General features: G+C 42.3%; 9 protein-coding genes across 13 annotated transcripts in view; 4 read left to right on the forward strand and 5 right to left on the reverse strand.

The window, feature by feature from the left end:
- Positions 1-1093: 1093 nt before the first annotated feature.
- ndfip1l (Nedd4 family interacting protein 1, like) lies at positions 1094-8216 on the reverse strand. Its single transcript, XM_080509545.1, has 7 exons — positions 8052-8216; positions 6527-6614; positions 5880-6010; positions 4157-4244; positions 3880-4004; positions 3538-3604; positions 1094-2122 (listed from the first exon to the last, which is right to left on the reverse strand). Exons 1-7 carry the CDS (start codon positions 8079-8081, stop codon positions 2019-2021), a joined length of 633 nt encoding a protein of 210 aa, XP_080365671.1. The 5' UTR covers positions 8082-8216; the 3' UTR covers positions 1094-2018.
- Positions 8217-9137: 921 nt separating this feature from the next.
- Positions 9138-12593, reverse strand: endou2 (endonuclease, polyU-specific 2; the record flags this gene model as incomplete). The annotated part of the gene is made up of 6 exons (XM_080508864.1): positions 9138-9389; positions 10019-10172; positions 10458-10570; positions 11227-11348; positions 12038-12143; positions 12492-12593. 6 exons carry the CDS (start codon positions 12591-12593, stop codon positions 9138-9140), a joined length of 849 nt encoding a protein of 282 aa, XP_080364990.1.
- Positions 12594-15219: 2626 nt separating this feature from the next.
- Positions 15220-20745, reverse strand: rnf14 (ring finger protein 14). 2 transcript variants are annotated; one of them, XM_080509277.1, is made up of 9 exons: positions 20641-20745; positions 19742-19900; positions 19303-19433; positions 19001-19190; positions 18414-18802; positions 18100-18328; positions 17558-17730; positions 16503-16633; positions 15220-16397 (listed from the first exon to the last, which is right to left on the reverse strand). In XM_080509277.1, exons 2-9 carry the CDS (start codon positions 19890-19892, stop codon positions 16337-16339), a joined length of 1455 nt encoding a protein of 484 aa, XP_080365403.1. In that variant the 5' UTR covers positions 19893-19900; positions 20641-20745; the 3' UTR covers positions 15220-16336. The 2 variants fall into 2 exon arrangements, with proteins under 2 accessions (XP_080365403.1, XP_080365404.1); XM_080509278.1 differs by lacking the exon at positions 20641-20745 and adding an exon at positions 20192-20239.
- Positions 20746-21053: 308 nt separating this feature from the next.
- On the reverse strand, positions 21054-32924 carry hspa4a (heat shock protein 4a). Its single transcript, XM_080508917.1, has 19 exons — positions 32656-32924; positions 30859-30916; positions 30600-30740; positions 29928-30050; positions 28999-29098; positions 28491-28624; positions 27333-27577; positions 27114-27190; positions 26631-26782; positions 26267-26373; positions 25718-25851; positions 25018-25196; positions 24485-24568; positions 23786-23941; positions 23441-23566; positions 23225-23332; positions 23024-23143; positions 22772-22933; positions 21054-22051 (listed from the first exon to the last, which is right to left on the reverse strand). Exons 1-19 carry the CDS (start codon positions 32760-32762, stop codon positions 21854-21856), a joined length of 2511 nt encoding a protein of 836 aa, XP_080365043.1. The 5' UTR covers positions 32763-32924; the 3' UTR covers positions 21054-21853.
- Positions 32925-33632: 708 nt separating this feature from the next.
- On the forward strand, positions 33633-39234 carry zcchc10 (zinc finger, CCHC domain containing 10). The gene is made up of 4 exons (XM_080509181.1): positions 33633-33685; positions 35253-35414; positions 35990-36031; positions 38534-39234. Exons 1-4 carry the CDS (start codon positions 33645-33647, stop codon positions 38757-38759), a joined length of 471 nt encoding a protein of 156 aa, XP_080365307.1. The 5' UTR covers positions 33633-33644; the 3' UTR covers positions 38760-39234.
- Positions 39235-42488: 3254 nt separating this feature from the next.
- On the forward strand, positions 42489-70216 carry aff4 (AF4/FMR2 family, member 4). Of its 3 annotated transcripts, none has more exons than XM_080509528.1 (21): positions 42489-42622; positions 57659-57791; positions 60681-61475; positions 61987-62025; positions 62211-62297; positions 62715-62742; positions 62853-62916; positions 63086-63178; positions 63436-63580; positions 63678-64428; positions 64597-64748; positions 64984-65069; positions 65509-65740; positions 66193-66290; positions 66744-66807; positions 67464-67600; positions 68387-68458; positions 68674-68767; positions 68935-68978; positions 69135-69352; positions 69927-70216. In XM_080509528.1, exons 2-21 carry the CDS (start codon positions 57663-57665, stop codon positions 70052-70054), a joined length of 3456 nt encoding a protein of 1151 aa, XP_080365654.1. In that variant the 5' UTR covers positions 42489-42622; positions 57659-57662; the 3' UTR covers positions 70055-70216. The 3 variants fall into 3 exon arrangements, with proteins under 3 accessions (XP_080365654.1, XP_080365652.1, XP_080365653.1); XM_080509526.1 differs by lacking the exon at positions 42489-42622 and adding an exon at positions 52633-52873; XM_080509527.1 differs by lacking the exon at positions 42489-42622 and adding an exon at positions 52633-52873 and having other exon boundaries at positions 65509-65734.
- A 28237-nt stretch (positions 70217-98453) lies between these two features.
- shroom1 (shroom family member 1) lies at positions 98454-107673 on the forward strand (the record flags this gene model as incomplete). Its single annotated transcript, XM_080508850.1, has 8 exons — positions 98454-101179; positions 101274-101460; positions 101690-101742; positions 102539-103186; positions 103307-103900; positions 104495-104603; positions 104897-105169; positions 107227-107673. 8 exons carry the CDS (start codon positions 98454-98456, stop codon positions 107479-107481), a joined length of 4845 nt encoding a protein of 1614 aa, XP_080364976.1. The 3' UTR covers positions 107482-107673.
- Positions 107674-113702: 6029 nt separating this feature from the next.
- On the reverse strand, positions 113703-115103 carry sowahaa (sosondowah ankyrin repeat domain family member Aa; the record flags this gene model as incomplete). Its single annotated transcript, XM_080508950.1, has 1 exon — positions 113703-115103. The coding sequence occupies one exon, from the start codon at positions 115101-115103 to the stop codon at positions 113703-113705; it is 1401 nt and encodes a 466-aa protein (XP_080365076.1).
- Positions 115104-117690: 2587 nt separating this feature from the next.
- The window catches only part of septin8a (septin 8a), a 29077-nt gene continuing 4246 nt past the window's right edge, over positions 117691-142521 (forward strand). The window contains exons 1-6 of one of the 2 annotated variants that reach the window (XM_080508878.1): positions 117691-117827; positions 127116-127230; positions 127390-127585; positions 130042-130228; positions 135337-135498; positions 136312-136408. In XM_080508878.1, the coding sequence (XP_080365004.1) occupies positions 117798-117827; positions 127116-127230; positions 127390-127585; positions 130042-130228; positions 135337-135498; positions 136312-136408 (787 nt within the window). In that variant the 5' untranslated portion in view covers positions 117691-117797. Of the gene's footprint in view, positions 117828-125663; positions 125755-127115; positions 127231-127389; positions 127586-130041; positions 130229-135336; positions 135499-136311; positions 136409-142521 lie in introns of those variants that run through there. The other variant, XM_080508879.1, reaches the window with a different exon arrangement.

Raw genomic sequence — 142521 nt, forward strand, 5'->3', positions numbered from 1 at the left:
CACGTCTCAAAATATGTTTAGGCTTCACCAGTTTGTGACTCATGCTTTGTTAAAAGGCACCAAATGTTCTTAACATACAAAGACGTACGCATCCACCTTCTCTACCTCTTTTTCTAACTTGGGGTTAGCTGAGGATGAAGCCAGAGCACACCCTGTCCATTACAGGGCAAACAAAGAGATAAAACACACACTCATATTCTAACGTTAAAGTCACCAGTTACCCCAAAAGGCAGGTTTTTGTTTTGTTTTGTTCCCACTGTGGAAGAAAACCTGACATAGCTCCACAAGTTAAAGTCAATTTGAAGGGACCTCTATCTAGGCAGCAGAATATACACAATAAAGGAATTGTGCAGGTTTCCCACCAGCTTCATTGACCTCAGTTCAAACCAAACGCTGGCTGTACTTGTCAGACGAGCTGTGTCGAGTTTGTACAACGAATTATTCCCGAGTCAGTCAGTAAAGTGTCAGTAAAACTAAACACGAAGCCATCTTATCCTGTCACAGGAAGCGTTGATCAACATACTTCGCTTCGTCTTTATCATAACTTCTTACTCCAAGTAGAAGGAATTTCCCTCCTATCCCGTCGCCACTGGCAGGATATGGCACGTATATTTCTCAGAGCCATAAGTCGTGCATTGTTTGACATGTAGAAATTTCAAGGACTACCAAAAGGCAGAGGGACGGAGCACATATAGTCATTACAGCCCCCCACATCCCCCCTTCCCCAGGAATTCTGTTGTGAATCTGATGTCACATAACAATGTATGATCGTCCAATCACAGATAAGCTCACATGAGTAACATGAGCCTCTCAGCGCGTACGGTGGAAAACAAAAAGCTATGAGAAAAGGGGGCAGAAATACTTGTTGCATATTTTTTAACAAACATAAAACCATAAAATCGGAAGAACAAAACTCCAGCCACTCAGTCCAGTCGTTAAAGTGTTGGTGTAGGGCTTGAATTCTGGCTGACCTCAACAGTTAAAACTGGCAGATTGCAACATTTTTACTAGAACGTGAGCAAGAAAAATAATCATTCCACTCTGTCTTAAGTGAGGGTGAACTAAAAAAAAAAGAGATTCTTTTAATATTTTATTAATACACCAAGAAGAAAAAAAGGTTTCCTGCATTCCCATGGCAGGTTTCCCAATCACATCTCGCATGGCAGTATATTTTTTTTTCCCCAACTGAAAACGCCGACAGGGTGCCAGATGATCATGATAATAGCATTATTTACTTCACTAAACGTGATGAACTGCACGTCGAAATCCAGTGACTATTGACTTGCCCTCATAAAACTACTTCCGAACGCCTCTGCAACTTTACCTTTTCTGCTGATATACAAATATAGCACAAAGGGAAACAACATTCCTAATTGCAAGCGAGTGTATGGACAACCCATAAACACATGAAATACTTTTTTGGGGGTGAGTGGTAAATAGCTTGTGATCTTTAAAACAAGTCTTCCACAACCTTTTTAGCCCCGTAATGTTGATAATGTTCCCTTTATAGTCTCATATTCCCTGATTTGTATACAGTAATAAAAACATTGTTGAAAGAGATTAAAAGCACACTAAATTCTTAGGTGAGGTGTATCATCCAAGTTCTCTAAATAATCCCATTAGCTCAGAATTACCAGTCCAGAGGGCTGACAAATGAATTTTTCTATGAAAAAGAGTTTCTCTCGCAGAAGACTTATGAAGAAAATGATACAAGACTGCCCCCCTGTGGCTAAACAGGAGAACAGTGCATGCTGCTGCTACCCACAGTAACATAGTAAAATAAGGCATTCATTTATACATTACACACTTCGGAAATGCAGATAGCACTTGACAGTTCACCACGAACAACTGAAGGGTTCTACACATTTCTCAGCAATCACTGTTTTTACACCAAGAGGGGACAAAAGATGCTGTACTGTCCAAACTCTCCGTTTCTCCCTTTGGATAACGTCAGACATGATGTTTCCAGAAAAAAAAAAAAAAAAAAATGAAAACACCATGGAGGAAACTTTGCGGGCTCAGTAAATGAAGAGGACTCGGGTGCGAGGCAGGGTGGAGAAGGTGTCGGCCATCTTCCGGATTCTGGCGTAGTTGATGAATCCCCGAAGGAAAAGCAAAAAGCCTGAAGAGGAGACAAAGAAACAATTGGCAATGATGAACAAAGCTGGTAAATATTGTGTCTTTGATGCCGTTCAAAGCCTTAGTCATTTCTCAAATATGAACAAATGAGCTTTGACACCAATCGGCCAAATATCATTATGAGAGCTGAACATGTCTCAGTTCGGCAGCGTTACAGCGCCACCGCAGGCCCAGTACAGACATTGCAGCATCTTCAATGGTTTCATGGAGACGAGACATTTCTTGATGTGATTTTGTGAGAGAACTGAAGCGTTTTTTGGTTTTTTTTCTTTCCCTCCATGTGGTCAGAGCCAACAGACAAGAAATTAAAGTGGAACGCCAGCTTTAATTTTTTTGCTTCTCCGATGCTGAAGCTGGCAGTCGCGTTGCCTTGATTCAAACAAGCGTAAAGAGTTCAAATGTGTCACCGGTGTGACAGAGACGGCACTAATTAACTCAAAGACACCGCCATGCCCTCTGGAGGTACTAAGTTACCATGGCGAATCTTTAAGTGACAAATCTCCCATTGAGGTTTTAAAAAATGTTTTACTTCTCACTTGGTTTGGGTCTGGGGTCGATGTTTACAACATGTCGGATCCACAATATCTTCAATTCTCTCACAAAGATTCCCAAAGTCAGCGTAATGTCTTTTTATATGCAACTCCCTCATTTGTTTATACTAGGATGTATGTATTTTGAGCTGATAACTTGATGAAGGTATATAATGCCACTTTTGAGTTATTCTGGAGTTGCCGTGTTTTCTGTTCACCTGAAAATGTAAAAAAAAAAACATTTAAAAACAAAAGGCCGGGTTGATGTTCTGGTATTTTGTTTAAAACTGTAGTTCCTGTAGCAATGGTGTCTCACCACTTCCATCCAGAAAAGGTATTGAACGTGTGATTTTAACATAGTGGTGTTGAATATGTGACCACAGTGGCACGTTAAAAAAAAAAACACACACACATTCATCTTTTCTTTCTTCACTCTGAATTTCTTTTAGTACTTTTTCATTGCGAAGCTTAACGACATGCCTGGAGGGCAACGTTTTTTTGTTGTTTTTTTTAAAATAAGAAAATTGTCCAATGTGACTATTTGTGATCATTTCTTTCATGATCTGCAGCTCTGTTTGACATACTGCAAGTCCCATTTCCAAACCAGAGGCAGAAAGTGCTTTGCATAGAATTGCTGAATAATTGGTAAAATATAAACAACACGTTGGTGGAAAAAGTCACACTGGTCACTTTGGGCAGGAGAGAAGCCAAACGTAAGTGACGAAAGAAGAGCACAGAGTGTGACTTAACTTATCTTGTTGAACATAACGTGACAAATTTCAACACTGATGCAACTGAACTCTGGTAACCTTGACTCACAATCTGGACTAAACTGCGACTCAATCGGATTCAGAGGTCCGCTACTTACCCAGCACCAGGAACACCCACCACAGCCAGTACTGTCCGTCAAAGTAGCCAGGGAAGTATGTGGAGAACTGGAAACCCAGCAAAAATGACTGGTTAGAATAAATACTGTCAACACTGGTTTCACTCAAAGGATCGCTGCACTTTAAGAAGTGAATGAAGAAAGTGGCACAGTTCTTCAGAAGCCCATGAGGAAATAGTTCAGCACCGACAAACCGACCACTACAGAGGCGACATTAAAATACCGCGGCTGCGTTTGGTGCTTTTGCTTCGTTTTTGAGTACTTCGAAAGCACTTTTTTTTATGTGTGTTTGTATGCTGTGTCATCTCGGCTTGAGGCTCCTACCCGGACTATGAGGATCCATTTGATGAGAGACAGGCCAAAGCCAGAGATGGCCCCGTAGCGCCCGGCCGCTGAGGTGGTCAGGCAGAAAGACAGGAAAAATCCAATCCAGTTGAACAGGAATGCCACTGGACACAGACAGGAGGAGGGGGGAAAAAAAGAGAAGGAAGCATGAGCTGAAGGTGTTTCGAAACTTTTGAAGTGAAGTATCTTAAGTATCTTTGGAGACGCCACACAAGACATGGAAAGATGAAAACAGACAAAGGTTTAGGCAACTGACTGAAGAACGTGAGCATGAAGATGCCATCGTTCCCTATCCTCAGCTGGTCGGCATCTTCAAAGTCATCTCTGGTCACAAAGTCTTCGTCCTGTGAGAGAACAATCGAGAGAAAGACTGTTTTAGTCCAGCAATCATTCAGATGGCAGCAGCAGAGCATCCCATAGCTCATACAACTTCTTTCCAGCCACAAGTCGAACTCTTTAGGCGACGTTTGTTCAATTTTCAACAATTCGCACGGACGTTGGACTGAACATCCGAGTTCCACGTCGTGGCTAAACGGGTTGTATCTTTAAGCTTGGGTGAGCGCCTGCTGGTGGAGACCAAACACTGCTGCTGACAGACAGCAAATATGAAAAAAAAAAAAAACAACAACAAAAAAACAGACAAATGGAAACATCACAACACAGCAAGCCTGTTTAATTACATCACTTTGACTTTACGCATAGATCTGGCCTGTCAGACACGAAGCACGACATCAGCAGCACCACAACATCCTGCACAGGTTTCAGCTAAAGATCGGCCGTCGAGGCTCAATGCACAGACGTACAAGGCGGGCGGGTGGGATACTGAATACATACACACTCTGAGCACAATTGCGTTTTCACACGCCAAAAAAAAACTAGGAACCATCATACACACCCCGCCCCCAGTCCTCCACTTTACCTCCAGTGAACTGCGAATTACATCGTCAAAAGTCTCCAGGCGTTCCCTGTGCTGAGGCGGCTGCTGAGCGCGAGGCAAAGTGTGGCAGAGAAACACAACAGCAGCAATCAAACCGGGAGGCCCCACATGCAGTCGGGAGTAATGCAACACTGTGAGCACGAGAAGTCCTACGGGAGCAGTCTTTCATTTTGGGTTTTTTCTCCATGGATACTTTTTTTTTTCCAGTAAAGGCTCAGGATGCCAAAGATATTTCAATTCCTGCTGATGCCGGGTGTTATTTAACATGCATTGTTTGCCCCCAGGTGAACTGGCGCTCTGGAAAAGGTGAATCACGCAAGCCTTTTGTGAATGAGGCGACAGCCCCACCCCGGTGAAAGGAAAGGCTAGAAAACAAAGGATTCCCTGAGCAAGCCTTGTCATTAAATGTTCAATTACCGCCAATTTCTATAAGTGGATCACAATAAAGGAAAAAATGCAAGGTGGGGAGTTATTTAGTGCTCAGTGTGAAGTCAAAATAGTAAATATAAACTCAAATGTTGAGCAGAAAATGAAGAGAGAGAAGAGTTGAGACATTATTCTGAGCCTTTTATGGTTATCCTGTTACGTTAATGTAACACCGCTTAGAAACATAAACAGCACAATAGCCTAAGCAAAGCATAAAAACTGTTTTTCTCCATAAAACTGTCATTTTTTACAATTTCAGACTGACAATCAGCAAATTTGACAACATGGACATGGAAGAGCTAATATTTGGAGGAACACAACCCCGGTGCCGCACAGAAGTATAAAGCAGAAAAGGCCTGTTTACCGTGAGTAATCTAGAAAGAGCACTTGTGATAACACTGTGGGGGGAATCTATTAATTGATACAAGTAATAATGATTCCAGTCAGAAATACAGAGAAGCACTAAAAAAATCTAAATATCGTCACAGTAAGCAGCTTAATACTTCCGTCCCTGCAGGTAACCCAGAAACTATCTGAGCAGATGCTGCAGCGTCTGCCAGTACAATACGTGGTGGAATGAATGCGACCACAGGCTAAGAAAAAGTGAGACACTCACTCTTCCGGTAACCAGGGGAACGGCGCTCTCAGCCTTGGTTCGTTCTGCTTCATCATATGAAGGCAGCGTTGTTGCCACATTGTAGGATGGAGGCTTCGGGAAAACCCCGTCTTCCTTGTAGTCAAAGTAAGCTAAAGAGGAAGAAGGAAAAAAAAAGTCAGTTTCAGACACAAACTGATGATGTTCCACTGACATGAGGCGTCACTTGAGAGTGAAAAACAGATGGGGAGGGAGTGCATGACTTTGGCGTTTGCAGTAGAGAAACAATGACAGAATATTGTGGAAACGTTGTCAAATATTGACAGAAACCTGTGAAGGGCTCAGCGAGTAAAAAGGGACATTCCACATGCTTTGTCTGGTACGTTTGAATCTCAGTGCTTACAAGAGTGAAAACAATGATAAGATTAAAACACAGTATGAACACATTTTTCCCCCAGTCCAAACCCTTTATGCTGCGTTCATCAAATCGTTTATTTAAACAACTGAGGTTGCAACTGCAGTCTTGAAGACGCGTACAACTGGTTGTAATTCACTTTCAGAAAAGCAGCAGAATCTCTCCAAGCCTCACAATGTAGAAAAAACAGGATTCCCCAAAGTGTCATCACAACTGATGACCCCAGCACCAAAGAAACAGGCGGATAAGTCACCAGAATTGTCCGCTGTGATGCTGCTGTATGGTGGAGGAGCATCGGCAGCCATCTGTGGACTCTCTTCTGGATCTTCCTCATTGGGAAGCTGTGGGATGGAGATAAACCACCTCATGGTTATATGCAAGAAAAAACCCACTTGTATCTTTTAGCTGAACTGAATATCGTTGCACACTGCACAGGTATAGAGCCCTGCGAGCCAGGAGGCTTACACATCCGGAAATGCTCAATTTTAATGCTAAAATATATATATATATATATAGGACTCAGAAAAATATCTGCTTCCATCCAGTCCTTGCGTCTTTCAGGAAAGGCGTTTTATGTTACAGCCAGATAAAGCTAAAACACATAAATAGAAGAGCATTGTTCTCAATTGATCGAACAGTTTGGATGACATTAATAATAATCACCTGTTACACTGTGTGATTTTCCAACAGGAAGAAATGAAGGAGAGGCCTGCAGCAACTCACACCATAAACAGACCACTGTAACTGAGCTACAGCAAAAGAAACTGTTCAAGATATCTTCAAGGACCTGCTACTGGACATCACCTGGATGCCCTGAGAGGACATCAACTAAAAGGACTTTTAAAAAAAATCCTTCAATACCAAGCAGTCAAACCACAAAGTTTGATTTATATTCATACGACAGGACAAGTCTTGCTGTATCAGGAACAATATTAATACAGTGTAGTCTATTCTAGGTGAATTCCCCAGATGTATACAGACTATTGTTATAGGTGTGAGGTTCATGGCCTTGTCCTAACTTTATTGAGATATGAGCCAGCCATAAGAGTCTAATCTCATGTTAAGTTGTTGGTCAAATGTATCTGATATACAGTGAATTAAGAAGCACCAAACACGTCATCCTGTTGTTATTCACAGAAAGCACGTATTGTCCCAGCAGCTGTAGAAAACCGAACATTTCGTATTTGTACAGGCTTTGTGGTTTTGTTTTGGGTTGGGTTTTTTTCTCCAGCAGGCCAATGTGTGCATTAACTGTTCGGGGTTAGACTTCCAACAAGAACTGTCTGTCCTAATAACATCCAGCTAAGCGGGTCAGCGGGGAGGATTTAGCCTGCCATCATCCAGCTACTGAACACACCCACTGCTGCACGTCTCCTGCCAACATATGAGGAGGCACGCATGGTTATTTATCTGCTCACTGACCCCCGTATTAGTTATCATACAACAATCACAAATCAAAGACCGAAGAAGAAGAACAAAGGGGAGAAGAAGAAGAAGACGAAGAAGAAGAAGAAGTCATGTTTGGCAATGATTAGCGCTTAGGCTAACTCTGGAGCTAACACGTTATTAAGGCTCTGCTCGGCGGATACATGAGCCAATTAGCTGTATTAACGCACCCCTTGCCTTAGAGAAATCACAGTATTCAAATTATCACAGCCATATATCTGTCCGAGTGGTGTTTGTTTGTCTTAAAACGGAAAAGCCGACGCTAGTCAGAGAGCCTTGAAACGTCAACAGTCGACGAGCATTAAACACGTTAACGCGGAGTTTCCTCCTACCTGCTGATATCTCGCGCTCGGCTCGGCCATTCCGGCTTTTAACGGCTGCTTGTCGACACCTGAGGAGGAACACGCCGCCGCGACACCGAGCGAAGACCGAATTATATAACAGTAAAACTGTAAACTCAATGCTCGCCACAATGGAAAGCTACTCCTCTCTGTCTGTGAAGCTTTCAGCTGTCAGCACCGAGACTACGCTTCCGTTTGGTGTTTCGAAATAAAGTGCGAGGACTCAGCTGGCAGCACCAACACCACGCTGCACCAACACCACGCTTCCGGTCAGGATTTCAAAAATAAATGGAACAGAATGGAAAAGAAAGCCAGTTTCATTTCTGAAGACAGCACACACCTTTGGGGGGTTGCCAGAGGTAAAACTACCCTTAAATCACATATTCATTGATTCAAACATATTCTGCATCAGAGAAACAACTGCAAAACTATTTCCACATTGCACTCTGTGAGAGGAGCAGCTTATGATAATAAAGGCTATTCTATTATACAAAAAGCAGAATTGAAAGGATCAAACAAGTAATACTTTTTTAGTTTATTCGGCCCTTATTTAGTCAGGCGAACCACATTGACATTAATAATCTCTTCTAAAAGTGTGTCCCGAGGAGCCAAGGGGCGTGCTCATTTGGACTGTGAGGAACACCGGAGTACCCGAAGGAAACTTAGCTTTTGTCCACAATGCATGCAAACCTGTCGCTTTTCTGCTTGACATATTTTTATGATCCTTGATCCTTCTTGCAATTTGTGGATCCTGGTATTTTTAGGCACCCATGTCTGATCAATGCTCTATTGAACCTTCACCACCGTAAAGGCCATCAATCTTTTTTTTTTTTTTTTATTCTTTTGAACTTACAGAACATGCATCCAATCTTTAAATACTGTATATGTGGCTGCAATCGTCTTGCTTTTCTTTGAAATAATCATTCACATATACTCAAAAAACACACAAATGAACACAAACACTGATTTGGGTCTTGAAAGGTTTTATTGTATCTTTATCTAAAATAAAAAGACATCAACAATACCCGTGACACTTTATATGTGAGCTCAAGTGCTGTAAAGCTTTACATGATTTCTTTAAGGTTTCCGGTACTTAAGGAGCACAGGGTAGGTGGTGCCTATGTGCTTTTGGTTGTAGTGGTGGCAGACAATCTCCACGTCATAAAAACTGAACTGGACCTTGACGCGCTCGTTGGGCGAAGTGAGGAAACAGAGGGTGTAGAGGGCAAACTCAAACTCGGGACTGACACCGATGAAGATGCTGCCCTTGGGCTTAATACCGTTCTTCCAGCTGAACTGTAGTGCCAGGATGTGCTTGTTCTCATCAGGCTATGGTAAGAAAAGAAGAAGAAAAAAGGTCAGGTTGTTTGACAAAAGCAGCTCATAACATGTGCTTAGTATGACAACAAACATAGAATAGAATACAAAATAATATCAAGACAGAATTCATTACTTAGTAATAGTACAGAACAACAGAAAGACTTCACAGGCCTTAAACTAAACTTAAAGTAAGATTGGGTTAGCATAAGCAGTTCTGAGTCACAAGTATTATTTGCTCAAGCCAAGAACATAGAAGACAGAGAGATGATGAACAAGCCCGAGCTTGGTCACGGCAGGACGTCACTTTCTACACGGGTATGCAAGAGAAAGGCATGCGTACGGTTGTGAGTTGGTCGGGTAAACGCATCGCAAGCGAGAAAGATGAGAAATCTATTCTCCACACGGATCCACAAAGGTCAAAGGTTGATTTTATTGTCTCCTCATAGAAACAAGCTTGAAGCCACCAGAAACAGACGCTAATATAACTTAAACAACAACAACAAACAAAAAACCCACAGGTAGTATATATAGAAAATAAGGGTGGGTACTTTCAGTGCATAACATCAGACATTTCACATCGATGGTGGAAATGTATTCTTGTACCCCTTTGGTTCATTTCGGTTGAATCACAATCATACCTGAGGGGAATGTGCATTGACGCTGTAGCCTTTGTAATCGATGTGTCCCAGCTTCTCCTGTAGGTACAGCTGGATCCAGTTGTGGAAGCCAATGACAGTCCGGCCTCCTCTGGTCTCTCCGACAAATACGTGTTCGAACCCTGATGAGTCTGGCCTTGAAGGGGATGGAAAATGCAACATGATATCCACAAAATACTTTTGTCAATGGGCTGCAATGCTGAGTCCAGCTCCTTTGATGAAAGGATTTAGTCTTACATAATCAATGTTATATCATTCTCATACCAAAAAAAAATTAAAATCATTAGTCTTTTAATTCTAACACATGTAGAACTTTAAAACCTGAAACCACTGAATAGAAAGTTTCTCATAGTGAAATAGTAAATCTCTGCATTTTTGAGATTCATGTGGTGGAGTTCTATTCGAGGCTGTTGGAACTCACCTGCTGGATCCTCTTCTGGCATAAAGTTCAAACCAGATCCTGTACAGCTGTTCCTTGAATGCCGTCTTGTCCGCCGGGGAAAGGTGCTTCTCTACCAGATATTTGTGGGCTATCTAAACACACGGAATGTATTGGCATTAGACGTTCATACTGATGAGCTTACACAACGCCCGGGTGGGCCACCTTCAATTATCTTCTTTTATCCTTGTTACTCATTATGTCTTCAATTTGAACCCAATCAGTAACTAAAAATCAAGGTTTTTACCACATCTGAATTCCCAGACAGATTTTTAATTAACCTTTTATCTAGCGCCCTCGTGTGGCCCCAATTATACTTCATACTCTACTTTGGTTGACGTCCATGGTAATGTTCCTAAGATGAGCTGCACTTATTCAAAATCAAATAAACAAATTTTGGCAATGTATTGTATACCTTTTAAAACAATTTTATTGTCTGGAACCATTACTTTTGAAACCTGTGGTAAATCACGTTTTCGATCTAAATTCTTGAACTGCAGTTGTTGCAATGGTTTGGGGTTTTTTTTATTGAATGACAGAATACCTGCGTTTTAGTATTTTTGATTGGTCTCCTTGCTTCCATTAAAGTTAATGATCTGAAAGGATCTGAAAGGAGCAGAAAGGCGTCAAAAACATGTCGGGCTGCAGCCCAACAGGCCGGGACGGACGGCAGCGGTTTAAGTGTTTATCATGAGTCCATTTGTGGAAAAAGGACAAAGCTTTATGTTTCTCCTCCTGCCTCCTCAGGTACCTTCATGGTGGGAGTCTGAATGATGGAGTCCAGGAACTTGTGGTTCTCCGCCACCTCTTCAGGAGTTACGATTTCCGGCTCACCAGTGTCACTCTCATAGTTATCCAGCAGGGAGATAAAGGCTGCAGGAGCAGACACAGACAACAAGAGAGATTTTCTGCATGGCACAATGTTATGTAATATAGGGGGATGTTCAATTCCTGATATGTGGAGATGATTGCAATCAGATTTTGTCCCGTGATAAATGGCTATTCAGAGTACTCTAACACAGACTATTATCTCCAAGTAATCAAAAATATGAAGCTTGCTTCTTCTTTTTTTTTCAATGGCACAGTGAACCCTGAGTAAATACCATGTACTGTATTATATAACTCGGCTGTGCAGCCCCGTGGACTCTGCTATTTGCTCTTACATGGAACACAACATAGGTCAGTCAGAACATCACAGGACAAAAACGGACTGTTTCGGCAGCCGTCGTGCACAGGACGACTGGCACGACAAGGTAGTGTTAATAGAGGAGCATCGTTCCCCCCCGATCCACCACACTGAACTCTGGGTGCTCTGTGATTACACAACCTGCCACTGCTCGTCATAAGGGGATTAAGAGGAGATGGCAAGGCCCTGCTTTGGCGGCGAGGCGACACACGTAAAATAGTATCAAACTGGTGAAACTGTGCCAGTGAGTGCATGACGAGGTCATGTCGACGGTTGCCGTTGTATAAGAGGCAGAAACAGACTGCTTCTTGAGCAATGGAGCTGCAGCGTCCGACGACAAAGCCACTCAACGCCCACGCTGGGCTGAACGGCTTACCTAAAAATGTCTCCTTTTTGAATATGTTTTCATCCACAAACGTGAAGAGAGGATACCCTGCTCCGTCGTTGTTGTCATTGATGGCCATGTTGTCTCCGGCTTTGCCCTGCATCAGAAAGAGAAGCCTTCAAAATCTTTGGAAATTTCTCATGTGTTTTCATTGGCGGAAATAGATTCAAACACATTTCATTCAGTCTTTTTCCCCCTGAAATGAAAATGTTTCTCACTTTCTTCAAAGGTGTTTAAAGATCGGCTTCAAAGTACAGATATGATGACCTTAATACAATGTGTCAAAGGATGATGAAGAACAGGAGTGGCTTTACGTTCGTGTGTGTGTGTGTGTGTGTGTGTGTGTGTGTGTGTGTGTGTGTGTGTGTGTGTGTGTGTGTGTGTGTGTGTGTGTGTGTGTGTGTGTGTGTGTGTGTGTGTGTGTGTGTGTGTGTGTGTGGTTCACCTGGAGAGAAATCCTGTAGTCTTTTCCTGGTTTGAGTCTGTTGACGTCATTGTCCCACAGCTCCTGCACCATGGCCGACAGCTCTCTGTCACTTTCAATCATGATGGAACTGCTCGGTTGTTTCTCTGCTCCCGCGATGGATCCGCAGTGGGTGGATGGAGAATTTCTGACAGGAGAACCAACATTTCAAGTTGCTATAGGTTGTTTGACACCTTTAAAAAAAAACTCAGTTTAAAAAAAAAAAAAGACCAAATAACACAACACATTATAACTTTGAGAAGCAAAGACAGGATTTGTTTAGGCAGCAAATACTTCAAGAAGCTCGTGTTAGACACTGTTAAAGTCACAGTTTGTTGATTATGCTAAAGACTTCATTGTAAAACACTGAGTTATTGAGGTATTTACATGATTTAGATGAATAAGTTATTATGCCTCATGAACACAGACACATGTTTAGTAATTAATTTATTCATTCATTCATTGACAATTCACAGATAATATTCAATCTTTAAAAACAAACAAACAATAGACCCATATTCACCAATATGAAAGAAATATATTTTAAAACTTGGATTTCACTAAATTAAAAAAAAAAAAAAATCCTAAAACAAAGAAACTGGCCACAGAATCAGGAAACCGTCTGTTCACCATCGATAATGACGTGATTGTGAGGCCGTTATTGTTCTCGGTACTATGAAAAATAGACACCCCCCACCCCTACCTCCACTGGGTAAAACCATGACTTGCCACAGATCACAAATTTACACCAGACAAACCGAGAGCAGCATCACCCAAGCCCGACTGGACGTTTCCCCATCAGGGAGCCACAACTAAATCCACTGACCTTTTCCGAGCGTGCTTCTGCCTGGACGAAGGACCAAGAGAACGTGGCGATCGGTTGGAGAGTCAGTGAGGTTGGTCAGGTGCTGCACGCGTTTCTGAGAGCAGGTGTCTTTACGGGCATAGTAACCGTCCAGCCGGTGAGTGTGGAGAAAGGCAGGCAGAAGCCGGGGGGGGGACGAACAGAGAGCACGAGGCCGGGGATGGGACAGGACGGGACAGGAGAGAGGGGCCATTTTAAAGGGTTCTCCCCTGTCAGCAACTCTGACCAAAGGGATTACCCTCATGTTGTCGTCTCTTTTCAATCTCGGGCTGAAACGTGAGCTCTTTGTTCCTTTAGTGTTGCATTGTTTCCCTCTCTGTCACAAGCATAACCTCTGGATTAAAGGGTAAATATGGGTCAGATTTCAGGTAACAAGGAGTTGAGTGCTGAGAGTTAACGCTAAACCTCCACACACAACAAAAACAACCAGCAAAACAGAAAATACTCCGTCTCTATGGGTGCCACGTTTCGATATGTTCTTTCAATTATCTCTCGAGTGTATGTCTGGACAAATGTGCGTGTGTGTGTGTGTGTGTGGGTGGGGTGACTTCTGGATAAAACAAAAGAGAAATAGAAAAATAAAGCTTCTTATTGTAGTCCATACAGTTCTTCTGTTTATTTTATTGTTATTTCAGCATTTGTTTTCTTTTAATTGAAATCGGGATCATATTTATCAGAAATGATGACATAAGAATAAAAGCCTGGACAAGTAGAGACATAATATATAGTTTTGTACATTCTTGTTAAAGTGATATGTACTTTATTAGTCTAGAAAAGCATCGGTATACTATAGAAATGTAGAGGCACTAAAGAAGCATTTGTTACTGGCCACGTTGCATTCTTGTCATTGTGTAGCCCACATGCAACTTACACAACCTTGTACCACTGATCCCTTCTAGTATGACTATTGAAAAACAAGATCGTATTAACAGAACCTAATAAAGGAAGAAAACTGTAGTTCTTCTATCAAAAGCAGTTATTGCTTGAGGTTGAAATTGTGTTAAACCTGAACTTTGGTTGGCTCTGTTCCACACCTATCATCCATCTGAAAAACATTTTAGACCAAAAAAAAAACTGGACTGCCAAATAATGAATATTAGACATTTAGCTATGAGGGTGTACTTTAGACTGATGCCATAAGTACTATATAATGTGGCATCTTCAAATGTGTCACTTTCCTCCAAATATAATGTGTCTGGAGGCACAAAACATGTTAAGAATATAAGCAAACTACTTTATTAATCCAAAAGGTATAGTCTTTTAAAGCAGTTTATATATACATTTAACTTTCAAAATGATAACAGCTTATAAAGTTGGATGGCGTTGGGATACAAACAGACCGTTATCTTTGGTTGCCTTCGTGATATTTCAGAACTACCGACACTTCATTTTGGGCAGTTTCATTTTTTTTGCCATTTCGTATCTTTTAGATATTTTGAATGTTTGTCATGTTTTGCTTTCCCCCACCACTCAGTATATTTTTTTTACTTTACTACTTTAAGCTTTTTTGTGTATTTCATCCTTTTTAACTGTTTTACTTCCTTTTTTGGTTAATATCTTTAACCACTTTCATTATTTTTTCTCTTTGTGTGTACAGAGAAAGTGTATTTGATCAAACCAGAGGCTGTAATTATCACAAAAATATAAAAAATGAGTGACAATTAACTTTTTGATTTTGATGGCATTCAAAAAAAAAAAAATCTTTTTTTTTTTGAGAAGCACCTGCATGCATGTGAATTTAAATACTTTCACAGAGTTTTTGAAGCGCAGATCAAATAACATAAACAGACACAATGTTGGGAGTCCACGTTTTATTTTTTAAAACGGTGACACAGAACGTGACAGACGGGATGCAACGATGGGGGGGAAAGTGAATCCTTGTGTGAATCATGACTGAGCAAAACATCTTTTTGCCAAACCTGAACCAGCATTAATTCCTGCCTATACATCAGTGTAAAAACACATTTCATGTTGTTTGACCCACACCTTTTTATCTTTTCAAAAAAAAAAAAAAAAAAAAAAAAAAGGATACGAGCAGATTTTTGCAACTCCATACAATAAGATTCTACGATCTTTTGACACCAATATTTGGCAACTTCAAAAAGCCTGAATGACGACGACAGCTCAATCTTGTTCACCATTTTTTCCAAATTCTTTTTTTTTTTTTTTCAACCAACAGTGGATTTATTCCCTGAATGACGTGTCGCTCCAACAGAGCCGCCAATCCCAGTTTAACATCGTCCAAAGATGGTTACCCCCCCCCCCCCCCCCCCCCCACTGCATCTTCACTCATTACATTCTGAGGCGATAAAATCTTTGCCCACAACTTAACATGTCACACATTCACCTTAACCATGTCAAAATCTCTTCCTAAAACACAAAATCCAAACATAGTTTTCAAGTAATATAAGTGCCAATATAGTGTGTATATCTGTGAAAAGCTTTCTCAAACTGCCTGAAGCTGGATCTTCTGCAGCTCACCGGGTTTGCCTCCGGTGCAGTAACACTGCATCTTCACTCATCTTTCAATTTCGTTATAAAAACCTTTAAACTCATGAGTACCTGAATTAAGAAAACAATGACGAAAGCTAATTCACTGTGCTATGATGACGAATTCAACTAAATAGCATAAGTTCTCACTTTGTGTGACTTTGGGCCGAGGAAACGGAACCTATGTTTCCCTTTAACAAAATAAACCCTCAATATGGCCGGTGGCTTATTTGTGAACACCACCACCTCTCTTCAGACTAAATATCCGTCATAATATCAAAAAGAAATACGAAGGAACAATACCAATATCGATCAGTGAACATTTTGTTTCCCATGATGCCTGACGAACATTGAATGAACGTTGACGAACACGTCAGGCTGCAGGCGTAGTGAAAGTCGGAGATGAGGTGGTGGAGTGAGATAAAGTGCATTCGCCGTGGCGCATGTAAGAGCGAGACACTGCACTGGCGTGTCAGTCGTCCTCGTCACTCCAGAAGGCATCCTCTTCATCGATATCCACCCCCCGGAAGAGTCTGCAGCAGACGGAAAGGAAAGACACGAGCGTTCAATCGGCGCGTGCGGCATGGTGGTGGTGGGGGGGGGGGTAAGCGGCGCGAGAACGGATACGAGGTACTCACTGGTTGAAGCAGGGCGATTTAGGGTCGTTAAAGTGGCTGTATGGGTTGACCCTGCTGACCACGTTCATGCACAGCCAACAAAAGTACTGCTTGCAAGAAGAGCAAGTCATCTTGTTACAGCCGTCGTCTTTCTGCCGTCGTCGCACAGACAGAGAGAGAGAGAGAGAGAGAGAGAGAGAGAGTGAGAGAGAGCGTTGTCAAGTTTTACAGAAACCCGAAACCGCGCAGTTTAAAATGCTGGATTTCTCGCTTCCATTCAAAACATGTTGTTATGAAGAAATATTTAATCATCCTGCAAGGCGGCCACTTCAGGCAGCCACACTACTGTGCAGTGACGGTTGTGCTGAGACACCAGACTGTCCGAAGCTCACTCAAGTTTGTTCCATTTCCCGTGTGGAGTGAAGCCACGCCCGGGACGCTCACGGGATCTTCGCTACACCTGTAATATTAATTTACCCTCTTCAACATCTGTAGCAACAGTTCTGAACACGTCCCATCACAGGCCTAGACACCAGCTGTGTGGGTGGCATTGGATTCCGCCGATATTTTTATTCAGTGGAATTTCTTTAAAAAGGCAAGGCGCAAAGAGGCAAACAAAATGTTATCTGAATTAGACATAGAATTAATTAACATCAGAAACAAGGATCTAATATGGTTCAAATTACGTTCTTCTTCTGATAACCACTGAAATCAATAATCAGCTTTTTTTTTTTAACTTGATGAACGAATAGAAGCTGGGCAGCATGACTTGTTTAAGCCATTGGCTCAAAATTCACACAAACGAGACGTACACATATTTTCAAAACCCATCGAGAAAGTTCTTGGAACAAAATAATTATAGCACACAAAATCTATATAGCTGGGATTTTTTTTTTAAACATTTTTTTTTTTAATTAAGAGCGTTTTACAGGAGATTGAAACCATCTCTTGAAAAGCATAGAATAGAATACAACAGTGGTTGTATTCTATTATTTGCCCAACAAACCTATGAAACAAATTCTAATTTTCTTTCCACCCCACTAAAGACTAAATGTTGTTCAGCTGGAGAAACTAACCTGTATATTGGTTCCACAACGGGGGCATGATTTGCAGTTGTCACTGAGCCATTCCTGACTATAGGACTCCTCCACTGCTTTCTGGATCACTCTCTTCCCAAAACGTTGTTCCATGAACTTCTGAGCTGCCGGCGTCGCCGACAGGTATTCATCTCTCAGGTTACGCAACTCATCTGAGGCACAGGACAGACAACAGGGAGTGAAAAGTCCAGGTGAGGATTGATGAAATGACTGTTTATTTGGAATCCTTTTTTTTCTTTTTTTAAATAAACCTGTTCAAGTATGTCTGACACTATAATTCCAATAGTATTTAATACACGTTTGAAATATTTCAATCCTTTTTCAGTCTAAAATATACCAACACATTCTCTTTTAAAGAATTGTATTATTTAAGTCTTTTCTGTCAACGAGATGAGAGGTATTAGGATGAAAATATCACTTTTTTGTGGGGGGGGATTGTAACAGCACCCACTGAATGAAAGAGCTAAATGTGTCAGGTGACGTTGGTTTTAGAGACGCTAAGATGTTTCCGGTGACGTTACCTGTATTGAGTTTACAGTGGGAGACACCGTGATAGCCCAGCTTGCACAGGGTGCAAAAGGCGTACTGGCAGACCGAACAAATGCCCATGGTTGTGTCCGGCTCCACCATTACGGGCGTGCCGCAAAACAGACGGGGACAATAAACCACGTCAGCCATTAGGTCCAAGGTCGACTGAAGCAGCAGGCGGTCGTACCGGGCAAAAAGCTCTTCATCCACCAGTTCTTTCACCTAAAAATCCCCAATGACAATTTTTTTTTAAGGTTAGATGTATTAAAAACATCGGCGCACACAAACTGATCCCAGATCCGCTTACCTGCAGTGGTGTTGCCACGGAGGTACATTTGGGCTCAGGACAAATAAGGCACTGAACGTTGCCGTCCCGTATTTGGATCTGGAAGTACTCGGTCATGCAGCCTTTGCAGTAGACGTGTTGGCACTCCTTGAAGCACAGGCAGTCGGCGCCCAGCTTCTCCGCGAAGCAGATTGCGCAGCTGAACACTTTGCCGTCGAAAACCCTCTGCCGCTGCGCCTCGTCGAAGTCCAGGAGCTGAGGTAGGATGTCGGCGCGCGGGTCGACCAGGAGGACGGTCCGCGGGTCCAGCTGGCACGACGAGGAGGAAAACTGCTTCTCGGATTTCTCGATCTTCAACTCGGTTTTCTTCTCCTCTTCTTTTTCAGAATTGATCTCACATTCTGCCGGAGCTGAACAAAGCACACTTGGATAAATTCACGTTGAATTGAGTTTCACTGAAAGCTTCAGCCGAAAACAAATTACCAAACCATACAATGTTATTTAAATTGAGCCGGTAGAAATATTTAATAGATGTCAAAACTGAAATACAAGCGCCCGTACACCAACAACTTTTTTTTTTTTTTTTAATTAAATAAAATGTATTGTACCTGTGGCTGCAGGGTCAGTTCTCCTTCGCTCACAACCCATCTTATTGACTCCCCTCAGGATTTCCAGAGGAGACTTGATTCCCAAGAAGTCCACGACCTCCTCTTTGAGAAACTGGATCCATGTGAAAAGAATCACACAGCCCTGGTTCTCCTCCCACAGCTCATCCAAGCGTCGACACAGAGCACTCATCTGAGGAGGGTCAAAGAATCTTGAGTTCAACACAATAAAAAAACAAACAAACCAAAAAAAATGGAAGTAACATTTCTTAATGCATTTTTGTCTGAGCTACAAGGACTCTTACTTGTGCTCTTGTTATCCATTTAGAGCTGAGAGTGAAGGCTGGTGGAGACGTAGACGGATAGTCTGCAGGAATCTCGAAGTTGAGCACCAATGGAGGTAAGAAGCTGACATTATATTCACTTATTTTCTCTCCTATGAAAACAAAATGGACAAATACATGATTACGCTTCAATATGCAAAGTGCAGTTAAAGAGTGACTGACTTTCAGAGATACTGGGGACTTTATCAACATTATGCGTGTTGGGGTGGGGGGCTCCGATCACAACTTCCTTACACGTATCAGCACTGTTGGGAGCAGTGAGAAGCATAAGATGGACACGTTGGCCTTAAATCAATTGTGCACATGACCTAATAAACACGTGCCATTGTGCCACACGGGGGCCAGTGTCTTCGGTGTGACGAGCTGCAAAGCCTGTCCTGAGCTTCGCTGACAGCCATACCTTTGACAGCCACTTTGAAGTCTGTTGGAAGCTCCAGGCAGAGGCGGATCTCTCCCCCCTGAGCCGATTCAGCCCGGTTAAACTCATCCTCGTCGTAGATACTTGCTAAAGCAAGTAGCTCATCCTCTTGGGCTTCCTTATCCTCCGACATTTACATTCCTGCAACGACGACAAAGTATTACTGGAGCCACGCGCTGCAACTCGTCATGAGTCCCATTTGTAATCCCGCACGAGCAGCGAATCGGTAAATTAATGTCCAGGTGATCAAGGATAACTTAGAACATCAGCTAACGTGAGCTAAAATAGCTGTTGCACAAAAGTTAGCAAGCTGGTACGTAAAAAAAAAAGTGAACAAAAACGATGCACCCTTGGTGGTGATGCAACATCATGTAACCGAGCAGCGGAATGAGTTATAGAAAGTGTTGTTTTATTGAGGGCCAGCGAACAAACCTGAAGCTCTTCCAACGTGTTATCCAACCAGCTGTCATTAAAGTGACGGCGAGCTGACAAACATGAAAACATACGACCGGTGTTTTGGATCGAGTGGTTTCCCTGTTAACTGATGACCGAACGCCTTCAGCCGCCGTCTGTCGTTGCGGCTTATGACAGTAGATGTTACGAACCCGAGAGAAATCGTACGGACGCCAGTTACTGCATTTACCAAATACGTTGCTAAGTGCCATAGATTTGAGTCTTGTTTTAATATCAGCAGTCATGAACAACAATGAAGGACGCTACAGGAAGTGGGACACCGGTCAACACGGAAACCAGCTAATCCGAAACAACCGAGCTCTGCCCCGGTCTTACGTGTCCTCGGTATGTGAACACGCATCCTAATTTGTACCACGCGAACATCCATAACAATCTACCAAATGAAAAGAGTACGAGAAATGCTCTACCTTAGCCGACCAGGCGCTACAAATTGCTGCCTTCTGACAAGCTCGTGTCATGAGCTGTATCTCTGTGTACTGGCGCCCCTAACGAACTCCTCAATGCATTACAACTTCCGGCGACTGGCTTTACCTGGAGCTCCACGTCCGGTTACTGCCCCCTGCTGGATCAGATCAGTTTGGCATTTTTCAGCTCGATGGCCAGGAAGTGCAAAACACTATAATTGAATACCCAAAATACCACAAATTAGAAGAAAAAAAACCCCAAAAAACTACAAAATGGAGAAAACACTACCAATTTAAAAAGAAAAGATCGCTACCAAACTAACGGTTGGTATTGCCAAAAGAAAATATGTGAATGCTGAAGTTGAATAAAGCTGAACTGTAATGCATGTGATATAAGAAAATATTCGGACAACAAATGCCTTTTTTTTCAATATTTATTAAGCTTTTTTTCAGTGAAGTGGAGACAACATCAGTACCCCAGGAGGTGCTTCGTTGGGACCAGCGTTCACAGTCGAGTAGAAAAAAAAAAAAACAATACAAGGCTACCAGAGAACGACGAACGGACCTTTGCTTTCAAATGAGAAAAAAGCCAAACGTTGAAAATACTGCATGACAGTAAACCTTAGTATCTAAGTTTGAACGTACAGAACAGATAAACTCAAATACTCCTTACTTCCTCATCAACTAAATACATGAAATAACCCATGACCGATGGTTACAGCGTCGAAAAGAAACTCACAATTTCTCATGTACAACTTGAAACGACCCATCATGGCTAAAAACTTTCATCGTCAATATACTGCAGTTTGAATATTCTAGAAATTACGAGTATTTTAATGAACAGCCATTTCTTCCAAGATGGACATTCCGTGTCTTCGATGTGCTCGGGAGATATGGAATAAAACATTCTTTTAACAGAACAGCCACCAAAGCAGCACAGAGAAAGCAGATTCCATCCAACGCTCACACACCTTATGAAGTAGTGCATTCAATATCATTAATATGCTGTATTTTTTTGTATCCATTGAAGAAGAGGAGGAAGGACATGGCCAGGAGGCCCGAGGAGGAGGGTGGGGAGGGTAGATTAAAAAGTATCATTGAGAGAAGCTGCTTGTCTGCGTCTTCGGGAGGCTACCATGTTATTATTAACAATCTCAGAAGGTACAGAATTGGGACGAGAGGAGGGAGGGGAACGGGAGCTGGCAGCGGATGATAGTTAGTCAATGTCCATCTCGGGAGGCTTGCTTTCTGCCGTCTCGCGTTCCGTTGCCGCGGGCGCTTTGTCGGGGTTCGTTGGCTGGCTCTCGGGGCCCTCCTGCCCGTTGACCGGACCGTTCTCCGTCTTCTCCTCCTTCGGAGGCTCCACCTTGGGCTTGGATTTGGACACCGCCGGGTTGCAAGCCGAGTACAGCTCCTTGAAGAACAAAAGGGGGAAATGGAGGGTTCAAACTTTCTCCGTCGATATCGCGCAGCGGTTGGAGGACGAACATGAAGTCAACGTCTCGATTCAATCGGAAAGGTGATTCATATCAATGACGACAGTCAACGCCCTAAAACTGCTCAACGGGTCATTTTAAATATGAAAAAAGTATCTTCTGATCCCGATGTATGGTTTACAGTGTCAGAATAAATCCAGTGAGGGGCTCAGTGACATGGGCCAAATGTCTGAGCTGAGCTCAGACATTTGGCCCATGTCACTGAGCCCCTCACTGGATTTATTCTGACACTGTAAACCATATGTCCGAGCTGAGCTCCAGATGTTTACAGTGTAACTGACAGCAGCTCCTTCCCGCCTCAATGATCTTGGATGAAGTGCCGTACTTCAGCTCCGGTAAGGCGCTTTCACACTGCGGATCCAAAATCTTTAAAAGCGCCAAGTCACTGTCACGCAGTGAAGAACTGGACATTTCTTTGCCTTTATTCAAATAAGAGTGTCTCCTGACGGGAACACACACACACACACACACACTGCTATTCCTGCGTGTGGTGGGTTTCTCATTGGGAGTCTTCTCAGCTTAAACTTGTGGTGTCGTGCAATCGCGTTCACACTGCAATAAAGCTGCTACAGAGTTCAACTGCAGCTTAAACATGACACTCTCTCTCTCTCTCTGTCTCTCTCTCTCTCTGTGTGTACCTTGGTCTTGGCCTGGATCTCCTTCACTTTGACCACCGGGTCCTTTGTGAGGTCCTGGCTGTTCTGCTGGTTCATCTTGCCGTTCATCCAAACCATGGCGTCGTTCACCTGCTTCTCCACCCGAACCACCTCCAGCTCGTCCAGGTGGTCGTACAGCTCATCCTGCCGGGACGACGCGCAGACCAATCCCACAGGTCAACACAGGAGACGCTTTGACGAATGACGCGTAATTGTACGACGGCGGAAACTTACCTTTGCCTTATAGGCTTCAATAATCTTCATGTACATTTGGATTTGTTTTCCAAGGTCCTCAAACGCTTTGGGCCTGTCCTCGGCTTCCATGTATCTTTCTTGAATGGGCTGGCCCAAGTTCTGTTGAGGGGGGAACTTTATGACGCACAAGCTGGAAAAAGGTCTAAAAGTACAGCCCAACTTCATTCGCACTTTAATCACCTTGAGTTCAGCCAGCTTATCAATGTAAACTTGTTTCTGTTGGTCCTCGCCATCTTCGTACAGCCAGTTTTCTGTGTCCTCCAGTTTTAAAGAGAACGCGTCCCGATCCTGCAATGTTGCACGAATGAGGTTAACTGCTGGAATTGTCGAAAGTACGTTTAAAATTGGCTGCAATTTAGAAGGAAAAAAAAACGGGAAATTCTATTGCGGACTCACAGCTTCATTCACAAACTTCTCCAGCGCGCCGTGCAGTTTGTCCCTCATTTCGTACACGTACTCCTCCACGTTGTTCTTCGCGTCGTTTCTTTCCTTCTCCAGCTTGTCCTGCATGATCATTTGACCCTGGAAGAGCCAGAGTGAATCGGTCAGCCAAAGTGAGAATGATCCACTGGTGAAAAGGGGAACGTCGTCAAAATAATGTGGGGGGGAAAAATGTTTTAATTACAATTTCTAAGTAGCCCTGAAATATCTCACGAGATACAAGCGTTGCTTTTAAGTTACAGCTTCAGACAAACGCCGAGTGTGCACGCTCCACATTCCTGGTGATGTTTAGAGCCTTACCTCATTCTCCACAAACGTATTGAGTTCCTCACTGGGCAGCTGCCAGTGCAACTTGTTCTCTACGGGCAGCTCCACTGTCTTCGTTTTCACTTTGGGCTTCTTGGCCTGAGGAGGCTGGTCGTTCTTCTTCTCCTGCTTCGTGTCTTCTGTGGAGGTCTTTTTTTTTTTTTTTTAAAGAAGAAAGAACACACTTGAGTATAGGTCAAATCGAACTACAATTATGTTTAATCCATTAAATGTTTTATGTGATCTATTCTATCTGTTGTCCGCATAAAAGCGAGATCATCTGCAGACCTATGTTACATCATCCTTAGGAGTTTCAACGAACGAATGGTTTTCTTTGAAGGGTGACCGTGTGTGGCTGTGAGCAGTAATGAGTTTGTTTACTTTCCGAGGCTCCTCGGGGAGAATGTTTAAGAACGGGGACTGGGTTTCGGGGAGAAGGGAACAAAGAATTAGATCAGGGATCAGTTTAAGGATACGCATCAATTGCGCCATGGAAATGACAATAATCACGAATCAGCTTGCAGACATTTTGCTGTTCCATGTTCCATGTTCCGCCCTAGCAGCTCATGTTTATCCAAAACAACCTTAATAAATCCCTGGTCTTTTTACACTTGCAGAAGGCAGTGTCAGTTCACATGGAAAGTGGTATTTTGGGTGTGTTGACATCGTTGTATTGACTCGGGCCAAGTGTACCTCCATTTCTTCAGTCTCTGATTTCTTGTCTTCATTGTCTTCAGCTGCGGGTTTCTGATCCTCCGGGTCAACCTGCATCTTGTTCTGACACATGGCATTGAAAGACAGGGAACACGGGAATCATATTAAATAGGTGCCAAATACTACTTGTTACGAAGAAAATAGAGCTTTTAACATTTCACAAAGTGCAGAGAGCCGTTTGAGCTTTGTCCCCAAACATCGGTGTGTGATTTTTTTTTTTTTATTTAATACTTTTTAATTGTTTCGTTGAGGATATTTTTGCTCGTCTATTGTGCATTTTTCTCACAGCTTTGGCTACACTTAAGTGTTTAAAGGCATTTTTTTTTGTTTTTTGTTTTTTTTTTTTAATCGAGAATTCAATGATATACGATGGCAAATACAGGGAGTGTGGCCTGAAGCTTGTTCAGGCAAGACATCCAGATTCCACAGGGATGACATGAAAACCAGGTGGGGTTTGTGAAAAGCACGTCTGAGACAAATCAGTTACACACACACACAAGACACACACGCACTTCTTCCTTCGCCGTCTGGTCCGTCTCCATTGGCTCCTCCTCTTCAGAGGTTTTTATGACTTCCACTAGCGACGCACTCGACACGCTGAACACGCCGTGGATGTTGACTCGGACTTTGACTTTGACCTTGGCACTCTCCCCCGACGCCTGAGGAACCACGTTCTGGATCAAGAACTGGCCTGTGGGGGGGGGGCAACCGAGAGAACATTTTGTCAACACATCTGTTATTGAATCAACAAGGAAATGTAGAAAAATCCAACACAAGAAACATTATTAAGCACTCAAATTCATGTTTTAGCAAACATCTACATAATATGTACCCTTTAAGTGTAAATCCATTATTTAATCTAATCCTTTTAAACTAAATTATTAGTAAAAGCACAATGACAACAAGATGGCAGATCTTGAAATAATGGATCAATAAATTGTCTTTTTTTTTTTTTTATCTATTGCACATTAAAAACATTTTGTTAAATATTTAAGTACCATACATTTGTCTTGATTAGAACAGTAGGAAGCACATAGGAATATTGAATATCAGTTTATTTCAACAAGTGCCCCGTAAAGGCTGAAAGTTCGCCGACTCTCTGAGCAAAGTCGGGGGAAAATGTCACGTAAGAGTGCACGTCATAGTCAATGATTATCCAGGCAGCATTACTAAATGGGACACTGAGCCATAACGCATGTGTACATGACATACCTATAGCGGTGTTGGGGTAGGGCAGGTCCTTGGGATTGTTGTAGTAAGCTTCGAGAGTGAATGGATCTTTCCGGAAGAAGGTCAGCACTTTTGAGAAGGGAGCCGCATGGTTCTTTGGGAAAACCTCACAATCACTGTTCAAACACAGGAAAGAATTCAATGTCAAAGAGAAATTGATATCAGAACGCAAAGCCAGGTTGACCAGTGGGATTTTTTTCTTTTCTTTTTTTAATTTATGACTTTTAAATGGTGCGCTACTTGGCAGACCTTAAATATTCGGCAGCTGATGACAGGATTTGTTTTATTTGAGAAACACAGTGAGTGGACAGGACTGCGTGGGTTGGCATTTGCACCAAGAAGTCGACATCACACCCACCTATACATGATTACACAAATCTGCTCTTTTGAACAGTTTACTGAAAACACATTCATTTTTAAAAGCCACGGGGAAAATGTCAGGCCACTCGGTCAGACCCAAGCCTCACATTCAGATGTTAAAAGTCCCGTTTCTCTTCAGCGACGCCCAAACTCGACAATCGCGGTTCGTACCTCAGCCCTTCCTCCGCGGCAGAATTCCACTTTAGGGAGATGGGATAGGGGACGATGTCTGTAATGGAGAACTCTCGGACTTTGAAAGCTGGCGACAAAATAGCACACTGGGGGGGGGGGGGGACAAAAGAAAAGGTAAGCTGTACGTTCTTTCTCAGAACAGCAGCAAATAAAATACTTTGCTGGGACAGGCCATTCTTTTCCATGAAGTGAAAACATCTGACTTGTTCTTTTGTTTTTTTAAACCAACTGTGTCAAAATATTTTAACATATTCGTGGCGTTTAACACAAATCTTGCGCGCAAGCAGAATAGATGTGTGCAATTCTGCCAGTGTGAGTGGTTCCCGGGACCACGGCGCTGTACCTGCAGGGCGCAGCCTCTGGCCACGGCCTCGTCTGCGTTCAGGGTGGTGCTCAGCTCCTTGCCGAAGAATTTAGTGATGCGCTCTTTGATGGCGGGGATTCTGGAGGCGCCGCCCACAATCTCCACTGCATGGATCTCCTCCTTTTTCAGTTCTAGTAACAAAAACAAAAAAAACAAAAAAAGAGCCGGGATGACACAAAGCGGGCACGGTGAACTCGCAGCCATGAGAAGCAATGTTGAAATGCTTGATTTGTTCAGCTTTAACTTAACTCTCATGCGTATGCCGTGTAATATTCACGTAAAAAAAAGACGGCAAAACATGACATTTTGTTACGTTCAGACAAATAACCAATTCAAATGTACATGAAAGAGCATGCAGGGAAAGTGTCTTTCCAAAGCACGCGACCGAGCCTTGTCCATGTGAGAGTGCACGTGCCAGTGGGGGATTGTCCAACTGGATATGATAATGTCATGTTTACTCACTGGATTGTTCCATGACGCTGCGCAGGGGAGCCTCTACTTTGGCCAGCAGGCCCGCACACATCTCCTCAAATTGGCCTCTGGGGGACACGGGCATTCAAATATTAATAGACGCAGCCTGACGCGCGCGCACACACACACACACACACTCCGCAGAGAGAAACAGTATGACAACTAAAAGATAAAAGGATCATTCTCTTTGTAACTCGTCGTGGGCCTCACCTGTTAAGTTTACCGGACACGTCGATGTCGTTCATGAAGCACTCGATGTTGAGGGGCAGGTCGGAGGAGTTGGCGCTCATCAGCTTCTTGAGCTTCTCGCATTCTTGGTAGAGCCGCCCCAGGGCTCGGGGCTTCGACTTGACGTCCAGCTTGTACTTCTTCCCAAACTCCTCGCAGAAGTGGTTGACCAGGATGTCGTCAAAGTCCTTCCCGCCGAGCTCCGAGTCGAACGCTGAAGCCAAGATCTGACCAAGGGGGGGGACCCATGTGTGGATACAAGTGTTGGACTTTGGAAAGACCGTACAGTTTACCATTCTACTGTATAAAAACACTGCTAGATGTTATTATTCACATTCAAATAAATTCTCATATGTTTCTCATTTCTTTTACATATATATACACCAGCACATCACTGGGCCATTTTCTAAAGAGGCTGCTGAGGGTGGAGACTGCTGGGAGAACAACACCGAGCCGCTTTCCTTGCTCACTCGCCATGTTTCACCATTACATGTCAGACATCTTATCTCTCTCGTCTGTAGTCTGTGCTCTGTCTTGCGCCCTCTCTCTCTCCCTGCAGGATCTCTTGACAGTGGAATTGGAAGTTTGTGCTCCGAGACGCCTGCTGTCATCCATCTGCAGTGAGTGGATTTATGTCTGTTTGCTTGTTGCTCCCGGTGCTGTGCTGTGCTGTGCTATTCTTTTCTCCCGTCAATCCACTCACCACAAACAGAACAGCAAAAAGTCTCCACCTTTGAGTCTGGTTCTTACTGTTAAAATTGAGTTTTCCACCCTTTCCAACATCTCTTATGTGTACTTGTGTTGAATTGCCGGGTTTTTCTTTGCAACACTGCCTTGAAACGACTGTCGTATTTGGCGCGATAGAAATAAAACTGAATTGAATTATTAACAGACAGAAGTAGTCAGAAAATGCATATTAAAGCCCCGAATGAAGAATGGATGATCTATGAAACAATAAAGAGGTTTTAATGGAACTTTGAGAAGAAGTTCAAAAGGAAAAAGAAAAATCCAGGGTTTTTTTGATACTATGCTTATAATTAACACGTTATTCTTGTAAATGCACAACATATAATATGTGCCACCACTGCAACCTATTTAAAATTTGGTTGGACAAATCCCCACTAAATGTTGGTTACTCACCTTGAGCTTCCCCTTGTTGAAAGCGCAAAGCGACACCTGGTAACCAGAGTGGCCCAGATCAACAAACACCACTATCCGGGGTTTTTCCTCTGGAGCTGGGAGATCCTGTTTGTAGATTCCATATGCCAAAGTCACTGTGACACACACGCACGCGCAGTGGGATTAGTTTTTGTTAAGTGCTGTATTGAAAGAAGTAGATCAGCTCGCGACTCAAACAGATTCCATTTCATAAAAACTGCCACTACAATGGGGTCCATGAAAAGGTCAAGTGTATCAATATCTGTAATTTACAGAACAAGAAATGACCCCAAGGAAGGGCGTGGCTGCTCATCTCGACTGTGCAAGCAGCTCAAAAACAACATCAACCATCAACTAGATGTGATCTCATTGCAAACTATTATGAAACGCCAATGAGGAATAAATAAATACAGATTAGATACATGGATGTATTTATTTTTAAAATCAGACGTCTCCTGTCTTTCATTTGCTTCACCATGTTTCTCTGTACCTGCAGTGGTTTCATTCATTAGTCGCAGGCAGTTGAGGCCAGCGATCTGCGCTGCATCCATGATGGACCTCCTCTCTGCATCAGTGTAGTAAATGGGTACCTAAAAGGAGTAAAAACAATAGAGAATGTACACAGGAAGTGTTACTAATGTGTAATTTTAAAAAGGGTGTTAAAAAAAAAACCCACTATTCTTAATAAATCTAATTAATTTCCTGCCTCACAAGACGTTTGGATAACATTACCGTGGTAGTTACTCTGGGTGCCAAAACAAAACATCTCCTCGTGGCTAAATTTAGCCGCTGGCCATATTAATAATAACACGTCTTCCATCTCCAGGGCTGATGTAAATAGTAGATCTTGAACCAAGGAAAGCATCAAGCTCTCTCGGAGAGATCGGTCACATTACATAACAGATGCCTTTGCTGAATTCATATACTGTTCTTGAGAAATACACACATCCCACTCTTCACCAACAAGGTACAAGAGAGGAAAGGAAGCGTTCAGACAAGACATCTGGTGGAATGCCTGGAGCTCAAAGTGTCACATGAACAGGTGGCAAGACCTTTATGCACCTTGCTGGCAGCTTTCACGTCGCATGTTTGTTTATTGGTTGTTTTTTTTGTTTTTTTTAAACCAAAAGGTGTTTGAAAATGCGACAGAATGACATTAATAGCTTCCAAATGCAATGCAAATAAAGAAAACAGAAAGTCTGTGAAGAAAGTCATTTTACAGTGAAGTCCCATTAAGTAGAATATCACATGTTGAAGTGAGCTGTGTGCAAGGATCTGGAAGTAAATTTACAACCTACTTAGAATTTCAAAAGATAAAGAGCAGAAAAGTACTGCCTGGAGCAGAACTAATGTGTGGCACTAACAAATCTCTGAAGTGTGTTGCCGATTTTTCGGGCAGCCCGCTGCGGGAACGCTTACCGAGATGACACAGTCAACGACCGGCTTCTTCAGCGCGCTTTCAGCAGTCTCCTTTAGTTTGGTCAGCAGCATGCCAGTGACCTGCTCGATGCTGAATATCCTCTCTTCTTCCATGTACATCACCTACAATCGGGGAGGGGATTGCAGATTCTTAGGACAGATAGCTTGAATCATCAAAGAAGTCCTTTATCAATAATGAAATGTGTGAGAAGAGTCAGTAATTTTTTACAGACATGCAAAAATAATTCCCACAAGACCAGTTCCATCGGAGAAAAATTTGTATTTTCAGTGAAAATTCTAAATGCAAACAGTAATTGTGCGGCTCCTCACTTATGTCACTCTTGAGTTCATCCGACATATTTACCCAGAGGAGTTCACATTCATATTCATATCAACAGAACTTGTATGACCTGTGGGTAAATAGTTCTTACTGTATAGGGGCAGTATGAGTGGACAATAATATGAACGGCTTGAACAATGTTCTTTAAGACAAAAGTAAATGTCCTTGAAATATGGGTTAAACAAAAAACAACACTTTGTTTGAGAAATTTTTTTATCCTGATCAAAGAAAGTGTCAGACAAGAGTTCAGATTTAAATCGAGAAGATATTTGCTCGAGCACAAGGGGTGACAGATGGCATTCGGTATTTTCCATCTGAATCACAGTCCTTACTTTGATACCGGTGGATCCAGAGGGCATCTGTGCCAGGTCGTACACCAAGTGAGACTTGGTCGACTGCACGAAAGGGTCGGAAAACGCCCTGCCATGGAATTGCTTGAAGCCCTGCACTGTGTTCTTACAGTTGGTCACAACCTGAACACGACGACGGCAGAGAAAGAGAAGAAATTAAGTCACAATAACCATGTTTAATTTGTCACTTTTTTTTTTTTTTTTTAATATTCAATAATGACTGGGTATGAACTGATTTCACCTGGCTCTTTGCAGCAGCTCCGACAGCTCGATTCCGGGGTCCGAATGACACGAATGACCTGGAGAACACAGTAACATGTTATTATATGCAAGAGGCTTGAGCTCGTCTACGTGAGAGGACACCTTCAGCCATTGAAGTAATTACATGGTGTCACCTCATGCATATGCATGACAAGACATTTCAAAGCCCTGCCCACATAAATAACTGTCATCACACAAGCTGTTTGGACCAATTTGTATAAAAGCAGATTTTACCGTGTTTAATGTTTGCTTCACAGCTTGGTATAGCAGAAAAGTGATAACTTCATAATGCGGAAAGAGACTTTTTTTTTTTTTTTTTTTTTAAACAAGATGCAGGTGTATTGAGTTTCAACTCATACAGTGTGTGAAGTTGTCAGATCACTTCACTTGTGTCTAATTGGGTTTTAGTCTAAACACACATGTCATCATTGCTCCTATCAAACACAGATGCTTGTACACACAGCTACAGTTGCTGTGAAAACAAGCGTAGTTGGTGATGTGGGGGGGGTCTCACAAATCAAGTTCATAAACATTGCTAAAGCAAATAATCGATGCCAAACAAAATAAACCAAGGGGCTCTGTTAATAGTGGACACACCTCAAATAAAGGAGTTATACAATTCAAAAAGGACATGACCAGGGCCAAACCTCTTATTCTTTCAGATAAATACATTATGATTCTATTTACGTTACATTCAACTTTTGAATGGTATCATTTTAACAAGAGGCCAGGATATTAAGTCATTTAAGATAGATTTGTAAAGGATTGATTATTGTGTAGTATTTCATTATATGGCTGCTGGTAAGCTTGTGGTGATGTATATACAGTGTAAAAAGAGTAACCTCTCAAGTATCTCATGTTGGAGTGTTGATTTCAGAACAAAAACTACATTAATATTCAGATTCAGATTTAAAATAACCTATCTCATGTCATCACACAATGACAATTGGAAGAAAAACATTTCTAATCGTATGAGATAAGAAGTTCCCATGTTAAAAAGTAAAAAAAAAAATCTCTTTAATCTGACAGATTTGTTAATCCATGAGAAGGGTGCAGAAAAAGAACTCAATTTGTGGAGGTACAAAATGTACCAAATGATCTGAACTTGAACAATGCAAGACCTAAATCCACCCTATTATTATATGTAAAAATGAGAATTGGTACTTCTCGTAGTCAATAGAAACTCAATATGAACACAAATAACGCCATTTACGACTTCATGTAGTAAGTGTTGCTAGAATATTCCAAAGACTGGATGCTGTCGTCATCGCGGCGGCGAGACGCACACTTTGCCACACGGGGCACGCCGGTTGGCCGGTGCCTCTTAACAGAAGTGCAACTGTGACTGGTGGAAACGACGGAGTGTGGGGGGGTAAACACCGCCCGGGTCGTGATCACCGGGCGGCGACAGGCACGTTTTCAAACCGCTTAGTGCTAACCGTTAACTGAAGCGCGAGCTTAGCTAACACGAGCTAACTACAGGGACCTTCGTGGTTGGCGGTGGAGCAAGGCGTGTAAATGAAGAGGTGTATTCCAGATTATTCTGTGCTCAAACGTTTCAATGACTGGCGCACCACGATAGTCGACCAGCGTCTTTGCCGAATCTTTCACATAACAACGTGCTAATACAAGTTCAGCTAGCGGCTGCTAAGTCATTAAAGCTCCATTCACGTGCATCACCAGTGTTAGACAACAGTAACATGCATATAAAAAGCATGTTTTCTGCCGCTGCTACAAACCAGGTCTACTTATCATAAAGGAAGCCCAAGGTACTTACGGTGTACACCTGTCGCTGTACTCATTTGCGACCGTCTCGATTCCTCCGGCTCGGGCTACAGCTACATAGCAGCTTTGAAAACCCAAATCAATTCCCACCACTGACATCTTCTTCAGCGATACGTCTGCCTTCCTGATTAAACGTTGCCCACGACGCGATTTAACGGAAACGGTACAATGGCGGATTCTAAAACAAATGGAAGTCGAGTGAAGATGTTGTGCGGTGCTGTCTTAAATAAGACCACTGCCGGTCATAATCCCGCACCGTTCTGACACCGGTGCCTCTTCGATCAGTCTGGCAGGCTGCAGAGGCAACAAGGTGGCTGCGTACTTCTCGCCTCAACGTCCGAAAGTATCGCGAGATTGGAATGTTTCTAGAGTTCTCTGGACTTTTCTACAGCACGTGGACGAATGAATGAAGACACCAGTATTTATTGGAATTATCTTGAGATTTCCAGTAACTTCTAAAACTCATATCAAAAGAAAGCTCAATAGGTTAATGACTAAGATAGCTACACATGTTTCGGAAGGGGATATGAAGTGAAAAAAACACTAGAGGGTTGCATTTCCAGAAGAAAATCCAAGTGTGAATGCTGAATAAAGCTGACATTTTTATTTTTTTTTTTTATTTTCTATTTATTTATTTATTTTATTTTTTTTATTTTTTTTGGAGGTTGGGGGGGGGTATTATATGTCTTGTGAAACAAATAAAACATATTTGCACCACATTACTTGACTTGAAATGAAAGAAGATGACATCCACGCAGCTCTGATAAATAGTAAATATGTGTGAGTGTGGTTATGACAGGTGAATGGTGGGAGGGTGCATTTCCATGGTGACACAGGTAACCAAATGTTCAACCCCAGCAACTGCTTGCTCAACGAGACATAAATGCAACCTACCAGTCGGGGACGCTGTGGGATTGTCACCCGCAGTTAATACATTGAACTGAGTCTGACACCAACGAAGGAGAAAAAGTAAACGGCAACATGGCGACCCCCATGCACAGACTGATAGCCCGCCGGCAGGCGTGAGTATTGTTAACAAAACAAATCCGGATTCTTTCCTTGTTTTACTGAACACAGCCGAACCGAGCAAATAGCCGACTTTCAGCGTGTCAAGCTCCGTGTTCGATGCGGGAGGTGACCGACGCGCAGAATTTAGTCGAAATGGGAGCTCGAACGCGCCGCGTTTTCTCTGTACAACAAAAAAACTGTGATCATACTTAGTCTCTCTCTGTTAGCCAGTGGGTTTAAAACTTTGAACAACGTTTGACAGGACTTTTGTCGCGATATATCTCAAAGTATGAATATGGTCACAAACCTTCCCGTGTTTCGAATTAACTGGTGATCGACTTTCTTAAGCGCCCATTGTTGCTGCTGCTGGTAACAGCAGATGTTTAACATCCAGACCAAAAACCCTTAGTTGTCCCGCCAAACGCCGTGTAACCGCATTTAAAATAAACTGTCGTACCTCTTATTTTAATATCTGCTCTCACTACCTGCGGTGATGGACGTTGGAGGAAGTTGGCCACCAGTCAGCAGGGGAACCAGTTTATCTGAAACACCATTACGTCCAGTTGAGCCTTCTTCTCGAAGTATCACCTTTAATATGTTGATAAATGGTACTTGGGGACAAATGATACACTCTTTATACATATTGTGTATGCTTACTTACAATTAAAATACGTTTATAACTATTTCCTATTACTGGGAGAATCATGCAGTTACCTCTTTCTTGTAGAACTATGTGTGGCATCAAGCTCTTGAGTGATTTTTATTCAAGAAATGTTTATCAATATCAGTGACATGCTATTAATATGGTCCCCATACATCCAATGCATCTTCTACACTGCTTTGTCCATCTCAGAGTCACAAAGCGCATCTGAATATAGGTGAAGGCAGTGTACTTACAAATCTGGACCCCAACCATGAATGACCACTACACCTCCATGTGGCCCTTAATGTCGACCCTTTATTATGGTTAAATTCACAGCAAAATCATTCTCAGCTTGAAGTAAACGATTATTAATATTAAACAAAGTATCCATCCATCTGCAATATGAAAACGAGAGTTGTGGGTGGGTTGGAGTCCTATCCCAGCTCGTATTAGGTGAAGGATGGGATACTCACTAGAGAGCATCCTGGTCCATCACATAGGAACAGAGAGAGTTCCACATATATAATTCCAAGTATCATGCAATAGAGACTTATCAATCAACTACAAAAACCCAGCAGGTTCAAGGTGTTTTATTTGTCATTTCAACAGTAAAAGCCAGGTTTAACAGTGTAATGAAATTCTTACTTTGCCGTCTACCCTTTTGCTGACATACATAAATAAATAAGTATATACACAAGAAAATAGAATAAAATAAAATAACAGAGCAGTGCAAAATATTAGTCGGAAAGTGAGATGTGCATTGTGTGCAATTGTACAGATTAAATGTAAACATGTTCAGAAGCAGGTCCAGATTGAGAATCTTACTGTGTACAGTGGTGTGTGCATGCTTCCACTAGTGCCATCTTCTGACGGCAACACTGTGGGTCTTCGTACTTTGAAGTGTTTATAATCTAATAAGTTTGTTTGATCACTTGCAGGGAGGCAAACAAACAACATGTCCGCTGCCAGAAGTGCTTGGAGATGGGACACTGGACCTATGAGTGCACGGGGAAGCGGAAATATGTGCACAGACCTTCGAGAACAGTTGAGATGAAAAAGAAACTCAAGGAGGTTGAAAAGACGCCTCTCAGTATCACCGGGTGAGGACTTTGTGATTGCAAGATAACTTTTTTTTTTTTCCTCCTTTGAAGTGGCCACTTGTGTGTACAAATAGACAGTTTAGCATGTCAGAATATCTACGAGGACACACCAGTTTTGTTCTGCAGGACAACATACAGACGAAGTCTATTCTGTCAGTGAGACATGCAGCATAACAGAGATCAACTGTAATATTCCCACTGGACCTTAACCTCTTTACACTGACGGTTATGTTAGCAGTCTGAGTTCAGGTGTCTGACCACAGTTCTTCTCCGTGAAGACAGCTCCTTAATCCTTATGGCTGATTCTTCTGTGTGCCTCTTTACGTTTGTGCTCTCCTAGTAGATTGACTGTTATTCTAAGTCTCCGCTGCATTGATCAGCATCAGATTAAATTTGGTATTATTACGCCTCTTGTGTGGCCGATTTATTTGAGCTACTTTCCCACAGGTGATCGCTGTGCGGCTCCATTGTTTAGGCTCAGGTTGCTGTTCTATGGATGTTGGGGATACCTTTACTTCTTTACCTCATACAAACTTTAAGATTCACTCTGTCATTTTCATTTCGTTCCTTTGCAGGCCGGTGAGTGACGGTTCCACTGAAAGGAAAATGAAAAAAAAGTAAGTAATATATATCTTATCTAATGGAGCAGATACTTGCCATGCACGTAATGTAGAGCAAACGGTTACAAAGCACTGCTGCGATTGCATCTATAGCCAAATGATACATTTTCATTCTCACATCGGTGTTCTGGGATATTTTAAATAGCATAACATGAAATTCTATAGTTTTCTACGCTTTAATAACAACAACATATGTCTGTGTATATATTTGAAAGCCAAAAGAACAACACAGACTCATATGATTCTTCCGTTTTCATTAAAATGGTGTAACGTCAATGCAAATACACAGCTGAATGATTTCAATTGACAAAAAGCTCAATTAAACATCCGAGTGTGAAAAATATTTTCCAGCATATCTAAGATGATTCTTCACTTTCATTGAGGCTGTGTTGCCTCGGGGGGGGGGGGGGGTTTCACTTTTCCTTGAGCGTTCACACATTGTCACCCAAAGGTGCAAAGGGTCACACGCAAGCTGCTGGAGTCGCTGTTGTGATGCGGGGAAAAGCCAGCTGGTGCTGTGGCGCAATTCCTTTGCTGCACCGCCGTCCCACTCCTGTTTCTAACATTAGATCAACGCTGCAATTTGAGGAGTTAAAACTGAATTCCATAAGTAGAATTTTGAGGATTCTGCCGTCCTTTGAGCATTTTATCTTCTGCCAACATGCTTGTTTCTATCTATCGTCAATTCTGCGTTATTCAAACTCGGGATCGCTGGTCATTGGGGTTGATCTAAGCTGAGTTTGTTTGATTTTCACTGGTTCATTATAGAAAAACTAACAACCATATATTCGATATCTAAGCCTGCGCACGCAAAGGAGAGAACAGGCAAATTCCACACAAAGACCATAAAAGCACAAGCCAGATTCGAAGCAGGGTCTTTCTCACAAAGAGGCCAGAGCAGTAACCAGTACAGCACGATGTCGCCCTGTTATTGTACCCCTGGATTCACAAACCGGTGTCTGTTGTCCTTGAGAAAAGGCAAAGTAATTCATTCCAACATTGTTCTTAATGTTGAATTTTTCTACTTAAGCTCGTCCCGTGGATTACTTTTGATTAATAAGTTAAATCAGTACTTTTGCTTAAACCAGGGGTAGGGAACCCTGGTCCTCGAGAGCCATAGTCCTGCACGTTTTCCACGTCTCCCTCCACTGAACGTCCTGATGGTTCATCACCAGGTTCAGCACAAAGCCAGATAACGAGCTGCTCATTGCAATCAGCTGTGTGGAAACAGGGACACATGCAAAATGTGCAGGACTATGGCTCTCGAGGACCAGGGTTCCCTACCCCTGGCTTAAACTATGGTTTATTATATAGAGGCATTGATGCTTCTCCTCAGAGCTTGGCTATTGAGAAGACGCGCCATCTAGTGGAGCATTTTAACATCTGCATGCAAAATGTATGAAGCTTACGTTTTTTATAGTTGTTGTTTTTTTTATATAATCCGGCACTTTCTTCAAGAGTGAGTCTGCATTTTGTCGTTTAGAATGGAAATCATGATAAGTATTCTGAACCTAAATCCAGTTTGTAAAATGGATAACACTACAAAATAGTGTTTCAAAAAGAGGAAGTGGAAGTGAGACTTCATATTTTCTTGGTTTCTAGATTTTATTTTGGCACCAAGCTTTCATCCCAAGTTCAAGATGTTGTTGCATCAAATTTGCGCAATGACTTTCACACCTTCACTTCATGGCTTATATTCAATTTTAGAATCACCAGTTTATGTTCTGTCATTCAAGTCCTCTCCACAAATCCACCTCACACACAGATAGACACAAACACAGTTTCTTCAGCTCATCTCTCAAATGCCCCAAGATATTTTTCTCTTTAAATTTGCTAATAATAGCTTAGTTTCACAGTTCCTCTTAACTTAGAATTGTAGTAAAGTCACAGGTGTTAGTAATAACCTTCACAATGACTCCTTTTCTGCTCGTGCCAGCAAGCGCAACACTAAAACTGGAATAAAATCAACTTTTATCACTTGCACGTGTAGTGTCCCTAATTGGGCCTCAGGGTGGTGCTGTGTCGTCGGTGGCCTCCATTCACAACAGCAATATGGCAGGTTGAACAGCAGTTGGAGTCCATTCTGTCTTCACCAAATCCTCTTAAGTCCAAAAACATGAATTTGAGCTTAACTGATGTTCCGCCATTATGTTGAGTGCGTGATGTGAATATTTAAGTGAACTCGCGGTGGTGTCCTGGTATACTTGCCTTCTTTTGTTGACGTTAATTGCCGAGGGGCACTGATGCACGAATCGGCGAGTGAGCGTGGGAAATCATCTGGAGGACTCTGACACGGCATCGCTCGCTGCTCATAAAAACATCAGCGACTAAGCCCCGATGGGCCTTGTAACACTGCAGACATTGTACCATTTGACTCCCGACGTGTATAAAAGCCGCAAATGAGCGTTATTTAAGAAGCAGGAGAGAGACTGGGTGAAAGGACGCATGTTACTGGGTGTTAACGGCTTGTGTTCACGTTTGTGCCCTGTCGCTCCTCAGGGCCAAAAGCAGCAGCGGGTCGGACGGCTCCTCCGGTGACTCGTCCTCCGACAGCAGCGACTCCTCCAGCTCCTCCTCGGATGACAGCGACAGCAGCAGTGACAGCGACGGTGACAGCTCTGCCTCATCGTCCTCCTCCTCCTCCTCGTCCTCAAACAGTTCAGACTCGGGAAGCAGCAGCGACTCGGATCAAGGACCTCCAAAAAAAAAGAAAAAGAAGAAATAGACTGCTCAACAGAGAGGGTTTTTCCTTGTTGGTTTTTTTTTTCTTTTTTTTCTGTTTTCTAAAAGCAGCCTCAGTCGGTTGGGAGGACACCTGCAAAGGTTTATGAATAATAAGCGAAGACTAGACGTTGTCATTTCCAGTGTTGCATCTGCTAGTGTGATATTTTCTGAAGCTTCTAGGAACACAGACTTTGGATATATGAGGAAACAGATGTCATTATTCATGTTATCTCTTGTGCATTTTCTACTTAGTATATTTAGTCAAACTCCTGTACAACTGACCTTTAAAAAAAAAAAAACAATGCTATAACTACAAACATGAACAAAATGTGACTTTATAAAGTAGACCCCATAAACATTGTTCTCTTTAAATTTGAAAGCTAAATTTAATTACTTCACTTTAAGACTAAGAGTGTGCTTGTTTTTGTACTCCTGGCTTTTTCATTGTATTTTGGAAAATGTTATATTTGGGCAGATTGAGGATCAAAATCAAATTAAAAGTGTTTTGGTTGTAAAAATTAAGAGTAGAAAGGATCCTTTCAGTATTCTGTGTTTTTTTTCCTGTTATAAATTTCTAGATAATCTTACAAAACAAGGGACACTTTTCGAAGGTCACATTGCTTTAAATACAGACTTGATTCAACAAAAAAAATCCTTTGGGTAGTTGTGCAATGACATTCATCATGGCACTTCTTGTTTTCCTTGGAAAAATGTGGCTTGTAATATCCGGTGTGGACAACTGAGTCACTTGTGATTCATTTATTCTTTTGGGGGGGTGTCAAAGGAGCCAGCATGAAATTTTTTTATATTCAGCCATTTACACATTTGATTTTCAGAGTTGAAATGTTTGAATTGAATGCCATTGCTGCGGCAAGTGACCATATTTGGTAATAATCTTGTCATGATGATTAAAAAACATGACTATTTCATGCTAAAGCTGCTGTTGCAGGTCTATTTAGACATCACCTGCTTTGCTTTCCAATCAGTTCACCTTATTGATCCCTCCATTCATCCATCCACTACACTGCTTTTGTCCAACTTGGGGTTGCAGAGTGCTGGAGCTGATCCCAGGTGACTGTGTGCAAAGGTCAAGGTACAAACACACATCACATTACAGGGTAAACGCTGAGTCACGCACACACATTCAAACCTATGCATAACTTTGGCTCAAATGCATGCTGACCGACTGATCTGTAGAAAACCCAGGCACACGCAGAGAAACTCCACAGAGAATGTCCCCACTGGACTCAAACCAAGGGACATTTTCACGAGGAAGCAAATGTGCACTACACAATTGATGCAATTTGCTTATAAGCTTAACTGGTGCGCTTAAGTCAAGTTTTACACATCGATTACTGCAAGGTATTCAAACAAAGGATTTATTCCGTGGCCATTCTTTGGAAGAAATTCATTGAAAAATGGATCAACTTTTGAGACTACTTAAGCTAGTAATGCTGAAATGTGTTGTTTTTTTGTCACTATGTTGCTTGTCTGCATATCAAATATATCATGTGTAAGTGGCAAATGATGGTTTACATTGAAGTCAAAGTCTGGGTGTCTTAACATATAGTACCCACACGTGAAACCAGAACCACAGAGTCCAATCCAGGTCAAGGGCTGAAATAAGATAATACAGTACATTTTTTAATAAAATAAATTGTTTCTTAAGGAATTGGAATTCAATTACTATATCAATCGAAACAAAAACTGTAAAATATAGAATTTAACAGCTGGTTGGATGATAAAACGAATGCTTTTATGGAGGGTTAGAGCTGGACCAATGACACAATTAAACAGGAAATATGTCAAACTATTGTGAACGTATTGTTACGTAACTCGTGCAACTTCCTGCACACACATGCACATGTTTCTAAAAGCATGCAATGGCTTTGCGTAACTCAGTCAGCGCAACTTTTCAACTTGTTTCTAATGCAAATAATCTTGACCTCAGAGATGCATGTTCCTAGTTGTGTTTTGGAAGCAGATAAACAATCAATCAGCTGCTGGGAACAATGAGGCGCTCGGTGATTTCCGTCCACAACGTCAAGTCCGAGCAACCTGTGCGTCACAGACATGCTGCGTTCAATGACATTCAGGAACTCACATAAATTCTGTACTGACCAGCTGATTGAGGCTGTCAGAATGCTGAAAGGGTTCACAACTTGTAATCAAATGTTTCCCTGAAGTTAAATCAACTATTGACTATGGCTTTACATATTTCTCTATACACTTTAAATAAAAACGAGGACTAGAAAGACAATCTGCCAATTCAAACGACAGCAAGCAAAGGAGAAAGAAACAGAAATGCAATATATTACATGGTGCCACATATCAAGTTTTATATCAACGGTCATTCATATCCTTTTCATAGTTCATTTTAATGTACTTCAGTGACCTTTACTTGATGTAAATCCTGACATCCAGCTTGAGACATTAATACATTTTCGACCTTCATCACAATATTAATGGCTGTAAACTGTATATTTAAAAATTTTAATATTTTTTCTACCATCATCATAACAAATGTATAGATTGTTCAGTTCAGACAACTTTATTTATCCCACAGGGAGGAATTAATTTGTAGCTTCCCAGTGTACAGTCATGCATACAGTCATTCAGCATAAATATATAATCAACCAATCTGTCAAGATAACATGTAAACACAATGTTATAAAGGATAACATTATGGGAGAAAAATACATAAATAAATGTACAACCCACTTTTTAAGATAATGATAAATGAATGATTACTACATTTCATCATCACCACGTATCACAGAGAAGTTTACATTAACATGTAACTTAATGTTTTTCTTTATTTGCACCAATAACTAAGAATATACTACATAAATATAAGAAGATGAAACCAAACTGTGCAGGAGAGGCAAGAAGCCCAAAGGGCTTATATGAAATCGCACCTCGTCAATAAACATTACTTTAATGAAAAATAACAAAGGATGAAGCAAATAAAACAAAGGAGTTAATAAAAATAAAACAGTCACCTTAACTGCATGACATATCAACACAGAATCAGTAGGACACTGTTTCGACACAAGAAGATGATTAAATATTTAATCCTTAAAAGCAATCAAAGAGGGAGACATTTTAAGTGATTTGTCCAGAGTTACAGCGTTTGAGCTCACAGAATTTAATAGAAAAGTGCTGGTATGACAAAGCGGAAACTGCTAATCTTTTGGGTACCTCGTTGGGTCGCATTGAATTTCTGGTAATAACAGGAAAACGTTGTGAAATGTGTCTGGAAAGACTTCTTTGGTGTTTGTAAAGATTTACATAAATATGCACGTTTAAAGAGTATTGATAGATGGAATTGTTTAAAAAAAAATCCTCATTAGATTATCAAACACATCAAATGATATATTATCATTGATATTATCCTCACAAACGATTCACAAGTGAATTTTATGAAAATAGTTTAAAAACATGTAGTTTCCTAACAGAGATGCACACTGTGTGTACTCGCAGGTAAACAATGTGACTGGAACTATAAGTGTTTAGAAAAAATCCGACGATCTTGAACGCAGCACCGCTTGGTGCCATCCATGCATTCAGTGCTGTCTGTGGTACCTGCTGGCTGCTTAACTTAGCTAGCAGTCCTACCTATTACTTACTTCTCTTTAGGAGTTATTAATGTGAACGATGGACAAAATGATTTTATTTGGTTCCCCCACTCGGCGTGTAGCTGCGTTGTGAGGGGAAGATGAAGACCGTCCACCCGGTGTCGGTATTTTAGCTGTTATAGCGTTTTGCTGAATCCATTTTGCGTCTAACTGGAAGTGGAAAAGACAAAGAGAAAAAGAGCTTTCCAATAGCTAGAATGGTTTGGGCCTAAAAAGAAGACAAGAGGTAAGGATTGCCCAAACTCGCGGGACACTATTGTTTGCCAATGAATCGTCCCCCTTTGCCTATTTGGCGTTTGTCGTGGATGTTAATTTAGTTTTCCGCGAAAGAAATCACTGATTTCCGAGCTAGCTTAGCCGCTATAGCCTAGCCTCCTAACGTTAGTAGCCGGACGGGGCTAACGCTAAAGGGGCAGGTAGTCCCGGTAAGGTAGCGTGTTTAGCCTTCGGTTGGAGGATTGGAGCCACTTTCACGACTCATCTTGGATGGTTTATTTGGTGAAACGACAAGAGGGAATGTTGCCTCCCCGCTTGTGGCGGCGGCTTTCCCGTTAGAGGGAATACCGAGTCGCAGTGATGGTGATCGTGTTTTTGTTCCTGTTGTGATCCAGCGAACAGGTCATGACGTCTGATGTTTGTTGTGTTTGGCAGAATTCACCCCAACTCTGTTACTGCCCATTGATCAATAAACACCGTTTATCAGCCGTCGGTAAAAGTTCGTGTCGAATCTCCCGACGGGGATCCTCCGATGGTTACATTTAACAAGGAGGATCCCGTGTTAACTTGCAGTGTGATGAACAGCCAGTAGCATTCCTCTACTCGCCTCACGTTTCTTTGTTTTCAGTGCTTTTCGTCTAAAGTCCTAGGAAATCAAGCCTTTCTTAATGGGAAAAAAAAAATCGGGGCAGATCTGAGTTTGTTTGTTTTTGTTGTTGTTGTTTTTGTCTAGAAAATACCCCCAATGCCAGCAGCAAAACTGGTGAAAATAGAATTTCAAGTCTGGTTTGGCGAGAACTATGAGCTCACAAACGTGTATAAATCAGTCCATTGTTTTTTGAAGACACTGCCTAAAAATAACACTTTAGAGCAGGGTTTTTTTTTGTTTTTTTAATTTGAAGTTTGTTTGTTGTTGTGTTGTTGTCTATATTTCACAAAACCAAACAATTACTATGGGAAATCCCTACAATCTCAACATAAGGCTCATTTTAATGATACAATCTGCTGAAAAATCCCCGTTAAACTTCACCAATAGCTGTTGTATTATAGATGTTTTTATGAACTCGCCCTCACCCTATAGACAGCTGCCAGTTTGCATTAATGCAACCCGGAATATCACTTTCATGGCAACATCACCAACATCTCAGCTCAGTCTCAGTGTTGGGTTGCATCCTCGACTCTTAAACGAGTTTACATTTTTAAAGTTGACGCTTACAATTTGCTTTTTGGTTTGGCAGGCCGGATTGGAGCCTCTTGTGAGTCTGATGTTTGCCACCCCTGCTTGAGTTTGATGTATTTTGTCTCCTCTTATGGCTTTGTATAATCAGAACATGGCATATACTTTGCCACTGTACAACTTAAAGTGCCCAGTTTATGCTAGATGCATGGGACGACGGATATAGTCAGAGTCGCGTCTAAATGAAACGCTTTCACGGCATTGAACGTATGGCTTTTGGAGTTTCCACTCCATTTTGATGTTGTGTAATTTTAGAAATGATAACGGCAAACTGACCTTTAAAACCAATAAAAATACAGTTTCATGTCATGCCATACTTTGATATTATCTTGACAACATAATCATAAAACAGACATATCAATTCTTCCATCGTACAGCGATGAGATGCTGATTTGATTGTTTAAAAACTTGTGCCTTGAGTCATTTCAGTTAATTTTCAAGTGTTGAGTGCTCACAAATAACACCATCTATTCTGGAACAAAAGCCTTTCAGAATTAACATTTTTAACATGAGCTCTGTTTTTTTGTTTTTTTTATAAAAGAACTCTCTTCATTGTATGAAATCTATCCCAATCCAAGTATTTCTTGATCTGAATTTTGTAAACACACCAGCAAGAATGTAAACTGTAAACCCATTTTTACTCCCTTCAAGGTATATATATAAAAAAAAAATCTGTCTTAGTTCACTAAAACAAAGCTTTTTAGAATTGTATTGACTTTTTGGCTTACTGCATGCACTCCCATGCGTAAACAAATCCTTATGGTTGCTGTAAATAAAGTTTTGAGAAAAGCGACAGCAGACAAAGCCTCCATCTCTATCGCCCGCGACACACTGTGATTTTAACAGTCTTATAAATTCACAGCTCGTCACACTGTACGATTGTGTAAACTTTGGGTCTGACATGAAGTTTGCTGTGTGCAGATTGCACGATGCAACCAGAAGCTGAAGTGCAGCCTCCGTACACGTGAGGCGACCTGATGTCATCCATTTATGCAAAAGAAACAAACATGGTTTGGAGCCCTCGCCCTTGTGGCGTATATGTTTTTGGAGAGAAATCCCCAAGCTGTTTTTGTTTACATCGCACATGATTTTTTTTTTTTTTTAAACCCATTTTGCCATTGTCGCTGCAAAAACATCTGTTTGGGTTTAGCGCCAGCGTCGCGCTGATCAATAAGAAGCACTTGCGACTGATAAACTGAATTTACTCGGTCAAGGTTTCTGTCAGAATGTAAACATGGGCGGTTCGTTACTCGAACTGGTTTTTCTGCCACACACTCCAGAATCACTCCCAGAGCAGTGGCAGTTGCTCACATTGTTGAGGAAAAGCTTGCGTTTTTTTTTTTTTTTTTTAATCTTTAGGCTCCTTCCCCTTCGTCCCTCGGTGCCACTCCCCGCAGTGTCAACTCAGATGCTCTCCCGATTTGCATGAGAACTACAATTGGAAGGCAAAGCAGGAGCCTGTGTGTTTTGGTCTGGCAACGGGACAGCTGATGAGCCTTTTTTCTGGGAAGCCATTTTACATGGAGCAGGTGGGGGAAGGGCTGGAAACGCATTATAAGTTCAGAGTTCCTCCTCAACACCTTTTTTTTTTTTTTTTTGATCATTTCACAGATGCGCGAGCAAATAGGAGAATGGGGACGTACACAGCGTGACTGGGTTTTCTTTCTTTTTTCTTTTTTTTTAACTGGTGGAGTTTTTATGGTGGCCTGAGGTCATGAACTCATTTATAGCATGTTGCTGTGAACTGGTAGTGAAGCTGCAGTCAAGTGTAAGATAAGAGTTAGAGTTTGCACTTGGCATTAGTGGTTTATGGTACTGTTGGTAGTAGAGTTGTTTTCCTCTCTCTCGTTCTTTTTTTTTTTTTTCCCAAAACACTCCAGGAGTGACGACGTTGCCTCCGCGTTGAAACCCAACAGAGCCCCTCCCAACTTAAGCTTAAGGCCTTTGTGAAACGTTTTCTAAGACTGAGCAAACAAATGCCGATTTCTCGTGAAGTACCGGCACTCCTGCCCTCCACATGTTTCTGACGTCTCTCCCTGCTCCCACACGCCCCAAGTCAATGGCTGAGCCGTTATCAAGCTATAACACAGCTCTTAGTGACAACCAGGAGTGGGGATAAACTCTCAGGCGGACATCAGGTCAGCCAGGTGAGGTATTACGTGTGCTGACTGCACAACACGCTGTGTATTTTAATTTGCTTTAATGCATAATGTAAACAGACCAGCTGCTCTGCCGCTGGCCTCCCGGTCGCTGGTTTCCCCAGCATTTTGTATTTCCCGACTTAAATCAATCCACTATGATCCGAAGGCAAATATGTTGTTTGTGACGCAACAACATCACAAATTTGACAGTACGTATAACACACAGGCTGCCATGCAATGAACGGTGTTTCCATTCACTGTGCACACATGCTCCGCATGTTAACATATTTATCTTTTCCGCTGGAGCTGGGTTGCCCGAGATTGTGCTGACAATATATCACATTTCACTTCATTACTTAGTCATTATTTCACACCGAGTGACAGCAGAGCAGAAGTCAAGTAAAATGGCAGAAAACAACAAGATCAACAAACTGCTCTGCTTCTGAAATGCTGACGGGAACTCCATCTGATCCAATAACGACAACAACAAAAAGCTGCACAGTTGCAATGGATTCAGATTGGGTCCAAAAAGGGAGTGTTGTTATTTGAAAGCACAAAGACATCAACGTTATTGTTTTTGATGTGCTCAAGAGCTGGAAATAATAATAGATTCCTACGGATAGTAAATAGTTTAGTAAGTATAAACTGTTACAGAAGCTTATTGTCTGTGAGACAGTTGTTGTTTTTTTTCTTTGAACAATGCAAAGCACCGGAATTAAGGCAATGTGCCAAAAGCCGTGTGACTCTCAGATGTAACTTTTTTTTGCCGCATAGTGAGAATTCCATGAAAGCCAGTGCCTAAAGCCACTGAAGTAAACGGCCTGTTTGAAGCGACGCGAGGCCTGCGCTCCCTGTGACGCGGCCCACTGTCAGGCCCCTCTCCACTTCCTGTTCGGGTTTTGCTCGGAGGCTCCGGTCTGACTGTTTCCTCTGTTGACAAGGCAAAGGCCACATGATCTGTCAAGATGTTATGGTGACTTGTTTGTCCGTCCCAGACAGAGCAGTGGGTTGCGTGCTTTCTTTGGCTTCCACAAAGTCTATTGTACACTGCAGTTGCTACTACACTGTGGTTTTTTTTGCAGGCTGGATGTTTGGGGGGGGGGGGAGCAAAGCCTATTTACGGTCTGCTCAGCAACTACAACTGATTGCACAAGATCTGAGCGTTTATGTGAATTAACTGCAAGCTGAGGATCGCTTCTGTTTTGTTTTGTCCTCCTCATTGATTTTGTCCGCGTCTCCTTTGGCAGAAAAATGTAACGTGTTCAAAAGGAAATCATTGCGGTCATCTGGTTTCCGTCTTGCTTAATGCTATGCAGAGTAAGAGCTAATTATATCTTCAGCTCAGGTCTGCGAATTCGGAATCAAATGTAAAAAAAAAAAAAAATGTAATTTTTTTTTTTTTTTTTACTGAGTAAAGCTTGTCAAAAGTCACTTGTTTGAAGGCTCTTCTGGTGTGTGCCGGTTTAATTAGCCTGAATCTAATCGCACATCAGCAGCTTCTTCTCGCTCTTCTTTTTCTTTTTCTAATCTTTCAATACTGTTGCTCACGCAGCAAAAAAAAAAAAAAAAAAAAACTCTGCTTCTCAGTGTCCTGACCCCGCGCATCTGTTCTTCTGCTTTTGTTCTCTAGGATGTGAGTTAGGCTCTCTGGAGGCTGGAAAGTCCTATGAAGGTGAAGCTCATTTAAGCCATTTTGTTGCACGGCGCCCGCATAGATCTGTGCTGCGAGATGCTCTCTTTATCGAGCTGCTTTTCAGGTTGCAAAGTGGGAACCTCTGTCGTGTGGCATGAGCGTTTTCCTTTGGTGTGTGAGTGTGTATTAAAACATGTAATGCCGTATGTATAAAAACGGCATAATCACAAACCTTCAAAATCCAGATTCATGCAAATCTATTAATAACATCAATAATGTTCCGTGGATGGTTTTTATGTCGGATCCCCTTCCTGACGCATCCAGGATTGAAACCCGGGTCACTTAAACACACGCTTTAGTGCTCAACCAAGAACTAGTATTTATTGTTGTGCAGCAACTACCAATTAATTTCTTTGAGTGTGAGACTGGGGCAAACACCATGAATGTTCTGTTTTCCGTATTTAAGAAAATTTGATTAGAAAACAATATTTTTATTCCTCATTTAATTAAGAAATACCCCACAATTTCAACTTCCCGCTGGCCCCAGTCAGGCCTGTTAAGACTGTCAAGGTTTATTTAGGCTCCAAGTTGTAGGCTTTAATTTGGACATGTTTCTATTTCGAGCTAGAAGGATAGTTCAGGTTTATATTTAGTCTAGACTCCTCTGACTAACACAATTGTGACCAATACGGGGGGAATCTGCTGCACAATACACAAGCTCCCTCTGGCCTCTCCGTGGGGTTAAAGTGTTTTTTGACTTGATTTGTTTTTGGGGTTGTTTTTTTTTGTTGTTTTTTTTATCACAACTGAGACATCTTTCATGTTGTTGCAGTCTAAAATAAGCTATTTTGGTCAAGTTTTGTGGGTACTTGTTCTTTCTTGAAGTGAAACATTTCATGTTTTTCTGAATGTAAGGCATTCAATTGTAACTAGAAAAAAAAAAAGAATGGTGTCGCATGATAAGTTTTGATAAATGTTGGGCAATTCGTGTTAGTTTAATGATAACTTAACTGAAATGCTTTGGGTAAAACATCTGGTAGTTGTTCAGTGTCAGGTGTCGATCACACGTCTACACGTCAGTGTACTGGATGGGAAATTGATTGCACACTGCAGTGTTTTAGTCAGGTTGAGGTTAGCTGAGGGCATGGAAAAGATTAAAAAGCAGGGAGAAAAATGGAAAAAAAGGCCCCGTTGACTCAATGTTTCAAGTGTAAAATGCATCTCTCTCTTTTTTTTTTTTTCCTTCCCAGAATGTTTTTGCGTGTTGCAGTGACATCTGTCTGTTTACACAGCACTGGAAGAAACACTTCAAATGATGTCGCTAGCATGTAGAGCCACCCGTGGGTGCTTTTGTTTGTTTTCGCAATGAATCCACACACACACACGCACACACATTGCACAGAAAACGCCATCTGGATAAACGTTACAGATGGTGTGTACGAGGGGACATTCGTATGGACAGATGACAAAGTTGATTGCTATTACAAGCGAATTAATTATAAAAGTAATGAGTGAATATGGACCGGGAGTCACGTCACTCTGGAGACCGCCATTGTTGTTCTTGTCCATCTCGTCGAGCATGTGCAGAACAACTGCTATAGTGCACAGAAATGTGCTTTGTGTGCACAAACACCCTTTGTACTCTTCTTGGTTATTATTATTATTATTACGCAATCATTAAAAGAAACACAATCTTTCCGTGGTTGACATTTGGGTGAGTCGTGTCATTTAGAAAAGTAAAAGCCTCTTGGCCGACTTGATTGGCAGCGCTGCGGAGCTTGAATGACGCAGGACTTTTGGAACGGTAGCCAAGATAATTGAGGGACGCGTGTCATGTTCTACTAGTAATGCGACACCAAAAAAAAAACCAGCCTGAACTTTTTGTCCATCGGCGCCAGTGGCAACTATAAAAGGATTTAGCTTTGTCAATTCACATTTAGGCGCATGTGCTCCAACGTCGCCCCCAAGATTACCAAAGCAGCTTTGAGTCACGCACATAATGAAAAGCAAATGGAATGCAGAACAGGCCGACCGTCTCGCTCAGTACATACTTTGGTATCGGCCGTAAAAGTTTTACCAAACGTTTTATCGGCGTAACGTTGGCATCTCAATAGGAAGACGTCGCTCCTCTTGCCTCTTTGTAAACGGGTTTTGCTGCATGTCAAACGCGAGTAGCTCCAGTAATGATCTGATTAAATAGTAAATGTGCAGCAGTCACCGCTTCAGGCGCTGATTGGTAAATACTTGAAGGCCCCTCTGATTCAGATAATGCCCGCCTGCTGTGCGCAGCCATTCCAAACGGCGCTCGGTTCAAATGCTTAAAACATGCCTGAATGAATAGATAGAAGAGGTTGTTTAAGAAACGTGCCAATCAAGCCTTTGCGTCTTGTTTTGATATGCTAATTGGCGCTAATCTGGAGAGATATGGAAGCAGGATGTCAAGAGAGCCCCCTTTTAAGATCATCATCTATCAAATATCAACCAATGCCTTAATGTAAGAGACGCAGGGAAATCAAGCGGGTTCTTTTCTTTTGTCGCGAGGAAGAGAGGATGCTACTTGTCTGTAAATTGAGTAGATGAGTTGTTCCTTTTTGTACCGGCGACATTGCATTACTCTCCGAGGAATCATTGTTCTCTGACAGTTTTTTTCGGAGACCTCCCGCCCCGGCTGCCTGTGGTCTTGAAAGCAGTGTTTCCCAAACAGCTGCTTATATGAGCCAAGTTTGAAAGGACACTCCCACTGGAATTCCTGCAGTCAGCAGGTTTGCTTCAAAAGCACCAGGGGTGGTGACATTGCCTGCCCATCTATACTACTATATCACTGTTCTCCACAGTGGTAAAGACAAAAAAACAAAAAAAAACCCACACTTTTTGTTGTCGTAAGCTAAAGAAGTGGTTATTATTTGAGTTGTGTATAACCTTGTTTTTAATACATAACACAGACTTTATTATACTTGGTGCAGCGCAAAACCTGCAGTGTTTTTTTGTTGTTGTTTTTTTCTTTTAGTCTGACTTCGGTGGTATCAAATTGCTTTGTAGGTGCTTTGTTTCATTTTCTAATGAGCCCAGTTATCGATTAAATCAAGCAATGGTTTGATTTTGCTGCTGAAGAGAAATGTGTTGTATAACGAAGTGCTGAAAATGCCAGAAAACTCTGCAAGAGAACCAGAACCTAGGGGAATAAAGAGAGCCTGTGCTTTTATAATCAGTATTTACTTGAAATTGTTTGAAATGGAAGACTTTTTTTTTTTTTTTTTTTTTTTTTTAAAGAAAGGCCTGCATCGTAAAGATATGCAGCTGTTTCCTGGTCTATGCTGTCCCAGGCTCCATTTACACCTGGACTATGTATATTGATTGTATCTATGAAAAAGGGAGTTTCCTTAAGTTTCGGATTTACCATTTTATCTTGCTTTTCTCTCATTCACCTGGCACTATCCTTGGGAGAAACTACATCATTTAAGAGCAAAAATTAAAGAATTATGTGGTGCCAGGAGCGGTGCATATCCCCAAACACATAGTTTTTGTGAAGTGTAGCTCGAAGCAAACACGCTAAAGTAGAAAATCAACATATTCGAGGGCTCAACCTGATGACGACAGCAATTCGCTTTACTTTTAAAGATATTGGATTGAATTGTACTTTCAGAATCGGTTCTGTACACTTTGACAAGCACTCTGAAGTATAAAAATACAAGTTTTTTTTTAATGGCTAAAATGTAAAAGTGTTTGTTGAGATTCTTAATAGTCGCAAGCGCCAACATTATCAGCAAACGAACACGATCAGAAAAATAGGATTTTTTTTTTTCTGTTTAGTGTCAGAGCTCACGAAGAATCCGAAGGCCCCCCCCCCCTCCCAAAAAAAAAAAAAAACACAACTTCCAACATTCAGATGGAGAAAACAGATGTAAATCAGCCAGAAACTGTCAGTTTTCACGCCCGATTGGACTGAATGCAAAGTGCGGCGTTGCTACATTTGACAGCTTGTGTCATCATTGTGTGTGTGGCTCAAAAAAATCGCCTCGTGTTTGTTACAACCAGCACGCTGTGACTTTAACGGGCGCTCGGCCCTGTGCTTCAGGCGTACTGGGGGAGGGAGGGCCGTTGTTGATGGAAAGACGACCTCCGATTGGCCCGGCCGGGCCGAGGGCCGTGACATCACGCGGAGGAGAGGCCCTGTGGTGTAAAATAACATGTCCTTGTATGGGAGGAGGTGGACCGTGCCATTCTAGAAAAGAGGTGAGATTTATTCCCCTCTCTCCGATCCCTCCGTGCTGTTTTCCTTCTGCTCCACGTTAACCTTAATTGGCCTGCTCCACTGTCCTATAAAACATTACTGCTGTAAAAGTTGTCTCAGCCCGAGCTCATTTAATTCTTTTATACCAATCCTCTCGTTTAAACCTTTTATTTGATCATTTTCTGCTTGATTTGGAGTCGTGATTGAGCTCTGAATAAGACAAATTTCCCCCTGTTCTCTTCTTGGATGTGACATGTAAAAGTGTAATTTGTTGCGTTGGCTTGATAGATGTGGAGACGTGTCTCAGTCGTGAAGGAGGCTTTACGGATTCCTGGTGAGCATTGTGCTCACGCAGTGCGTCCTTCAGATAATTGATATGCTTAATTAAATAAGATTTAAAACATTCCGCTGCCCCTTGCTGAGCATTTCTTTCCTCAGAGTGGAAGATTAAAGTGGCTCACTGTGCTGCTTGTCAAGAATCTGGCACTGTTGTAAAAGTCTTTCTTTTGGCAATCTCTCTCTGTCACACACAGCTTTAACGTGTTACAAACTGTTGAACCCCCTCACCCCCCCCCCCGCGCATCCCCGCTTCACAATACAGGCCTCAACCTCAGGACACCTCAACAGAAACAAAAGCTGCTGCTGCTGCTGCCCCCTGATTTCACCCTAGCATGTAACCTCCCCCCGCTGTTCACAGAGGTGGTATCTCCCGAGAACAAGCAGTCGCCTCCCCTCCCTCAGTCAGACTTGTCTCCACTCCAAGGAAATGCACTGTACCTTCCAGTCGAGTAAAGAAACTGTAGTTACACTCTTTCAGCTGGACGCCCACAGATACACTCAGCAAAAAAAAAAGAGAGAAAGAAAAGGGCGAGGTTGTCTTCACTGAAGAAAGCTGGCGTCCAAATTTAGGCTCAGGAGTCATGAGGAGAATACTTTTGAATCCCAGGGAGATACTTTGAGCACTCCTCCCCTCCTCCTTCCAATGTTTCAGTGGTTGGGGCCATGGCCTCTCAGTCAGGGTAAGAAATGCATAACTAGTTGGTTTCTTTTGTCATTTCTGCTGGTGTGTTAAGTTTCCAGTGTACATCTACATATTCCGGTACAAGCCAGATCAGATGGTTTTATGGATGTTGCCTATGCGTGTTTTGTCGCACAACTCCAGTGTTCTAGTCATAGTACTCAGATAACCATCAGATCATCCCTTTTTTTTCCTGCCTGTGTTGAAGACACGACCTGCTTGTTGTGTTATAAGCTACAAACATATGAACTGTCTCGTCGACTCCGGAGACTTTGACCTTTTCAGTTTGGCACATGGTTAAATGGCTTCGATAGATATTACTGTCTGTTTATGTAGAGTTAAAGAACTGTTAAGCATGTTTTTTTTTGTTTTTTTTTGTTTTTGGTGGTGTTTTTTTCCCCTGAAGTTGAAACAATTGACATTTGATACATTTCTATGACGGCTATGATTTCAAGTGAAAACGCAAAAGTTTCAACGCATTTTAGGTGTCTGTTTACACAAAAACGGGGGTTCTGAGCCATTGAAAAAGCAACTTTTTGAAAATGGCTCCCAAGGCTGAACATTTGGGAAGCGTTGGGACTCCGTCTACTCAATCCGGATAAGAAGGTGGAACTGCTGCTACTGCACACGTGCACCACGGCCATAGTAAATAGTTCTTCTGTACAGGCACGAGTAGATAACAACCACGGTGGCCTCCAGAGTGGCATGACTCCCAGTCCATATTCTCCTCGGACTTGGTAGTTTTACAGTTGAGTCACCCATAAATGCAATTCAACGTTTTCAGTATTTCTAGTGTTGCTGTGTAAACGGGACATTTCTCTGAAACGGAAGTGCAAAAACGATGCTCTGATCTGGTCTCTTTCTTAATGCAAAGCTAATATGCAAAGTCAATTTCTTTGCTTTTTGACATTAAATGATTAGCGTAGAATAAAAGATTTGTTTAAGAGTAGATCCCAAGGCACCTGTGGGAGCGTTTCATGGAACGCCACAGACACAAACCAACTGCATATATGTGATATTTGGACACAATGCAATAGCAGATGCTGCTTCGAGAAATACATTAACAACACGTTCTGATAGGAGTTACTCAACCAGGCAAAAACAACTCTCCATTACTCAGCTTGGAAAACAAAGATTACATTTGAAAGTGCACTAGAGTGAACATTAGCTTTTTGTTTTGGAATCAGGACTGGAGATTGTGTCCATGCTTCTTCCCCAGTTGTTTTGGTGCGATAGACAAACTCTTCTCCTTTAGGATTATTTTTGTGCAGCGATTACGTTTTACAGATTTATCCACTCTGTCTTTCTAATGCTAAGCCTTTCTCAGGCATAGTAGCTCTCTCACACTGAATACTGTTGAATGAAACATCGCCACTTTCAATGTTTTATGGGAAAAATTTCAACTATAAATAAGCTTTAAAAGTAAAACCTTTTTTTTTTTTTTTTTTACATTTGCAGTTTTGAAGCAGCTCCACTTTGATGCAAAACCATCATTACCATGCTTGAAACAATGTTCAGTCCCAACCTCAGTTTGCTCAGATTGCTGTATTTTGGGATTATGTCTGTAATGATTAGAACAGAAATGCTCTGGAAGGCTGGGGTTTATAATTCACATTTATCTTGAAACTCACTTTCGCTCGCGTCCCGCTTAAAACTTGTCTTTGTCAGTGTTTACTCCTGATTGAAGAAGCAAAAATACCCTTGCATGTAAATGGTATGTTCATTGAAACTGCGCATAGTCCACTTTTTTGTTTTTTAAATGCTTATTCTTTGCTTAAGTTTCTCTCGCATCTTGTTTTCTATGTTTATCATTTCTTTATGAACGGACACAGTACACCTCGATTTTAATATTATTTTTGATCAGCACAAGCAAACGTTTGATTTGTTGATCATCTGTTTTAAATCTCCCTGATTAGGTCAGTGTGAGAACGACGTTTACAAAAGAAACCTTGCCAGGGGGCGTTTGATCAATACAGTATTGTGACAACAGGGACTCCTTCACGCCTGCAACTGCCGTCGGCAGTCTCATTTACATATGCGTCCCCTCACATGATTACAGCTACCACAACACACTTAACGATGTACAAGGTTTCATTATTTGGTGCGCCTTTGTTGACCATGTCTTTACGGTGACACAAGAAATGCTTCCTTGGCTGTGTTGCATCTTGTATCTTGCGTGTATGAAGGATACGTCATTGGACGTCCCATCTCTACTCTCTGGTTATCCATATTTTAAAGCTCATGTTACCGTGGCACAGCTTTTAAAATTCTCACAACAGTTCTGTATGGAAGGTTAAATGAAATGAAATACCTACAGAATCAATCATATTTTCTTTAATATTACCAGTAATGTCTGTTGCATACGTCGGTTATGATCTGCTAAAAAAAAAAAAAAAATCACTGCTTGCATGCGTCAGCTGGCTCCTGTTTGAGGTCCCGTGTTCCTTTTTTGCATGCCGTTTGAATTCTGGGTCAGGATTGTCTGCGGAGTTCCGGTACATTCTCAGAACACCTCTTCCCGTATCAGTCCGACTGCGCCGTATACACACGCAGGAGAAGATCTGATTTCAGTCACATTATTTGGACGCGTTAATCCAACTCTGAAAGCTTTGATTTCTGTCGAGGCTAACATGTGACCCCTGAAGCTACCGAGCGCAGCTTTTCTCCATATGCTGTAAAGATTTGTAATCCTTCAGCAAAGTCCAGTTTTAGTCAGACTAATGCAATAACTACTTTTTGGGGTGTTGTGTGTCAGAAACCTAGTCGTATATAGTCCTTTCAAAGCCGAGTTTGGTTAAAAAAAAAAAAAAAATGTGGTTACTGTGGAAAACGGTAGACGAATAACTTCCAATACTCTAATAAACGTTTCCACTTTCGTAACGGTTCAAATGGCAGCTTTCACACTTCCATAAATGCAACAGTAACTCCGCAATGGCACCAAGGTTCATTTTAACCTAACCCAACTTGTCTTGGGTGAACACACCCTGAGACCATTGAAATGCAGGAAGCATTATTTCCAGGGCCATTTCTGAAGCCACAGACATCATTTATAGCATGAAAGACCCTCAAATGATAGTTGGTACTTGTCAGTTGAGTGGTAGAGCAGGCGAAATAACTGGCATGGGGCACAATTTAGTGGATTGCGGCTCGAGTAAATTATCTGCGCTGTAAGTTTTGGTAGACACTTGTCTGTACAAGGTAATCAGTGGTCAGTTCCGTCGTTGCAGGTTTGTTATTACAGAAAGTGTGTGTTGTTTGGTTTTTTTGACTCCGTCTCGTCGAAGCTGGGCTCTGAGCTGAGTCAACTAAAGTTCAGACGTGATAAAGGTGTTGCAGGAGCATTGGACTTTTCTTTGTCCCTCGACTGATAAAACTGTTGCCAATATAATGTTTCAGTCAGTGGTTGCAGCTCAGATCGCCTCCTGTGAATTGGTTTAATGTAGCATAGTTGTAGCGTAAATCACATTGCCTGCTGGGCGTAATGACTCACAGTTGGGAGATGTTGATGATGTAAAACAGGCAGAGGTTTTGTAAAAAAAAGAAAGAAAAAAAAAAAGTGGCTTGGGAACTACAGTTTAGCCACATTGATTAGTTTTGCTGACAGCCAGTTCGATGCTGCTGGCAACAAACATTCTACATGATGTGACTAGGTGCCTTATTCTTCATGTTTTGAGTGACAGTCCACAGCAGGTTTATGGTTACGAGTTCAGTAAATGTAGCCTGTATTTATTTTTGACACAGATGTTCCCTTGTGCAGCGTCTTTCGTTGCTCAGATTCAATTAGGAGTCAGTTTCCCCCCATCTGGTTTCTTTCATCTTTTTGGTCATACTTAGTGGAGATTAAGAACACCCTTGTGTAATGTGTTTATAAAGTATGAGGAGATTGGGTGCCGACTGCGTAATCATACCCCGTCAACCGCCTTAAAAACTGACTGTTGTCAATAACGGAGCCTAAAGCTGTTGACTTTAAAACTGGGAGGCCACGTGACCGGCTGACATTACGCCCGCTTCTCTCTTCAAGTGTCGTCGCTGCTTTCTGTCGAACAAGCGGGGGCAAACGTGGCTTCTCTCCCCAAATGACCGTTTAGTACTGCCAGTGGCATTATTTGAGGCTTCAGCGTACATTAGAAAGACATTAACAGCCCCGGCCTTCTGTCCCTCGCAGTGTACACAGCTTTATGGCGCGGGGCGGTGCCCGAGTCGAACCCTGCTCCACTCTCAGGACGCTGCACCGTAAACGCCTCCCTGCTTATTTATGTTTGCTCTGTACATACTACGCTCAGAGGGAAAATAAAGGCAGGCTGCCGTGGAGTTGCTTTCTCTCACTGAGAGTGTAATAGATGCACGCCTGGTCTCCAAAGCACCCGACGTGTTCACCTGTTTTCTCTGCCTGTTGTACCAAGTTTCATTGACCATCTGCACAAGGAGATTACTCGCCGAAGCAGCGTCTGGAATAGCTTGGAGCTTATTAGACACTGCTTTCTCCACAGGTCATCCGCGGTGTCATTAATGTTTTGAGTTTCAATCGTGATCGTCCGCTTTGCCCATCTAAAGCAGCGACTGAATGTACTGAGAAAATGATGAGTCTCCATTTTGTGACGAGGAAGACGATCATAAATGGGCATAATCGAGATCTATTTTATAGACTCGTCTGGCCTTTACCTTCCGCAGAGGCTTTTACTTTGATAGTTAGTGGCCATTCTTAGCCATCCTTGGTCAGTCGTGTTCTTGGTCTTCATTTCCTCTGCATGCTTTTTATGTTGATTTGTTCTTTTTATGTTAACAGCAACATGAACCGTGAGGACCGGAATGTGCTCCGAATGAAAGAAAGAGAAAGGAGAAATCAAGAAATCCAACAGGGAGGAGGAGGAGAGGCCTTTCCAGCAAATTCCCCTCTCTTTCCTGAACCCTACAAAGTGGTATGTTTCCCTCACCCGCCTTTACTTTCGGCAGATAATTGATCAGTCACTTGCGAGGAATTTGTAGCACAGACAGGAAGCGAGATCCGCACATAGGGTCAGAAGACACCATGGCAAAGCAGTTTTGTAGTTTTGTCATTTGTTTTAAAAAAAAAAACAACAACATAAATTCTACCAAACTATTTATTTGAATGTGGAGGAATGTGACTGGCTTCTGTTTCAGTTTTTTTTTCCCTAACATCCTTCCTCATGTATTCATTTTGTGATATTCGCCTGAATGCACTTGGCATTGTTTCAGTATGGAGGAGAAAAAAAACAAAACAACCTTTTTCAATTTTTGATGTGGATCGGTTTTACAGTTGCCTTCATAACACTGTCATTGTCTATAATGTTTAAAGTTGACGTGTGACAAAGTTAAAAGGCCTAAATCCACATGCAGGAGTTGCTTTGTGTGAACGCGTCTGAACAAGTTCCACTGGCAAGATTATTAAACGTTAAATCAAGGTGAGCAAACAAACTCAAAACGGCGTAATTATATTCTCGTTCCGATTACGTGTCATTAAAGAAAAAGAAAGAAAGCATAAAATAACACGTACATTCGCGATTGAGTTGTGGTTTCAACGATCGCCCCGCGACGGTTTAATTTGCAACAAAACAGTCGACTACTTTTTTTTTTTTTGACTCCATCTGACCTTGGTTAGCTTTTTGGTTGGAAGCAAACCAAAGGATGTTACGCCACTGTTCCTCGCATGTCTTCCTCTTGCGCACACAGACACACATAAATGTAGGCCAGCCGGCTCCTGCCCAGCCAATATAATTGTAAAGAGGATTTGAGTTCTCTGTGTGGGTCTAATCTTTGCCACTAACCAGATTTGAACAGATGTAAGTGGCTCCTCGCCTTAGCTAGTGCCAGCCGTCAAGGAGGCAGTGAGGAATGTGTCCTGACAGGTTGAGAACAGACAAAAAAACTGGTGAGTGGCTGGTGTTGGTGTGTATGTGTGTGTTTCAAACCACAACAAAGTGGAAAATGCGAAGGCTGGCATCGTGGACAAAAAAAGTCCTTGACCTTTTGGAAAGGAAGAAGGCATTTTCAGCAAATGATTTTGTCATGCAAAAAGTTCAACTATGGTACTTAAAAAAAAAAAAAAAAGAAAAGAAAGGAGATGGGGACATTGTGGTAAGGGCAAACCGTTTGAGTCTGGTGGCTGTTCTGGACTTTGTATCTTGTGTCTGTTGCTTGTGTGAGTCTTATGTAAGCTTTAGTTTGACTTTTTTTTTTTTTTGCCCCCCCTTCTCTCTGTCATGCTCCACTAAGTGGAAGCTTACAGTGTTCTGCTTTAAAGGCCATGTGTGCTCACAGCTGCAGCTGTGGCCTCCCAGATGTAGACCTGCACAACGGCAATATTTTTATGGTGCAGGGTTCATGTACCCGCTCAGCTGCACACAATGACGAGCATTGAAGTCTTATCAAGATGCACAATCATGTTCAAGTTCTTGTTATGTTGTGGCGGAGGCTTTATGTTTTCAGTTGGGGAAAAAAGGAAGCGTTCAAAGTATGTACTTGTTCCATTTTAATTCATGCATAAGACGCCTCAGGTCTGGTTACCCAGGATGACTTTTTTTTTTTTTTTAACATGTGGTCGAGATCTTACTAATCCCCAGAGACCTTGCTAAAATCTGGCACAGGAAATTAAAAATTGATTAGCACAGTCATGTTTGCATTTGGCTACATCTTCGGAGCAAAGGAAAAAAAAAAAGGTAAACAAATTGATGTTTTTGTGCAATCATTTCGCCTCTTTGTAATGTATTGCTGTTGAACAATGACGCTGGGAAGGATATTACCTGGTTATAATCGAAGTACTATTTCATGACCGGCACATTTCGTACAAACAAAAAGCAAAATATTAGCAGTGTTCAGTTTCCTCTGAAAGTTTATTTAGATTAAAGAGCAACAAAAAAAAAAAAACGTGACAGAAATGTAATGCAGTCAGAATCGGATAAAGCATAGGTGTGATGTAAATACACAACTCATGGTGAATTACAACTGCCTTGTGTTTGTTGGCTGTTTTGATTCTGCAGCAGAACACAGTGTTGCAATCAATGTGGCTGTGAACAAAGGGTTTGTTGAAGAAACTGTAATGATTCAGCTGCTTCGAGTTAAACCTCAAGCACTATTTTTTTTTTTTTTCCTGCTTTTAGCTTCATCTGCCAACAAAGGGAGTGTGCCACTATCAGTATGCATTTTAAGCTTCCTGGAAACAAACCTTGGATTAACGTTGCGCTTAAACACACCAAGAGTCTACATAACGCATGTCAAATCAAGAGCCCATGAGAAAAGTGTGTGATTCTGCTGTGCACCGGCGCGTCATTCTCGCAGGAGGTGGTGGAGCGTACGTTATGACCAATTTGGTTACATTTCCTGCTGCAGATAACGGCTTGTGTTTCCTCACCTTCAGTGTAAATCTGTCGAACAAAACGGCGGTGTGAGGCTTCATGTGAAACTGGATACTGAGCTCAGACCTCTGTCACGGGCTGGTTGCAGGAGGGTTGACTGGAACCCGTGGCCTCAGAGTGATTGATTCACCTCTGTGTTGGAACTCTGGGCTGACCCTGATCTGTTTTCACAGATGGGTTTGGGCTGTGCAGGACTAACTTTGTGGTTAGTCTATTTTCAACAGACAATTTCATATGTAACCAAACAGTTTTAGTTCATATGCAGTGAAAATCTGAATTTCTATGAAGAGCTTCTGTGTGATTCTTTTTTTTTTTTTTCAAATCAATTTTTTACCATGATTATGAAAACATAAAAGTTAAGCATGTACCAATAATTGTTCTGCTCCCCCCCCCCCTCCCCTCCTTCTCTCCATGTCCCCTCTTCGTCGTCTGTAGTCCAGCAAAGAAGATAAACTGTCCAGCCGTATTCAGAGCATGCTGGGCAATTACGACGAGATGAAAGAACCGATTGGTGACACACTTCCAAAGCTTGGTGGAAAACCTTCTAACAGCTCGTCTTCCTCAGAGGACAAATCAGGCCCACCGTTGTTTGGCGGGGACCAGCGCGGCATTGGTAGCGGCGGCAGCAGTCAGAGCAGTAAGTGGACTCCTGTCGGCCCTGCAGCAGGTGGATCATCAACTCAGTCTCAGAAACGCTCAGGACTCCAGGGCGGGCACAGCAGCCAGAGGAGCAACGGAGGAAGTAGCGGCAGCAACAACAGTAGCCAAAGAGGGGAGGTGCGGGAAAAGAAGTCGAGTAAACACGGCGGCGCCTCGGAGCACTCCAAGTCGCACACGTCCAGTCCGGCGAAGGGCTCTCTGAGCTCCTCCAGTGGTCACTCACGGAGCTCCCTGTCGGCCGAGCAGCACCACAGCAAAGAACGTTACCGCTCCAAGTCCCCGCGGGACAGGGAAGCGAACTGGGACTCTCCCTCACGGGTACACACCTCCTTCCCCAGTGGACAGCACTCGAGTCAGTCATTTCCCCCGTCTCTTATGTCTAAGCCGAGCTCCATGCAGCAGAAGCCCACAGCATATGTGCGGCCTATGGATGGCCAGGAAACGGCAGAACCCAAGAGCTCGCAAGCAGAAAGTTACAGCGGACAGTCGCACAGCAGCACAATGGGAGAGATGAAGTCCAATGGAAAGGCCTCACTTTCCAAACTCAAGATACCCTCACAACCTGTAGAGGTAAGAGTCATTGTACGGCTCTTTTTTTATTTATTCAGAAGGCCTGGTGTTTATGTCTACCAATCACAGAAGTTTATGAAAGATGTCCAACATTTCTAACTGAAAACTAGAGCAAGGTGTCTGTTTGAACATTTTATTAAAGTCCAAGTGAGCTGCGTATATTTCTTTCTAAGGGAGGATTGGATTTTATTTCCCACCCCTCTTCTAAAAGCCTGCGTAAACAGAAGAAATGATTACCACAAACGAAACCCAACAGGCTTCAGAAAACTGAAAATCTATATTTTAGCATTAAAATTGCCTTTAGATTTTCTGGCTTATGCTAGCAAAAGCAGTGTAAATGATTCAAATATGATGTGTTTTTAACATTGATGTTATTTGGGAAATAAATGACCTCCCAGCTGTTTTACATATCTGAACAAACTTCTCGGGTTCATAAAGTGCCTCAAGAGTGAATCTATGTACTGAAAATGTTTTGGACCACATCTGCTAAGCGTGGCGTTTCTGTCTTTAGGGATCCGGGGACGCCAACTGTGTAGATGAAATTCTGAAGGTATGAGCTTTATTTAGCCATTTAATTAAAAAAAGTTTTTTTTACATTTTCAGGATATTTTGTCACTCCAAATGTTCATCACAGGTCTTCCAAATAAATTGTTTCATATTATTCTCAACTTTCAGCTAATTTGTTCTTTTCCCCTGCGGGCATTTTCTTTTTTTTCTTTTTTTTTTTCAATTCAGGAAATGACTCAGTCGTGGCCCCCGCCGCTGACAGCCATCCACACTCCCTGCAAAACGGAGCCCTCCAAGTTTCCATTCCCAACCAAGGTCAGAAGTACACCAATGTTATTTTTTTTTCTTATCCAAATGAGTGGATCATGATTAATTGTTCAGGTTTAATTAATGCAACAAAAAGAAAAAAAAATATGAAAAATTGGTGCCACAAAAAGACCTCAAATACGCCTACAGGGAAAATCTGCATAGAAGCCCTTTGATTATGTGGTGATTGAGCTTATTATTAACAAATGCATGAACTGATTGAATGCTAAAGTACTTTTCTCTGGGCTTCATCTCTGTTTCTCATACTTCTTTGACTTTTTATTATGAGATCTTGCTAATCAAAGAGAATATTCCCTCATTTTAGGTTTACTGAGGTGTGCACAATTATTAAGGGAAAAAAAAAAAAGAACAAGCTAAGGAAATTAATTCTTAGTTTGTTTTTTTTGCTTTTTTTTTGTGTCGTAGGATACTCACCCTTTTCCAAGCGGACACAGTAAGTCTCAAGTTCCCTTCTGATCAACACCTGAGATTAAAATCTGTACTATGATACTACATGTCGCTCAGGTGGGTTATATAACCATTTCTTTTTGTGTGTGATTTTAGAGCGAGCCGGTTCATCCAAAAGCTCAAGCAGCCACCAGCCCAAAGCCTGCGATGACCAGCCGACGTAAGTGGCGCCTCTTTTGCTTCATTCCCTAGTTGTTAGTAGTAGTGGCGGCATTGCCAACAGCGCTAAGTAGCACTAAACAGATATGAATTAGTTAATGTCAAACTGCAGCAGTTACCCTCCTTATCGATGATACAAAGAAATAATTATGTTTTATTCTGCATCTCAGTATGCTAGAAGATGACCTGAAGCTAAGCAGTAGTGAGGACAGTGATGGAGAACAGGACTCTGCCAAGAATGCCTCAAGGAACACGTCAGCAAGGTAAAGATTAGAGCTGAGAAAATCAACCTAGGAGACGTTTAAATGCTGAGTTTAGAATATCGCCGTGCTGGTTGCATAAACTCTTCACATAGAGGAATTTATACGCAGGAGTAAAAACATGTACCCGTGTTTGTAGCAAAGATAGGAAACACATGCTATGATGCAATAGGATCCTTGTGTGTACCATGGCTGGAAGTGTATAGTACACTTTTTTTCCATACAATTACCCTGTTTGACTCTCTCCTGTCTAACAACAGCACTAACAGTGAAGCGGCTGAGCAATCGAGAGACGACTCCAGCAGCCACAGTGGGTCCGAGAGCAGCTCGGGCTCAGACAGCGAGAGCGAAAGCAGCACGACTGACAGCGAAGCCAATGAGCAACCACGACCCGCCTCCCCTGAAGTAAATAATGACGAGTCCCTTTTTATTTACATCGCCTAGGTTTAAAATGAATTCAGCAATTCAACAATTTAATTCCGTGCTCTTCTTGTCTCTTCAGCCTGAGCAACACATGGCCAACAAGTGGCAGCTTGACAACTGGTTCAAGAAGACGAAGCAGCTTTCCCCCGCATCTCCAGTGGATAGCAGCAACGCTCCACCCAAATGCAAGAAAGAAGGTCGAGATAACAGCTCAGGGCGTGGCTACGGTAGCCAGGGAGGGAGCTCGAAAGATTCAGCGACGCCCACCCCAAGCAGGGACCTCCGGGCCGCGCAAAAGGGCGCGGAGGGTGGCCGTGGCCGGCAGAAATCGCCGGCCCAGAGCGAGGGTGGCGCCAATCCTCGGATTCGAGTGGGTAAAAAGCAACCCAAAAAGTCGGAAAAGCCCCCCGTGGTTGAGGAACCCAAGGGAGGTTTGAGAGTGGAGACCGAGCCCGCCCCAGACATTCTTCGGCCCAAAGCTCCCACGAAAGGTTCCCGTAAGCCAAGCATCAAAAAAGAGCCCAAATCCTCACCGAGGCCCACTGCAGCCACCGTCACCACCACCGCGGACAAACGCAAGGGCAAGATAGCCAGCAAAACGTCCCAGAAGTCTCGGGAATTCGTCGACACGGACTCTTCGTCGTCGGATTCCGAGGGGAACGAGAGCATCCCGTCCTCCTCGCAGACGCCCAAGTACACCGAGAGTATCAGAACCCCCGTGTGTGTGTTTTCTCCTATGGAGGAGAAAGAACTGCTGTCGCCGCTCAGTGACCCTGAGGAGCGCTACCCCGCCAGACAGCCTCAGCAGCAGGTTTTACTTGTGAAGATAGGTTAGTCAAAACTGCACCCCGGATATTTATTAATAGTGATATCAATGGACACTCCCATCTATTCTTGTGTTGCACTCCTCGTAACCAGAGCATATACTGCACCGCAGGTTTTCTTTACTTTAGGACCAAACCTTACTTACCCTTCCCTTTCCTTCCCGTTTCCTATAGATCTCAGCTTGTTGTCGAGGATTCCAGGGCGGCCGTACAAAGAGCCCAGCGAGATAAAAGTGGAGAGGGACGACTCTCTGGACAGGGACAGCAAAGACTTCATCAAACAGAGCTCCGAGAAGAGCTCAAGCAAAGCCAAGAGGAAACACAAGGTAGAGCACATTTCGCTGTTTTACTTTTCTTTTCTTTTCTTTTTTTCTTTTCCCCCATTGAGATGCAAGATGTCCTCAATGTGTTGGTTTCCCTGAGCTGGTATTTTTCGCTGCACAAGAGCTTCTCCGAATCTCCCGACAGATTGTCGGGGAAGCGTCAAATTGCATTTTGAATCCGTCAGCAATGATATTCTGGTGGCTATCCAACCCCAAAATCTTTTGTTGTTCTTTTCAGAACGACGACGAAGGTGCCAAGATAGAGGGAAAACGAATCAAGCTGGAGGATAAGTCTCTATCTCATCATAAAAACAGCAGTAAAGAGTGAGTATTTTTCTTTTTCTCTTTTTTTCTTTCCCCCCTGATTGGGATTCACAGTAAACTCTCTACATATAGAGTGAGGGTAGTGCTTCCTTTTTTTTTTTTTTCCCCACAGGATAAACGTAAATGAACATTGTAAAATCCTGGTTATATACAGTTTTACATCTACTGTCCTCAGCCCATTCTTTCCCCAGATCCCCTGCCTCTCTAGTTCCACTCAGGCTATTGTTGCGCTCATGTGCCAATTTTGCTCACTGCTCCCATAACGTGCCATCCTCATTGCCATTTAAAGCATTTAACATCCAGCATTTTCAATATTTTGGCTTCCTTTGTAACACTCGGCACCTCGAGCTGGCAGCCGGGCACCTCATGTACACGCCAGTCTTTTGTTGGACAGTATTGTTAAATACCTGTGATTTATTGTCGACTCAAATTCAAGCAGGTCTAAAAGATCTTTGGAGAAGAAAGAGGAGCCGGTCCCCTCTCCTTCTATGTCCGGCCCCCTGCGAACACCAAAGGCAGAGCATCCGAGTCGGAAGAGGACGGTCAGCCAGTCGTCCACCTCGCTGTCCAGTGGGACAGGGAGTGGAAAAGAGGGGAGCCACAGCACCAAGGGCAGCTCCACCTCCAAGCACCGAAAGGGCGAGGACAAGGGACGCAGCACACGTGTGGGTGTGAGTAATCTTATCGCCGGGCATTTGCTGTGTGCGTGAAAACCCGGCAAACACCGGATCGTGCAGCGTGCGCGAACAGTTTTTCGTGCCCAGCTGTGCAGTGTGTATCCCCCCCCCCCCCCCCCCGGAGATAAAGCGACTGTACAGAGGACAGAGTAGTTGTTGCTGTGAGGCCAGCTCAATGGCTGAAAGTGTATATTGTATGTTTGCTTACCTCAATTTTACAGTAAACTCCATAATATTAAATGTTGCCGTATAAATGAAAACCACAAATGCAAGTATTAACAGCATTTCAGTTACCACCCAGAGGCAATTTATTTCCTCCCGACTATACTCTCGCCTCTTTCCATTTTTATCACGCTTTTCAAAAAAACCAAGATCCGTTTTTTTTTTTTTTTTGGTCCAGCCCCACCCCCCCCCTCAAAGTTTATTTCCTCCCACTATTTCTGCAGGAGAAATCCTCAAAGGGCTGTGATAACCAGCTGGCTGTGCCGCCGCTCTCCACAGATGGGTCCAAGTCTCAAAGATCCAAGCTGGTGTTTGAGGACAGGTAAGAGGAGACCTTTCCACTGTGGATAACCCCTCAGCAGGGCACAGTGAAAGAATGGCTGTTGGATCTAGGGTTGCCTTTGATGCATAAAGCTGTAGGAGGCTGGGGAGGTCATGAATGATGTGTCTGCATGCCGGCAAGATGATGTAAATTTCCATTTTAAAAGCTTCTCTGCTGGGAATCTCTGGTCTTTTTCATGCTGAGGTAAAGAAGCAACACAGCCTCAGCTCTTAGTTTGACGCCTTTTGTTTCAGATTTTGATTTAAACGGAAGAGATTTTCAAGGGCTTTGGGCATTGTTTGTATTTTTACTTGAGCGTTTCTGTGATTAGAAGATGAACATGCTGAAATCGAGCCAAGACACGGGGTTGGGAACAGTTTCTGTTACATTATTGTGCTCCCCCCCCTCAGGTGAATCAAATCCAGTTAATTTAGCTAATGAATTTCCTTTCAGGGTCCATTCAGCAGATCACTACCTACAAGAGGCCAAGAAACTTAAACACAATGCAGACGCACTGGTAAGAGCACACACTAAATCACCATTTGCTGGTGTAATTGAGATGTTGTGGTGTCAGTTGTTGCATGCAAAGCAGTGAGAGCAGAGGACAACAAGGACGACACCGCGGCGGGGAAACTCAACCCCGGCCATCTTTTGCATCGAGCTTAATGCAACTGGTTGATACACGTTTTCTTCATTGGATCACTATCGTAGTGTTTGTGCGGTTGACTGTGAAGTTTAGCTACTTTTTTTTAATTTCACAATTAAAAAAAAAAACAAAGCTCCAGTCTTCTGTTACGTTGCTACTGTAAGATCAGTAAGTGGCTATATGTAACTCCATGTTTGGTGTGGGTTACCGTCACGGATACTACGTGGGGCTGTTACTCTCACTTATGTAAGAGCATTGTGTTTTGGCATTCATTTACTTTTCCCCTAAAAATAATGAATCACACTGGATCAGAGGGCCAACACAAATGCTGTGGATTACAGAACTTTCCCATCCACATCAATGTCCTGGACCAAAAGCTATATTAAATCAATCTCATGTGAACCGCATTTCACCCTTTTTAACTGGAACAGTCAGTGACCCCGTTGCAGTCCAATACTACATTTCTTTCTCTGACGTCGGGAAGCAAAATCAAACGTCAATAAAAATGTTTTTCTTCTTCTTAACAGTTGGACCGCTTCGAGAAGGCAGTGTACTACCTGGACGCCGTGGTGTCCTTCATTGAATGTGGTAATGCGCTGGAAAAGAGCGCTCAAGAGGCCAAGTCTCCCTTCCCCATGTACGGCGAAACTGTGGAACTTATCAAGTAAGGACAGACGCATTCGTCACTGTCAAACAGGCACAGTTTGAGTCCACACTTCAAAGTCTGTTTACTGGTCTGAGGGAGTTTGTGTACATATATGAATAAAATTGCAGGATTTTGTGGCTCTGAGGTCTGTTGTTACTTCAGTGAACGTTTGTTGGATTTGAAAAAAAAAAAAAAAAAAAACCTGGCTTAAAGAAAGAAAAAACATTGAGTGAGTTCACCCGAACACTGTAACGTGTTTCTCATCCCTGCTTTAGGCGAGTAACTAAACCCTGCATTATCCTGTACCAGCAGACCGCACCTTTAAGTCAAACACATTATCAAATGTATTGTGGATGGTTTTAGCTCCAGGTTATGACTCAGATGAATTCCTCCTTCAAAAAAAAACAAAAACCCCAGTGTGTTGAATCTGGTGACATCTAGTGGTAGAATGTCAGATTGCAGCTGGCAGAAAACCCCCTTTTAAAGCAGGCAGCGTTTTGTTAACCCTCAAAATGCAAGCCGTTCCTTTTTACAAGCATCTTTCGCACGTCTATTCCAACGGTGCAATTAGGTGTTCAAATGAACCCACTTTGTATGTTAAAAAAAAAAAAAAAAAAGTCATACTCGAAAGAAAAAGATAAAAATATGTATTTTAGATTTGTTTTGCATCTCTCCCAGTTGATCTTTTTCAGTACTACAAACAAAGAGTGTCACACTGACCACTGTGCTGGGCGGTATTGTACCGTCACTTTTTTATTTGTATGTATGGAAAGCCAACCATTTGCATTGTTCCTGTGTGTGCAGATACACTATGAAGTTAAAAAGCTATATGGCTCCAGATGCTACTTCAGCAGACAAGAGGCTCGCTGTGCTTTGGTAAGTCTACACACTGGTACATGTGGTCCTGTCCTTGACCTTCAGCGTGCAGCACTCGGACCTCGCCTTCGCTAAATCTGGTTATTTATTTAACAACTGTTGTGTGTTTAGCCCCCACCCACCCCCCCTTCTCCCACCCACTGCCACACTTGTGTTCACTCCTGCTTTGTTTGTTTGCGAGTTTTATGTCAATGTTTATCTGTTCCTCCTTCCAGCCTTCGATGCCAGTCTCTTCTCTACCTGCGGTTATTCAAGTTGAGGAAAGACAGTGCCCTGAAATACTCCAAAACGCTCACAGAACACTTAAAGGTATTTTATTTTTCCTATTCTAATCTAAGGTTTTTTTGGGGGTCAAACATTCAAAACCAAATCAGTTTACATCGTTGTGTTTTTCTGTGAATGTCTAACCGGCTGTGCACCAAATGTTTCTTTCTCCTGATTTAAAAATTTTTTTTTTTCTTTCCCCAATGTAACAGAATTCTCTGAGTAACACCCAGGCTCCGTCTCCAGGAATGGGAAAGTAAGTCAAGTTCATAATTTGCTTTTGGATTAGTGCAAGTACAGTACAAAACAAATCACATGAGGAAGCCAGCAACCGTTTAGCGGGTCAGGAAACGGCCACGCGTATGACTCACACTTGCGCGTGCGTCTCCTTTTCGCCCTTTCCCACCCACAGTAAGGCAGCGGGAATGCCCTCTCCAGTGTCTCCCAAACTCTCCCCGGGCACAGCGGGCGGCTACTCGGTGGTCAGCAGCAGCAGCAGCACCAGCTCGTCTGTGACCATACCTCAGCGTATCCACCAGATGGCTGCCAGCTACGTCCAGGTGACCTCCAACTTCCTGTATGCCACCGAGGTCTGGGACCAGGCCGAGCAGCTGTCCAAGGAGCAGAAAGGTAACCGCGCAAAACATCATATATATATATATATATACACAGTAGCTGTTACACAGGACATCACATACCAACAAAAAAACTGAGAAGAGCAAACAAAAATTCCACATGAGCAAGCAGAAGTGGAGCAGAACTTGAACGCCTCCCAGGCGGCAGCTTTCTGCTCACGGCGTTTGGGGAATAGCGAGGGAGAGAGAAAAGGACGTAGCGCAGCAGCAAGAACGTCCTCCCCGACGTCGGGACAGGACGGCAGCCTGCTCACTGGTACAGAGAGAGGACAGAGAAGGGACGGCGCGTTACAGGAGAGTCGCACAGACAAGTTCTTGACATGCAGTTGTGAAACAGGACGGCGTGCGACGGTGCAACACGAGGTCCGAGGACACTTGCACTGACCGCACCATGCAAACAATTCATCTTTTTCACCACTATGTAGGAACATAGATACTTATTTGGCTTTTTACGCACATCTCGGGAGTGTTTTTTGTTTGACGTCGTTTTGTAGAGCATTTCTTCCCCTGGTTTCTGTTGGTGGTGTGACTTCCTCTCGTTTTGATTCCCCCCCCCCCCCCCCCCTCAGATTTCTTCTTGGAGTTGGACAAAGCAATGGGTCCTCTGATCTTCAACACCAGCAGCATGACAGAACTGGTGCGTTACACGCGGCAGGGCCTCCACTGGCTGCGCCTGGACGCTAAGCTCATTCCCTAGCGCGGACTCGGTCCCTGCACGCTGCTTCCAAACACCCACACCTCAGCCTCTTATGTCCAGCGACATGTGCTCAAAGACACACACACACACACACACACACACACACACACACACACACACACACACACACACACACACACACACACACACACACACACACACGATCTCAAAGCTGACAAAGACACAGACGATTGCGTACTGTACGAACCCACACAGTTCACCTCTGGTTCATGTACACACACACACACACACACACACACACACACACACACACACACACACACACACACACACACACACGATGAAATCCTCAGACGTATCTCCAACACTGTGTCCATTTTCAACACCAGCTTGCCAAACAAACACTGAGCAATTTAGAACATCTCACACCTTCGACTGCGCCACACAGGGAGAGGCATCGAACCCGCGACAGGAATCAAAAGAGCTTATCGCCTGGCTTCTTATATCGGCGTCTTCCAGGGACTCCTGGAAGGCCACGTTTTTAATCTCTTCTGCATGGAAGCATCAGGTGAACTATTTATTCTGAACACACTAATACTGAGGTTTGGCTTGTCGGCTACTTTGGCTTTTAACGTTTTCTTTGACTTAGTTTCACCAAAGTACCTCCCATGAACACCAAAGGTGCTTTAAAAATGAAGGTTTCTCTTTATCATTTTTGTGCCTTGTATGTGAGCTACAGGAAATCTGATCACCCGTCATATCTGATTGAATTCTATTTATTCTTTTTTTTTTTTTTTGATTTGTTCCAACCACAGCCATGTTTTTTGTTGGGGTTTTTTTTTTTAAAGCAGCTGGAAACAATTACGTCTTTGTGATTGCAGTCGTGAATCCTGGAATCGCCTTCAGCTATTTGAAAGCAACAACGTTAAGCCACAAATTAATCCACTGTCCAGATTCACCGGTTTTTGGGGGTTTTTTGTATTTTTTTTTTTAAGCACGAGGGGATTATCTCGAAGCATGCCGGCTAGATTTATGAACTGTAGAAAGGGCTAGTATTCACAGCAGATTAATATCTTAAGAATAGTCAGATGAAATAAATGAAACGTGTACCTGACCCTGGTTACAAATAAGATATTGATACCCCCCCCCCCCCCCCCCCCCCCCCCCCCTCAAAGCAGTGTCTTCAGCTTGTGAGCTTCTCATCAGGGCCTTTTAAACCTTTTTTAAACTTAAAAATCACTTAATCATGGAAACACTGAAATGTTTTGCTTCAGCCTCACTAGATACTTTCTTCACACCAGTAGCTACATTGTTTCAAAATTCATTTCCAGGCAGTGTTTTTCCCTCTTTGTTTTTTTTCTCTTTTCTTCACCCGATCACTTTGTCAGCCCACAGCGTATTTTTCCTGAAGGATCAACGGGGAGTGTCTGAAGTATTAAACCCTCATGTCTACATATGCATGCGGTTTTTCACATTGCAGTTCAGAAAATCTCCTAATTTGGCGCAATAAAAAGCAAACATACGGACAGAGGTTTGTCACAGAATCAAACTCATTAGCAATTCGCAGTGTTGCTTATATTCTGCAGTTTTTTATTTTTATTTTTTTTATTTTATGATTATATATATTTCAGATAAGTATATCGACCAATAAAGATTTTATTTATGTACCAAGCAGTTTTTTTTTTTTCTTTTCTTTTTCCAGCTCGGCAAAACTATAAGTTGTGAAACGCGTACGTTTGAAACAGGGTTGCAAGAGGGGTTATAAGGATTATTTGTACATGTTATTGTTCCTATTTAAATTTTAAAATCATACTTGTATTACAATAAGGTAGAGATGACAGAGTAACTGTATGTTAGCATATAAGCATTTCTTCTTTTTTTTTTGTTAATTTAAAAACGTACTAGTTGACATCACGGCAAATATGTGTGTGGCGGCCGTTTCAATTAGAACTGCAGCATTTCAGTTGCCATTTAACATTCTTTTTTTCCTACTTTTCAACCCACTTCCAATAAAATGATGCTGGATTACAGAACCCGGGCCAGATCTTTTGCTATTGGTTGATTTTCCTTTTACCCGGACAAGAGAGCACCCGAAAGATCTCGAAGTGACTTTCTCTTTAATTGGTTTTTAACTTTAAATTTCACCTCGACCTCCATTAAATTGCTGTTTGGCCCCGGGTTTTTCTTGTAATGTGTTTTTTTCTTTTGTTCACTGGCTCCCTGGCCCTTTCCTGTCGGAGGGGATACTGTTATTTTCTCTTACACTTGAAAAAAGTCAGAGGTCTTTTTTTAATCTATGCAGGATTTTTATTTTTTTTTCACACAAAAAAATACTTTTTTTCTTTTTGTTTTTTTAGACTTGGGATTTTTCTCTCCCCCCACTGCTTCAGTTTTTCTTCTTTTCCCGCCTCAGCGAGAAACCTGTTGAACTCAAGTGTCCAATGCCTTTTAGCTTTTGCAATTTTATGTACTGGTTTAGTACACATGTGTATATAGGTGTGTTTTTATAACCAAACATGATGGCTTGAGCCATTTTGTACTTAAAGCTGGAGGCCACTTTTCTCATAAGAATTCCTCTTTGGGTTTTGACACCCCAGTCGATGTCTTCATACACTGGTACACTTTGTAAGTACAGGTCCGCGCCTTGTGTTCCTTTCTTGTAGTCAATTGTAAAGAAGATTAAAAAAAACAAAACAAAGCAAAAAAAAAACCAACCCAATTAGCATTAGAATAATTTTTAACGGTTTGCTACTCACACTTATTTATTTTTCTGCCCCTTTGCTTAATGTCTTTTTTTTTTTTTTCTATTCTATTTTTGCCTTTTTAAGGATTTTATGAAATAGGAGGATGTAAATGTACTGGAGTTGTTCATGATGAGATTTCATTGTAAGTAGTAATTAATATTGAATCTAACTTGAAAGAATCCAGGGTAAGATGAGTTGGGTTTTTTTGTTGTTTTTTTTTCAACATTCAGTAGGAAGATGTTAACTCTTGCATGTTTCTATTTAAATACAACTGTATAAATTGTAAATATAACATTTCTTTAAGGGTGGATTTCTACTACAGGTTGACATTTCTATTGAATTTAAAAATGCTGTACATAGACTTGTGAGATACTTTATGCACATTTTTCTTTCTTTTTTTCCCCCCTCCCTCCCTCTGTGGGCTTTTGTGTTCTTCCTTCCAAGTTGTTGCGGACGACGTTGCTGTCTGTCAAACGGACTCCTCTGTCCTTTTCAAGCCGTGCTCGTACACTTCTTTCCTTTGTCCTCCACTCGTCTCTCAGTATCACAGTCGCCACATAATCATTAATGTCTCCGGATCTAATATTTTGTCCCCTCTGTATTTGATATGGAGCGTGTACTTTTCATGAAATGTATATTGTTGCGATCAAGGGATGGATGGATGGATGGATGGATGAATGTTGGATGGATGGATGGCATGTACAGTCTGTTATGTAAAACCATGTCTGTTTCTTCCTCAGAGAGAGGCGTATTTACTATGTGTCCCTTTTTGAACAATTGGTCCACCATGTCTTTTGAAACAGAGGTATTTCTCTACACGTCAAAACAGTTGTAGCAGTTTATACAGTATGTTGTATAACACCTTTTTCTAAAAGTTGTCTCAAGACCGAGACCAGCAGCATACACTATGTACAATAAATCTAAATTGGATTAGTTTTAAGAGAACTGATGATAGAGATACTATATATGATGGATGCAATATGATTAAAGGTACTCATTGAGTTTGATCTTCAAACTTAGGTTATGTAATTTAAAAGCATTCTTGTGAAGTGAGTATTAATTGTGACTAATGAGAGTCTGTCCTGAATATTCTTTGTATTTTGCCGTATTGAGAATAAAAATATATATATGGATATGTTTAATGGTGTGTGAACTTTTTTTTTTTTTTTTTTTTACTGAAAAATATATTTCATTTTGGAGCATTTACTCTTGCATGTCAAAGCTGATAAAGATGAAAAGTATTACACTTATGGAAGCCAGTGTTGCTAAATGCTGTACAAGAAACCACATGCTTTATTATTTTACCTTTACAATTGAATTCCTTCTCAGGTTAGAAATCATGTTTTCATAAGTGGGGGGGGGGGTTTCTTAATTCCAGTAATTGGCTCCCGCACAAATGGTACATGTTATATAATTATGAAATAACTGCTATGATTTCAATAAATAATAACAAGGTTTTGGTCACCTCGATTGAACAACAACTTGAACAGATTAGAACTCTGTGGCATTATGGATATTTCTGTGATTTTTATTAATCTAATCACCTGTACGCTGACACCGTCTCCACTGTGAAAAGGTGCGAAAGCAGAATAACACTTCTCTGCTGCGACTGCCAACACAGCATTCTCTTGAGAGAAGCCACAGAATAGTGGATATAAATTCTCACATGCATATTGAGGAAAGGGGCTGGGTTAGCCGTCTCACGGGGGAAGAGCTGGGGTCCGTTCTGCATGTACTTCCCAGCTCCCTGCGAGAATTAAAGTACATGTTTGTTAAGGTAACTGACGACGTATCTTGGCGGGAGGTGTGAATCTTGGTCAGAACTGTGGGGCTTTGCTTTCAGCTGCAGAACAGTGGGGCGGCGGTGAGGAGAGCCGAGGATCCCAAAGACGGAAGAAAAAATAAAAGTACTTTCCACAGCTTTATTCACTTCGCCAGGAAGTTAGAATCTGGTCCACCTCTGGATGACGACTGCGTGAGTTGCCGCCAAGTGGTCATGTGTTGCTATTGTCATTGGTGTGATCTTATCTGTTCCTGTTATGAGGACACACTTTCATCATGATGATTTTGTTTGTGTTCAGGTGAGACTGATGTGCTAAACCAGGCGTTGACATCTAAACTAAAGCGGGGAGAGAAATAGAAGATTTAATGATTGAATAGGATGAGGGTTTTTTTCTTCCTCAATCTAAAGGTAATTTGGAATCGAGGTTTATTACCATTCAGTTTCCTGGTACTTCCACTTGGTATTTTGGTTGTACTGTAACTACTTTATAATTGGAGTTACAGCTACTGGGCATACACAACATAGAAATGTACACAACTCACGAAAAAGTGGTACAGGACCTTAACGGCCAAAACAAACAAACCATACTTTACATTTACACTAAGGCCATCACAGCTCATTACAACTGAAATGAAACGTGCAATAACTGACAGTGTTATGCTGTGCAAGTGGTTGTTTTTAATATCTCAGTTAATATATTTCTATCCTACCTCCTTTTATATATTTATACTGTGGTATATGCACAGTTTAATACATTTTCTACCTCTATATATCTATAATGTAGCACATGCATGGACTACAACAAATTCTTGAACAATACAGACTATTCTTCTGATTCTGGTTGTTATGATGATTTTACGATTTGATAAAAACTAAGGATCAAATAAATTTGAATTAATGTAACATCTGTCTGTTGAAAACAAATATGCATGTATTGAAATGACCTAATGCACATGAAGTAAAACATGGGTTATTGAGAAATGCTGATTGTTGCACAATGTTTTAAATTGCAATTCATACAACCGTTTTATGTGCCAACAAGCAACATATTTGAAAACTTAATTAGAGCAATAAGAGGATTAACATGACCAACCCTGATTTCCCTCATTTGTCAATCATATACTCAAGTAGGCTTCATCTGTGACAGTTTATTCTAATGAAATAGTGTGCTTGGTTAATCTAACGGTGCATGCAAACGAAAGAATTCAAAGTAGTTTGTGTTGCATTGCATTGCAGAGCCTCTTAGAAATGATTATCCAAGGCACTCTGAGAACATTAACTCTTTTGTGGACTTTGACGTTTTTCAACTTTTTCTAAATTATCACAATTGGGAAAAAAAACCCATAAATTCCCAGTCATAGAACTACAATTAATTTCCCCACACTCAATATTTACGTCTTTCTCGCAATATTCGAACTTTAAAAAAGATATGCGCAGCTTTCTCTTCATTTTTAAGTGAAACATCATCAAAAACAATACGATGAAACGCGTCTCCTGGACTGACCAATAGGATGTCATGCCTTCCCGAAGCGCCCGCCTTTCATAGCGTCTGATTGGTCGCTTCGGCTGCCTGTTACCTTTTCATCCGCTTCTCTCCCCAGTGCTGGAGCAAGGTAAGCCAGCGGCGAGTGTTGGAGGAAAAGGAAAAGCTCCTTAGGAGAGACGAGGCAGCCAGCGACATTCAAGCGAACAGTCCTTTTCAGTTTTATTTTATTATCATATTTTTTCCCCCTCTATTGTGTTTACGCTTCTTGATGGCCTAGAGAGGAAGCCGGGGAGGAAACACGGGAGAGAGAAGTGCTGGGAGTCAACGGGAATCTGCAGGTACGTGAAGGCGACACGGGAAGCAGCAGGTGCATCCAGTATCGGTCCAGCTTCAACCTGTTGATTAACGTTCACCCTGAAGGAAACGACTCCATGAAAACCACATATTTACTATCGAATCTGCTTCACTTCTTCCATTTTATGTGTGAGTGTGGAAGCGGACTGTCCTTGAATTTCATGCACAGCTTATTTCAGGACGCGAGGCTTTAACGCACTAAAGTTATTTTTTGTTACTTTGTATATATATATTTTTTTATTTTTTTTTATTTTCAAACATACATTTTAACTTGTTTGAAAGACATATGTCTTCTTTCATATTTTATAAGATAATCTGGATAACTTTTCTCTTTTAAATTAGGGTAAAAACAATGCGAATTTTCTCAGCAGGACTGCACAGTGCGTGTTTATCCATAATATTTGCTGTTAAACTCGATACACAAACACGACATGTTTCATAGCACAAGGTTGAAGGTCCCTTTGCCTATTTTTAAAGCATTGTATTTGATGTTTGCATTTCCAGAAACATGTTAGTCACGTTACTTAAGGGAGCTGCAATTCTCTGCTTCTTCATTACAACAAAAAACAAAAACTTATAGCAATGTCATTATTGGGCAAATACATGGATTTACAAAGCAAATACCAATGTTTTCCACATCGTATTTTTAATGTGAATTTCTCTGTGAAAAGCAGCTCATTTGGATTAATAATCAGTTATAACAGTTAAAAAAAAAACATTGCTCACAGAACTATGAAATTCTCTAATGTAACTGCACCCATAAGTCTGGTTTAATTGCTTTACTTTCTGTGGTATCTATTACTCATCTGCCTCCTGTGTGACAGCATTGTAGGAACATGCGATTGTCCTTCCATAACCTCCCCTCCCCAACTCCGTCTCTCAAGTTGATACCTGTGCCCTGAATTATGCACAGGAGGGCCTTTTTTCCTAATGAGCCCGCGCTATGTTTTATTTAAAGTGGGGAACAAAGGGGGAAGCGGAGTTGCTTTGGGGGGAAACCGGACACTGGTGTTTTGTGCTGTGGCAGAAACCGAAGCGCTCATGCGGCTCGTTGGTCAGATGGTGGGACTGAGGAGGAGCACACTGGACTCTCTGTGTGCTGCCAATGCTGGATCAACTGTGCTGCACCCACACAGTCCGGCCTGGAGGCTGCACAGAGACACACAAGTTGGTACACAGTAGACTTGCATGTAGGTGTAACCATACACACACACACACACGCACACGTGCATTGAGCTCTCATGAGCGCTGTACGAGCAACACCCTCGTACACACCTCTCGCTATGAAGCTCGACCTTTCTTACTATTTGCACGGACGAGTTTGGACAACGGTGGATGGCTTAGTGCGTCCACACATCACGCGTGGCGACTTGACACAGAGCTCAAGCATGCAGTCAGGTGACTCCTTTTAAGAGCTGCATACAGGTGACAGTAGGTGTGCAGCGTTTGTGAATTAAAAGTATTTGTGGAAGAAGAAGAAAAAAAAGGCAGAAACAAAAGACGGGAGAAAATATAAAAGGGCAAGGCTGACGAAGTCAAAGAGGGTCACAAAGCCGTGGGCAGTGCATGTGAAGTTCGCTTTTGTGTGAAACATGATCTACGTTTTTGTCTTTGGTGTGTGTCTCTCTCTCTCTTCAAGGAAGCAAAATGAGGAGAATCCACTGAATTGGTAGTGTGATACCCCCAGTTCTGATGGAAACGTCAGGCCCTTTGCCTTGTATGTGATTGTTTGTCTCAGTGGGAGAAGGTTGTCTTTGTTGAAAGCAGTAGGACACCACTCGGTGAGCATTGAGACTTGTGGTTTACAATCGGATGTTTACATTCTTTCTTTGAACTTTCACACAAGCAGGCGAGGCGATGTAGGTAAAGTTAGCGGAGGCTCATGAATGGACACAGACAACACACAAGAGGAAGGAAATCTGTAGCTGAATGATTTACGTGCTGTAATAATGCTTTTTGGACGTTCACATTTAAATGGTCCCACATTTTTTTAATTTGCATGCATTTGCAGGATGTAGAGTTTGCTTACAAGTCCACGCCCTGAGATGAGAGGAAAATTCTCTTGCCAGAATGACAAGAAATCATCGAATTGCCAAAGTTGAATAACTACCTCTCTGCGTTGCATCACTTTGAACTTTACAGGCAGTGTCGGAGTGAGATAATGGGTAATAGGATGTAGCAGGAAGGTGTCGGAGTTTACAATCAGTTCACTCCTCACTGGTCTCCGTTGTCCTTACCTGCATTGTTGGAACCGAAAGCTCGTCAACTCACCTCTTCCTTTGTGCCGGCAGGATTTGCGAGACGCTCGCTTACTGGCATTGTCGGTTTCGGGGAAAACAAATATGCCCTTCCTTTTGTTGAATGAAGGAGATGATGTAGTGAATGACTCATTCTGAAGGGAGAGGGATTCAAGTGAAGTGGTGTTGTTTTTTTTTTTTAAGTCTTCTGAGACTGGGTGCAATCAGACCTAATCAGGCAGCTGCTGCTCATTTTAACCAGAAGCACGTGTGGAAAACAGTTTATATACAAATCGACAGCAGTGAGATTACATAAAAAAAGAGGAGAGAAAGTTATTTCTTTAACCCATTTTTAATTAATTTTTTTTGGATGAAGTTGAATTAAATACTTCTTTGCAGACTAACGTCTGCTGTGCTTTCCAAAAAGTAATAAAACACATCTATTCAGGTGAGCTGACATACAAGATAAGGGCGAGATAAGCCTGGAATATATAGTGTCATGCAGAAGCCAGTTTTCTTAAGCTACGTCATAGTGATACTGCAGAATAATAATTAAACCAGTTAACCTGGATGGTAGTTAGCCTAATGTGTGGTAACACTAGAGGAAGATAAGATGACTATGGCCGTTTCAAAGTGAATGATGCTGTTGTGCTCATGTTGGGTGACATCACTGCACAAAGTACCAGGCAGTACTTTTATAAGGAAACCACAGAAGATTACTTCATTCTCCAGACGTGACAGAGGGGGAATACAAAAAAAACAAGTTTAAGATGTTATATCTTCAAGTTAAGGTTTAACTCATGTGGTTGATAACTAATAAGAAATACCCTGAAATGTGTTGACAATAGCGATATTGTCTTAAAGACAATGATAAAAAAAAAAAAATGGGGGGGTTGCTTATTGCCACTTCATCAGACTGTGTTGTTGTCTGAGGAGTTTGGCTGTAAATCATTTTAGCTCGTCGCCAGAGCTTGGTGAGTTAATCTTGTAGAGACGTGTTGCAACATCATGTTGAGTTCTCTAAAAAAAAAAAAAAAAAACAACTTTATAACCGGCAGCTTGTTTGAAGGTTGTTTTTTTTTAATGCAACAAATTCTACAAACTTGTCTTTTCAAGCTGCTTTCATCAATGGTTTTTCACATGTCTGTGAGGTATTTAACGCCACAAGCGTAGCTTGTTTTTGACAATATGTTCACGTATTACCTGCTGGAGTGTGTTTAGTGGTTTGGTAGAGCATCCATTGATCTCCTATACTGCTTCATCAGATCCCAACTGACCAGCACATGCTCGAGTAGAAGGACACTAACAACAATGGTGGCCTGAAGGGTGTCACGACTCCCAGTTCATTTTATACTTGGACTTGGTCGCGTTATAGTTGACAGTCACCCGTTATATAAATCCAACTTCGCCGTCTGCCAATACAACAGTCAGTGCACTTGGCCATTGTTAATCTTTATCTGAGCGTGTGTGTGTGTGTGGTTTTAATACAAAAACACACAACACCATTCACTAGGGGCTTATCATGCTAACTACCTACACAGACATCATTTTCAAAACATTTGCGTGTAAAGCATCTAAAACAAAAACACCAAAAAAAAAAAACTTTTTTTCTTCTTCACTTGACACGTGTGAATGGGACCCGAGCATCAACAATTCACCTTAAATCGATTTCTTTAGGCTGTGTGAGGAAACCAGGGCAGCTGGAGAAATCCCATTCACGCATAGGGACAGCATGGACGCTTTAAGTAAGAACTCACCAATTCTTGAAGCCGGGGACGTTCCCGCTGTGAGACCAGGTGGAACTACATCTATTCTCTTGCCAAGAATGTGCAGGAAAGAGAGGAGAGAGAGAGCAGTGGTGAGGGTGAGCTCTGGTTTTGTCCCTGCTTGCGTCTTTGACCAGCACCTGCATGGAGCATGTTTAATGTTTATGCACGCTTCCTCCTTCCTTGCCTGGCTCACATTCCAGACGTTGCGGGAGTCCTCTGCAGGCCGAGTTCAAAATCCTCTGCATTTGAGACACATTGGCCAAAATGTGCCTCAAAAATGCCTCGTGTATTGAAGGTTTTCTCATTTCTTGTCCCACTGTTGTTACTTCAGAGGTCTCCTCTGCAGGCAGGGGAAGGGGGATTTTTTTTTTTTTTTTTTTTACCTGGGTTGGACCACTCTCTTGTCTGTTGTTGTGAATTATTGTCAGATCCTCTTCCTTTTTAGTCAAAGGAGCAGAAAAGGCCTCTTAATGGATGGACGTGAAGGAGAAGACTGGCTGCCAGAGGTTATCACTGTTTAACGTGAGACCCCCTGAGGGGCAGCTTGGAAAGTATGTATGGTTATGTGAGTCTGTCTGCACATTCTGGTCCGGTGACAGAACCACACCTACTCCATTGTGTGGCCCTATAAGACCCTCATTGTAAAACGCCCGTGTCAAATGTCGTGTCAGTATTAGTGCATGTGTGGTAGACTAACCTGCTCCTTTTCCCTACTTTTTTGGCAAAGACGAATCTCGAATTACAGTCGCAGCGAGACACTGCCTCAGTGATAAATAACAGGAGTACATATTTTTCAAACTCGCACATGAAGGTGCTTTATTTCAGCGCAACAAAATGTTCACATTCACTGTCAACTGCCAGGGTGTTTAAAAAAAAAAAAAAAATTTAGGTCAAACGTTCAGGTGGAATTTTATTGCAGAAAGACCAAAGTCCATTTTTTTTTAAACTTGTAATGTTTGCATGTAAGGTGACCTATTTGTGTAGCGATCACCAAAAACTGCCACCTAGTTCAGACAGGATGGACGGTAACATTTACCCTCGTGTTTTTTTAGCACCTATTTTAACACCTTTTCTGCCTTTGCTTCCATGACGCCAATTAAATATGTAACCGAAAACACATTTGTTTTTGTTTAGAAATGTGTCCGAAGTACATTTTTACAGCTGATCGCAGGTTTTTGAGAGACTTTCAAAGTCAATTTGGTATTTCTTATCTGGAAACTATTCTAACTCAAGTCACATGGGTGAATCACATGGATATTTATCATGATTATCTGTGGATCTAACTTGTAACTTGCATTTTGAATGTAAAAACAACATAGTTTCTGATTGCATCACAGAATCAGTTATTTTTCAATTTGAATTCAAAGCAAACCAAAGATTTACTCATAACATTGCTTTTTTTTTTTTTTCTCCACTGCAGCCCTACTCAATTATAGCATCATTTATATTGCTCGGCTATAAGAGAGTAGAATAGATGGAGATAGAATTGTTTTGCCCTTTTTTTTAATTGAGAAACATGCAAATGGAATAGCGTGTGTGTGTGTGTGTGTGTGTGTGTGTGTGTGTGTGTGTGTGTGTGTGTGTGTGTGTGTGTGTGTGTGTGTGTGTGTGTGTGTGTGTGTGTGTGTGTGTGTGTGTGTGTGTGTGTGTGTGCGCACTCCACGCACCGTGCCAACAGGTCTGGGACGTCTCCGGTTTCATTACTTCTGATGAAAAGGTGTGGGTGAGAGGTTGTCACTGAGACTTGAGCAGGTCATGGAAGCATTAATTTGCCTGTGATGTTGACTCATAAAAGAGGCATTTACAGCTGTCTGACATTGGTGGAAGTTGTGGCTTGATGTACTCCCCCCCCCCCCTCCCATGTGTCCTCTTCTACATCTGGAATAAGCTGATCTGGTATCTTGGCACTATTAAGATGTAGAAATTTGTGAAAAAAAAAAAAAAGTGGTGAGAAAGTTATGATTGTAAATATAAATGACTTGTTAAAAAAGGCAATATTTTACCTCCAGCCCTCTCTGTGGCTTTCATCTGTTTTACATCAATATAACTGCTTTAACACATCTATTCCACTGCTCTCTCTCGCAAAAACAAAGTCTTTTAAACTTGCACCACAGACTTGGCTCGTGTTCACACCGGATGCCCTCCCTGCTGCAACTGGCATTTGAACCCGGGTCCCCTACACTCAGGGTCACGACTTAACCCAATGCACCACTGGGGAGGGTGGGACTGACAGAAGGGCCTTCTGATACTCTTGTTTTAAAAGCTTGTCTGCCAGCAACAGTCCTGTCTCATCTGAAGTCCGACCGAGTCCTTCTGGACCATTAATCAGCCAAGTAACGAGAGTGAGCCAAGCCACAGGGAAAAAAAATGTAAAAGAAATGTTAAGCTTGACTGCTGCCAAGTCGTACAACTCTATAGAATAGCTCATTGTATAAAATGTGCTGCAGTGGTAGAGGGAAAGTGACTGAACAGTGAATTTAGTCACACCAGTGCTCCGACATCAGTCGCACTTAGTTTCTTCCTCTCGGGTTGCAAAGTCCAAAATGTGTCCCGTTGCTCTCTGCTGAAGTTTAATCTGTGTGTGATTTGTTCCGCAGTAATAAACCCACATTTCCACCTCCACGTTTCCTATTGCTCCTCTGACCCCCCACCTCGGACGCTAGACCCGCTGTTTTTCTAGCAAGTAGAACGAGCCCGTTGTGATCAGGTCCCCAAGGTTAACCGTGGTGGCAGACTTCTTAGTGGGCGACACAATGGAGATTAGAAATCACTTGACTCGTAAAACATCGTGATCAGCACTATTGGGTGACTGTATCGCTTTCAAAAGCAGGTCAATTAAAAGTTGCAGCCATATATTTAATCTTGGCAGAGGCAGAGTGTTACAATAGGAGCAGCCGGAGGTGTGGGTGGGACTCTCTTATTACCTGCACATTAAACACACTTGTTCTTTTAATGGAGCTTCAAAGTTGTTTTTTTCCCGTCATTGAAATCGCGCGGGTGGAATTAAAGTTTAAAAACTCAGTGCAAGTAGTTCACTGAACTATAAGAAGGGAAATAAACAACAATGTCATGTCATTGTTATATTATATTCATTATACAGTTTCATTATGGGACGTAAAGCAAACAGAGACAGACATCACACTCACATTCACACATACTGACAATATTGGAGGGATAATCAAGCCTCAAATGCGTGTCTTTTGGGGGGGTTTTGGATTATTGAAGGAAACCCGAGCTCCAGAGGGGAAAGAGCAAATAAACGCCACACAGATAGGCTCCGAACTCAACCGTATTGGTAACCTGTAGTGTTCATCAAATCAGCACTGTGCAGTTGACCTATATAAATGGCAAATGTTAACAATAATGATTTTCTTCAGATGTGAATCAAGGTAAACGACGCGCGCGATCACAGCGAGCGGGGACATTTTAAAAATGTTGCAGCGCTCGTTTGTTCAGTTCTTTAAACCTCGGCACCCTTTTGATGTCGAGCTTGTTCTAAAATTAAACCGTCTGCGTCTACTCAGAGTTTGCAGTGATGGGCAGGAATGAGGACGGGAACGCATGACTCAAAACTTTCCCTTTGTATTCAAGAGACCTGAATTACTTTATAGTTGTGATTGACGATAACCGCTGCTGTTGCAATACCTGTTTACTTCACTTTCCCTGACCTTCTCCAGTTCATATTCTCAACTTCCAGTTTGCACGACGCAAATTGATTCGATTTGCTCATTTTCGAAACCCCCGACAGAAGTAACCCAAGTTTTTTTATTTGGAACACTTTGAGGTTTCCCAGCATCAAATTATGCTCCAAAGCTCAGAAATCAAAATACTTGGTTGGGAACTTTGAAACTTAATCAGCAGCTGCCTGTTTTCAACATCCCCATTATGTCTCAATGCCTAAAGTCCATATAAACAAAAAGTAAATTTTTTTGGACAAACAGGAGCCAAAACTGGGACGCTGAGCGGCCTCTGACCGCCAAACGCGTCACTGTGCAAGTACTCCGTTTTTGTTTGTTTTAAACTCGGGGAAGTTTACAGGTAAAAAGTAGAGGAACGGGTGAATGTGACTAATGGTATAATGTGCTTTAAGCACTGTAACTGCTCAATACAAGATAAGTCCATTCACCGTGAACCTGTCGAGACTCCTGACTTTTTTTTTAAAATGCGAGTCTGTGTTGAAGGAATGAGTGGGAGAGGAGGAAGAGGGAAGGAGTGAGCAATATTTGAGTCAAGGCTGTCCAGGGAATATAAATTATTGGATTTGGGGGGGGGGGGGGGGGGGGGGGGAGAAAAACGGAAAGTTTGTAGGGAAGGTCTTATTTAAAGCCTGGACACACATCCATCAACCTTCTGTCTTTCTCCAGACTTCCTACTGTTTTACTCTTTTTTTTTTTTTTTCTCTTACTAGTTAAGTTGCGATTTCAGCTGATGTTCAAAATGGATTCAAATGACCTTCTTTTGCTTCTTAATCATAGTCGCTGACTTTTCTTTTTCCTGTCGATTGACTCATCGGTCAGTTAAAGACGTCCTCACCTACTACAAGACCTCCTTATTGGTTGTGAGTCTCCTCTACATATCTCCATGTGCCCGGTCTGTCAGGGTCGGCGCTTCTAATAATTTGCGCCCACCAGCTGGAAACAAAAATGTAGAGAATGTTGGCCTCTTTAATTTGCTTAATTTCAGCCGACATTTGGACTGACTGAGCAGGTCACTGCGGTCAGAGCGAGCTCGCCTCAATTATATCCAAAAATTCAACTCCGCGTTCTCAAAAATATGTCTTGGCTCACATGAGCTGCTGACTTCAGCGTCAGCCACACTGAGAGCGGCAGAGCGAAGTAAATGTCAACCATTTGCCTTGCTCTTTTGCAATTTAAATCCCGGGTCCAACACTGACCGAACGTCTTCTCGTTGACCTCCGTCGTGCGCCTGAAGCGGCAACTCGACCGGGCAGCGTATCGTGTATCCAGAATGTCCTTTTTTCACGCTTCTTAAAGCGTCCTGGCAGGTGTAAAATGGGAGGTTAAAGAAGATGTCCGTCAGTGACCCACTTCCTCACACCTTTTCCTTTTCATTCTCATGTATCGCTTTGTTTTCTCTTATTTTTGCTTCGTTGCAGACATGATGTCACAGACATGGCTGTTTGGCAGAGAGTTCCAGGCCTGAATGACTCGCGCTTGTCAGTAAGGCTTTTCCTTTATCTCCCTCTTTTATGTGTGCGTGTGTGTATGTAAAGTTTTTTTTACATTTATACCAAACAGGCTTAATCAGGGAGGAGCGGTCTGATAATCACAGTTTTATTATGTGCAGGGGTCAAGCGTATGGCCTCACCTGAGTTCTTAGTATGACGCTTGATTAATTTTCTGGTCACCTTGACACGCCTGAAAACAAATGCCAAAGGTACTAAAGTTGATGGAAGATTACAGCTTCTAAAATATATCGATGTATTTTTTTTTTTTTAATGGTTTGATAATAATCCTTACACCATATATACATATATATATATATATATATATATATTTATTTTTTTTTTTTGCTGTTTCTCTCAGATCTATGCAATCCCAACTTCCAAGAAGATGATTGTTCATTTTCAGAGTTCTTTGTTGCCATAAGACAAGCGACAGTCTGCTTACACATCAAAACAATTTTTCTTATTGAGGAAAAATGCCAGACTCTTTTAAGTTTGCGTTCATAAAATAGCTCAATTACAAATATTAGTCCACAGGATCGTGCTCACATGCTGCCAATATCGCCGTATTGTGTATGGATTGAAAGACACAATATTTTCATGATATTTTGTTTGTTAGGAAGGCTTTCGCGCATATTATTCAATGTGTGATCAACAAGTAATACCAAATGACATTTCCCAGGTCGCCCAGTCACCTGTATAAATAAACGCATTAGACTTTGACCAGTAAGGGAACTGAAGCCAGGCGCACATTGTTCTGAAACAGGAAACTCGCACTCTAAATTGTTCGTTGGAGTGTCTATAAAAGCCAATTGGGGAGTGGAACAAATATTTATTCAGTAAAATTCTCCTGTGGCTTCACAGTAACCCATTAAGTCCCATTTTTATGCACATATTAATTTGAACCCGAATAGTTGTGTTGCAGTTTCTTGCAGGTTGTGAAATTGATAAAAAAAAAATCTTCTGAAACAAGCACCTTTCACATTTGGCTTTAAATAATCACACATTACATAAACTTCCCCTGCTTTTGTACCCACATGCAGTCTTGATCGAGAATTGATGGTCTTCCTGACCCACTTGATAACCTTTTTGCCCATGAAGTCACAAATAAGTGAGTGAAAAAACCTGCATTAGTAGTTGAGGCTCCAGTCCCGATACCTTAATACCATAATATATGTATATAAATTTACTGCAAGCATCTGGAATGTGCAATTTCCTTCCAAGCTAAAGTCTCGGTAGAGCTTGTATTACTCTCTGTGCACTATAATTGTCCATTCATTGGCTGTAATTGCTTCATATTTGATCCAGGAGAGCAATATCCCAGCTGAGGAATGCTGTTGTCTTGGAGTGCCACACATCATTTGGTACTGTAACTTCACTTTAGCCGCCCCAGGAGGTCGAGTAGCGAGTGGAGGGAAATACCCAGTCGTGATTATCTGGTCAGTGTTTCTCAAAGGGAACAGGATAGTGTGCTGATGTAAAGATCTGAGATCTGTGTGGCTTCAGATGGATCAAATCGGGATCATTACCATGAAAACAATGTGTGTACTGTGTGTAGAGACTGTAGTTCTTCTGTCAGGTCTTGTTAAATGAATTAAAGTGGGTATCTCATTAGAATCGATTGTAATTCTTGTTTACATTATTGGCCTCTCTGCAAAAACTTTTTGCACCCTCCCCGCATAACAGGATTTAAATATATAATGTCATTATGTAATTGGAGTTGCATTAAAAATGTATTATGATCATTTAACAACAGCTCAGAAATGCTTGCGCATGTCCGGGGAAAACTAAACATCGTCCTGCAACATGGGACCAGAGGTTTTGAATGAAATGTATGTCTGCAGGTTCATTTGCCTAAGATTTCCCTGTATCTTTCCAGGAAGTGTCCTGTAGAGTGTCTTCTAATGAGATAAGCTTACCTGCCATACAACTCAGCAAGTTGAGGGGAAAGAGTGACTACTTCGAAGTCACAAGATCAGGCCTTGTGGGAACTCGAAACTAACATTTATGGTAACTAAACACTCCCTGGTTGGCCTGAGGTATTGATATTGGTTCATAAACGGGAAGCAAGTGAGCACGTGAAGTTTGAATAAGATTTGAATATTTTGCTTGAAGCCGTCGAACTGAGGCCTGTGTACTCATTAAACAGCCTGTTTGCCTTATCTGCTGTACCTGCCCACCATGCTTATCAAGCACATTCCCCTCCATGTCAAACCAGCCAAGCCATCGGTAATAAAAGTCTCCCAGTGTTGGTTCTCCTTATAAAGATCATCACTATGACCACCAAGGATGGATAGCTGTTGTAGTTTTTGTTTTTTTTTGCTCTGAGTGGTCTAAATATATTCATTGTTTACCATTTCTCATAGTTTCCGGATATTCTGAACACAAAAGTGAGGTTTCAGAGATAATTCTCCGACCAGCCTCTATACAGGTGTTTGGAACAATTATCCTCAACCTCGAGAGTGTCGTGTTCACAGATGGTCTTATTTGACTAAGTTGCTACATCACATTGCACATGGAGCAAGAAAAAAAACACATGAGAAGCCACATTGCGCTGGAGTTTACACATTATGCTCCAGTCTGTTTACGAGAGACACACAATAATGAAGGAAAAACATTTGCATTCAAGTCTCTGCAGTTTGTCTCATCTTGATTGTATATAAATATATCAAAGACAGCCGGTTATATAACCAACGACACCAAAGAAAATTGTCTTTAGATATCCAGCTAAAGACGGGTTATGTACCGTGTGATTTTTGAAAAGTCACTGAGTCGCGTTGATATCTTTGTCATGGATTAAAGTGTGTGGTCTTATGCTGTACAGTGAGAGGGGTTCTGAGACTGCTGGTTGTAACGGTCAAACAACCTCAGGTAGTCTTGGATAAACTAATGAATGTCAGAAATTCCACACCGGTGTTCTTTTAAGAAACCCATGCTGTGGAATAAGTCTGTTGAAAACATACTTTATTTTTTTATTTTTTGTCTTGGTCGAGTGCAGTACTGTGGATTTTTATATAATAGGACACCAGAAAACTTAACATGTTTGAACCTGTGATTGGAAGTTTATCTTAGGAGTCTGAATGTTGTCTGTTGGTCAAGCTCATTAATCAAAGTCTGCAGCTCTATGGAGCTCTTATTTTACATAATGAGGAAATGGAAATTGAAAGTTCTCTTGGAACAGAACTGCAATGACTATATTCAAATGAACGGAAAAAAAAAAACCAGGTCATATTCTATAGCATTGATGCCACACCACTCTGTATAATGTGTGATAAGTCCATTAACAGCTTTCGCCAGGGTATTTATCAGCATTAACACATTCCTGGAGCAGTGAAACGCAGGCTTTGAAGGTGCATGTATTGCAGTTAGCACAGGGATTTCATTGTTTGCTCACTTGGTTTTATTTCTTTAGCATTGATTATGTTGACCTGGCATTTCTTTAAATAAAATTGTATCCAGGCTTTGTGTCATGAATAATTAACATATTGCTGTGAATGATATCGTAATTGTTTTGCTTTGTTTTTATTTGCGCTTTTAAGAAAAACAAAAAAGATCAAAATCACATTTCATAATTTAAAGCATAAATGTACACCGAAATAAGAAAGATTTCTCAGTGGATGTCTATGAAAAGTTGTTGTCACTCCCTTTACATGACTGAGTCCTCAATTATATGGATTGCAAACATGTAATGTCTGTGAGGAATTGGCAATAATTAGATGTACTGTGCAATGTTTTGTGCATGTATGGACAGGGATTCTATGATTGTCATGACCAGTTCACTGTTGGTTTGGAAGAAATGTGTAAATTAGCTGACAAGGTTACTTGTCTGATCAACGGTCGACCTTTTATATCAGTTCCACATATAAAGCTATAAAGAAGAGTACATGTGCTATAAAGTCAGCCCATCTTTTCCTGTGTTAAACCTCCGGCTGCCGCCATGCAGTGACAATTGTGGCTGTTGGGCGCAGCGCCGGCTGGGGGGCACCACGGGTGAATTCCTGCATCTGTGCTGTGTCTGTGGTCAGCTGGTGAGACCACAGCTCATTATGTAAGCGGACAGCCGGAGCTGGTTACTGCAGGATGACATGGCTAACTCGGTGGGAACTGTCAGCTGATGAAGTGCCGTGCGCCGGCTCTGTTACAACGCGGACAGTGGAAGCCTTGAGAATCGTTTTCACTGTTCCTGGCTCATGAGATTCATTGTACAGCTTTTAAAATATACTTTTTTTTTTTAGACATGTAGAAGTGTGAGCATTTCTGTGAGAAAGGTCGCTGTCATTTTACTGGGTTCTCTTGTAGTTTTTCAGCAGTCGACACCGTCTCGCTGTCAGTTTTCTGATTATTCAGATTATTGCTATTTTTCTATAAATGGCAGTTATCACTCGTTATGTTCCGCTCTCAATAACTAGCTATGAATAATTGTATTCTCTTTTAAAATGTGTCTCAAAAGATCCATTTTACTCATAATGGACAGTGATGATGCCGGGGTGTTGGGGTGTTTTACACTGAAGGGGAGGGATACACAGAGATTCTTCTGCAGCCTCACAATGTATTGTTATTTGAGAAGTCAGGATGTTCTGAAGAGTTTTCACAAAGAGATGCTACCAAGATAATCCTCTACCTATCGTTTGTGCAAAGGTGTGTTTAAACGCCCGGTGGGAGTGTCTCCCAATTATAGAAGTTTGGTTGCGTGTGGTTAATCTGTTACATAATGATATTGCAGACATAAGAAGAACGGCAAACAAAACGGGAACTTCTTCGACTTTTACATAACCCTGCGCGGTTACGCGAATTATGTATCGAAGGAATGAAAAAAAATGACCTCCATCTTTAGTTTTACAGTTTGAGTGCTGCTTGTATGGAGGCCTTCTTAATTTTCTGCACTAGTTGTGACTAATAGGATGTATTAGATACTTACTGAAAGCTAACAGATGAACCAGACCTAATTATAAATTCTGCTTCTCACTGAAGACAACGTTTTTTGTGTTTGCTGACACCCTTTTTTATGACAAAAATCATAATTGCAAAGTCAGTTTATCACTTTTGTTGATTATGTCTATCAGTGTGTACTTTTTTTTTAAACCACTGTTGGTCAGGAGCTGAAAGGTGGACTCTCATGAACTTGACATCCTCTAAATTTAGAATCGATCAGAAATTGTGGAAATAGCCAAAATATTCGCTCAGACGATGTGATGAAATTACATTTTGATGACTGAAATAAATGTCTGAAGATATGTTAAAATAAGTGCCAGTTTTAAACAGTTAATAGTCACAGTTTTTCAAATAGAATTTTTGCATGGTTGGTTTGTTGTGATCTATAAGCAATGGAGTGTGTGTTATGTCAGCGTTTTGAACAGAGGTTAACGGGAACAAAGAAGTGATGGTATTTCTCGAGCGAACCTAAATCACTCACTAAAGTCATAACAATTAATTAATTTACCATGAATGCAAAGTTAAAATAAAAGTTTTACTACCACGTTGTTCACGGTCCTTTGGGTTGCCTTCACTCCCTTCAGAGGAACTCTTGAGACCCCAGTTCAACTTTTTGAACTAATGTTGAGGTTGCTGAGGAACAGACAAACCTGGCCTAAAGAGAAAAAAACATGGCTGAATTTGGCTGAGGCCCAGTCTGAGTGTTTTATTTGTCCTGTTCACGCTGCCGACAGAGTCCTAGGTGACGGTTGAGAGACGAGGGCGAACGTATAGAAGCCACCTGGGACTCGAGAACAAAAGCTTATTATTTTCTATAAGGACAATATTTTCCCACATTGATGGGAGTCATTGAGACTTTTCCCATCTTCGAACAGGAAGTGGGTCATTTGTTATTGTGTTTGTTCTCTGCTTCCTGCGGGGCCGACCCAGGTCTTTCTCACTCACTTTCTGTGCGCTTTTTTTTTTTTTTGTCTCCTCTCACACATTCCTCGCCCCGGTCCTCTTTTGTCATCATGTTTCCCTTTTTGTTAGAGGCGTTATCACATATGTGCTCTGAATATGTTAAATCTCTAGCTTTGTGTCGTTGTTTGAGGTGGAAGATGGCGTCACTGCTTTGACCCTGCAGCCCTGAGGTCAAGTGTGCCGTAGACTTTGCTCATGTCTACAATAGCGACACCGCAAACCACCTCACGTCCAGACATGTTTATGGATCCCTGCACAAACGAGTGGTGCTTTTTTTTTCTTTCTTTTTTTTTAATGACACGTGGTGTGTTGCACAACTTTACAGGCGTGCAATACTTCTTTTGCGACCATTATGACCCACGTACACAGCGTCTGATAATGCATGTGGCCGACTGAGAACGGCGTGATGCAGGAAGCTGAATTTGCACCATTTTTAGACTATACACACACACACACACAAAAAACCGTTAGTGCCCCGCAGCTTTGTTCTATTCTCGAGTGTACGAATTCCTACAGTATCCAGTTAAACTCACCATGACTAGATCATATTGCTGACCCACAGGGGGTCCTTAATACAGAAGTAATTGTCTTCTTCAAAAGCCAGTGGAAAGTAGGTTTATCACTGGCAGCAGCCAGCACTCATATTTGATGTCAACAAATTCACTTCCTGGTTAATGGTTTACTAAGAAGGATACAAAGTCACTATTTTTATAGCAGACGACATTTTCAATACTTTTATTGACCATCTTTTAGCTGATCCACATGATACTTGCATGGCCAAAAGAAAAGATTAAAAAAAGAAAAAGCTGTTTTAGTTTCACGTTCGACATTAATTTGCAAACGTCATCTGGTTTGTCCAACTCTTGAGTCTAGCTTGAACATTAAATCAAGCAAGCTGTTGATATAGTCAACTCAGTATTTAGGCCACATCGAGGCAGGAATGCCGAGCTTATTAGAGTGTGACAGCTTGTCTTGGTCAGCTCGAGATTTTAGACACTGATGTGAGCACTGCCCAGCAACACCCAGCCACTGTTTCTGTCCTTCCTGCACACACACATGGATAGATGTGTTTGTTTTTTTTCCCTCTGAGACACACACACACACACACACACGCACTCAGGAGGAATTAAACTGCAGGTGCCGCTAATATCTCTGCATGGCAACGTGGCGTTCCCTTTCCCGCTACTGGACAGTAGGCTCTTGTCAGCGCTCGACACCCGGCCATTTCCACCTTTTCAAAAGCGGCTTCCTCTCCGTTTCTGTGTGACTGAGGACAATAGGAGTGATGTCTTTTAAAGTCCTGTGGGAGACTTCATTGCTGAAGTGAGGTCTTGAGTAATTATGTTGCCTCTCCATGCTTGTGTTTCTAGCGAAATGGTGGCTCTTTCAACCTTTTTTTTTTTTTGACCTGCAAAAACTCCTGCTGGCATTAGTGGAGGATGACAAAGGTCAAAGCACTGTGTGTACTGTACACGGAGCTTGGATACTCAATTGGATACGTGAGAAGAAGAGTTGTTATCACAGGAAAAGCTTAATCTTAAATCGGTTTTATTGTGAGCAAAAATGTTGCTATCAAATTTCTTTTTTTGTTTTGTGGCACATTGTGTCAAAGGTCTGCTGTTTATCTCTGAGCCTTTTCCTCTCTGTATTTGTTATTCATCACAGGTGTTTGCCATGATTAAACATTACTTGGTTAAAGCACATGTTAAGTCCTGTAGTTATATATTTCTTTATGAAGTTTTATCAATGTTCAATGAGTCCCTGCACGGTTACAATCTCACGTATGAACTCAAACTTGATTTTCTCTTGCGGTGCTCTCATTTTGATATTGTCTAATTAGTGTATATTTTAGTCAGAAGTGGTCAAAATCAGAAGTTTATGCATTTCCCTAAAACAGCTAACAATTAAGACGAAGAATAGTTTAACTTTAATGAATATTTTCATGGATGGCAATAAAATACAAGCAGACATTTCTCAATTGTCTTGGAAGTAAATTGCATTCGTGTGTTTGCTTCAAAGTGTGGACAATACCTGGCCCTGGGCTCATTTTGTTCACGTTACATTTCATTAAATGGCACATACATTTGTAAGGCTGTCCAATGCGATTCATTTCATGCAATTTGGCGTTCTTGTCAAGTTATGTTCCTTTTTCATACTTAAAAAAAACAAACAAACAAACCAAAAAAACAACCTTTATACACATTGTGGCGTGAAATCCAATTTAAACTTTTGTTTCTGTACTGATTGAGGACACAGCCAATCTGTTTAACTCTTTAATCAGAGGTCTGGAGGTCCGTCAAGCCATCATCATCTTTATCAGTGGACTTAGCCAGGGCCAGAGCGGCCGGATAACAAGCTTAATGGGTTTGGCTTGGCCACTCGGTTTGGCCGGCTACCACGCCATCCGTCACTGTAACCCCCTAAATGTGCCGCTTCCTCTGTTTCCCTCTCTTGCCTCGGTCTTCTCTGTTAATAAAATTACCAGCATCTTTTCACCGTCCTGTCCTCCCAGCCTCAATCCGTCTGCTTCTTGGAGGCCTGGTGGTTCAGTCTCGTGGCTGCATTGTGAAGGTCATGCCGGACCGCATAATCTCCAATGTAAGACAAAAAAAAAAAAATCTGAAAGAATTCAACACCCCTCCCCACCATTCCATGTTCAAATCCTCCCTCTCAAGATCAGCCTCCCCTCGTGTCTAGTTTAGTCGGTTTTATGATCCCAAACTCAAGGAAATATGTCCTGCCCTGACACTTTGCCCAATCCACATTAAGTTAGGTTGTTTTTTTTTTTTTAAACACACGGTCTTTAAATTCTTGCCTCTCTTAAGGCTTACTCTCCTCCTCCAGCCACCATGATATAGTACTTAGCTCAGTCGCCGGGCAGAAAGTGATCACAAGCTTTTCCTTGTTTACACATCACCTCAACATTTAAGTCTGACCCCTGCCAAGGGAGTTTTCTGGTGATCACGTGCTGCAATTACTTGACCGTTCTGCCATCTTGGGTCAGCCATCAGCTTTCAAAATAAGAGAGGCTTTTATATACCATTTTGTATCAAGCATATCCCTCAAAGAAATATCCCTCTGAATGAACAATCAATATGCACTCAGTTCATTTTCATCACTGAATAAATGAAAGAAAACCAAACCATTGATTTGAACCTTTTCAACGCTGCAGATGCAATAAACATACATTCAAGCACATACAATCAACGTGCACGGAGGATTTGTCCACTTCGGGTGACGCTATGCCAACTGTAAGGAAAACTCTGCCCGTGACTCGTGCTGCCAGTCTCAATAGAAAACAATAGTGCACACAATGAGGGTCAGTGTCTGACAGGGCAGTCCTGAAAGTTGTTGTCATTATTGAGTCTGAGTTTGTAACTAATGGGAGAGCCCATTGTGTACGTGTACTGTTGTCTCCGGCATTTCTAAATCTCAGCAATGTCTTTGTGTGTAGCACTTATTTGCCTCGTGTGATTCAATAGTTGTTGTGGTTTTTAATTTTGAACACAATAAATTTGCCAATGCAAAATATTTTTGCTTACTTAGTTGACTTTTGCGTCTGTAGTACTTTGCGATTTTAATGTTTTGTGGTCCAGTAGTAAACATGGAGCTTTCAACCTACATAAGGCAAGCCAGAAAATGAAGTTGATGGAGGGAGATAACGAGTCTTTGTGACAGTTTTTTTTTCTTTCCTTTCTTGGGGGTTGTGGCATGGATGGGGTTGAGGGTGGGAGGTCACCCATACACCCGCCCACCCCACCACTCGCACCCCCCTCCCTCCTTCTTCCTTGGCTAGTCTCCATGTGCCGGGCTCAAGGCCTTGGGAATGAATGGCGCCCGAGCTCTGCTCCGTCTTTGAAGCTAGCCAGGAATGCGAGGCCTCTTTTCTTTTTTTTCTTTTTTTCCTCCTCTCTCTCTGTTGTTCAGGCAGCCGGCAGCGCAAGCAGCTATCTGCAGCAGTGAAATATTCCCTCCGCTGCGCTCATTGTGCACCGGAGAGCCGGACGTCATCGGCTGACCAATCAGTGGCTCCCGCAAGGCAGCCTCGGGTCTCGGTGGGGGGAGAGGGGACCCACTAGAAGTCTTCCCTCTAATATCTAGCTCTCCTGGTTACTTGGTCTGATCCCTCTTTAGGAGAACGATGTTCTGAATGAGAAACAAGAAGGAAATCATTCATCTAATCCTCTATTTAATTTTTTTTTAATGTTTTGTTTTTTTATGACAAAACTCCCCAAAAACCTTTTCAGATGGAAATCAGGAAAGTCAGTGACTTAGATTCAAAGTTTGGGTGAGTGTTTCCTGTTTTCTTTCTCTCCAATGATGCCATGATAGGTCTGAAAGTTTTCAAGCCGGTGTGCAAGTAGCTGATCCCCGTTTGCCGAGAGACTGTTGATCCACCGCTCCAACTTGTGCGCAGCTTTTCCTGCTGTCATTGTTCAGCTCTCTCGTCTCTTGTTGTTGTTGTTTGCGTGTGAGAGTATTTGTCTGGGCCGGTCACCCTCTGCCTCACCCCCCACCCCCTAACCCCCCCCCCCTTCTCTCCTCTCTGTACATTTTGTCACTGCCTGTCCCCTCCATCACTTCCACTTGAGCGCTCCCCTGTTTGGGAGCCTCTCTCTGTTTCGCAGAGGGAAGAGGAGGGCTGGAAACACACACACACACACACACACACACACACACACACACACACACACACACACACACACACACACACACACACACACCGCAGATCAGAAGGCCCTTCATAAACACATGGAAACCCCCTTAAAAGTGTAGTTTGGAAGGCTCCTGGGAGGCGGTTTTTGTGTATATGCTAAACGACCACCTAGGATCATCTTTGATGCAAGTTTTATAGGCTCAGCTGAACAAAGTTTGTAGCACTGGGGCAATTATTGCACATCATTACTGATTCTAATAGAGCTTTTAGCGTTCCAATCCAAGTGGAACTATAGTTGTTTTGTAGGCTGAATATTTCGAACATAAAGAGCAAAACAAAATGACGTGATTAAGTGCGTGAAAAAAGGTTCCTTTAGTTTCCATCAGTAGAGAAGGGCATCTGTGATACTGCCATGTCATTGTTGATTTACTGGTTGACTTGTCTTTGTTTTATTGGCAACATTTGCCTTTGTGTGTGCATGACAGGTATGCAGCTTCAAACTTGATGACAAAGTCAAAGGAAGGCATGCAGGTTAAGGGAGAGTCCACTCATTAGAAGCTACTGGAAACCAGTTATTAAATCAAACACAGCTTGGATAATGACCGATTATTCCACTCGTGTAAGTTAAAAGGTTTCTGTCCATTCTTTTAGAGTTGAAGATAAAAACCTTCAGGAAGACTCATTTAGTTTTCAGGTATTTAATGGTACAAGCTGATAATAGGACTGTGTTTAACTGACTTCTCATAACCAGAAGATGGGACTCCAGGTAAATGCATGAGTTGGGCAGCACATTCAGGTTATTTATTCAGTTCAAACCATGTGATCGGCGAGCTGCTGGACTTTGATACCTGTAGTTTATTGTGGCACAGTTTTCTCACTGACAGAACCTCATAATTGAAAGGTTGTTTAAATGAAGCACTGCACAGTGCACATATATAACAGCATTCACACATGAATATACAGTTGAGTGGATCTTTGGCAAATTATTCTCATACTTTGTGTTCTTTAATGGAAACAGCAGCTTTTGAAATGCTTCATTTCAGATTATGACGCATAACATCTATTATTGTATCACTTCTCAGACTGGTGAGCTCGATCGTGATATTCCTGTGTGGTATTTATAGGAATGTCACACTGATTTTGATTGAATATTTTTAATCAAAGGATAGCACATTGGCTCTTATAATTGAAGTGAACGCTAACACATTTAAACATCTCACATAAAAGACACAAAAATGTGGGTTCACTGCTTTACATGCCGCATTGCTCCTGAATACATCCGTCACATGACTAATCCTCTGATATTTCTCTCCTTCCATATGGAATTCCTGACATTTTTTCATGTGGGTGCCGCAACGTGCGCCGCCAACCCCAAAGCCCCTAATTAGAGGCTTTATTGACGCAAAGCAGCAGGCAGACTCCTTCAACAGGTGGTTAACTGTACTGACCCAAAAAACCAAGTTGCCGTAAACCGTGATGTGAGCAATGAAACTAAGAAAATATAAAATTTAATATCAAGCTTTCATAATGTTTCCATATTTTCACTTTCAAAAATTGGAGGTGATGACATTTTGACTCGACACAAGTAGTCATTAGGCATACTTTAAATTCCTTTCCATCGAATCACATTTTTTTTAATCATTATATTTTGCAACAGCCTTATTGTGTCTTTTGATATGAAATGTTGTTATCATATATGCTTAAGTGTCCTTGAGCAAGACACTGAATGTCAACTTGCTCCTAATGGATGGATTGAGCTGCCTCCATTGGGTTTTTTTTTCTTTCTCTCCTGGTGACTTGCTGTTTTCAGGCACTTTTTAAGCAGACAGACTGTTGTGTGTTGTTGATTGAGAAATTTCTGACATCCACACAGTATTGATGAAGTGTAATGGTGTTTTACATTAAATTGGCACTATAGCAGTTTGTGCATCATCAAATTTGAAAATTTTCCAAGTTGGTTGCACAAACATGGTTTGTCACAATATAATGCAGCGTGATGTTTTTAGCAGCTATGCTTTGATAACATTTGATATTTGACCCATTTTCACATCTTGTTGTGCCTCGATTTCACTCAGTTTCATGTCAGTTTGTTAACCACCCTGTTTTGTGTTTTTTTTTCCTCCAGGATCAGACAATTTCAAGAGGAAGTGAATAAACAAAAACAAGTCAAGGAAATGACCTAATTCCCTTCAAGCTGGACAGGCAACCTGGTGCGAATGTGTTGGTGGTAAATCCCCATTTTCATTCGCAAGGAAGACGCATGCATCAGCGCACCAACAGGCAAAACACACTTACACACCCTGCCCTTCCCTTCCTGCCATTCGCCCCATGGATTCCTACAGCTTCCACTTTGAGAGAATGAGCAACGTGGACCTGCATCCTCTGAGTCTGCCTGTCAGCCGGCTTTCCCCAGCCAAGTCCAACAGCAGCATCGTCGACCAGTTTGCCCACCACCAGCACGGCAAAGGCGACTCTGCCTACAGCTCCTTTTCTGGTGGATCCACTGCCCCAGATTACCCATCGCCCTTTCTTCCAGACGACCTACAATCCAACTCCTTCAACCACTATGCCGATCTTAAGTATGTAAAGTCTATTTACCAGCCCGCTCAAGTTCTGCAGTCAGACTATAAGGCCATGGACCAGCTCTATCGCTCTGTTGAAGCTATCTCACAGCAATGTCAGAACAGCACCAACACTAATGTAAACCATCATAACCAAAATGGCAATGACAGTTTCCATTATAATAATAAATCACAGTTGAAACCAGAGGTGCATTTGGGGGGTTCGTCCCAGAGTGCTTACCCTCCTGTCCGTCCTCCCCCTGTTCCTACACGCTTGGATAGTTACATAGCCACTAAAAACCTGGAGAACAGCAGAGTCCAACACCATGGCAATGACTATCAGTCCCAGAAGCCACAGCCTCAACATCAACAACAACAACCCAGAAATCAAAACAGAATCCCTCCACAAGCCCATGGTGTAAATACCCCAAGACCAGAGAAAATCAACCCAGATACATTCAGGTCTTTAAGTTCAAACCCAGTCTACTCAGTTTGGAAAGGCTCTCAACAGCAGCAGCCACAGGCCCAACAGCCACCAAGCTACCGACCCCAATCCCATCCCCCCGATCAGACCGGGGTGCCATTGAACCCAGAATACCTTTCTATCTCGGATAAAAATGCAGCCACTGAACAGCAGAAGGCAACAAACATCCTAAGCCGATCACCTCCTCGAGACCCAAGCCAGCCTGAACCCTTGACACAGAAACAGAACTCGAGCAGTGGCGGATGCAATGGAGACCATCACAACAAATCTAGTGGCAGCAATCGCAATTTTGAAAGTCAGCGCAAAAGGGCACACTCGGCTCATGATTGGCTTGGTTCAGAGCCAGCGCGATCTTCCAGCCCTTTGAATGCTGGACAGAGTTTTATCAGCAGTAGCATTCAGCATAAGGGTCAGTTCTACTTTGTCACTGGAGTGTGTAAGCAGTCTGAATTTGGTATGAGGACACAATCTCTATCTGTGTGTGGGTCTGACTCTGGGAGAGAGATCCCATCTATGCTGGAGACACAACCGCCAAGAGAAAAAGAAAGATCTCACAGCACAATGGATAATTTGTTTAGACCTCTCCAAGCGAGTTCTCGCTCTTCCAGTGGCACAATCACACAGGAGAGGGAGACTTTCAATTCTTTTTCTCAGGGTAAGGACATAATCTCCAAATGCCAAGATCAGGAGAACCACAAACCATCTCTCTTCTTGACACAGTCTGCTCAAAGTTTTGATGCTCTGGAAGACCTTGACACCGTGCAGAATCGAGAAATTGGACGTCACACGCCCAACAATCCCATATTCTACTGTGGACCTGACAGGAACTGCCCGCCAACCATGCAAACAAATGATTTCACATCACTGATCAGCCAGGAACAGCCCAACCACCTGAACAGACAGGAGCAGATGAAAAGAGGGAAGCGGCAGCCCTTGGGGGATGTTGCAAGTGAGAGGATCAATAAAGAAACAACCCCACTCCTTTATCATCTCACTGGGGCCAGCAGGGCAGCATTACAGCCCAAGAAAGATCCCGATTTCAACATAAAAAGCAAAGATGCAGTCTTGAACAAAACAGACCAAGGAGATGTGGCAGTAAATAATAATGAGGTACCTCCACCATCTGAAAAAAGCAAGAGCGAAAAAGGTGAAGTGGCATGTAACACTCTCGATGACTCATTCAAAAAGTACTACAAGGAAAAGCTGAAGGATGCCCAGTCAAAAGTCCTAAGGGAGACGTCTTTTAAAAGGAGGGACCTGCAGCTGTCGTGGCCACACCGTGTCAGGCAAAAGCCAGTGCTCAGACCAACCGCCATTCACTGTTTTTCCTCATCACAGGACTCTGAGACCTCCACAGACACGCTCACTCCTTCTGTGGCCTCTGAGGAGACAGAGAAAGGCAGTATAAAAGAAGATGTGGAGTATCAGATGGAGACAGACAAAGAGACTGAGAAGGAAAATGCGAGGCAAGCAAATGTAGCCCAGCCCCAGGTGGCACGCATTGGAGGCAGGAAGCGACTGACTCAACAGCAGAAGAAGATGTGCTACTCTGAACCAGACAAACTCAACCACATTGGTGGTGCCCCCAATCATTCAGCATGTCGCTCCTTTGGTAACGAAAGTGAAAACTCGTTCGCGGGCGAGTATGAGGACGACGAGCATGTGCAACAGGGAGAACAGGGACTTGTCGCAGCACGAAGGAAGATGTTTGAGACAAGAGGTCGAGCTATGTCTGCCTCAAGTGGCTCAAAGACAAACCTGAAGCATTTGCAGCACAAGGCCTTGATGGAATACATGGAGCGTAAGACTGGACAAAAGGTAGCAGAGGCCCAGCTGCCGACCCCTCAGTTGCCACCTCCACCCAGACAGAGGCACTCTCTCGGGGAGAAACCATTCGACTGGGGTCCGAGGCCCTCATCAGGGAATCAGGACAGCAAAAATATAAAGAAGAAACAGAATAGACCCCACTCTGCAGGCCGCATCCTTGATTCCTCCAACAGCTCTATGAGGTAATAAAGAAAAGAGAGAAGACTTGTTAGTTCTATATTTGTGTTGTGGATAAATAATTTTTTTCATGTTCTGCTATTATTTTTGTCAAACCAGGTATGCCCAGTTCTTCTCAGCCCAGTCTTGCTCTGGCCAGTACGTTGGCCAGCATAATCAGTCCAGATGGAGGGAAAGCCAAGGTCCATCTCAGGGAAAGTCGGCTTCAGTGGAGAGTCTTTTAGACCAGCCAGAACCACCCAGCCTCTTCAGGAACCGTTCCACATCCACACCACAAGCTCTTCAGGTAAACTGACACAAAATGACTGCGAGTAGTGACAACAACATTACCTTATAAATTGTGTTCTATTGCAAACTCCATATTGTTTTCTTCAATGTCTTGTTATTTTCCATTAAGAAAATGTTTAAGTAGACCGTCCCTGATGTATTGCATTAAAAAAGTCTGCATAAAGAAAACTATGCCGACAGATTGAAATGTAAACGGCCATGCATTTGTTTTTTTTCTGGCTCTCTAGGCACATGCTTATGAGGAGGATGCATTACCCGTTAATACTATGGAGACCTGGAGGTATGTAACCTGCACTGCAGACAAATTGGGACATTTTCATTGGTTTTAGGTCAGGAGAGTATTAGGTCAGTGAGGTGTGCGCCGACTGTGGCACAGACTGTAAATCTTAACTTGATTCATTGTGGCACAGGAAAGTCAACACCCACCTGCTCCAGCAAACCCACATTCCGTTCAAAAGATTTACACTTTGACTGTATTGGAAGAATTATAGCCTGAACCATTTTCAGGGAGTTAGCCTATTTCCCAAAGCTATGATGAACCGAGATGTACTTTGTCAGTCTTGTATTACGAATTACAAAAGTCATTTGCTTTCAAATAGCAGTGATAGAGTACAAAATGGAAAACACAGGGTGAATAACCAGCACAACCTATCTCAAAATGGCAGCAAAATGAATGAACAATTGGATAAATAAAAGGAATGAGACAAATTAAAGGTTAGAGTTTATAACTATGGTCCATCTAATGAATGAATATCTATCAGGTCACTCTTTCACTTCCAGAGTTTGATCCATGGTAAGGTATTATTAAATACTGTTGTGATTATTATGGGAAATGTTTACTTATCCCTTCCCTCCAACCACTTCTAGGTCTTGTGAAATAATCTGACATAACCACATTGTGTCATGTACCTGTATTCGTCACATTTCTGTCATATAGAAGAATGTTTTTTTGGCCTCTTAGGAATAGGTGTGTCAGTGCTGCATTGTGTTTTAGAGCCAGGCTCTTCGTAATCCTGATTTACAGTACATAGTGCGTGGCTTCTACCACACATTTGATGACTGAATTTTGTTTTCAGCCTCCAGAAGCATCCGTCCGAGGAAATCTCTGTCAAGCAGGCGTCTGAGGGCCAACAGCTGATCCGGGTTGCACAGAGAGGGAAGTCCATGGAAGAGCTGGGGGCCACAAAGTTAACAAAACTGTCGGCGCTGAGTAAAAGCTCTGAGCAGCTGGATCAGCTGTGGAGGCATTCGACTGGTCCGGGAGGACAAAACAGAGATAAGAGGAGTGTTTCATTCTTTGCTGAAGTCAGAGAAGCCCAGGGGCTGGAAAAAGAGAAGGAGAAACAGACTGCATCAGCGGTAATTGGAAAAGAAGCAGAGGTGGAAGGCCAGAAGAATACTCAGGGACAGACCCAATACCAAACCCAGAGAAAATCCCTGCTGAAGCAGAGCTCTGAGGGACCAGGGCAGGATGTGGGAGCAGCAACAAAGAACTCGAGCAGATCCACCTCTCCAGCATCCAGTTCTGCATCCCGAACCCGGGGTCACTCGACACCTTCTGGATCTCATAGCCCTGATGAATCGAGGTCCAGCAGGCCTCAAAGTGAGTTTTCCTCTGACTCACCTTCCCACAGAAGTGCGGAGATCAGTGAGAGGGAAATGAAATCCACCTCACCCTCTCCAACACAGACACAGCTTCCTTGTGAAAGCAGACCTAACTCCAGGTAAGCAAAGACCTAATGTCAAGGTAGAGCTTTCTGCTGTTAAAATGTTACCACCGTTCTGACATAAAACAGACCCCTATCCTTATAACTCATAGCTGTAATTTATTTTATTTCCAACAGAACCAAGTCTTGTCCTTCTGTGACTGGATCAGAAAAAGAGCAGTCGGTGGATGAACCGAGCTGTGACGCCCAACCACCAGATTCAAACCATGAAGTGTCTCTGAGCTGCGGTGTCACCACAGACCCTTCCCTATGGATTCTCCCGCCAGAGGAGGACATCAAAGAGGACGGCCTGACTTTAACGCTGACAGACGACGTTTTTGATGAGTCGACCGGCTCCATCTCTTCAAAGCAGACAAGCGAAACCTCTGTGTCCCCCTGCGTGTCCGTCTCTGATGCAGACGTCAGTCAGCAAGTGGAAGAGGACGACGGTCCACAACTGGAAGACGAGACGCTGAGCGACAACCAGGAGCTGGAGGAGAGGGGGACCCCAGAGGGAGAGACGGAGACTGTGCAGAGGCCTGTTGAGAGACCTCAGTGGGCGGAGCTTGTAGAAACTGTTGTCCTCGCTGACCAATCATTGGCGAGAGTCCTCTACCCGCTGGCCAATCGTAAGACGGCGCTGATGCTGATGGAGCAGCTCCTTTCAGAGGACACTCTGCTGATGGAGGAGCACTACAAGAAGAAACAGGAGCAGCAGAAAGTTTCAGAAAGGTAATTTATTATCCAAGAACTAACATTTCATCGTGAAACCCCGAGAACTAGTACACATGCTGAGGCGATGTTCCACTCCTGGAAAGAACAAATATGTGCAAGTATTTGTAAAATGATATAAACTGGTGTGGGACCACTGATATTACATCCTTCTGCACGCATTTTCCCCCCTCTGCATCTGTTTAATAGATCTAGAAACAAAGAGTAACTATTTCCCTCACGCCTGTAAAACTATTTTAAGCAGCAGACGGAGTAATTAGGTTTCTTAGTTTAATATGTTTCCATGAAACTGGATACTCGTCTCTAAAGGCCAAAGCAATGAGCTCCACCAGTGCTGTGTTACCTTTTGTTGCATCACATAGCCAGACACACCTGGCTATTTGCTTACTGCTGTACTCGCACTCAAGTTTCTACTCGTGTAAGCACTCTTACATCAAGAGTGCGACACTGTGGCCTTGCTCAGTGTTATTCAATTCTACAACTCTGACAGCCAGTTTTGAATATAAACATATTGCATAACACATACAGCCTGATTAATTCCTGAATCAACACACTTAACCCCGTAATATAAACGTGTTGGGGTTTTTTTTGTAGCACTGAAGTGGTGGAAGGGGCTGAAGTCTGCCCGTGTCCCTCTGCTTCCGACAGCCAGAACTCTGACATCACAGACCTGCAGAGAAAAGCCGACATCGCTGCGAAGAAGGTAATTATCCCTTGCAAAAGTTCTTTATAGTTTTTGTTGGCCTAAATATAGGAATCTACTGCTAATTCCACTTTATCTTATAAACACAACAAAGATAAACTTTTATCAGGAACACTTTAAAACAGACGTGGCCTAAACATAGCTAATTTACACCCAATATTATGATTTTCTGTTAAAAAAAAACAAAAAACCTTGATTTATGATTATTACCACCTGGAAGCCTTAAATGGATTTAAATTAGAGAGGGGTTAGTTGTGTCTTTCATCACATAATGTCCTGTCTGCATCTCACAGCATTTGTTAGTGTCGTACATCGAGGAGCGTCTGCGTTCGTTCGAAGAGACCCGCGGTGCCCTCCAGGTCGATGTTCAGGAGAACGCGGCCCGCGGACAGGCGCTGGAGGTGCTGGTCGGCCAGCACTGTCTACCTGTGGAGCTGGAAAGGTACAACCTGTTCATAGCGGACCTGGAGAGGGTGGTCAGCCTGCTGCTGTGTCTCTCGGCTCGGCTGGCCAGGGTGCAGAATGCCCTGAGCACCGTGGATCAGAACACTGATGCTGAGGAGAAGGTGAGGAACCGAAGGCGTCTAGAAATCATGTTTACGATTTGGATTTGTGAAGGATCACGTATTAGATCCTCAGCTTTTGCAACAACAGTCTGATTTCCAGAGTGAGTTTTATCTATTGAGGCTGTTGTTCTTTTGGGAGGGAATAGAAGATATCATCAGTTACTATCAAGGGTCGTTTCTTGTGCGTCACTTGTTAGAAACATTTCAATATTTGTCGTAAAAATCATCTTCTCACCGCTTAGTCCACATGAGGTGCAGTTGTCATGAAGCTCCAAACTTAACGGCCCAATACAGTGAGAACGAGCTTCAAGTTTTTGATTTGTCTCTATCAGCTGGATATTCATTATTTTATATCACATATATCATATGGAATCAATCAAGAGTGCTTGTTAAATCTGCACCAAAACAGATTTGGATGTTGGCTCACACTGTTGGAGATGTACAGCCCACATGATTGGCTTATGGAAATTACAGTCCAATCTGGTATTTCAACTACAAATAAAACTATTTTTTATGAAGCTTTCAGAACTAATAAAAACATCTGCGGACATAATAATGCTGTCTTTGGTTGCTCTTGTAAAAAACAAAAACAAATGCAGAAGTATATATCTATATTTTAGCTTAAAAAGTCAACTAATTAGTTTAATTTGGCCCTGATTAGCTGGACTGCACCGTATGCACTCTGTTACCCAGTGAATCATGACTCATCCCCGCTCCGGCCTCATCCTCTCGCTACAGTTTACACATGCGCGCTAATGCATGACAGCAGGAGCATACTGTCAGCGAGTGCTGCAGGGCCAGCACCCATGTCATGCAGCCCGATGGAGCTTCATGATTCACCGCAGTTAATTTAAAGCTCCGGGTGAAAGCGCGAGCACGAGTGTTGGACACGCACGCCGACTCCCATGCCCTCAGCCACACTCTCGCTCTGTTTGCTCGAGAACGGCAAACATGCCACTTGGGAGAAGCTGAAGTGCGACGCCGCCGGAGTCAAGGTTTCTCTCCTTGTGGAATCCCAAAAATGTGGCTGGGCTTATCAGTGTTTAATACGCAATTTGTGAGCTTATCTGTGTTCAAGTAAAATCGTTAATCACACACTTGAGCACGAGTTATGTTAACATTGGGCTGCACCTGTTTCTGACCGGCGCAGAAACCTGGAGTTTGCATTGCTTTCTATGTGTCATCAATGTGATGTGAGCTCAGTACGTTTTGAGCTTTTTTTGCGCCTCCCTGCTTGAATTAATGTTTGCATGGATGCATTTTTTTTTTTCATTCAACCCTTGTAAAGAGGGCCTGTCACCCGGTCCATGTGTAAAAGTGTGGTTGCTGCACACCGAGGGATCGTTACAGGCTCATTTGTTTTCTTGCCGTTATCAGCAACATTGGTATTTACACTGACTCACCGAAACTCCAGCCCAGTTTCGATGACATTTGTATCTACCCTGCCCTCTGTTGACACAAGGAAACACTGCACCTGCCATCCTGTGGCCGATTGAAACAGGAGAATCTAATTTGCACAGCTCTCCATTACATCGCAGTGTGGCATCATCTTTCAATTAACCGTTTACTGGACACGCACTCAAATATCCTTAAATTGAAAATCATAATTCTAAGATGCTGTTGAAGGATATTCCTAAACTCCCAACACATGAAGTGAAGTATACCGATTCAGAGTGGTATTAAACTTAGAAAAATAACTACCGGTAATGTTTAAGTTTCCAGTCTTGATGGAATTATAAAAATCGCCTATACATGATAGAACCTCATCATAAAATGTGTTATATACCCCCAAAAAAGTACATCAACTCTCGACTGTCATTTGCAGGAGTTTTCAGGTACAGATGAAGCTGATGTGCATGACTGTGCTGCCTGAACTGTACTTATTTGCTCACAGTTTACCCAGTCAGCATGGATGTGATACTTTATGAAGTATCAAAGTAGTAAATCGTGTTAGTATTTCAACACCAGATCTGATATATAGTATCTCTATCTGTGTCTTTTTCCCGTATCGGGTGGAATTAATCTTTTTTTGGCTCATGCTCTCCGTCTCCGCGCAGCAATCTCTGGACAGTCGCCACCGTCTGCTGTGCAAACAGAGGGAGGACGCCAAAGATCTGAAGGATAACCTGGACCGCAGAGAGAACCTGGTCTCCACCTTCCTGTCCCGCCAGCTGTCCGCCGAGCAGCTGCAGGACTACCGGCGCTTCGTGCAGACCAAGGCCTCGCTGCTCATCCGGCAGAAGGACCTGGAGGAGAAGCAGAGGCTGGGAGAGGAGCAGCTGGAGGCTCTTTCTAACAGCCTCAAACTGTGAGAGCGCTCCGAAACAAGAGTTCTGGATTTCACTTTACTCCACCTGCCCCGAAACAAAGACGGTTTGTCCAGAGAGACACGCTGAGAGTATTTTTGGCTGTCCTTTCAGGCTCTGTTTGGAAGATAAGAGGTATCGCTGATCTCTCCAACCTTTTGCAACCCCGTCGCGACGCTCTTTTGTCCTCCTGAAAGAGTTTGCCTGGGCGGCATCATTTTGGCCCCGCTCTCCTCTCACGAGTATAGACGGTACACGAGGTGAGCGTGAAGTGAAGCCCTCACTCAGAGACTCTCATCAACTCTCCGCCCAGACTGTGAAGGACTTTCTTCACTCGCTGTTCTGCGTGCCTTCATGTCGTCGTTGCTGTTAAACGTCTTTTTGTGTTTGTTTGTTTTTTTTCCATCTGAGCTGCTGTGCAGAATCTTTGTGTGTCCCTCCTCCTTTGCGAATCAGAAACTGTCCTTCACTTTTCACCGAGACAATAGTCCTACAGCCCCAGATCTGCACCTCTGGAAACCTTCGATAAGCTTTAAGATTGTATTTGGACTGTGAGGTGGCTTCAGTGAAGTAGAGTAGCCTGAGAGAGTGTGGTGTACCGTTTATTATCAGAAGCATGTAAAATAGTTGTTGTAGGTTTGTTTGTTTTGTAATGTTTGAATTTTTTAAATGTGTTTCAAATTAAGGCACTAAAAACCAAAAAAAAAAAGGTGAAATGAAAAAAAGCACTTTGTAAAGATACATTAAAATGCACATTTCTTCAAATGCGATTCAGACAGATTTCAAATGAACGCCTTACTCCATCCATCGAAACTAAACATACAATTCCCAATAGGAATGTTGAAAGAAAAAAAAACGTTTTCTCCAAAAGGTACACCCAACCGCACAAATACTTCTTTCCCAGCTGATTTCATACCGAATGTTAAGTCTCTGGAGCAGCTCCTCATACGGAGGCGCTAAACCTCGTGAAAGCAGATTATAAGTAAGCAACAATTATATCACGGAGTATTTCCCCTCATTTGTCCCCTTGTTTGCAAAAGTGACACGTGATACTTGAAATGCCTTTCTTTTTTTTTTTTTCTTTTTTTTAATTTAAAAGAGGAAAGTCCACAAATCTTCACTTCAGGAGTCTTAATCTATCCTTCTCTCCTCTACCTCCACACTGCAACTCCCCTTTTAGGATTTATTTAAATTCACACCCTCAATCAAGTAACTCCCGCGTGAATTACCTTGCAAACTACATTTGTGTCTCCATTTTAATATTTGTCTTTAGTTTTTATTCATTTGTTTGTACTGAGCAGAGAGTGTCACTGTATGTGCGCGCAGAATCATGAATGTCTTAAATTTAGCCGACGAAGAGGATGAGTTGTTGAAGGACAGGACCCCTCTTGGTGTTTTTGCTGTGTTCGCTCTTAAACTAAAAGATCTAAATGAGGAAAAATGTCCAGAAAGGAAAAACAAACCAACAAACAAAAAAAAAAAAAAACAGTTGTGTGAATGCATTGTTTGTGGTGTATGTAATATTTATGACTTTCAAAGTGTGGGATCAGCTTCCACTTGGAGTTTCTAACTATACGTAAAGATGTTTAATTAGCAGGAGAGAAGAAAAAAAAGACCGCCTCCACTTTTTATTGCCTTTTGATTCCAACAGCGTCTAAGAATTACTACTTAATGTGAAACAAAGCGTGATCCCACACTTTGAAAAACCTCTGATTTATGCAACAGTGAGCACACGGAGGCAGAGCACTGAGCAGCCTCCACATCAGAATAATAATTAAAAAAAATTATAAAATACAGGAATGACTCAAGAAGAAAGCAGATAACCTGGAACTAATAGCAGCAGCAGGTTGTCCTCGGATACCAACACAACTCGCTTTCCTTCCTGTTTTTGTGCTCCACACTTTCTCGTTCCTCCAGAGATTTACTCCTTCGCCCGTTTTCAGTTGGCTAAACAAACGTATGCTTGTTTTGGCCTTTGTGCTGACGCAGGGCTGAGGAGTTGGAGGGACTCTCCTGTTGTTTCCCGCAGCCTGCTGGAATTCCTCAAGTATGCAAAAGACCAACATTGTGGAAAGCGAGAGGACTCCGGGGGGGGGAGAAAGTGAGGAAAGCGATCCCAGCGAAGGAGCCACACATGGATAAATACTCTATGTGTGGACACAAGCAAATATTTGAAGACTTCTAAGTCTTTTTTTTTTTTTTTTTCTTGTTTCTGTCTTTTAATCAAAGCAGTGTTTTGCCGGAGTCACAGAGAAAGAAGTCGTTTGTTTCTGACACTGGAAACGACACAGAGTTTGTGTTAAAACCAAGAAGGAAAGACATTTCAACGAGAGACATTTCTAAATCCACTTCTTCTGCTGTATTTCACACCTGTCGTTCTCTTGTTGTTTTGTGCCTGTTTGGAGTTTTATATTCCATGACGTTTGTTATATTGTGAATAAATTAAGCCTCCCCCTCTTCTTCTGCTGCACTGGCTTTCTTTATTTTCATCTCACCTTCACATACTCAAACTATACATAAGGTTCTGCTTGATGTTGCAATATTGAAGCTCTGAGAAAACTTCAGATTTGACATTTTTGCTCTCTTTTTTTGTTTTATATGTCAACATAATAACTTGTTACTGTCTGAGATTTGGTGCCTTTATTGAAATGGGACTTTCCAGGCTCAGTCTGTCCAATCAGAGCTCACCTCTGCCCTCTGCAGGCAAATCAACATCCTGCAGCAGCAGACCTGTCCAATGTTGATTGCAGTTGCTGTTCCTGAAAAACATTACATTTTCCGATGGTTTTTTTTTTTTTTTATCAAGCAACTCTTTTAAAAGTCAACTCAAATCTTATTTGTTATTTACTCGTGCCATGTTTGTAAGGACCAATTATTGGTGGGGTGAGCAGCAGTATGTGCAATGAAAATGTGCCAAATCTAATCTCTGCCCATGATGGAACATCTGTTCTTCGCTGTAGACCCTCGATGATTAAAGTCTGGAGGAACGCAACACATTGACGATCAAGCGGGAAATAAGAGCCTCTGTGGCGTGTGGAAGAACCGAGCACAAATGGCCTTGCTTTATGTGTGTAGTTAACATTTCACTGCTCAAAGAGCGCATTCCTCGGGTAGTGCTGATGCAGCTTGTTATTTCGTCAAACTGAGGGCATGTCGACCCAAAATTGGCTGCAGGTAGAAAGACTTTGATGAATACCTCACACTACCTCACTTAAAAAAAAAAAAACCAAAAAACTCAAACTATGCCTTTAATGACATGTTTGGATTTTATTTGTTGTGTATGCATACTCCTCTCATATCTGTTTTTTTTTGCCTCTGTTGTCTAATTTGTTTCAATTCCAAGTTGAACTGTGACAACAAAAGCCTATTAAACCACACAAAGTTTGAAAACAAAAAAAAAAAGTACATTAAATCTTGTGGAAGAGGAAACACCAGGAAGCTTCTCTTTGTCATTATAGCCCCGCTGAAGCAGCAGAGACATTAAACACACCTTGAGGAATTCTAAATCGGTGATAAGTGTGTCAGACAGTAAGTGCGTGGTATTTAGAAGCAGCAGTATCACAAAGGCAAAGTCACTGAACATACCGCAGACGGCAAAGGGGAGGGGATGAGAAAAACCCCCTGTATCACTGTGGTTCCATTGTTTTGATTGTTTTACTGCAGCTTTGCTCAAATGTAGCACATTTAACACATTTCTTCCAATAATGGCTTACAATGACAAAACATTCCAGACCTCCTTCATCATGCTCAGTGTTCACTTTATTCGGGCACACCTGCTCTCCTCCAAAATCTACTTTTATGGTGCCTATAAATATCGTTTTTCACAGAGGTATTTGTTCAGTTACATGTTTGGACTTTGAGGACGTAGTCACGAGAAGTAAAAAATAATAAATGTCACTGTGTTGCCTCAAACAAATAGCCAAACGGTGTTTATATTGACTATATTTCCAGTTTGTGGTTGTTTCTGTTTATGGCGACACAGAGTCTGAAATACATAAATATGATGGATGTTAGCTATTAAACTGTAGAGGTCAGCCATGGGTCACTAATGCAGGGACATTTTGAAAGGGATGTCAAGGGTCAACTTGCAACTGGGATTAAAAGCGTCATAGTATAATTTGTGGGGGAAGAGTGTGATTAAAATCACACATGTTGGATGGTTTAAAGCTTTATGTCTCGTATTTCAGTGGATTTCCAGAAAATGTGATAAGTGCAATACTTTCCTACAATGTAATGGAGTTATAGACAAAAAAGTTTGCTCACACGATGTTTCTCCTGCCACTCCAATGAGCCCTGTGATTTAATCAGACTTTTAAAGTATAAATCATGTGACCTCATGAGTCAGAGGGGTGCTTTTCTCAGGAAAAACAGATTCATTCATGTTCCAGGCACGTCATGCATTGTCATCATTTACAGATTGCAAAAATCACAAGAAGCATTTGTTCCAACATGTCATACAACTTGTTGTACATTTTTAGTAATTGTCATTAACTGAACATGATTATTATGGACGAATGATGAAGTTTTCAGATAAGGTCATGCTCATTATTACAGCTCACTCCGTGCCGAATGAAAGAAACAGTCTGTTCTTAAAAAGAGCAATTTAATACCTAATTTGTCATATGGAGTAATATTTGATTTACATATAAGGCAATGTTACATGTGCTGCTTATGCTCGCGTGAATGATTCTCCTACTTTTCTTCTGCTCCTGACCTTTCTCCTTCCAGCGGCAGAAAGGAACATTTTGCTGAGTTGAAACCCAGCGGCGAGCAGATGAAACATCATCCTGACGCAGAGACAATGCACGCCGCCGGGAAAGTGACATCACAGACGAGAAGACTTGAGGACAACAAAAGAGCAGCTGACCACAGGAGACACTTTCTGCATGCTGCTTTTTTTTCTTTCTTTCCCTCATAAGTGAGCATGCTCTTGATAAGTCGACTTTTGCATCTTGTCCCACAGGCTCGGCACTTGAACCGGAGATATTCTCACAGTGCTAACCACTACTCCACCGTGTGGCCCAGTTAGAGACCTCTGTCGGGTGAATAATGGCAAAAACAGGTTGCTAATAAGGTGTCGAACTCAGGTGGAAGTATGCATATAGCCATTATTCTGCTGCTACTCAGACTGAGGTCATTAAAAACTACACACTTGCACGCCCAGTCAGCTGCTCATCTGTCTGAACCACAGCTGTCTCAACAAGCCAGGCGATGGATCCAAGCCAACTTTTGCAGAGGTTGTGGCAAGTACCGGGGGGGGCTTTTAATGATTTATGGAGCACCTGCACAGACACACCTTATTGAATGACATGCCCTCATCAGTTAATACTGATCAGCTATTCAGTAATATCCAAAGGCTGTTTGCTCCTCACTGTTCAATAATTTATCTTTCACTTAAGAGGTGTGAGGACTTTAAATTGGCCTCAGAGGCAAAATCATTTCAGATTTTCTTTTTGAGATGAATGAATTTGCTTATCGCTGGAGGTTTGAGTCAGTCAAAAGTCAAGATTTCCTAATATTTCAGTCTGCACATGCCCTCAATGACTGCTATTATTCACGTCTTACTCACATGGGAAAGTCTCAATTAATTATTAACAAAATAACTTCCTCTTGCGTAAACATTTTGTCTGTATTTGCTCTTTTGTTATGAAGTAAAAAAAACACAGCAGGGAATCTATGAAAGGTGCATTCAAACATGAGCAAAATAGTTTATGTTGAATGGTGTTTTTAATCTTTTTTACATCGGATACAGTCTGTTTGAAATCACTGGAAAATTAAATATAATTTACAGGGAAAATCAGCATACATTAAAAAAAAAATAAACCCCTCCATTTTACTGAGGGGAGTGTGTATGTTTGTTGAAGATTTAAATAAACATGTGATATTATTCATGATTAACAGCATGGAAATGTATCATAATACAATATTGCCATAAAAAGCCGAGGGTGTGTGAGAGAGAGGAAACTGAGGCAGCGATGCCTTCAGGGGACCTGTAATAAAGACAACTCACTTGAACTGTCGTGGCTTGTCCGAGTCAGAGTGAATCAGACGACACCAGACGTTGTTTTAAAGTCCTGATGGAGTCTTTGTATGTACAGGGTCGGTAAAAAAGAAAAACATCTTGCACTACCGAGATGACTAATTTCATTACACAAACAAACAAACAAAAAAAAACCCAGATCTCTGTGTTTATTTTATCTCCTAAATATGGTAAATTTTTTGCTGCTTCACTGTTCCTTCGGGCTCCACATGAAAGCGTCCGAGACAAGTCTGTGTCTGTCGCCGCGGTCCCTCTGGTCCTCGCCAGGGTCTTCACTCAGGGAGTAAAAGCCGGGCCTCTGCTTGTGCTTCTTCTTGTGGCCCGGGACATGTGGCTGAAACAGACGGCTGATTGAGTGCAGGCCCTTGGAGAAATCCGGGAAGAGTTCCAGCTCGTCCCTCTCTGGCACCGGCGTGTCCTGGTTCTGCTGGGCCCGGGGACCACCGAGTATCTCCCTCACGCTCTCCGAAGTGTCTTCGTGCAGATAGTGGAAGGCCCTCTTCCCACAGTTGTCCCTGACGCCGACGTTGGCGCCAAACTCGTTCACCAGCATGGCCATGATGTACTGCTGGCCGTGCAACGCGGCGATGTGCAAAGGAGTGTAACCGCCGTGTGTTTTCGTGTTGACGTCAATGTCCACCCCGCCCTCTTTGGACAGGTCGACGATCTTCACCAGCATGTCGCTGTTGCCGTACTTGGCGGCCCAGTGCAGAGCGGTGAAGCCTGACATGAAGTCCCTCTTCTCGGCCAGCTGGCTGTCTCGGAGCAGCAGGCCGTAAACCTGGCTCCAGTGGCCGGCGGCACACTTCACCAGCCACTCGTGCTCCGACTGCTCCAGGGGAACCGAGGAGGGGAGGCGCACATCTCTGGCGTCCTCCGGTGCCTTGGCGCTCTTCACTGACCTTTTAAGCTGAGGCGAGCTGACGCCGTCGGCCATCTCTGGGGCAAAGGACGAGACTTTCCTCTGCCTCGGACCCTCAGGAGTCTCGTCTGGGTCCACTTTCAGTTTGTGGATCTGGACTGTAGTTGCACTGGGGGGCGCCCTCAGAGGCAGACCGTAGGGTTTGCTCTGGTTGGCGGTCTGCCGATGCCTAATTAAGCCCTTGTCCACATTTGGGGCCACTTCAAAGCTTAACATCTTCTTCACACTGCCAGATGTGTATTTGCTCCTCTGCAGCGCCTGCTCGAAAGGAGAAAGTGACTCTGCAGGGTTCTCGCCATCACTCCCCTCTTGATCTGCTTGGGACTGCCCCCCTCCAGAGTCCCCACAGCTTCCGGTCCCTTCAGCACGCACAGGTAGGCGCTGGTGCTCACCTGTCAGCGCGCCCTCAGCACTTTCAGTCGTTGCCTGTTCACTTTCAAGCAAATGCCGGTAGGTTTTTTTCAGCACCACGTACCGGACACCGTCCTCCTCCGTGACGAAAGCCAGGTTGTTGACGAAGGTCTTGAAAAGCTCGCGGTTGCGCACCTTCTCTGCGGGGTCGACGGAGTCCACTGCGCCCCTGAACCTGTCCACCAGCTCGGACTTCTTCACCCTGCCGCCCTCCGACAACAGCAGAGACAGGACGGACTGCTGCGTCAAAACCATGGCTGAGAATAACTCTGGATTAGAAGGTGACCAAAAAAAAAAAAAAAACAACAACAAAAAACCCGAATCCTACAGCCCGGCTATGTCCTGTGAATTATGAGCAGCTCCACCTTTGTTCTGATGACGGAGACTCACCTGGACGCGCAGCGCGCGCCCCTCCCACCTGGAGCCGTTTCCGGAGGAGAGTACACACGTGGTTCTGATTTGAATAAAATATGCAAAAACGTATGTGACACAGAAGAAGAACTGACTGTGCAAACGACACAATAATCAAACAGATAAACCTTTTTCATGCTATAAACACATTTGAATGTGCGTGTTTCCATTCAGCTTACACGTTATATAACTTTTGTTATTTGGTCACAGGTCTCATGCCACTAATTCCTATCTTGTTGGAAAACCTGTTTAGTTTCATTTTTATTTCCCCACAAGGTCCTCATTGTATCTCGTCTTAAAAAAACAAACAAACAAACAAACAAACAAAAAAACTTAGTTTCAGAAAGGCTTTAGTTTCAAATGTTCAGCGTTTTAGGTTCAACAGGAAACATACATTTAACATAGAATATACTGTATAACCACTGAAAATCTATTGACAGGAGCAGAACAAAGCCAGTCCTTTAAATGGGGTAAAGTTTACTGAGTACTTCTGTCTTATAACGCAATGTGAGATTGCTATAAAAGGACACGAAATCTGTCTCGCCACATGACATAGACACAAGAATGTAAACTGGTGTAATGTCACCTGCACCTAAATTATGTTTACAGTGTGATCAAGCATAGTACCATAATCTATGTTGAATGGATCAGACAGGTGCACTTAATTCACAAACTAAACCAGATGCATTTGTAGTCATTCGTGAAATTTAAAGCCAACGTTTTGTGGTTTTCTCATAATTTCCTCAAATTTTAGTTTGCTCGAATGAACAGCAGAGGTTTATGGGTATGACCCATACACAGCTCTGCTATTCCTCCCACAAATGCATATTCCTTCAAAACATTTAACCCTTAAAGAAAACAACAACCAGATGCAGTTTATTGCCTAAAAGCACTGTTATTGATTACAAAACACACATTTTCTTGGTATTTGTGCTTACATTATTAGGCCTGCATAATGTGTTATTATAGTAGTACTAAGCAATCTTAATATGCATACCAATCATATGTGTTAAAAGTCATACTTATAATTTGTTGAAACACAAATATCCATTCATGAATACAAGGGTGGTATAAGAATTTGATATACACATCTAGGTTATTAAGAGTTTCATGTGTCTGAATTGGTCTTACTGTATTAATGAGGCATATTGGAAATGTTTTACATGTTTTATGATGTTATGTGATGGCTAAAAAGGCTGTTATCTGGTTCTGTTCTTCCATACAAATGAAATCTGGATCTTGAATAGTGCATTGTGGTCTGTAGATTAAAGGGCAAATATAATAAACGAAACAGTAAGAGTTTATGACGTTATTAAGTCATATAATAGGCAAATAAAGTCATGCATTTATATTGTCTTGCTTTCTATGTGTCTTGGAAGTGTGACAATATCTGCACCAACACACTTAAAAAAACTTTATTTAACTTTATTATCTCTGTAATTTGAGCAGTTGTCAAGAGCAAAACAACTACAAAGGCAACGTTATTATGTTTAAATGTGCAGAGCTTTTGCCGGTTCTTACAATTGAGGCGCATTGATGCTCTTACGTCACGGGACGGTGTGCTCACTGATTGGCTGATCCAACATCCTAGTAAAATCAATCTCTGACCTCATTAACCAATTTAAATATTAATGCGATTTTGTGAGGTGTTTTATCATCCTCCACGACTCGCAGACACACACATATCTGCCGTCCCTTCCTCTCCTCGTCGCTTCGTGGAGCCGCTCGCGCCTGTTCTGGCTTGCAGCGAGCGAAACATGACATTCCTGGACTGAATGGGAGTTTCTTATAAATGTGGCCATATTGGCAGGGATCTGTCGCCGTAAGAGATGAAGAAGTAACGTCAAGATCATTCACGCCCCTCCCTTGAGCGTACGTGCCAGTGTTATCCGTTATACATTTAACGTTTTATACAAACGTTAAACGTTTTGGCACGTTGATAAAATGCACCACTTTGTGTGTTTATGTTTAACTCTACATGATGGATGAAATGACGAGCTATTGTGAAAAGGAAGTATTTATTACTCTTGTAATCGGCATGGTCGTACGCATGCGCATATCGAGGCGGAATCTGTTAACGAATAAATAATCAGTGTTCTATTTTGCCGATGACCAGAGTGAGAACCATTGCTATTTTGAGACAGCGAGGAAGTTTGTGACACTCTTAAAAGGGTCACACTCAAGGCTGAAACTCGAAAAAGTTGCGATTTTATTTTATCTTTTTTCCGTGTGGGTGTGCGGGTTAGGTTATGAACGAAGTGGTAGCGAAGGGGAGTAAATCATCTTGGCTCATGACGGGTGGCCTCCCTTCCGCTACTCAGCGGCTCTCCTCCTCCGCCTTTACGCCCTCCCCCCCCGCCCCCCACCAACCCCCCACCCACCGACTCTCTCTCTCTCTTTCTCTCTTTTCTCTCCACCTCTCTCTGCCCGCCTCACTAGTTTTCCGGCAGGCTCGCACGGAGAGACGAGGGCTGCTGCTCCCTTTCGCCTCCGCTCAGTCAGCTCCGGCGCACACACCGACTCCATACATTCCGCACCATGGCTGCCACGGACGTTGATGTGTTTTCGGTAAGCAAGAAAAAAAAAACTGTCACGGTGCACCTTTTTTTTTTTTTCCTCTTTAGTAATTATTGCAAATGCTGAGTAAATAGTGTGTGTGTGTGTGTGTGTGAGGGTGGAAGGGAGGGGGGGCGGGCGGGGGGGCATGGAGCTAAGCCTCCCCCGCTTTTGAAGCCTGCACGGTGGGGCTCAGCCGAGATGGTGGAAGTGATTTCTGTCACGGTGACTTTATTATATTCCCGTTAAACGCGGTCGGTTCTCCGTCCACGCGCGTTAACGCCTCGCCACTGAATCCTGCGTTTGTTTTGTCGTTTTGCCGTTGTCGTTTCACCGTCCGCCTCGGTGGACATATGGGTGTTAGCGTACGTCTCCATTAAAGTGTTTACAGTTGAAAGTAGAAGTAGCCACACAGCACGTTTATGGGAGATCGTATCAATATCACGCCGGACTGATTAAAATAATAATAATAATAATTATGTTAGCTTGAGATAAAAGTGTGTCCTCTCAGTGAAACGTCTCTCCCACTTTCCTGAGTCATAATCTTGTATTTACAGCCAGAGAGCGAGCCAGCTTTAGCAGCCAGATGCCAAACAAGCTCTCACACATTTGCTCCCCACCATGCAGCAGCACAGTAGTAGGTTGGGCATGTCATCCTCAGATGACTGGAATGCCTCTTGCACAAGTCCCATTGAAAGAAAGCGATGCTTGTGATCCAGGTGTGACCCTGTCGGTAACAGTATAGACTAGTATTTGTGTACTAAATGCAAGAGGGTTTTACATAATTTTTTCTTCATTCTTTTTGAGAGTGATTAACTTTTTGACAGATGCTTTGAGAGAGAATCCTGAAATTGGGGAGTAAGCAGTATTGAGTTGCAGGGATAAGAAGATTAGGATGGCACTTCGGGCCACTCCTACCACTCACTGGTGCAATACATGTCTGCAAGGAAAGGAAAGGAACCCCCCCCCCTATAAATTAACAATAAAAGATGCAGTGGATAGTGCATGCTGGGCATTTCCTGAATTGGGGCAACATCCAAGTTGCACAGAAAGTTTCAGACTAGTGATCTCTGCAATGTCTCTTTTGGAATACAAAATTAAGAGGATTGATTAATGAGGGTAAAATGCTGAGAATGCTGTGTGACAGGCTTGTGTGAGCAGCAGCAGCACAGCTGCCTTGACTTCCTGTCTTAACTTTGTGAACTAAGTGAGACCCCATTGAACTAACTGACACGCTCGCCTGGCCGTTTGCTGTTCCGGGAACGCCGTTAATTACACCAAGCAGCTGATGTGGACGTCGCCGCTTGGATTGTTGACCCACGTCGATGGCGTTCAATTGAGACCGTGGCATAATTTTCAAGGCCGGATTCGCAATGTGCCAATCAATGCTGGCAGCCATCCAACTGTGTCTATTGTTTTCACTCATTGATTGCCCTCAGAGTGTGTGCCATAATGGGGGAGGATGTTCATTTGAATGGTTATGTAATGAAATGCCCTGCGACGTAGTTCGCATGTACATAGCTTTGCTGACCCTGAAGAGTGCAGCCTCTCCCGTGAGGCCCGCACGCATAAAATTAACTTGGCTTCATATAAAGCGCTTAAAGCAAAGAGACAAAGGGATGAGCAATTTGCAGGGCGAATGAAAAGCAGCGGCCATGCTTGTGTAACTTTGCCTTCACATTGTTGTGATCCAGTTCCATATATACATTTTTAAGAATGGCGTTCGTTCCAAACGTGTCACCCCCAAGACGAGTGGGCGTGGGCCTTCCCCCCCCCACGTTGTCCTGGTGGGATTGGAGCTGACAGTGGTGCTGTTTAGCTGTACGTTGAACATACAGGCTCCGACTGCCTCCAGGCAAGCGTGTCAACGCCGAACACGCGGACGAGTAATGACAGCGCGGCCTCGGCCTCTGTGCTAATGAGTCAATATCCATCTATAGAATAGGGCACAGAGTTCCTCGTAACGTTGCTGGTCGTCGCTCTACATTTCTGAATATTGTGGTGCAGAAGTGAAGCATTTTGAGGATGTGATGTTCACACCATTTTGTTCTGGTTGAATCAAGGAGGAAGAGTTGATCATAAAATTGTGTTCACACTGAGCAGCTGTTGTGTGAGTCTATAACGGACAGGAGGCTTCAAACAGCCCGATCTTGGAAGCGTGACTCGGTCCACAGCAATCATGTGCCTTGTTAAGTGCTTCTCTACAACGTCGAGCTGCCAGTTTCTATGCTTTATTTCCTTCACATGCACGGCCTGTGTTAACCGTGTGTGTCCCCCCCCCCCCCCCCCCCCCCCCAGTATTGACAGTAAAAAGGCTGCACGTGGTCGTCACATTTTTTTTTTTTCTTCTCCATTTTCTAATCTTGCCCACATTGACGTTTGGTCTGTTTGCTTGTTATGAGCATCCGAGCTCTTGAATTCCAGACCGTTTTAAACTCATTCTCTCAGAAAAGACAGGGGATATTCAGGGCCAGCAGCAAAACAGAAGGTAAAAGGAAGATACTGCCAGTTGTTAACAAGCAAAGATATACCAGGTTTGTTTTTTTTCTGGCTCAAAATGATATTTTCATGTGAGATATGTACTCGTTCTGTCATTGGCCTCCTCACAATATAATCTATGGCACAAAAATACCCTCTGTTCAATCCCTGAAATTGTATTATTCAGATTTTAGTTTTGAAGTGAGGTCTTACAACTTCTTATCGCTTGTTCCACATGTTCTTACGCGTGATTAAAATCCAGTTCTTGATGTTGTTCTTTGCCAACAGCATTCAGTAACATGTATAACTAGTCTAGATGTTGAAAGAAGAACGCTCTCAATGTTGGCGTGCGCAAACAGACCGACTGACATGTCAGAGAGCGGCGCTAACCAGATCCAGGACAGATCTCTTTTTGATAATTAAAGATTGTAAATTGTGGCTGTTGTATAAAATACGGTAATAAGAAGGAAGTTGTGTGCTTTCTTTTAGTGAAAAGGAGTGAGCGGTACATTTGTGTCATTAAAAACAGCTTTGGCCTCCACTCGCACATTTTTTTTGTCCTTCCTGTCGGGAGGAGATGAGTGATGAGGCTGAGCGGTAATGTTGTCATAAAGCAGAGTGTGAGAAGAGAGGGGGAGCAATTACATTTGCGATAATAAGGAACTACAAACTTGGGAGAGAGAAAAAAAAAAAAAAAAGATAGCTGACATGTCCAGATCCGACCCCATCACAGTTTGATCTGAATGTCTTCTCTGTTGGCGTGGGTGTGGTTTGACGGTGTTGCAAAAGCGTCAACAGTTCTCTATTTTTCCACATCAGGGTGAATCAACTATAAAAGTACCAAGTTGTAGGCGAACATGAACTCTTGCAGAATAACTATTTACTCTGGCTGTTGCGATGCACGTGCTCTGTCGTCGTGGCGATGGAGTCGGGGTGTTTTCTAGAGGTTCCAGTTTGGGGAGCTGTTTTTGAATATGGGCATTTTCAGTGGCTCCGAGCACCGTTGTCGTGTCGACGGACACCCAAAACACAACGGATGTTTTTCATTTTCACTCAAATGTTGTGCAAACGGGGCCTCACTTCACCATCTTGTGGCGCAAACTGGAATCACAAGACGAAACATGCTACCGTTGGATCGCGACGGGAAAAAAACTTTCTGAAGTGGTGACATGAGATGAGATTATTACTGTTTAAAAAAAAAAAAAAAAAAAATATTGATTTCTATTAAAGGACAGCGAGTTTGCTCACCTTCCAGACCTTCATCAGACAGGAAGCGACCGTCAGCAGCCTCCTCGTCTGAACACGCAGAGCATGTGTGTGGGTTTCTCACTGAGGTTAAGGTCAGCTTGTGGACTCCTCCCTGCACAGATGCTAAGTTGAATCAAGCCCCCAGTGTTTTGAGGAGCCCCTAAAGTGACAAGTGTACTGTCTTGATTTGCAACAGGCTGAAGGGATGAGTCATATTAAAAAAAACAAAACTGCTGAGTACAGTTTTTGCAATATAAGCATTTGTAGTGGGGCGGGGGGGGTTCATGTGTTGTTTTCATATCGTGGAATTTCATTTTTCAGATGCCAGACAATAATCTTAGAGCCGAGACATGTGGCTGTTTTATATTAGCTTGAGACCTTTGGATATTTAAGCTTATATGTCTTCTATGGTCTTATTCCCCAGCTCACATTTCAAGCTTTAACTCGGTGCCATTAGTACATTTTTCAGATGTCTTTAAAAATATGTGCAAACCTGATAAATAACAGGAAACCACAAACACTTTCAATGGAAGTGAACCTATTAACATTTAAAGTGAGTTTTTTTAAGGCACTGGGAGTGAAGTGGGGCTGCAATAAGCAACAGTTTTCTCTATCTTGTCTGCATAACATGAACATTTTTCAATCGCTTATGTAAATGTCATGAGTTTAAGTGTGATTGATTTGATTTACTGTCTTGTACAACCCAAAGACAAACGGTCTGCGCGTACACAAAATAAGTGGCAACCAGCAAATATTTAGCTCGACAAATAACGAAGAGGAGCTGGTGATTCATTTTCTCTCCAGTGGCTAATCCTGTTTTTGTCGGAGACGCGTCTCGTAAATTCCTTCCCCTTCACGAGATTATCACATAAAGCAATGGTGAGGCAACCGCACTCAAGCAGGCTCACTGTCTTAAATTTAATAGATCTAAATGATACAGATGGAACCTACCAAGCAAAGTCACGGTCGGGAAGAACATATATAGCACTATGGAATACTTTGTGAGTCGGTGTCTCTTTAAAATTTAACGCCAAAACGTGACATTCGGGAGAAACCAGTATAACACAAAGTGCCCCTCAAGTAATTGTAAATATTTGAAGCCTTCTTCCCTGGTGGATTCACCACACAAACGTGAGCTGCAGGGGGTTGTGTGTGTGTGTGTGTGTCTTGGTCGGAGGAGGGTTGCTGCTGCCTGTCAGGTGGAGGCTCACTGAAGCAGACACATGCTGCAAATTCAAGTCAGATGCAGGTCAGGTGGAGACGGAGGGCAGAAGGCGAGGAGTCAGTCGGAGGGAAGAGCGATCACCGAGATGCTTCTCTGAACCAGATCTCAGTTTTGGTCGGTGTGGATTTGCTCTCGTCACATCATTATTGAAGCTCGGGGAATGTGGACGCCGCAGCTGCCGTCATCCCTCTCAGCCTTGTGAGCCTGTTCGGCTGGTGTCACTTATTATTATCATGTTTGAAATGCTTCTGCTCTGTCACACTGAGTTGCATCAGCAGCGTCAGACTGGTGACGAAGACGTAAATAAACAACAAGATTTTGTTAATGAATAACCGTCGTTAATAATGTGATCATGCTGTCTTTTAAATTATGAGCTCTCGCGATTCATATTTCGTCACAGTGGAGTATATCAGAGTTTGAAACCCAACCAGGAGTCCGACTGGAGGTGTTCTAACTATGTGGTGAAAGTGGGGAACACACTTACAACCTTTTATTTATTTTATTATTTCTAAAATAAAGAACGATGGGTACATTCTATTGCTATTTCGTAAGCAACAAGGCCGCGAGCTACTCTGGGCATTGCTCTCTACAAAGTTTCCCCTTGCCTCTCGAGGGCCAATTTTGGAATAGTTGATTATTTTGAAAATTGCAGTTTATGTCTTCTTTCATTTTGCAACATCACCGATCAGACTGAGTTGGAACCTCTGGGTTGGTTTTGGTTTTTTTTCTCTTGCTGCAGATGCTATTTCTAAACTGAGCAATGATAAATCATCCACCAAGGAAATGAGTCTCAGTTTGCGTTTTGACGGAATAACCCAGCGAGCTGCTACCATTGCGAATTAGCTTGTGTCTTTTGTGGCTCATTTAACTTGGAGCCACCTGGGGCCTCTCTGTGTGCAGCCATTTCCTGTGGGCTTGGTGATATGGTGGCCTGGGAACCGCGTTGTCTCCACCTCACCCGGGACAGTCGACCAGAAGCCGCTCATTCCTCTCATACTTTTGTGCTGCTGCTCTTCTCGTCTCCGAACTCCATCGAGTTGGTGAACAAACAGATGCCTCATAGTTTCCTTTTCTGCTCTCCACTCTGAGCTTTGCATCCTGTATTTGCCGGCGCGGCGTTGCCATGTCCATAATGTTTCAGGAAGTAATAATAAAACCAGATTTATTTTTAGCTTTGTCATGTTGGGCTGATGAGTTTCACAAAATGAGAAAGAATGTTTGGGGAACCATGTGAGTGAAAACAAGGAAATGCCCTGAAGATTCAAGCAACTGTATACTGTATACATGGTGTGAAATAACTATCCATGCCAAAGTCGCCATTTATGCAGGAATCCAGCCAGTGTATTATTTGCTAATTCAAATGTTCCTGGCTAGATTTATAAATCGAGAGAGCAAAACTTCACTTCCTGTAACACTGACTTATTTTTTTTTGGGGGGGGGGAAACTAAGATTAAGAATAGATTACAACTTGGCCACCCAGCACTTATTCATCCTCGGGTAAGGCAGCTGGCTTTCGCTGCACAAAACTTTGTTGATTGTCGTTGACTTTGGATGTTGACGGGGAGACCATAAAGAAAAAAAGGCAGATGCCACTTCCCCTGACTGGGCAAATAACATATGTGATGAGTTTTACTTCAAAGTATATGTTTCCGCAAAATAGATCACAATATCGTCATGTGATATGTTCAATTTTGATACTTGTTGTAGTGTTTATTGTATCCTCAAATTATTGCTGTGGTTTGAAATGTGTGTTTTGTAATTGATTACTGACTCTCCCTTCAGTTCTTTCACTCGCCATGATTCCTTGACAGCTGCTTTTCAACACGTTTTGTTTGTACATCTCCTTGCACCAACATTTAGGAAAATATGAACATCAAAAATTTAAAAAAGTAGTATTTAACACCAACGCCTGGGGAGTGTGTGTCCAGGGCTGCAGCTCTGTCCTGTTCACTCTTTAAAGATAATACTGCTGGTCAGGTCTGTGTGCTCACTTTTGCACAGACCCATCGACTTCTGATGTGTCTCCTGCTCATATGCAAAGATTATGTGCTACTGACAACATGATCTGGTCGAGTGTGGGAGGTCAACCCAGAATTACTTCATGAGTCAGAAGCCCTGTCAGGTTTCTCGCTCTCATGGTCGTGGTTCAGAGAGTTTGAAGAGACTCCTGCAAAAAAAAAACAAGGTATTTATGGCCGTAGAGGTCTATAAGAATGCCTCCGATATGAGCTTGGCCGGGTAGGAATTAAATGCCCCTTCCACCTAAAGTGTACGATTTATGAAGAAAGAAGTTCACCAGAAGAATACAATGTTGTTAATGCACTCTTGAGTGAGGAGTCACATTACCAAATACCTTTTCTGTCCGCTTCACATCTGCACAGTCAACTTTGTTGCTTATGGAAAACGAGCAAGAAGGCCCTTATTTATACTTCCCTGGATAAATAAAGGCTTATATGGATTCTCAGCACGTCTTCTTTTAAATCCAGCGCAAGAATCCAGGGTGACAGGATTCCTTCCAGGCCTGATACCAGAGTCCACACCCTCCGACTCCTGTAATCGAATTGAATATCTCTACAAGCTTCATTCAGCAAACAGAATACCACGAGGAGCTCTGGGTTTACGGTCGATTAGATAAGAACAAGCAAAGAAGCGCCATCGCTTCTGCTTCTTGTTCTCGTAAACCTGTTGCCTGAGAGCCTGAGGGTGCTTTGACAACAGGATAGTCCAGGGATTCTCTTCGATTGGGTGGGGACCGCCAAGAACACCGCCTATTGGTTTGATTCACTTTCTCACAGCATCTTTTAAGACAACCAAACTTCTGTGACAACAGCTGTTTGTTTGTGGCATTCTTTTGCCCAATAAACACTGACTTAGAATTGGGAGGCAAAAAACAAAGGTACAATGAAGAAAACGATCCAGGTCTTTTTTTATTTGCCTGATTGTTGAATCGGGCTGAATGGGAGGGATTATTTTGGTCTTGACCAGTCAGTAAGTGGGATGCTCTTATTCTCTGTGCTTTCTGATCTCCGACTTGACATAAATTTAGCAATAAATTTGTTACACTCCCGTTCATGTATACTGGCACAAAGACATTAGTCCATTTCATTGCATATATAACTGCTGACTGTGATAAAACACCTCTTTAAGTTTCATCACATAGTTCCATCAAGAAACTGCAGCCGTGAAGTGAAAGGAGAAAAGCTTCTTTGGTTGGCTGCTTCACATTTCAACTAATGTAAATAATGTTTCAGCGTTTATAGATTAAAGAATGTGTTAATACAATGTAATAAACTCGCTGTACTTGCTGCGGCTCAACTCTGAATTTTCTGCCTCAGCTCAAGTCGGATTACTCCAGCTGTGCTGGTTGACACATTAAGCTCTACTTCTCTATCTTTATCTCTCTCTCTCACACACACACACACACACACACACACACACACTGCTCATCCTTTATTCTGCACTTCAGCTTCATAAGTCATCTTGTGTGCGTTCGGCGCCTGCCTCACCCTCTCACTTCGCCCCAGTGTACTCGGGTTGTGTTCAGCCGAGCTCGGCTCCGCTCGCAGGCTGCCTGTTTTGGGTGACATCAGCTTCAAAGTATGCAAGCCCTTCGTGGCCGAGCCAGATGAGATCGGGTGGCCCCATTCATCTCAAGGTGCCGTCTGCTCCCGTCCTCTCAGGCATTGACTCACGCTGTATTGGGACGGGTGCAGAGAGGAAAATGCTTACAGCCCGGTGGTTCTACGTGCCACTCTGGGTAGCTGTACATGGGTAAAGTCTTCACTCCAGATCTGTGCTCTGCTCTCGGTCTGTGGGTTGATTTACTACAGCAGTGGTGACTGAAAATCACTTTTGGTATAAACATTTTTTTTTTTTTTTTTTTGGTACAGTAGTGGCTTTGTGCATATAAAAGCATGATATGATTAACTTATGTTGGCACTACGAGGGTAAACTTGCGTCGAGTCGATGAAGGATGGGTTTTACTCCGTGCTGATGATATTTCCATTTTCCAAAGTGCACGCATATGAAAGCATTGATTGACGTTTTCTTGCTGGTTGTGTCTGATGAAGCACTCTCTCTCTCTGTCTCTCTCTCTCTCTTGAGTTCCTGATGCTTGTGAAGGATTATTCTTCAAGCTCATCCACGCCGCTTGCCCTGATTACTTAACTCACGCTGTCGTAGATGATTTTCACATCTGCACATTGAACAGAAGCCCTTTGATGTTCGGTTTGCCGAGGAATGCGATTGCTTCAGTATCTGTGCCGTGAGGGCCTCCTCTTGCCTCCTAATGTCTTCGCCATGTGTTTTCATCAGTAAACCGGACTTGTCGTGTTGTGCTTCCTTGACAGAATGAAGAAAAGCGTAACCTCAGTTTAGGTGGCCATGTTGGTTTCGACAGCCTCCCGGACCAGCTGGTCAGCAAATCGGTCACGCAGGGATTTTGTTTCAACATCCTGTGTGTAGGTGAGTAGAACAGTGACCCCCCCAGGGTGTGTGTGACCAAAGATAATGTGTTTTGTATTGTCTATACCGAGCACTTAAAGAATTAAAACCTTTTTTCTTCTCCTCCTCCTCATCCTCCTCCTCCGCCTCCTCTCTCCGTCTCATTCCTCTTTGCCACAGGGGAGACCGGTATTGGAAAATCAACATTAATGAACACGCTCTTTAACACCATGTTCGAGAATGAAGAGGCGACTCATTACCAGGACGGCGTCTATCTCCGGCCTCGAACGTACGACCTGCAAGAAAGCAACGTCCACCTCAAACTGACGATCGTTGACACCGTCGGCTTTGGTGATCAGATCAACAAAGAGGACAGGTGAGCGAGATGTTACCACCACTATTGTTCGGAGAGTGATATGGAAGTTGTGACGATCTGATTCCACCACACAGGGTTCGACATGCGTACCTTTTGTAACCACAACTCCTAGACAGTTTATGATGCCTAGAAAATGGAAATGAAGCCTCGAGATCCCTGTACTAGTGATGACATGAGTAATTTATAGTATGAATTCACAATACTGACTATTTAAGAAGTACCTCAACAGGGGCTGATGTTGGAAACGTGGGAAACTTTTTTTTGACAATGCTTTATTTCAAGACAATCAGTGACTTTTTACTGCATCCAGACTGTTTAATAGACTAATCGCACTGTCCCATGATCCAAATGATATTCATCTGGTATTTATTGGGTTTTCCATGTGACTCATGCCGAGTGCACTGAAAGCTTTTTCTTTTTTGTCAAGCCTTTGTCCAAATAATGTACTTGCAAAAAGTACCCAAGTGCTGCTTAAGCATACAGATGTGAGAAACAGGCACACACTAAAATCAGTCCAGACTCCTTCACATTCTTCTCGTCTCTGTAGGATGGAAATAGGACAAGTTGGGGGGGAAAAAATAAAGAGGAAATTGTTGATTTTTTTTTTTTTTTTTTTTTTTTTTTGACATCCAGCTGTGGAATGAAGTGTGCTTGTTGTGGCCTAGCCAGCAAGCAGCACTCTCACGCCCTTTGATAGCAGCTTTCTCTGTAGGCTGTACAAACCGTCACGCTGAAGGACAGACCCTGCAGCAGACTGTAAATGCAAACTCGGGGAGCTTCAAAAGGTCAGACCCGGTGCATTCCACAGGGAAGATTGAAGATAGATGTGGAGAGAGAGAGTGAGAGAGAGGACGGATGACTGTAAACATGATGCTGGCTTGAGGAGACGGATGAGATTTTTTGACTCATGTCTCACTCCGAGCTGTAAAATGTCTGTAAAGTTATGTGCCCTGATGTTAAAAAAAAAAGTAGACAAGTTATGCAAGTCTGCTCACAGGTTTGCTCATTTTATAGGACAGTGAATTTGTCATAGCTTTGACTTGACTGTAACCTTTGTTTCTGTCTCTGGTAGAGCTGTGCATCTTTCAAGCGTAGGCTAAAACACGTGTACGTTTCTGTGTCCCCGCTACCAAAGTCAAAATGCGTTTTGACACTGCTTCAGGAACATTCCGATTGACATTTGAGCCACTCTGAAGGACAGTGTGGTTTGTGTGATTTTTTTAATAAAAGTTCAGTACGCCCTTCTAATGTTTGACACCCGTCCTTTAATCAGAAACTTAAAAACGAGACATTGCATCAGCAAACACAAGCAACACAGTCACACACAGACACTCATGCACATCATGTCCAAGCTGTTCTGAGATCCCAATTGTAACTGTGGGACTTTTATCTGTGGATGCGTTGACTTAAAATAGACTTCCTTTTCAGGAAGCCATTTTTTTTTTTTTTTATCAGATATGTGGCTGCTTTTTCAGCCTCCTCATCCTACACAAATTAAAGACGTTAAAACGGCAGACTCAGACCGTGGAGCTATAATTAACAATATTTGATCATTTTACTGTATATATCCAAACATAAGAAGACCTTGATTATAAGACGCCCCCCTTTTACAAGCCTCGTATTGAAGGAAAGATTTGCACACGCTTGCTTAACATTAAGTTAACCGAACTCCTCCAATGTTTACAACAATATCCAGCAACTCTCACTGGCTCGTCACTGTTCCATCTGTATACACTATTAAAATGCAAGTAATCAAGAAGTGCAGGTGTCTTTACAGAGACTTTGCTAAAAGAAATACTGTTTATATTGCATTTTAATGGTGTACTGAACTGTTCATGGCATGATTGGTTAAACAGTTGTAACATCTTCCTCGTAAGGGTGATCATCATTTTCTTCCGGGCAGACACCTTGGGACATCTTCCTGGTGTATGTGGTTAGTTTTTAATCCACAGTGTGGCAATTCAGACATATTTAGAGTAGGAAACTCAACAGCTTTGTCTAAAAACTTTCTTTGAGTTTTCTGTATTAATGCAGCAGACCAAAAAAACCCCAGAAACGCCTATCAACACATGCAAAATGCTGTTCAAGTGGAAAAAAAAATGTTGTTTGCATAGTTCTCTTTTTTTTTTTTTTTTTTCTTAAGAATTTCATTGATTTACTGGTGGGACTGGAACCTTCAAAGACAGTCATAGCTGTGTCAGACAGTGGAGGATGTTTTCCAGCCACGGGGATTCGTTTCAGCTGGACTTGCGCTAAGCCGTACAGCTCTAAGCCGAGATCTTGGCTTTGACTCAGATCGCACAGTTACAGAAAAACACAACCCGTCTCAGTTGATTTCACCAGCGACATGTCCATGTTTCTCTTTATATTCATTGCTTTTGAAAGAGGGAGAAGACAAATATTTAGCTTTTGCGCACAGACTGGAATGCTGAAGGCTCCTCTTTCTCTCTCCTCAGTTACAAGCCCATCGTTGACTACATTGACACCCAGTTTGAAAACTATCTCCAGGAAGAGCTGAAGATCAAGCGCTCACTCTTTAACTACCACGACACCAGGATCCACATCTGCCTTTATTTCATCGCCCCGACGGGACACTCTCTCAAGTCCCTGGACCTTGTCACGATGAAAAAGCTGGACAGCAAGGTACACACACGTAATATTAATATTTGTATTGTATTTGAATTTGTACGTAAGCGTTGGGATTTTCCAAACCACGCACGCACACACGCCTGCTCTTGTTGTTGTTATATCTGCTTTGCTGAAATCTGACCCCCTCCTTCATTGTGAATTTTCCTGATATGTGGTGATTCTTGATCTGTCTACCAGGGCGTGTGCTCCGTCGCGAGAATAGAAAAACCCCCAAACAGTTCAATTGAACAGCGTTGTATCGGATAGCGCTGAAAGATCACATGACATTCTTTGTAGTGGCTGTTTCTGTAGAAAACTGCTCCATAACTCCATCCTTCCATCCATCTTTTAACCTGCTATTCCAGTTTAGGGTCGTGGGGCGCTGGAGCCGATCCCAGCCTACTGGAGACAACTTTTGCAGTATACGTGTTTGTTGTGGGACACAGACGTGAATGCCAGTCAATAGTGACATTCAAAAACATTGATTTGTGGGTTTTTTTGATTGCTCTTGTGGGAGTATTACCAACTCAGATTATTGGCTAGTTTATAGCCACTGAGTAAATCTAACTGCAATAACTGTCATTGCCTCAGAACACACTCCTCACACCGGCATTTGGAGCGTGAAAATAAACGGAGCGGTGACACTTTTCCAGAGAATTATGGAGTCGGAAAAAGCCTGCAAGTATGTTTATATAGTATAATTGCCCGTAAAATGCTTATGCTTATAATAAAAAAAAAAAAATCAACATGTATTTATAAATTCATCATTCTCAATACAGGTTATGTTACAAACACATTTTACATTTCTGAACTTAAATCATTATAATGTGGAAATACTGAAAGGGACAACCTTAGAACTTTCTCATAGCTCAGAAGAGACGAAAAAGAAGCTTGAATCCACGAGTTATGAGCTTGTTTAACTTCAAGGGCAATAACTTTTTGAACTATTATGTTGGGATGGTGTGAAATATTTAGTGGATCAATAAAAAAAAAATCCTACATTTCACTATATCTGGAGTTTTGACATCTACAACCCTTCAATTAAAGAAGGCTTCCTGTTTGTGACTGCTCTATATAGTTAATGAAATCATGTCAAATCATTTGAATTGATTTGTGACCTCTCCCTGAGGGGTTTCATTGACTTCCTCCCACAGTATTTCAGTGTTTACGCAGAGACAACGTGATAAATCGGCTCCCGTTTGTTTTCGATGATACTCTGTTAAATAGGTCCAGAATAAACCAGATGGTCAACGTGTGACCGAAACCTGGTGGCTCAACCTCTGCCAACTATCAACGTATGTTCACGCATCTCTGCCAAGTGTCTCCTGAGACCCTTCAAAACAAAAGGCCACATTTCAAAAAAGGACCGACAGATTTTATTGCTTAAGAAAATACAGTTTTCATTGTGTTTCTTTCTTGATTTTACAAAGTGAATTATTATTATTATTATTTTTGTATTGTAATATAATTACCTAGTCTGGAGCAGCACCTATCTGACTGGAAGTTCAGAGTTCTAATCCCATGGACACAGAATCTCACTTTTAACGGTTGTGTGGGGAAAGACATGCTCGACTTGTATCCATTACATGATGCACCAGCAGTTAATGTTAATAACCAGAATATTGCGGCGCGAGAATCCGCCGACACAAATTTCAGGGAGAACACGGATCCAAAAATGAAGACTCGTCCCGCAGTGAGACGACGGGCCGGAGCGCTGAGCCTCTCTGCTGTCTTTAACAGCCAACACTGCAATCAAAACCTGGCACGCTACGTTTGCCAACTGTCTCCTGATACCAAACCGTCATACGCCGCCAAATCTCTGCTGCCCTTTGCTCTTAAGCAAGCGATGATAAACTAAATCTATTAGCTTTATCCCGATATAGGAAAAGAGCTGCCATTTAGTATATGTGTCTCGCATGAGGAAGAGCAAAACAGTTCATATGAACAATTTTCTGTTTTTTTTTTTTTTATCAGAGTAATTTTATCAGAGATGATTTACTTACTCTCAAGGCTCTTTTTCCTTTACCCAGCATGGCAACGTGTGTCAAGTATGAAACAGCAGAAATGTCGACAGGCTCTTTTTTTCGTCTATGGTTTACGGTATTGTGACTGCAACAATGGAGCTGGTTTTTGGCCCGAGTGGGCGGCCCCAGTGAGTACCAGCCTGACCTCGGTGGCTCAGTCCCAGGAATCTTTCCTCGATGTGCAGCATGACTGCTGTTTGATCTGCAAACAGACCCATGTTGAGTGACTGCAGTTTGACTGGGACATGCTTTTGTTTTTCAGGGTCGGCGGACTTCATGTTGTTTCTCAACTGAGTCGATAGTCGTGCAGGCAAACAAATAAATACTGTACTTTTGCGCATTTCCTGTATTCGTTTATTTGGTTTCTAATCTCGATATGTGCTGGCTCGATGCTGCTTGGTTTCCACTGGCTCATACAGTGACAGACAAATACAGGCTTTAACTAATAATCATTCTCAGTGTTCTCTTTAAACCGATTCTCTGTTCCCTGTGTGAAAAGATTCAAAAATTGTCAGAAAAGAACGTGACAGCCTCAGGTTTTCTTTCTCTAACCTTTAGTCCAAAATCACAGCGGAAATTTGCAAACTGTCAGAAGCTGATGCTAGTTCCTCTATTATTCCACTGGCTCAGTGACAGAAATGAAAATATCGCTGATTCATTTATCACAATCAACTAATTGCTTCAGCGAAAGCAACAACATTCATCGTCACATTTTTCTTTTTACTTCTCCCGCAGATTATACGCATGTCACGCCGAGCCCCGCTGTGTATAATTATCAAGTTTTATCTGGAAACTAAAGATAAATGAGCAGAGCCGTCCTGTCTGCCAGATGGTCCTGTCACACAGGAAAAAAGCAGGGAAACAGACCAGAAGCAGCTTTTCCCTCTGTCTGTGGATTCTGCTGTCAAGACCAGACAATGGTGTTTTTCTTGTAAATGGGGTTCGAATCACTCCTCCCTGCAGATGGTGGGTGAAACTCCAGCAGTTGGAAGAGAGATAAGACTCGGAAGAGGTGCCCTTTGTTTTAAATTGGGCACTTTTATATGGGGCAATACATTTGACTGAATTATTCACTATTTGTTCGTAACTGATCTGATTTTGGCCAGCAGGCAAACCACGATTTCAAGTCGTCTCCTCACTTGTGTCATAAACGGGGATCTAACTCGAGTTTTTATAGATTAAGGTGATTGGAGGTTTGAAGGGAGACGCGACATTGACCAGTCACATGTTAATCTGCTAAAAACAGCCAACTCGTCATTGTATTTGTACTTGTTTTTCAGCACAATCTGCAAACCCGGGCTGCTTTAACCCTTTCAGACCCTTAGACTGACAAACCTATCCAGTTTTCTTTGTGAACACATTTCTGTTTGTATTAATTGAAAAAAAAAAAAAAATCAACTTGTGGAATAGGTCAAGATTGTCTTGATTTCAAGATGTAAATTCCAAAAAGCTGTTCCCATGAAGCTGTTTTTGCGTTCAGCCTGGGGCAGTAGAGGTGTCGAGGTTAGACAAGCAGACTTCTCAGGATGTTTTGCAGGATTAGCTGTTGGGATTTGTGAATTCAGATTGGCTTCGACAAATGTGCAAACTCTGCAAATGCTCAGAATGGTATACGCACAAATGTTTCCTCAGGTCTTAATGTGTTGAAATTTACAATTGGCATCATTTTATACTGTTTTGAGTCTCTTCTGCTTGTTATACACATAATTGTAAATTAGGAATCCAAAAATGTCTACAAGAGTGTTTCAAAATAATTGAAAAAACTACTACCGGTATTAGAAATTCCCGAAGTGGCGTGAGAATCGGCATATTTATGACTTTTTTAATAGCAATAAAACAATCCCTTAGAAACTTAATCTGCCGAGCACCACATAGCATTATTAAAAGACCTGTCATTGTTTTTAGATGTGCCAATTTTAACATAAAATTCAGTGTTGAGAAATTTACAAAATGACTGACTCCAACAAAATCTTACTTCCTATTTACGTTTCCTGTTCATGTTTCCAACTTTAGTCACAGAAACATATCCACTTATCTTCTAAGTATTACATTAAAAAAGTTTTCCTTTCAATGTACGTTCATAGAGACATATGTTAAGTGCGAGTTAAAAGTATTAAGAACCACAGATATATATATATATATATTTTTTTTTTTTTACTTTGAATCCATTAAGCTTCATGTGAACTACTTGAATGTGGTTACAGCTGGTGTTTCTCCTTTCTTCAGAACAACCATGAAAAAGTATGTGAGAGTGGCCTTTGGTCTGCTGGGGTTTCCCAGCTGTGGGAAGCAGACTTATATCACCACCCACTTCTTCTTCAGTGGCCAATGTCCAGGCTCTGGACGTCCACATACTTCCGTGGCCAGACAAGGCTCACGTTTGCACCAGACAGCAGATTAGTGAACGTAGTTCGTTAAAGTGTTAAGATCCGATAAAAGCCACCCCCACTGGAAATTAATGATCCAGCAGTGTGTAATGAGGTTGTAATTTGACTCTTAACAAGCGCCGATTTTTGCTCTGAGGCACTCTTGAGGAATTGATGAGCGAGTCTGTGGGAGTTCAGCCCATCTTCCCCGGTTAGTGACTTGGGTAACGCAGCCGTACAGAGGAATGTTTATTCCTGCAACATCTGCTGCTGATTGTACATCGAGTGTCGTTTGTTTTCATAATCACTGTTTGTTTTACATATCTGTCGGGGTCCTGGCTGAGCTTATTCACCGCCCGGGCTCGTGGCATGCGAGTCTATAGGCTTCCCCCGGCCTCCTTTTTAACCTGAGCATGTTGAATGGAGCTTCCAGTGTTTGTTCGTGATCTGGTGACAAAAGCAGGCAAAAGAGCTGTATTCTGTGAAGCACTGGAAGCATTTACTTGGTTCTTTTGAGCTGCTTCTCTCAATCTATTAACCCTGACAGGAACATTTTGTTTTGTCAGCATTTATCATCGTCAGGCAAAAAGCTGCCCCCCAACCAAACCACAACATAGCAAATTTCATGTATATGTCTTGTAGAGGGAAAAAAAACAAAAAAAACAAACCGTACAAAGCTCCACATTTGTAATCCTCCTATATCCCCACTGTTTTTCCCGCTTCTTTTTCTCAGGTCAATATAATTCCCATCATTGCCAAAGCGGACACAATCTCCAAGAGCGAACTCCATAAATTCAAAATCAAGATCATGAGCGAGCTGGTGAGCAACGGCGTCCAGATATATCAGTTCCCAACAGACGACGAAACCGTCAGTGAGATCAATGCCTCCATGAATGTAAGTGCAATTTCCTGAAAAGAATACCAAAACAAAACACAACTCCTTTTTCACTGAATGTAGGATGTTTTCTAAAAGTCCACACTGTTACACTTTTTAGACTTTTGGAAGTTTTCATGTTAGTCTGTAGTCATTTACAGACCTGAACATCTGGTCACGGCAACATATGTTGCTTGTCCATTTTCTTGTGTCAAAATAAACTAATTACTTAGAATATGTTTAGAATTAAGTGATAAAGGTGCATGCTACACAGTAAATACAGTGAGAACAACACTTGGTGTGGTTTTGAGTTTGTTGTATAAATGTATATTTATTAGTTTTAATTTTGTCTCGTGACAGTGACGGTAGGGTTTCAGCTGTATTTTCCCCGTGTCGCCTCACTGTACTACCAAGGCATAGTAGCTCTGAGTTTAATGATTAAATGTGTGTGTGTTTTAATCACCTCAACAAAATTGGGCCCTCAGCCCCAGCTGAGCCACATGCCAGACTTCAAACAGAGATGTGTGGTTCCACTCGGCTCTGGTGTGGCCCGCTTGTGAAAGATAAGAGCGGATGAGCGCAGTGAAAGGAGTTTTTGTTGTTTTATTAAACCCCACACAACAAGTGTGTTATGTTCAGCCTGGAAAGTGTTGCTTTGCCATAAAGAACAAACACTTGCATGAGGTCATGAAGGCTTGAAGAGAGTGTAAAACCCAATAGTGAGGGAACCGAGAAAGAGCCTCTGACGATACCTCGAGTGAAACCTGATACTTGACTTTTCTTTTTAACATCCGAGCCTTTTTATAATTGTTTTTTCTTTTTTCTTCTTTACAGGCCCATCTGCCGTTTGCTGTGGTTGGGAGCGTGGAAGAGGTCAAAGTGGGGAACAAAACAGTGCGGGCCAGACAGTACCCCTGGGGTGTGGTGCAAGGTGAGACTGGTTCACAGGAGAGGCAGTCATGACGTGTAGGTCTTTGTTTTGCTTGAGTAAGCTAACCTGCCGACAGTGTAAAGATTCAGTTTTAAGTATTTTCTCCACACTGGTGCTTATGCATAGAGGGAGCATCAAAAAAAGCGATTCAACGTCGCGATGTAACAGTTAATTTCATCAAGTGCCACTTAATTACTTTCCAATCGCTTCTCTTTGGTTGCTACGTTAATAAGCTCTTCGCTGTTATGCGAGCGACGAAACTCCGCAGCTTTTCATGGCAGTCATTCACAGACGACATCTGAACGAATGCAAAACAGAATCAATCGCGCTGATTATGATTTAATTTACAAACTCAGCTTAAGCGCTCCTCACGCTGTCTGGGGTAGTGATTAGTACTCTCACCTCACGGCGAGGATCATTAGAGATGGTTTGAGTCTTGGAATTAGGTGCAGTTTGCATGTTCTGTGTGTGTGTGTGTGTGTGTGTGTGTGTGTGTGTGTGTGTGTGTGTGTGTGTGTGTGTGTGTGTGTGTGTGTGTGTGTGTGTGTGTGTGTGTGTGTGTGTGTGTGTGTGTGTGTGTGTGTGTGTGTGTGTGTGTGTGTGTGTGTGTGTGTGTGTGTGTGTGTGTGCTTAAAGAGGTTGGATGGATGTCTCTTTTGCCTGTCATGAGGAGTTTGTTCAGGGTGGTCTGTTGTTTTTGCTGCGTCATGAGTGTATCTGAAAGTGGGTGAGAAGGTATGCAGCTCAGTATGTCAACCATTTCCATCCCAGGCCATAAGTACACTTTAAAAATAAGATCTACGGAGATGAAGGTAAACTGCTTTCACTTTGAGGAAGAAAAAAAACAAAAAAACAACTCGTTTACTCTTTTCTTTAGAGAGCAAACAGACAAATCAAATTTTTTTTTAATTTTGAGACAAATCAAAATCTCGAAAAGTGAAATTTAGCATTTTGTCTCGTCACTGACTAAACACAGAATGGGAGCGATTGTGCCGGACTTGTCCCATTTGCTATGAGGATGTTTTACTCAGCAAGCCGAGCCTTCGTTTGCAACCCTTGTCGAAAGATGTTTCCCGCTCGCGGCGATGCGGCAAGTGCGTCCCACTGCCTCTCCGTTTATTTATACCCTGTTAATGCAGCGCGCCCTCCACGGCCGGGAGCGTGACTTCATGCAGAGTGACATTGCAAACCGAGGGGAGAGAGATTGTTTTGGGGAGCTGCGAGTGCATATCTGCGTGCACGTGAGATATTTTTGTTCCCGTCTTATCTTAACGTACTCCCATGTTTCCCCTTACATGCTGTGTGCCTGTGTCTTGTCAGGCATTGCCCTCAAAGGCGGTACTTCTTATTTCCCACAGCTTATTCCTGTGTGTTTGCCCGTTTGACGGTAAACAGTTTGATTTAATAATGTCACACAGAGATGTGCCGGGAGAGTATGGGAGGAGAAGTTCTCCCCTCCCACCATCTCTGCTCTCGCTCCCTCCTCTCTGGTTTTACCGCTCTCCCTTCTCTCTCTCTCTTCCGTCATCATCCACTGACCACTCTCCATTCCCCAACCTCTCTGAGGGCGTTCTGTGGTTATTTTTAAAACCTGCTGCGTGTCCCCTCGGGGGAACGATTGCCATGGACTCCCGTTAGTCAGAACGAGGCTGCGGTCCAGCCCTGTGACGGGCAGAAAGGAGCCGTTTGCAGCAACAAAGATCTCGGCTTTACTGTACGCTCCTCCGCTTTTGACATTTGTGTCCATCACAAAACTTTATTTCCTCTTTGCTCTGCCAGTTTTTCAACAGAGTTAACAGGTCTGTAGAGCATTTGTTGAACATAGTCAGATACCGACTATAATGTTAATACACAGGATACAGTAACTTGTAATTTCTTTTTATATGTAGAGCATTAGTTTCCAAATGTTGTATGATGTGTACTTCAACTAGCACCACTACGACCATAGTAGCAAAGGCTTGACTGATGAGCTATGAAAAGTTCACAACTGTCACGATTATTTGGTACAACGCCTCATCATTGCAGCTAACCAGAAGAATCACGTCTGATTTCCATCAAAAATATATCTAATATATATTTTAATTCCAAGTTTTATCTTGACTTTCTTCCACAGGGAGCTTGCATACCACAGGTGGTACCAGAATCAATAAGTTGTAAGCGGATACGTGTTCACACATGCATTAGCCGTCCATTTATTTTCTCTCACGGGCACCCGTGAACGGAGAACGGCAGTAAATATCCTTCTGTCCTCACACGATTCCATTATTGTGTTATACACAGGTGTGAGCTGGTACATATACAGTTACGGTAAATTCTGAATGGTGTCGATACCAATGTAATCTGGTGCTGGCCGAAGTATCGTCTAAATATATACGTGCTATTTTTATGCCGGATATACGATCTTCTCGTCATTTTGAAATTCTGATCATTATGGATTATCCGCCTCCACCAAGAGGAATTGTCTTTCCCGTGCGCTCTATTGTTTCTTTATTCCCATGTTGTCGGCATGTAACTATCCAGCCAAGATGTTCCATCACGACAAACATGAGCTGTGATAAAAGAAAAGCGCAGCTCCACTTAGGCAGGCTTGCTTTCACACTGAAGGCTCATCCCTCATTCAACACACTTTTGTCCCAGTATCTGAGGACTGAGACGCACGGGGACAGTCTCGTCTCTGTGTTTTACAAGTACAAGCGGCAGCTGGGTGAAAGGAGGCTCTGTCAGTGGAAACAGTTTGTGGATGCCAGATGATATATAGACGGGTTATGGTAACCTCTCCAAGAGTCATGGGAAGTTTCCATGGACTTGAAGAAAGACAGAGGAAGGACTGTGCGCAGACAAAAAGAGTAATTGAAGCAAGCTCAGTCTCTGCTTGTGTTTGTGGGTCTATCTTCCCCCAGGATCTTCCTGCATTGTTATCGCTCAACTCCAGACATCTGTGACAAAGAGCAGATCCTTAGTGTTTCCTCTTGTGCTTGTTTTATCGTGTACGTTTAATGTTGCCGGTATTCGGACGGAGACATGGACATATTCACTGTTGTCGTCTTTTTTCAGCCGGTAATAAAGACTGCTTCATATGTTTTCAAATTGTGTTCTATACCGCCGTTGCAGATACACTAGGTGTCTGTTCAGCGTGCTCATATATCCCAGATCTGATATAACCGTTGTTATTGTGAGTCGACTCGCACATGTGCAGAAGAAACGATGGTGTGAGGCAGCAGCGTTTTCACCGTCGACACAGGGATCGTGAATTATGGCCAGGGGTTCAACATCATTTTATACGAGTTCAAATTGTCAAGCAGTGTGACATTATCATCACTTTGATCTCACACCCATCATTCCAGCACACAATATTTTTAATCTAAAGATTTTACTCTGTAACAGATATGATTGAAACTGTAGAGTACATTATGTAAAAAAACAAAAAACAAAACTTATTATTTGAGTAAAATTTAAATTATAGAGTTTAAAAACTGCTTTACAAGTGCACAATAAAACCACTCAATGACTAATGTGAGTGAATGTAATTTGTTACTTTCCTCCTCTGTATACAACTCAACGAAAGTTTTGTAAATGGGGCCTCCACTGCTCATCTTGATAAATACCTTCTTTTTCCCCAGACTAAACATTCCGCACTGGTGGATGAGTTTTTCTCCCCCACTTATTTTATAAGAATATATGAAATGAATGACATTTTTCATTTTTTTTTATATATATAATCTGTTAACAATAACTATTCTGTGTAACAAATGAACATTAGCCATATTTATTCATAAAACAAGACTCAATTTAAAAGTCCCTGATCTCATTCCACACAAGACCCCTGAGTCGCCAGAGCCTGTTTTATATTCTCACATAATGGCATGCATTGCAAAAGTCTCCTGTTTATGCATTGAAGCTATTGGATTCTTCATCTCCTGTGTCACTTATAAAGAAGGTTTCCATTTGCGGTTGCACATTGGATCATTTTTAGTTGTGTGTACTTGCGCCGTCAGTCAAATACAGTTTTTGGTGGTAATGCAGCAGCATTCCATTGTTACACAGTGACCTCTAGAGGTCCCTGATGGTATGTACATTCCAGTATATTTTCACATACCTCTCCTTTTATGCTGCCATTCATCATCCAAACGACAAGAAAAAGTTACCTAAATTCTGAAAGATATGGTAATCTCATACAGTCAACATGCCACTTTCACGTTCCAGTTGTTCTTTATTTTCTGTCTTACAGTACAGAGAGGATATGAGATGCCCAATGTGAACAGGCAATGTCAGTAGCCTGGATGCAGCCTCTGAGAAGTGTTCTCTTCTCTCTCTCTCTCTTTTTTTTTAAACTCGTGGCCATCCGCTAATGATGTGTGGTTAGCCAGCAAATTAGAGCGAAAAATGCAACCGAGTGATGTGCACAGTTGCACGGGGAGTCTTGTTCGACAGCTTTGTGAATATATTCTTGGTTTCCAGAGTGTCAAAGTAGCCAAGACAGGAACTGAATTGTTTTTTTTCTTTTTTTTCCCCCACTGTTATATTTGGGCTGCTTGGACAGTTTTTACTATGTGTTACATTTTTTTTTCACGTTTAATTGTGGTTGGCTATCATGCACTGCTGGCAGCTTTCTACCCATCTGACTCCAATTAAGAGCTAAATGCTGCGCTAATTGGGTGTTTTCAAAGTCAGTGTCGTCGTCTTTACATCCTGAAAAGCGAGCAGCTGGTGGTGTTATTTAACCATACATCCTTCTTTTTTTTCTCTCTCTTCACTGCTGTCTCCCCGGGGGGGTTAATGCCGCAAACCTGAAGGGCCACGTGCCTTACTTCTGCACGTGTCTTCAGTTAGCATCTAATGTCGACTCATTAGGCGTCAAATACTGGTGCCAATTTTCCCCCAAATAGCTTTTCATGCTAACTCGGTAAGTTGGATAATGATTGCTGCTCTCGCTTGTTAACGTCTACTTGGGTGACCATAACCCATCACGGTTACATTTATTGAAAACTTGTAACACTGTAACGTCCCCGCAAGCCAGATTGGACCCACCCAACCCTCAGGTCCGGATGTTTTACTCTGCCGCTTTCCAGTTTTCTTCCGTTGTTTCCAACAGGTAAACAACCTGGTGATTTTTAACAAGTTGCCGTTCCACAGCTTTTTCCAGCACAGCCGCTCTCAGTTGTTGCTCCACTTTACTCTCCATTTAACTAATTGCTGGTGATTGAGCGTATAAAATAATCACCACTTTTCCAGGTTTCCACCATGGAATGATGCACCGCGTTGGTAGATGCAGGGGAAAATGTGGTTAAGGAGAAAAATCAAAACAAAAACAACCTTTAAAAGCTGGAGGGATTTTTCTTTATGGGACCGTTGCAGAAAGGAAGGCAGCAGGGTGGATTTTGACTACAGGGTGTCTGTAGGTCCGACAAAGTCGAGGTGGGAGGTAAAAAAACCCAACTTTCTCCTGCCTGGAAAGGTATTTAAACCATTTTTATACAATTTGAATGATATTAACACTTTTTCTTTTGGTTTAAATTAGCAATATATAATCTTGAATCACTTCTGTTTGCAACATAATTTGCATTTTTATTCTGGGTTACTGTTGACAATCCAGGAGAAATTTGCATGTGATCTTAAACTATTATGTCCATGTTTGTATTCTGTTTGGGAGACTAATAAGGTCTGAAGTGACAGATTAATTGACATTATTGTTACTGATGAATTGTGTCTGTGCTCGACAAATATCAAACTTTATACACGAGTTCAGGTTTTTCTACCAGTCTGACCTTAGTCCAACCCTTAATCAGAGCGTGAAAAAGTAATTAGAATTTCCAGAACAGTGCATGAAGCACTGAATAGCTGAGGTGACCTATGAATGGAAATGATGCCCAGAGCTTCCTCTCTCTAATCTACTGCCAGTCTGTCATGCAGGAAGCGCTTCCTGCCCTTTCCACACCATGAAGTCATTTAACTGTGAAACTGAAAGGAAGTTCCTCAATGACCACTGCAGTGGAAGGAAGTGGAGAGCACCAAAAAAAAAACCCCAACGTATGCGTCCTCACAGAAGTAAAACTAACCAAGCCACTTTTAAATAATGAATTATTGCATTGAAAAAAAAATTCTAAATTGAATAT

This window comes from Blennius ocellaris (genome assembly GCF_963422515.1).
Source record: "Blennius ocellaris genome assembly, chromosome: 14".
NCBI lineage: Eukaryota > Metazoa > Chordata > Actinopteri > Blenniiformes > Blenniidae > Blennius > Blennius ocellaris.

Bases quoted from the DNA above. Each gene is read 5' to 3' on its own strand.
- ndfip1l (XM_080509545.1), bottom strand. From the start codon at position 8,081: ATGGCCGAGCCGAGCGCGAGATATCAGCAG. The intron at 6,011-6,526 runs GTGACTTATCCG...CTTCCTCTTTAG, and splicing joins CATCACAGCGGACAATTCTG to CTTACTTTGACTACAAGGAA. The intron at 4,005-4,156 runs GTCAGTTGCCTA...GTCTGTGTCCAG, and splicing joins CTTCATGCTCACGTTCTTCA to TGGCATTCCTGTTCAACTGG.
- rnf14 (XM_080509277.1), bottom strand. From the start codon at position 19,892: ATGTCGGAGGATAAGGAAGCCCAAGAGGATGAGCTACTTGCTTTAGCA. The intron at 19,434-19,741 runs GTATGGCTGTCA...TTGTTTTCATAG, and splicing joins CTTCAAAGTGGCTGTCAAAG to GAGAGAAAATAAGTGAATAT. The intron at 18,803-19,000 runs GTACAATACATT...TGCTTTGTTCAG, and splicing joins AACTGACCCTGCAGCCACAG to CTCCGGCAGAATGTGAGATC.
- hspa4a (XM_080508917.1), bottom strand. From the start codon at position 32,762: ATGTCAGTGGTGGGAATTGATTTGGGTTTTCAAAGCTGCTATGTAGCT. The intron at 30,051-30,599 runs GTAAGGACTGTG...CCCCGATTGTAG, and splicing joins CTGGATCCACCGGTATCAAA to GTGATGTACATGGAAGAAGA. The intron at 26,783-27,113 runs GTGAGTAAACAT...TTTTGTTACTAG, and splicing joins CAGCGTCATGGAACAATCCA to AACTGAAAAAGGAGGAGATC.
- zcchc10 (XM_080509181.1), top strand. From the start codon at position 33,645: ATGGCGACCCCCATGCACAGACTGATAGCCCGCCGGCAGGC. The intron at 35,415-35,989 runs GTGAGGACTTTG...GTTCCTTTGCAG, and splicing joins ACGCCTCTCAGTATCACCGG to GCCGGTGAGTGACGGTTCCA. The intron at 36,032-38,533 runs GTAAGTAATATA...GTCGCTCCTCAG, and splicing joins GAAAGGAAAATGAAAAAAAA to GGCCAAAAGCAGCAGCGGGT.
- aff4 (XM_080509526.1), top strand. The intron at 62,917-63,085 runs GTAAGTGGCGCC...TCTGCATCTCAG, and splicing joins GCCTGCGATGACCAGCCGAC to TATGCTAGAAGATGACCTGA. The intron at 65,741-66,192 runs GTGAGTAATCTT...CTATTTCTGCAG, and splicing joins GACGCAGCACACGTGTGGGT to GAGAAATCCTCAAAGGGCTG.